The 144,179-nt window shown below is 42.9% G+C and overlaps 1 long non-coding RNA gene across 2 annotated transcripts; it reads right to left on the reverse strand.

Annotated features, from left to right (window-relative positions):
- Positions 1–21,642: 21,642 nt before the first annotated feature.
- LOC135983182 (uncharacterized) lies at positions 21,643–120,254 on the reverse strand. 2 transcript variants are annotated; one of them, XR_010600719.1, is made up of 4 exons: positions 119,963–120,254; positions 119,617–119,833; positions 25,596–25,769; positions 21,643–24,134 (listed from the first exon to the last, which is right to left on the reverse strand). It is a non-coding gene; the product is annotated as an uncharacterized LOC135983182 (long non-coding RNA). The 2 variants fall into 2 exon arrangements; XR_010600720.1 differs by lacking the exons at positions 119,617–119,833; positions 119,963–120,254 and adding an exon at positions 82,238–82,376.
- Between the last annotated feature and the right edge of the window lie 23,925 nt (positions 120,255–144,179).

Below are 144,179 nucleotides of genomic sequence, written 5' to 3' on the forward strand. Positions count from 1 at the left end.
CACGGCTCTTTCCACAGTTTCTGGGGCTACTCTCTAGTTCCTGTTTGCCATGTGACTCCTGCTTCAGCTTCCCTGCATCTCCTCCTTGCCATGTGGTCCTGACCCAAAAAGAGCCTGGCCATGTCATGGTTCAGGGCCTTTCCTCTTACCTGACCAGAAGGAAGGGGATATGCAGGGTGGTGAGGGCAGATAGCAGTTGTAGTCCCTTTATTAGAAAATCCATCATGGTACCCTCCTCTCTGAGAAAGAAGACCTACTTGCATCCAGCACTAGTCCATGTGGAAGTCTTGGTGCAAGTGGGAGACTATATGCTCTCTCTGTGGCCTCAGGTTAAATTCGTAGATCTGGGTCCATTATAGGTTCACCTCCACTTTGTAGAGCAGGTTCTGTGGTTGGGGTGACCCCCAGTGGTTCTGTCTCATCACCCAACTCAGTTCACTCCGATAGGGTCACACCTGGATATGCTATATCAGAGCTTGACCCTACTTGATGGGGCACACACCAGTATTTGCCCTATCCTGTTCTCCTTCTCTGCCCTGAGATTTGACCTCTTCACCAAAAAAGTTTTCTCAACCATTGCCTCAATCCTACAATCAGCTGGGTATATCTTCAGTTGGGTCAAGACTCAAGTAGGGTTTTAGCTTCTTCTAGTGTAGGACAAAACTGTTCCCACACAGGACAGGGGATAGTTCAGAAAGTATCTCTGATACTTGGTTGACCACCCTGTATGGGCCCTCATACCTCTGTTATAACTTGGTGCTCAGACCTCTCTTCCTTCTGTGATCTCTGACTTAAACCAACTCACTTTCCAGGCATATCTGGACAGACATCCTTAAATTGTACCGTTACTTCTGTCTCTGGATGGCCCTACTCTGGTGATACTTTACTGCTTGGCCAGCAGTGCTGAGGATGCTTGTCAAGTGTGTTAGGTACTCTGTGAGATTAACATACCTTTCTATGCACATCTGACCCATTCCACAGTTCTACTAGGAGGGTAGCTTCATGTTCATCTGGGTGGTAACCATAGGTGCTCTGAGTGTAGTATGAGCTGCCTTATGGGCCCCACAGGTATAACAAAACTGTATGCAGTCCTAAACAGCCCTGTGCTATCCAGGTCATTAGTTCCAATTTTGAACCCTTGACTAAGCTTCTCTATCTATCCCCAAATATCACCAATTATTGCGGCTACATAACACCTTCAGAATCTTTTGGACCGACCCCTTTGGGACCTCTAGATGAGCATAAAAAAAAATCTCCATTGCCCTTGGATGCCTAAGCAGTAGCCCTTTCTCTAGGTCTGAGTCAGGCCAGGATTCTCTGTATTGTCACATGCCTGGGCCTGCCTGGGCCTCTTCTGCAAGACGTAACAGTGTTTCTTCCTTCCAGTGCCTCAAATGGGAAACTAATGGGTCTGTGATTTGTGCCTTCTTCAAAGTTGTGGCTCCTTCATTTTGCATCAGGGCTTCTTCCCCATTGTCAGTGAGCCTTTCTTTTGGGGTCAAGTCTGCTGCTAGGCTGGCAGTTTTTCATTCCCCAGTCCCAGCTTCCTTGCTAGTACTGCCCAGGCTTAATCTCCTAGACAGGGCATCAGCATTAGTGTACTGTTTCTTATCTGGTACTGGAACTGAGCCAGATGTTCAAGCCACCTTAGCTATGCCAAGCCAACTTAAAGGTGAATCCATCAAAATGCAATTTTTTTCTGTGATGAAGTAAATTACCTGGAGCATGTGATCTCAAGGCATGGTATAAGGACAGAACCTGAAAAGGAGGAAACTGTCCAATCCTGGATGATGCCATGTTCTGCCCCTGAGGTGCGGAGTTTCATTGGCCTGACTTCATACCATCAGAGATTCATTGCTGATTTTGCCACAATTGCACAGCCACTGCACAAGCTGGCATAGAAGTGGGAGGAACACTAGAATGGACTACTGCATGCCAAGAAGCATTTATGGAACTAACATAGAGGCTCATGTCTGCACTAATACTAGCCCACAACTACCATTTGTCCTAGACACAGACACCAGTGAAGTTGGCATTGGAGCTGACTTGGCTCAACTATTTGGAGAGAAGGAAAGAGTAGTAGCATAAGCCAACAGGATCCTAAACAACGCAGAGTGGAACTACGAAAGAGTTGTTGGCAGTGGTGACCTTCATCAGACATTTTTGGCACTTCCTCCTGAGGAAAAAATTCCTGTTGCAGACACATCACCATTCACTCTGATGGCTCCATAATTTCCATGAACCCCAAAGACAACTGGCCTGGTTTCTGTCAGAAGTAGCCTTCACTGCCACATCTCCAACATCATAGATCTGCTCTCCTATGGGAAGGCTATTGATCAGGGTACAGCTTTCTGTGTCCTTATCTTCCTCTGTCTGTTCTTTCTGGGCTATAGGGCCCCTTTCCAGCTTTCAACTGGCTAATATCACACTGCATTGTTCTCATGCACTCAGTCAGTTCTTGGAGGTCTAAGTCTCATGTCTTTCCAGTAGCAGCAGTGACTTCCAGTTCAGCCTCAAGTACCTGTGCCCTGGGGCTGGGCCCCCTCTTCTGAAGCCTATATGGCTAGTTCTAGCTCTGCAGCAATCCTGATGGCCACTTCCAACCCATTAGGTCTTTCCTTATCATGAGTTATTCGGATCTCTCTCTCAGCTGCATGGGTCACAAAAAAGTCTCTAGCCAGTAAATCCCACATTCAGTCATCAGTCTAGGAATGCCTTGGTGACCAGGCGATGGAGGGCATACCCAAAAATCACTGACGGATTCTCCCTTTTCTTGTCTTCGCTTGTTGAAGGCTCCTTGGTTACTCTTAGGATCTGCAATCTTATACAGAGATTGCTTTAGAGCATCCTTGACACAGGCAAATTCTCCTGAGGCATCATGTAACCATCCTTCAAACACCTCTTGGGCCTTGTCTTGGAGCAGCAAGCCAAGGAAATCCAGCTTGGTGTCCTCATCCCACCTATGTATTCAGGTTGCTCATTTAAAATGGGTGATCTGAATGGCCCCGTCAATCCGCCACCAGTATAAGCTGTGACTATGAAGATAGGCCACCATACCTCTCCATCTGCACTGCCCTATTTTAACTCTCAGAACTCTGATGCTTCAATTGTCAGAGTTGTTCATTTCCAAGTAACCTTCATATCTATGGCACCTGCCCCTTAAACTCTGCCTGCCAAATGTTCCAGTTAGCATCCCAACACTAGCAGAAATGGAGGCAAGTACCATAGGTGCTTCAGCAGCTAGGCCTTGTAGATGCTAGTCCTGGTGGGTTCCAGTAACCACTCAGAAACATGGCAAAGTGAAAGGCTATTTTACTAGGCCTGGCAGGAAAGGGAAAGGGAGCAGATGCTCTAGGTACAGAAGCTTTACAGTGAGAGTTAAAAGTGAGCAATAGCGATAAATGTTTGGGTCCCTAGAGCAGTCCAATCAAGAGTCAGGGCTCTTGAGACCTAATGCCTGGGGTGCCCTTTCCAATCCAGTCTCTGTTCAAAGCAAATAGGAGCTTGCAGATTTCCAAGCCAGGTTCAGTTGTCTCTCATTGGGACTCCCTGCCCAGGCACTGATGATGCCGCATAAGTCCCACACACACCTGCACCCAGCTGTAATGTCCAGCAGTCACAGCTTGTTCCACACATGGCTCTGGGCTTCTCTCCAGTTCGCTGTTTGCCATGTGGCTCCTGCTGCAGTTCCTCTGCAATCTCCTTCTTGACATGTGGCCCTGCAGCCAAAGAGAGCCCAGCCACTTTCTGGCCTGGGGAAAGAGAACTGCAGTGGCAAGGGGACTGTTAGGAGTTGTAGTACCTTGCTTAGCAGATCAATCACAGTATATTATTTTTATATTTACAGTTGATTTGTTATTGCTTTGTTCTCCCAAGCTGATTCTGTGTCCCTAATAAATTCTCCTAGTTTTACACACTGATTCAGTGCTGGAAGTGGGAGGGTGCTCAAGAAAGGTATGCAGTTTTGCCAGATTTCTGGGTGGAGGCTCAGGCCAGTGATGTTTGTTAATTTTAACAGGAACCATTAGATATTTCAATTTGGCCTCTATTATGACTGACAACACCTGGCAGAAGGGATATTAGTGATTATTATTATTAATAATAATAATATTATATGAGCCAAAGATATCTTAGGCTCTTCACTGAAAACAAAGGACTGTGTTTCTGCTTCAAATTACTAACAATCTATATTTTAGATGTGGCATATTGTCTTTCTGTCTGTCTGTCTGTCTGGCAGTGACACCTAGGAGCCCCAGTAGTGGACAGGACCCCATTGTACTAAGCACTGTACAAAAATGCAGCCCCTGCCCTAAAGAGCTTACAGACTAAGACCCAGTCACGGTGGCGAGACAACCAATAAGGTGGGCTACAGAACAATAAACTTCTATGGTTACGCTGTATAGGCACGTCCATATTATGATGCCTTTGGTTAACATATAAATCTGTGAGGTAAATAAGTAACAATGGACTATCAATTGCACTCTGCTGATTTACAGAAGCTGAGGTTCTGTCCTTCTATCGCAGTGTTCTACAACTGAGTAAGCAGATTCCACCATGCTTACTCACATTGAGCTGTACCTTGCTCATAGATTTCAGTGGGACTACTTGTGGAGTTAAGTACTTCTCAGTCAGAAATGTCATGCAACAAAGTAATACATACAACTAAAGTGTAAACTGTTGTCTCCCTGCTGCAGTTATTAAGTGTTATTTATGTACCTTATTTATTCACATATTGACTTCTCTTTCTGAAATAAACATCCATCTAATGAAAAGGTAAGTGCCCATGAAGTTCTATAAACTGGTGAATAAAAGGCTTACATCACATGTAACCATATTATGTCCCTATAAACCAAATAGCCCATCTGAAGATGCTGTGAGGGCATTCACATCATACTGCTGTGTGTAGCAGCAACTCTGTGATTTATTGTGCTCCACATGGCTCACAACAGCCTGTTTTTCTGCCATTTTATAGGAATCTAGCTTTTGTTGCTGTTATCTATTTCTTAACTGGAGCATCCCAGCTAGAAAACACTTAGCAGCAGCCACCACTTCACTTGCTTAGGGAAAGACACAGCTGGAAAGAATGAGGATTTGATGATTCAAGGCATTGGTTATAAATTATAAATAGAGATATCCTATCTCCTAGAACTGGAAGGGACCTTGAAAGGTCATTGAGTCCAGCCCCCTGCCTTCACTAGCAGGACCAAGTACAGATTTTGCCCTAGATCCCTAAGTGGCCCCCTCAAGGATTGAACTCACAACCCTGGGTTTAGCAGGCCAATGCTCAAACCACTGAGCTATCCCTCCCCCCAAGGTTATGATCTTTATAACCTTGAATTGGCTGGGACCTATCTGCCCAAGATGTCCCTTCCCCTGCTTGGCCATTGAGATCAACTGAGACACTCCATTATCATTTCTGGATATGGAACTTTCTCAGACAGGTAGGAGGTAATTTGCAGCAGAGCATCCTGGCCTGTGGAACTTTTTTCCTCTAAGGCTACATCTACACTATAGCTGTGATCGACACTCTGAGATCGATCCACCGGCGGTCAATTTAGCAGGTCTACTGAAGACCCACCAAATCGACAGCAGATCGCTCTCCAGTTGACCCCTGTACTCTACCCCCGACAAGAAGAGTAAGGTAAGTCGACAGGAGAGTTTCTCTCATCGACCCCTCACGGTGTAGACCCCGCGGTAACTCGACCTAAGGTAAGCCAACTCCAAGTATGTTGTTCACGTAGCTGGAGTTGTGTAGCATAGGTCGACTTACTGTGGTAGTGTAGACATAGCCTAAGAGTTCACAAAAGCTCAGGTCAAGTGAGCTACAGACTTAAGGCCTTTTGTTTTCAATTTTTACTGAAAAATTCATGGGTTTTTACTAAAGCTAATATTCATTTTTGTTATCAATTTTCACCTGAATATTGGACCACTCAAGTACTTGAAAATCCTATGTTAAGATAATCCAATACATTACATAAAGTAGATGTGTTTATGTTAATAGTAAATTAGTCTAAGTGTAAATGCAAGGCTGTATGTTAAAGTGAGGCAATGTAGTGGAAGACACACACACACACACACACACACACACACACATAACATTAGACATTTTTAAGACAGCAGATCCGGATAATTTGCATCCACGAGTTTTAAAGCAGGTGGCTGAGGAGACAACATTAATGTTGATTTTCAATAAGTCTTGAAGCACTGGGGCATTCCAGAAGACTGGAAGAAAGCTAATGCTGTGCCAATTTTTAAAAAGAGTAAATGGGACTACCAGGATAATTGTAGGCCTGTCAGCGATCCCAGGAAAGATAATGGATCATCTGATATGGGACTTGATTAACAAAGAATTAAAAGAGGGTAATGTATTTACTGTAAATCAACATGGGTTTGTGGAAATTAGATCCTGTCAAACTCACTTGATGTCTTTTTTTGATGAGATTACAAGTTTGGCTGATAAAGGTAACAGTGTTGACATAATATACTTAGATTCATATAAGGTATTTTACTTGGTACCGCACAACATTTTTATTAAAAAATCTAGAATGATATAAAACTAACATGACACATATTAAATGGATTAAAAACTGGCTCATTGATAGGTCTCAAAATAAAGTTGTACATGGTGAATTGTCATTAAGTGGTTTCAGAGTAGCAGCCGTGTTAGTCTGTATCCGCAAAAAGAAGAACAGGAGGACTTGTGGCACCTTAGAGACTAACAAATTTATTAGAGCATAAGCTTTCGTGGACTATAGCCCACTTCTTCGGATGCATATAGAATGGAACATATATTGAGGAGATATATATACACACATACAGAGAGCATAAACAGGTGGGAGTTGTCTTACCACCTCTGAGAGGCCAATTAATTAAGAGAAAAAAAACTTTTGAAGTGATAATCAAGCTAGCCCAGCACAGACAGACAGTTAGATAACAAGTGTGAGAATACTTACAAGGGGAGATAGATTTCAATGTTTGTAATGGCCCAACCATTCCCAGTCCTTATTTAAACCGGAGTTGATTGTGTCTAGTTTGCATATCAATTCTAGCTCAGCAGTTTCTCGTTGGAGTCTGTTTTTGAAGTTTTTCTGTTGTAATATAGCCACCCGCAGGTCTGTCACTGAATGACCAGACAGGTTAAAGTGTTCTCCCACTGGTTTTTGAGTATTTTGATTCCTGATGTCAGATTTGTGTCCATTAATTCTTTTGCGTAGAGACTGTCCGGTTTGGCCAATGTACATGGCAGAGGGGCATTGCTGGCACATGATGGCATATATCACATTGGTAGATGTGCAGGTGAACGAGCCCCTGATGGTATGGCTGATGTGATTAGGTCCTATGATGATGTCACTGGAATAGATATGTGGACAGAGTTGACATCGGGGTTTGTTACAAGGATAGGTTCCTGGGTTAGTGGTTTTGTTCAGTGATGTGTGGTTGCTGGTGAGTATTTGCTTTAGGTTGGGGGGTTGTCTGTAAGCGAGGACAGGTCTGTCTCCCAAGATCTGTGAGAGTAAAGGATCATCTTTCAGGATAGGTTGTAGATCTCTGATGATGCGCTGGAGAGGTTTTAGTTGGGGGCTGAAGGTGACAGCTAGTGGTGTTCTGTTATTTTCTTTGTTGGGCCTGTCTTGTAGGAGGTGACTTCTGGGTACTCGTCTGGCTCTGTCAATCTGTTTTTTCACTTCAGCAGGTGGGTATTGTAGTTTTAAGAATGCTTGATAGAGATCTTGTAGGTGCTTGTCTCTATCCGAGGGATTGGAGCAAATGCGGTTATATCTTAGAGCTTGGCTGTAGACAATGGATCCATTGTCTACAGCCAAGCTCTAAGATATAACCGCATTTGCTCCAATCCCTCGGATAGAGACAAGCACCTACAAGATCTCTATCAAGCATTCTTAAAACTACAATACCCACCTGCTGAAGTGAAAAAACAGATTGACAGAGCCAGACGAGTACCCAGAAGTCACCTCCTACAAGACAGGCCCAACAAAGAAAATAACAGAACACCACTAGCTGTCACCTTCAGCCCCCAACTAAAACCTCTCCAGCGCATCATCAGAGATCTACAACCTATCCTGAAAGATGATCCTTTACTCTCACAGATCTTGGGAGACAGACCTGTCCTCGCTTACAGACAACCCCCCAACCTAAAGCAAATACTCACCAGCAACCACACATCACTGAACAAAACCACTAACCCAGGAACCTATCCTTGTAACAAACCCCGATGTCAACTCTGTCCACATATCTATTCCAGTGACATCATCATAGGACCTAATCACATCAGCCATACCATCAGGGGCTCGTTCACCTGCACATCTACCAATGTGATATATGCCATCATGTGCCAGCAATGCCCCTCTGCCATGTACATTGGCCAAACCGGACAGTCTCTACGCAAAAGAATTAATGGACACAAATCTGACATCAGGAATCAAAATACTCAAAAACCAGTGGGAGAACACTTTAACCTGTCTGGTCATTCAGTGACAGACCTGCGGGTGGCTATATTACAACAGAAAAACTTCAAAAACAGACTCCAACGAGAAACTGCTGAGCTAGAATTGATATGCAAACTAGACACAATCAACTCCGGTTTAAATAAGGACTGGGAATGGTTGGGCCATTACAAACATTGAAATCTATCTCCCCTTGTAAGTATTCTCACACTTGTTATCTAACTGTCTGTCTGTGCTGGGCTAGCTTGATTATCACTTCAAAAGTTTTTTTTCTCTTAATTAATTGGCCTCTCAGAGGTGGTAAGACAACTCCCACCTGTTTATGCTCTCTGTATGTGTGTATATATATCTCCTCAATATATGTTCCATTCTATATGCATCCGAAGAAGTGGGCTATAGTCCACGAAAGCTTATGCTCTAATAAATTTGTTAGTCTCTAAGGTGCCACAAGTCCTCCTGTTCTTTTTGTCATTAAGTGGGTGTATTTCCACTGGGGTAGGGCCAAGAACAGATTCATGCAGGACACTATTTAACATTTGTATTAATGAACTAGAAGAAAACATAAAACCATCACTGATAAAGTTTGCAGATGACAAAAAAATTAGGAGCATGGGAAATAATGAAGATGGCAGGAAACTAATACAGATTTCTAAATCTAGATTGCTTGATAAATTGAGGGTAAGCAAACAATATGTGTCTGGGATCCAGGCAAGATGCAGCAAGGAGCAGTGAGCAGGGTCTGAGGCAGAAGCACATCAGAGGTCTTCATTGTTCAAACATCTTCCAGAAATGGCTTCCTGGTTTATATGAAGAATCATGCCAATCAGGGAATCATGGAGGCAGGACTTCTTGCAGGGCTTAGCCTGTCAGCATTTCTCAGTGGTAAACCTGCCTGAGCCCATGGTGCAGATGAGGAAATGGTATCTGCCTTAGACCCTGCAGTCCGTGGTTCTAGGCCTGTGAGTTCTTACATCGCCCTTGCTTCAGGGTCGAACCAGTTCAGACTTGTCTGGGTGAGCCTTACGAAACTCTCTCACAAGGTTGGGGGCATGGACATGAAAGGCAGGTTCCCAAGGAAACTCTTCAGGTCTGTATTCATCCCAGTCTACAAAATAGTACAGGTGTCCTTGGCTGCATTTGGAATGAAGGATAGCATGCATCTTGTATTTTTAATGGTGCATGACTTCAAATGGCAGAGGTGGAGCACTTGTTCAGGCAAGGAAGAGGTTCTCAGCACAGGGTTTTAGGAGGGACATTTGGAAAATACAGTGTATCTTGTGGAATCAGAGAAGCTGTAATTTGAAAGCAACTGGGTTGACTTTCTGGCATATCCAGAAAGGTCCTAGAAACTGGTGGTCCAGCTTCCAGGAGGGTCTACTAGACAGAAGATGCTTCAAGGAGAGCCAGACTTTGGGGCCTATGAAGAGGTCTGGGGCCTCCTAGCGCCTCTGGTCAGTGTATCAGGTGTAATCAGGGGTGGAAACCATAATTTATAAAGAAAGAAAAGTTATGTTGGTGATAGTTAGTGAAACATCTGAGGTACTGTTCCAGTACCTGGTTCACCTTCTCAGTCTGTCAATCTGTTTGGGGCTTGAAAGCAGTGGAGGTGGAGGCCTGGATATCCAATAGTCATTTCCAATAGGATTTTGAGCCAGAAGCACATGGTGAACTTGGGGAGTCTTGGTCTGAGACAGCGTGGTCTGGGAGCCCATGAAGATGAATAACATATCTTATCAAGAGTTGGCTGGTAACCTCAGTTGAGGGTAAGTGGCTGCAGGGGATGAAGTGGGCTAATTTCATCAGATGATCTATGACTGTCAAGATAACAGTATGACTCTGAGAGTCAGGGAATTCCACAACGAAGTCCATGTCCAGTGTTTTGTGGGTGTTTCTAGGGATACCAAAGAACCAAGGGGCTTAGTTCAAGGTGTCTTTGTGTAGGCACAGAGCTCACATGAATCTACATAGGACTGAGTTTCAGCCCTCAGGCATGGCCAGTAGAAAAAGCAGGAGACTGTGCAGAAAGTCTTATGCTGACTGATATGTCCTGCCAGTGGAGTGTCATGACAAATATGTTATACCTTAAGGTGCACCCTGGAGGGATGTGCACATGCCTGTTGCAACACACTACTCCCTCATGTTCGTGGCTCTGATAGCAACACAGCAGGACCCTGCTCCTGAGGGTGGTGCTCCTCTCAGGCTTGTGAGGTAGTTGCCTCTCCTTGTGAACTCGCAAGCGGCTCTCGGAAGGGTTTGTACTTCAAACGTGAGTTGTATGGCATGGTTTTGTGACTGAGCCAGCTGCTCATGCAGGGCCTTCATGAACTGGGCCAGCTGCGCAAGGCAGCTCACTCCTGGGTATTTTGGGCCCTCTGGGAGATGCGGGTAGGAACTGCATCTGCCCCTTCCATTGTCCGTTGAGGGATTGCAAGAAGGGGAAAATCTGGGGGTGGTCTGAGCAATTTGTCAGGGCTTGGTTGGCCTGCTGGGGTGAGCTGCTCAGTATCTGGATTGAAGATCAGTCCGGGACAAGGCCAGGCCAAAATTTCAGTCAGAGTCCATTACCAAATTGAGAGCGTGATGTGAGAATTGGGTCGGGCTGGGCCATGGTCTTGCATCAAGGTCAGCAATGGTCTAAGCCAAAGACAGTAAACCAGGATCAGGGTCAGGAGCTGGGCTGAGGTTGAGAGCCGAGAGTCTGGGATCCAAGCGAGTTGCAGCAAGACAGCAGTGAGCGGGGTGTGCGGCAGACCACACACGGGAGATCTGCGTTGTTCAGACAACTCTCAAACATGGCTTCCTGGTTTATATAAAGAGTTCCAGCCAATCAAGAAATCATAGAGGGTTGTCACTCATGTCATCCTTATGTCACACATGACTTCCTATAGGGCTTAGACTCTCAGTATTTCTCCATGGCAACCCTATAGTGTCCTTGCTAGAAACAAGGAAGTAGTACCTGCCTCAGACTCTGCAGTTCTCAATTCTACACCCTTGCATTCTTACATATCGCAGTCCTGGGATGCATAAATAGGGGACTCTCAATTAGGAATAAAGAGGTTATTTTACCTCTTTATTTGGCACCGGTGCAACCACTGCTGGAATACTATGTCCAGTTATGGTGCCAGCAATTCAAGAAGAATGTTGATAAATTGGAGAGGGTTCAGAGAAGAGCCATGAGCATGATTAAAGGATTAGAAAACATGACTTATAATGATAGACTCAAAGAGCACTATCTACTTAGTTTAACAAAGAGAAAGTTAAGAGGTGACTTGATCACAGTCTGTAAGTATTTATACAGGGAACAAATATTTAATAATGGACTCTTCAATCTAGCAGATAAAAGTATAACATAATCCAATGGCTGGAAGTGGAAGCTAGACAAATTCAGACTCGAAATAAGGCATACATTTTTCACAGTGAAGGTAATTAACCATTGGAACAATTTACCAAGTGTTGTGGTAAATTCTTCATCACTAACAATTTTTAAATCGAGATTGGATTTTTTTTTCTAAAAGATTTGCTCTAGGAATTATTTTGGGGAAGTTCTATGGCCTGTGTTATACAGGTCAGACTAGATCATCATAATGATCCCTTCTGGCCTTGGAATCTATAAGTATATGTACTGTTAAGATGCAGTTGCATGAAATAAACCATGTCATTAAACTGCTTTTACTCTCAATACTCTCACTTTTTTCTATTTGTTGCTTTTTTTCTGTCTTCCCATCCCCCAATATTAACCCCATACTTACTCAGGAAATTGTGACATTTAATGTTTTGCATTGATTTTCACCAATTTTTAAATTTTTGTAATAAACACTGATACATTCCCAGGAAATTTCGAAGAAAATAAAAACTGAAAACTAAGGGCGTGCTACAGAGCATGATGAAAGACTCATGTAATTCGAGTTTTTGTTCATCTTCGATGTGGCAGCAGGGAGGTGGTTTGTTTTTTTCAGATGAGCTTATTTGACTAGTTACTAAAAGCCACAGGGTTTTTTCTTTTGGCCACATGAGGGTTGGATCCTCTGCCAGGTACACAAAGAGTCTTCTTCCCACCTTCTTGTTTACCATTTGAATTTTCTAACCACAGCTGCAGTTCTGTGGACAGGGCCATCCTCACCACCACCTCTTTATTAGTTTTGCAGTCTCACTGTGCATGGGTGTGTTGCAAAGGGCCCTTTACCCACGTGCATGGAGAGTTCCAGCACAATCCTTCCCATGCTTTCACTTTGCTGTGTGCCTGCACAATGCTACCAATATAGAACTGTCACCTAAGGCTACAATAGGTTCCTTACTTGGCTGCATGGTTGTTCTATGTAGCTGTTTAATTTTAGAAGGCATAAGGTAACTAGATGCCAAAGCCATGGGCACAAAACAAATTTAACTGTACATAAAATAAATAAACTGTGAATCAGACAGGTGCTTTTCTCATTGTTTTCTGAATCTCTGTTCTATTTTATCAAACAGCTCATCATTAGGAAAAGAAAGGGGAAGGAAATAGTGTACCATGTACCATATTTTAACAGGATAACTCTAATTTGCTGTGTACAGAGTGATAACAGCATTAAGATTATCTCAGTTTGCTATCTCGCTTTGACAACCAGGGGTCACCATTACATTGTTATGTTACTTCCTCAGGAAGACTGGGAGTTTCATTATTTGGCAAGACACAAATCGCAGTAGGGTGACCAGACAGCAAGTGTGAAAAATCGGAACAGGGGGTGAGGGGTAATAGGAGCCTACATAAGAAAAAGACCCAAAAATCGGGACTGTCCCTATAAAATCAGGACATCTGGTCACCCTAAATCACAGTGATGCTGTTAAACAAAAGCTGATATTAGCATCCGGTTTGTTTGTTTTGCTTTTCTTTTCTATTAAAGTATTGAAATGCTACCTTACACTGTACAACATCAATAATACAAGAGTGCTTTCTTTTGCATAGCATCTTTCACACAAACCATAGTCCAAATCCTCCACAGAATTAAACAAGGCAGGATAGCAAATAATATATGGTATACGTGATAGAAAACCATAGTAATGAACCTGTATGGGGCCAGATTCTGAGGTCCTTATATAGCTTGTACTCATGTGTACTTCCACTGAGTTCATTGTTCAGCACCTCTAAAAATCAGGGAAATTATTTCGAACACATTTGAATATGTTGATCTTAACTTTTCTTTTTTTTCACCTTAGTTTTCCCATGTACAAAACAGGGGAATTATACTTACCCAACTCTTTAATGAACTTTGAGATCTGTGCTTTGAGCACTGCACGGAGCTAAGTAGTAACATACTTGAGCCAGTAACATTTTAACCCAGAAGAAGTGCACAGCACAATAAAAGTTGTCAGGAGAAACAGACCATTACTGAATCTGGCAAAAAGTAGCTTTCAGTGATAGGACTGATAAAATGTCTCCATTTCATATGGGCAAGTGTGTTAAGAGGAAGAAAATATTAGGTGCTTGATGGAGTGGGCAGAGTTACAGCAACCGGGAATGGACTGGTGACCTTGGGCCTGATTCTCTGTTGTTCTGTACGTTGCATAGACTTTTTACAACAGTGTGAAGTGGGCCTAAATTGCTACCATTCTGGTCTATTAACATTTTGCTGCCAGATGTTCCATGTGTAAGAGGCAGCATGGAAGAAAGCATGAAGATGGTTGGAGGAAATAGGACAAATGGGCAGTCAAGAATGGCAGTGCTATTGAAGTGGAGGTAATGAGGGCCAAGAGACTAGAAGAAATAAGTAGGGAGAAGAAGAATTATGGAATGGCCTTGAAAGCAAGCAACTTGGTGTGACAGAACTGCCACATGTCACTGTCCCTAGCTATGAGCATTTCAATATTAAAAAGTTTTGGTTAGTCCAAAATACAGCAACCTCCCCCTTCAACACCATCAGCTGGCAAGACCAGATGCTCACAGTGCTCTTCTCACTCCATGGGCTTCCAGTAGAATGTTGTCAAACTCAAGGTCTTGGTGTTCATCTTCAAAGCCCAAGACACTGAAGACAGCACCCCTCCATTCACAAGCATGACCATCCCCAACAGCTGAATTCCTCAGGAGCCATGACACTGTCAGCTTCAAAAGTGTCAGAGAGAGAAGGCTTCTTCCGCAAAAGGGATAAGGCTTTGGGATTCATGACATTGTGGCCTTCAAAATAAAGTGTAAAACTTGATTTTTCAACTTAGCTTTCCCACAGAAACAACCCTAAGCAACAAAGAAGAGGAAAGAAGGATAAAAAGGAGGAAAAAGGAAGGGGAGGCAAAAAAGAAGTAAAGGCAAGAAGAGCAACAGTAGGCAGAGAGGAAGAAGGAGAGAGAGAGAAGGAAGTATATTTGGAAAAAAAATGAGAAAAATTAGACCACTGACCTATTGTGATTTTGCTTATTAACTCTTTGGAGATAATAAGATACCACACCTAGATACCACAGTGATGGGCCTCACAGCAGATAGATAGATAGATAGATAGATAGATAGATAGATAGCTGCTAAAGTCATTTGCCCATTGCCCTTCCCATATCAGCCTTTTTGTCTATCTATCTATCTATCTATCTATCTATCTATCTATCTATCTATCTATCTATCTATCTATCTATCTATCTATCTAATGCACTGGATGGAAATTAGATGGGTATCAGGGAGGCCAGAGAGTAGGTTATGGGAGATAATGAAGAACTGCACAAAAGTTTTAACTATGTGATTAGAAAGAAAAGGCTAGACCTAAGAGATGTTATAGAGGAAAAGAGCAGAATTTGAACACAGCCTGGGTGTGAAGGATGTGGCAGAGGGAGGAGTTGACAATGACCCACAGATTATGGACCTGAATTAATGGGGAGAATGTACCACTTCATAAAAACTTATCTAAAAGCAAAATTTGATTTGAAATGGTGACTATTTCACACACACATATTTGCTGTTTTCTCACAGTCCTGGCTGCAAGCATTGTAACAATTCTCTTTGAAGCAAGGAAGAACGCTCCAAATATACCCCTCTTCCAGCTCCATTTGTATACTTAGCATGGGACAGGCAACCTATAATAACAGCAATAAAAGTGAATTGACGATTCCCTGGGGCTCATATTTGTAGAAGAATCCCAGGAACACAATGACAAAAACATTCTTTAAATTATACTGTTTTGCCTTTTTATGTTTTTATAGGATCTATTATTGATTTGTTTATATTCCATTTACTTGTTAATGGTCTAGAAATACATTGTACAGTATGTAACGTATCATTATCATACTTAGCTCTTTACTCTTCCAAGCCATTATTTGGATTCCATTTTCCTGTCTTGTATCTGGGGACCAAAGTAGCTGATGTACATGCAGTTAACATTGAAGGAAAATGGTTGTATCCTGCATGGGTAACCATATATATGAAAGACATTTTTCTATTGTCAAATTTACATCAGTGTAAAGAGAACACTTTTTTAAAAACTCAGTGAGGATGAACAGCAAAGACAAACATAGGCCGCTACTTTATCTTTTTTTTTTACTGGCTTCACTACTCACAGTTTTAATCATCCATCCAGGCAGTGGGCACCTCTTTGTCTTTTTGATTTAGCATATTCTTTTAAGATATAATCTTGCAAAGTGTTTTTTGCATCTTGTTTGAGCAGTGAGGATATATTTACACTGCAGATGGAAGTATGCATCCCAGCACAGGCAGGCAGACATGTGCTAGCTCTGTTTGAGCTAGCGCGCTAAAAGTAATAGTAAAAGAAGCGTAGGTGGCAGCTTGTGCTAGCCACCTGAGTATGAACTCACCCAGACCCTATGGGTATGTGCTTGGCGAGTAGCCTAAGCCACCACCTATGCTACCACCAGCTACACGGCTATTTTTAGCACACTAGCTCAAGGAGAGCTAGCATGAGACTGTGCATGCTCCCAGCTGCACTATAGATATACCCTGAGAGATGAGGCCCTCAGCACCCTTCAGGACTGGGCTACAGGGTTTCAGTCTGGGATTTCCTAAGTGACTTAGGTGCATAATTTTAATAGGAGGTTCAATACCTTTTAGAAATCCCACCCTCTGTCACCCTCACCCAGCAACTGAAGCTCTGTGTAACTGAACTAGATCTGCCCCTCTGTGGCTGTATTATTCCTCTACTCGACTATGCCTAGGTAAACTCAATTTTAATGGAGCATCCAGTTTTCAGTGAAGTCCTGTCTTTCATTACAGCTGGGTGAAGAAAGGTAATTCTGTGAAAGGGAAAGTCTTGCAGCCCCCAGCTCAGGGACAATCTGCCTAGTAGGCTGTCTCAGAGCCACAGACCCTGGACGCTCAGGGTCACTAGCAGCCCACCCAGCAGGACTGCTTAGGAGGTGGGTAGCCCAGCTGTCAGAGAATTGAGGCAGGTCTCTCAGAACCCTGCCTGGCTTCCAGAGGATTTTGTCAAAATCAACCTCTTGCAGAACAGTTTGATTTATATCAATCTGCAAATTCCGATGAAACAGTAATTCATCAGAATTTTCCAACCAGCTCTGTTTTTTACCAGGATTTTATGGCTAGGTTGATTGAAACATGAGGACGGAAATGATTTGCTCCCAGAGTCACATGATAAATCTGTGGAACAACTGGGATGAAAGAAAACCCAAGATAATCCTGCTTTTGCTTTAACCACTAGACAATATGGCATCTTTTCTACTAAAATAACCCCTTCAGATTCAAAGGCTCAGGTTCCTAATGAGCCAACAGGCGAGAATCTTCCCAAAAGTAGCTAAAGCCATATTCTGTGCTAACTGTGAGCTCTTGTCAAGGGAAAAAAATGACCTCCTTTAGAAAGTTGATGACTCGCTGTGGCTGAGCTATTTGATAGAAAGATCAGCATGTCTCAAAAAGTCACATACCAATAAAATGACATGGTCCCACATAAATGATGTCTTGTTCTGTTGCAAACTGCGTTGCCCTGTTGTCTTTAGATTTGTTTCCACTTCCATTGAAATCAATGGCAAAACTCCCATTGACTTCAATGGAGGGCAGGATATATAACCCTCTGACCTAAACCTTACTGACATTCAATACAAGCACAAAGCTTGAATAGCAAAAACAACCATTTATGCCAGTGACTTCACCATCGATATTGCAGAAGTAATGGCTGGTGTACATAATAGTCCATCTAAGATGGTCTCAAAGGCTTATGGCAGTAAGGACCAGTGGAGTTAAGAGGGGGGCAATGGGAAATGTCTGATGTGGTGTTCCAAGGTCCATAGAAGAAACATAATTTCCCTAGATAAATCACAGTTAGTCCCCCAAGGTTGAATAACACAGGAGGCCCATGGAGTTTGAGCTTGATTCTCTTCTCACACTGGTGTAATTCCTTTGATTTCAATAATTCCTCCTGATTTACACCAATGTAAAAAGAGAATCAGGCTCTAAAGCTGCAGAAGATTTTTCTGCTAGACTGAGCTCTAACTGTTTACCATTAAGATATCATATTATTGTAAGCTTGAAATGTCATTCTGTTACAGTAAAAGCTTTATTAGAATGGCTTCATCATTACTACTCAAGTTCAGGTTGAACTGGCGATTCCATTATAAATCATAATTTTCCAGGGTCCCCGGGCCATTTCAAATTGCATCAAACTCTGAAATTTGATATTCAAAGAGCTCTCAGGACCAAATGCAAATTTCTCTCTCTCCCTTTGTGTTTGATGTTGTTCACCACAAATGGCTGAAATCTGAGAGGTCGTTTTTTAATGTGGGTATGTAAGAAAATGGCAGTTAGACAAGGTCTAAGAGGCTGTTCTGACAAAATGGAATAATTAAATAAGGAGAGAAAATGTGAAAGGTAAAGAAAAATTAAAAGTGAACACAAGAATGCTAGTGAATGGAAAGATAAAAACGCTCTCTAAAATGACTCAGGCATGTTGAGATAGATCTACTGAACACATACACAAGTCAGTATTCTACAGTATTGTTTTCTTATTATAGGTCAGGGTATATCCTTTTTAATTCCCTTTTCTTTAAGTGCTTATTTCACAGTGATGAATACACTGTAAGTATCTAGAGAGAAGACAGGCCAGAATTTGTAACACTAGCTGCCATCTGGTTGGGAGAATGTGTGAAAGCTTCCCCACCTTGCACCTTTCGCTCAGTGGCCAAGTACAACTGCACTTCCTGCAATTCCCTGGGCATAGGAACAGCTCCCTACTAGCACCACTTATAGTGCTATCAACCCACAGAGTGTGGAGGTAAGGTGCATTATGGCACTGCATCATGGCTGCCTCTTGACCAGCTAGCATAATCGTTGGCCACGATGCATGGTCCTGTGAGGTGGTGAAGTAGTCATGCTGGCCCTGCACACTGGGGAACTCTAGGAGGCATCATGCACCTTCTTCAGGTGCACTGATTCTTGGAGCCCCCTCTGGGCAGCATTGCGCTGGCCCAAAATGGTACAATCTGCCCATCTAGCTGAAACAACCAATCAGGGATGTCATTTCAGAAAACTTCAGGGATTAGACAGCAAAGTTGTGTCAACATATAGAACATAATATGTGATTATATAATATTATATCCGGCAAGGTTGGGGACAGGAGAAAGTAGAAGACATAATATAGCATATGGATCTATGAAAAGTCTGAGGGAGTGCAAACCAATGTTGCAGGGGCAACTACCCCCCTTACGCAATAGCAAATGATGTCCCTAAAACCAATAAAGGTACATATTCTCTACTGCCTTGTGGTCCTTTATTTGGTGACTTGTGCTGGCACAAAGAGCTAGAAAACAGCCAGAGCTGTCCAGCCGACAATTCTCTTGGCACGAGGGAGCTCTTAGCTAATGCAGAGTCAGTGTAGCTGCCTTTTGCACCAGCCCCCCATTTAACCCTGGTGTGGGGAGGTGCATTGGGGTAGAGTGGAACTGAGATGAGCCCAGAAAATGATAGGCTTTGGCTTCTTCCAACTGGCATCCAGGCCTTTGAGGACTGTTGCCAGCTGGAGTAGGTTGGAGCAGCCTTTAGGCCAGAACTCAATTGGCAATGATCAGCTCTGAAAACAAGGGATCTGATGGTTCCATTCCCTATCTGCTGCACCAAAGGCAGCAGAGAGTCTGGGCCAATGTGCTCGGTTGTCCTTAACTCACCCTTCTCCCTGAGTTACTGCAGCTAATATGACATTAGATGAGCCTGTGTATATGTGTATGTGTGCACTTTAGTCCCTAGAGGCCAAACATGTGAAAGATGCCTTAGCTCATCACTGCCTGTCATTTTGGTTGGATCTCAACCTGTACTTATTTACTAATGTTTTTTTAATGACCTTTATATTAAAAGGTTTTGGCATGACAAAAGAAACATCTGAGGGAATGTACAGGAACCTTAGCAGGTCTGCATACTGTACTTGCTGTAAAAGAGAAATTGATCATTTATTGTGATTAATTAACCAAAAAGTCACAACACCCATCAGTAGGCAGAGAAACCTGGAAGGCCACCATATGTTTTCATTATCATATGCGCCCTTGAACAGTAGATGGTTTTCTACTAGGGAACATATGAGACTTAATTAGACAGTAAGTGAAATCTCATGACAGATGGCATTCTAACTTTTTTTAATGGATTCTGGCAATTTTTTAGTGTTTTTGTTTTTTGCCTCCATAAAAGGTATAAACTTTTAGTAGCAATCATGGAAGTTGGGCAAATTAATCAAAGCAGATTAACATTTGGCTTCAGATAAAAAATACAAAACCAGTGAAAATATTATGAGGACGTTGCTCTTTTTTTATTTATACTTCATAAGAAGATTCAAAAATCTTAGTAAGAGAGTCTCTCCCTGAGGAGTATAAGTAAATCTGCTTTGCCTCAATACATTTATCTACTTTTCTTTATTATGCCACAAAGGGATTTTTTTTCTCAGTGCATTTGAATGAGGAATTCAGAAATCAGAGCCATGGGGAAAAAAAATCACACTTCTCTTAGATCTCATTAGTCGGCATATTAATTAATTGTGTTTGATCATGATACAGGCCATGTGGTTAATAGTAAATTAAATAACAGGCGTGATGTAAAACCAAAGTCCTGCCCATTTGTGGTCAATAAAGATCCCAAGCTACTTGATACAAGGGTAGGGATATTATTCTAGTGTCCTGGCTACATTCCAGTGTTGATAGTCACATTCTGCTTATCTAAAATTCCCCTGCAGTTTCAGCTGAAGGAGTCATTCTTTCATCCCACTGACTAGGGGTCACCAAGTGAAATTAATAGGCAGCAGGTTTAAAACAAACAAAATAAAGTATTTTTTCACACAATGCACAATCAACCTGTGGAACTCCTTGCTGGAGGACGTTGTGAAGGCAAAGACTATAACAGCATTCACAAAATAACTAGATACGTTCATGGAGTATAGGTCCATCAATGGCTATTAGCCAGGATGGACAAGGATAGTATCCCTAGCCTCTGTTTGCCAGAATCTGGGAATGAGCGACAGGGGGATGGGTCACTTGATGATTACTTGTTCATTCCCTTTGGGGGAACTGGCATTGGCCACTGTCAGAAGACAGGATACTGGACTACATGGACCTCTGGTCTGACCCAGTATTGCCATTCTTATGTTCTGACTACACGTGTGCTTAGGTATGTGCCTAAGTACCTTGCCAAATCAGGGCTGAATTACACTGCTGTGTTGCTGGTGCAGAAAGGCTAGTGTTTCAGCAGTGGATGAGTGATACATCTGGAGAATATATCTCTTTCTTTGATTCACCATACTGAAAGTGGTGTAGTCTGATCAGAAAGTATTTCATTTGGAGTGTGAAAATCTTTTTTTGTAAAGACATTGGGCAAAAGTATTACTGGTTGTAGTAGCTTGAAAGAAAAATGAGGATAAAGAGTATCAAGGGATGAGTCAAAAGCCCAAGTTCAATCTAAAGCTTTTCATGAGAAAACGGAAATCAGCAATGATGTTTTTCACCACAAACAATGCAGTTGTCATTTGTGGCTCCCCACTGAAACCAGAAATTGAAGTAAGTGTTAAAGAAAGAAGGGGAAATGAAAATTTCATCCATGTACAATTTAAGGCACTCATCTTTTCTAATGTAAAGTTACAAAAGTAGTCACCTGTTAAGAAAATGAAATCCGATTGCATTCTTCCTCACTCTGAGACATCATTACATTCAGTTAACTGAAAAATATCCATGCACAACAAATGAGCTGCTGTCCATAGTTACAATAAAAAGAACTGCAGGCTGCAGCCAGTTTTGGCCAGTTATGTTTGGGTTTATTATAACAAGAATTCGTATTAATAATGCACTATGCAGACCTAGCATAGGAGAAGCAATATCGTACATAAAGAATACACTGCTCCAAATTCAGAGGTGATGTGTATGTTAGACCACCTTTATATTCAATTGGATTTCCTTACACTCTGATTCCCTTAAAACTACTTCCTCCACTTTATTGATGTCTAAGGGTATGTCTATACTTACCTCCGGGTTCGGCGGTAAGCAATCGATCTTCTGGGATCGATTTATCGTGTCTTGTCTAGACACGATAAATCGATCCCGGAAGTGCTCGCCGTCGACGTCGGTACTCCTGCTCTGCGAGAGGAGTACGCGCAGTCGACGGGGGAGCCTGCCTGCCACGTGTGGACCTGCGGTAAGTACCTTGTATTTCGAACTAAGGTACTTCGACTTCAGCTACGTTATTCATGTAGCTGAAGTTGTGTATCTTAGTTCGAACTGGGGGGTTAGTGTGGACCATCCCTAAGTTAGCGCCACACATCTGTTGAGAAGATATATAAAAGCATACCTTAAAGATACTGCCACTCTAATTTAACATACACCTTCTTCCAACATTTCAGTATGTCAGTTAAACCAACTTTGACTCTTTTAGACATTGGTAGATTGAGTGTAAGTAACTGTAAAGGAATCTAAGTTAGTATAAGGGGGTGTTACACGGTTTAGAGTGGATCATGACCATGACTGCCAGCCTCAGAGCAGAATGTCTAGAAGCAGGACAGAGATCCCAAACTGGTGGTATGTTCTGTAATTAGATTTCACCATCCCAGTAACAAGTGTGAACTCCTAGAGCACCCTAACAGTCTTACCATGGAGTCACAGACAGTTCCCTTGGGTATTCCAGTCTATCTTGCCACCCAGGCAAGATGGACTTAGTGATAGTCAGTTGCTATACACCAAAGATCACAAAATATTCAGGTTACTTCCAGTCCCAAGAGACCAGTCACTTGTTCAATTTGTATCTTAGATATCTCACCAAAGACAATGCTTTGTAGCCAATCCTGTAATAAACTAACTAAAGATTTAGTAACTAGGAAAAAGAAGTGAGAGAGTTATTACAAGGTTAAATTAGACAAACATATACACACAAATGAATTACAGTCTATGGTTTTAAAGGTGACAGAGTTGAAGTAGTCTGTCAGTTCTGTATGTCTCTTAGGGCTAACCCGGTTTGACCCTGGGGAATCACCGCTTTTTGTCCATAGCTCCAGCGCTGTGAGAGTCCAAACAGCAAAAGAGATGAACATTTTTCCTGTCAGCTATTTTTATTTTCTTCTTTCAGAACTCAAGCCAATGGGATGAGCCCTTTTGTACATAGCCTCTTCATGGTGTGAGAAGGCAATTAACAAAGTCTTTGTACTGTGATGTTCCACAATGCCCACTTAGTTTTGATAGCCCTTCTTGATGGGAGACGATCCCTCCTGACTGGGTTCACAGTTTCACAGAAAACATTTTTACAGTTATAAAGCAAAAACTTAAATATTACCTGATAGCATGTGATAAGGATATTATAAATGAGATTAATGCATGCAGCAATTTACAAGCATTTCATGAAGTCTAAACACTAACACACTGTTATAAGTTCAATCCTTATCTTAACCATACTAACACACACGTGAAACAGACTGGTTTCCAGCAATTAATTTGTCAGTGCTCAGTTGAAGCCTAAAGCCTTGGCAAGAGCTGGAACCTGGTCTGCCAGCATCAAGTGGGGAGGGGTTATCTCAGTTAATGTAATAGGTCTAAGTCAGTGTACCTGGGATACTAAATTTACATGTCACCTTTGAGTTTGAGCCTGTGTGTCCAAGGGAATCTAAATTATTAAGTCTAAATGAATCAAAGTAAATCTAGAGGGAGCCTAAATTGGTGACACATTAATACTGAATTGGAAGAAATGAAAATTACATCAAGATCATTTTGGGCATTTATATAATCTCTAGGATAGCCACAGGCATTATTACTGAGACAGATTCTTAACTACTTGTATTTACAGGAAAGCTCTCTTAGATTTCAAAGGAAATTATGAAAGGGTTAAATACAAATACAAATACTAGATGAAACATCCCAAATATTGATATTCTCTCCCACCCTCAACACATACATCCTCATCGGCAGTCCCTCAATTCGAGAATGAGCTCTACCACAGATTTACGTATGGGTCCTCCTGAGATGACTCAGGAGTCCGATCCTGGAACCACAGATCTGCCCTCAGTAGGTACAGACATTTCCTGGCAGGTCAGCTGCCTGCTGGGATAAAGTTCTTTTTTTTCCCTTCCTTCTCTCTATCTCTTTTCAGCTTCAAGGGCAAGGCGCTTCTCCTTGAAGTGAACCACTGCCTGATGGAGGATGTGGCGCCATTGACGTCAGTTGGTGACTTGCTCTTCCCAGCTTGTGATGTCCTCATCAGTTGTCTTGATATATGCTTTCAGTGTGTCTTTGTAGCATTACATCCTAAAATGTATTCAAAGACCTATGATAAGGCCTGGCAGAATTCTATTTTTTTTTTTGACAGATATCAGTGTTTATTTTAAGCTTTTTTAAAATATTTTTATCAATTTAAGATTGTACAATTGTGTGAAATTAAGGGTTTTAAGCATTTTTATTATTATTTTTATCAATTTAAATTTCCATAGTTGCAGAAAATTATGGAGGGGAGGGCGGGGTCAGACAATATTTAATGACAGAAGTTGAGATTCCAAAATTTAAGGCTTTATAGCCATTAAAACACAAACTGTCAACATCACATGCCAAAATATATAAAGTAAATATCCTTAAATCAAACTACAATATGTTCTCAAGCACATTTTTCTTACCTTGCCTAGCTGCAAATTTCTATTATTGTCGATGGAATTATTTTTCTTTGGTCGGTGTGTGTATGGTGAATTCAACGTTTACCAACATTTACTGATAAAAATCAAATCCTTACTATCCTATATTTGATTAAATTATAAGGATTTGGAACCTGATTCTGATCTCATTTACATTTTTTTCTCAGTAATGTAACTCCAACTGACTTCACTGGAATTCTTTCTGATTTACTTTGGTGTAAATGAAAGCAGAATAATTTCCACAAAGAGCATGTGGTATCCAGGACTAATATAAGTGTAAACATACTTGTTTCTGAGTGAGAATGACTTCAACATTATGGAAAGGTCTCATTTTAGTTGAATGTGAATCAGCGTCCCACCTTCCTTAGGAACAAACAGAGAGAATTTCTCCGGAAAGAATATGAAGCCAAGTGTAGTAGATGTTAACTTAGACTTAGTACCCAGAGGTTCATGTGAACAGTACTGTCCACTGTGAGCTGAATTATCACTGAGAGCAGGAATATTACTGAAACTGACAGAATCATAATTCCTGAGTATGAAAGATGAAGGGAGTTGATGATGTCAGAAGTAGTTGGGCTCAGATTCATCTCATGTAATTCAGGCCAATGATAGTAAATTACTGGGTATTTTTCCAGCCAGTCTAGGGATAGTACTGTGTAGTGACAAAGCATGTGAAATCTATGTTCCTTGGGTCTGGGATTCTAGCATCATTAGCCATGGACAAGTGTTCCACGATCTCCTAGCAAAGAAAGTAAAAACAAACAACCAAAAAAAACATCCTATCAATTTATGGTATTATATGAATTCAGATAAAATGTCCACTCGTGCATGTCATCCCTAAGCAATGGCAAGACAGAAAAAGGAGCACATGCTTTTCAAAAGACTGCTGGAATATAAGCATACCTCATATCCATATTTGGTTTTATTGGCTTAACATGCAGCTCTTTAAGAATGCAGATTATCCCCAGCAGACATTTTAATGGGGCACAAATTGCATGCAGGTTTTTCAGCATCAATAAAGACAAGCCCAACAATGAAGTCTTTGCATGAAAGTAGACAGTTAAAAGTACAGCAAAAGAAATACCTTTAAAGATCAATGAAACATCTTGTAGCACTCAGGGGGAAAGATGTAGTGCATAATGGTGTGCCAATCCTGGAAGAACTATGCTATAGTTATGAAGCAATTTAAAATGCCATATTCAGCAGCACTCAGTTGCATTGTGTGGTGTATCAAATCCTGGACACAAAGTGGACCAATCTATAGAAAACATTGGAAAATAAATGAGACATTTCTATTTCAACCAGAATTGAATACAATCACATGACTCTCAACTGTTAAGACCTAACAGGGAAGGAACCCGAGGCTAGAGGTTAAGCAGTTAAAATAGGAAGTGGAGAATTTGTAGACTACTATGTATAACAAAGTGACTAGAGGCACTATGGTATAATCTTGGCCCCATTAGAGTCAATACCAAAAGTCTCTAACTTCAATAAGACCAGGATTTCAATCTATATTGCAAAGATATGCTTCTTACAGAGAAATCTTCCCATGTGATTTCACAGTGGTGCAAACTGTGTTGCCAACTGGAGGGAGCTTGATCAATTAGCAGCATGCATCTATATATGCGCCTTCCCCTTTGTAAAGTGCCTAGCAAACCATAGGTAATAATATATATTATCTATATTACACTGGAACCTAGAAGCCCCATTTGAGATCAAGGTCCCATTCTGTTAGGTGATGTACATAGTAAGAAACACTCTGCCCTGAAGAACTTACCACTTAAATACACAAGATAGACAAAGGGTTGGGAACTGAGGCACAGCAAAATTAAATCATTTGCTGAAGGTGACAGTGCCTGTGGCAGAACCATACATCAAACAATGATATCCTGAGTCCCAGTCCAATGCCTTAGCCACACAACCATCCTTCCTCTCAAAAAGTAATAATAATAAGAATTTTGCAGATTAACACAGCTGAGATTCTAACTCAGGTCCTGTGGTTTGCTTAGTAAACCAAAATGGTATCTATCCCTGGTTAAGTCAGTAGGCATTATGAAGCATCTAGATGCCATTACAATGTCTCTGCTGGATTTTTCTGTTTGAATGTATTAAATGTTATATGTATATATAACTATGTTATAATTTGGAAAATCCTGAAAGATTACAGTCACTGAAGATTTTCAAAGAAAAAGTAAGGGGTGAAGGCACAAAATTAAGAAAAGCAAAATTTAGATTTAATATGAGGACAAAATTCCTAACAGTGAGCTCTGTTAAGTAGAATGCCCATGGTTTGGGTCATTTCCAAATGTACTGGAGAAAGCACTGGGAATATACCATAATGAACCATCATGCACTGGCCATGGGACGGTGATGACTTAATTGTTCTATCTGTAAAATCTATGATTTTATGAAAGGCAATTTTCACAGACAAAAAACTGTAAACAGTAAACTTTCATGCTGTGAAGATCTGCATTCACTGGAGGACTTGGCAAAGTTTCATATTCATGAAGATATCTACGGTGAAATTGTGACCCCATTAGAGTGAATGGAAAAACTCCCATTGCTTTTAAGGAGGTTAGGATTTCACCCCAGGTTTAACAACGAAAGGAAAATGTGGTAGTTTGGCAGAGATGTATCTTTTCTGATTGCAGCTTCACTGTCAAAATTTCATTACTGAACTCTTTGGGGCAGGGATCAAAGTTTTTATTACATGTTTGTACAGTGCCTAGCATAACTGGGCCTCAATCCTGACTGAGCCACTAGGCATTATTGCAACACAAATAATTATTATGGCTAGAGATGGGCATGACCCATCGAGTTCTAGGTCAAGGTCCAAACTTACCCAAAGTTCATAGAGCTTGGTTCCAGTTTGGAATCTTACCTTAATCAGTTTTTTCCCCCTAGTTTGTAAAGAAGAGCCGGTCTTACTACCTAACCAATGTCCAGTGAAGTTAGTAGGAATCTTTCCATTTACTTCAACCAGCACTGGATGAGGCCCTTAACTACTATTTGGGGGGGGGGGGGGGGATTCTCATGATAGTTTAACAGCTTTTCAATAGCACTTTTGGTTTAGACTTTTCTTTAACAGAAATAGCCCAGAGTGCACCGCATTTACATTAATTTTAACCTGGACAGATGTTAGCCATTTACACCAAAGCAATTTAATCTTACAAGCACTGTATGAAATTATATAAATCTCTCAGAAAACAGAATTGCTCATCATTTGTTTCTAACCAGTATGATTGCTTCCAGATGGTAACTCAGATCATGACAGTAGCAGTGATAATACATGGAACATAGCGTAAAACTATAGTATGGTTTGGAAACTGGGCTAGTTAAATAGGCTTTGTACCAAGCCTTTCAAGATTCAAGTATTCTTAAAGTTATTCAAGCCTCAGTAATGTAAGGAGTTATTTTCCCACAATGTTTTAAAAACGTAATGGATTATTCTGATGGGGGGTGATGACAGGGAAAATCAAGTGAATATATTATTGAACTCCTTTGTCTGTTTTTATTTAGTCATAGGCACAGCATCACCTTTCAATTATTCTTAAAGTGAATTAAAGATGCAGATTGAGAGCCATGGCAATGGACATTCTCTATCTAGAGAACGTAGTACTGGCAATGTCTGCACAACCGTCCCCTATACAACATCAGTCCTGAGCTGGAAGAACCACCACAAGGTTTAGAAGAGTATCTAGGTTCTGCAGTCTGTTCTGTCCTTGGCTTCCCTACCAATGAGAGAGCCTACTGTGGTGGTGGGTTTTGTAATGTTGAAAAGTGTACAGTAGCAACAAATTTGAGATCACCAGCTCTTTCACATTGGTCACTGGACTGCATTAAATAGGAACAACTTTCAGTAGCTACTGATTTGAGCTGGATTTAAAGGTACAGCAGGGGTTTTCAAACTGGGGGTTGGGACCCCTCAGGGGGTCGTGAGGTTATTACATGGGGAGTCATGAGCTGTCAGCCTCCACCCCAAACCCTGCTTTATAATAGTGTTAAATATATTAAGAAGTGTTTTTAATGTATGAGGGGGGTCACACTAAGAGGCTTGCTGTGTGAAAGAGGTCACCAGTACAAAAGTCTGAGAACCCCTGAGGTACAGCCTAGAAGAGAAAGGCACTTGTTATTTGTGGTTTTGTCATTTCACATTCAGGCCAACATGAGATCAGCTTTTCTTTTGCAGCCCTGCAATCTTTGCCTGGCTCAGTGATGAGCTGGTCTCCCAATTCAGATTAAAGCCACCTAATGGTGGCTCTAAATTGTGCTGACATAGGAATTGTTATAGTTGATCAGACCAGTGAGCCATCTACCCCAGTATCCTAGTCACTCTCCTCCAGTGGAAAGAATTGGATGGTTCAGAGAAAGTGTATGAACCTTGCAATAGTCAGATATGGGGTAATCTGTCCCCAACATTAGGTCTCATCCTGATCTCTCACAGTTACAGGCTGGCATAAAGCACAAGCCCCCTACATTTTTATTGTAATTAATTATAACTGTGAATAGTCTTGATATCCATGTAAATAGCAAATCCTTTTAAAAATCAGATTAAATGCTGGATCTCAACAACTTCTAGTGGTGATGAGTGCCACAGGGTAATTTCACATTGTGTGAAATAGTATTTCCTCTTAGCAGTTTTGAATTTCCCACCCTTTAATTATATTGACTATACCCTTGTTCTTCTTGTGTCATGATGAGACAGGGAGAACAGAAGTTCCTGAACTACCTTCTCTAGGCCATTGTTTTATATACATCTGTCATGTCCCCTCTTATTCATCTCATTTCCAAGGGAGGCTATGCCAATCTTTTAAATCTCTTTTCGTATACAAGGGGGTGTTTTGATTTGTTTTTAGGGGGGTTGCCAATAACCACTTGAAGACATTCTAGCAACCAATAATACTGTGATGCAGGAACACTCTGGCCATACTCCCTTTTCCTGGAAACACCTCTTAGACCATGGATCAGGAGTAGGGATGGTAATCATTAAGGTGGTTGTACATCACTTCAGGATTTCCTGGAGGAAATCCTTTGGTTGCTGGATCTAGCATCTTTAAGGCTGGGAAATCACCAAAAGAGTATCCTAAAGGAGTAAAAAATCTGGCCCCTGGTACACAGCTCTATCAGTGTCAGAATGGTGTAGCAAGTAAAGCTGGTGGCATTTACACTCTATGTAAAGCTCATCCTAGTGTCTTAACTTTGAGAAGGATTATATTTCAAAGCACTGGTGCCATAATCTCTTCCTGGTTTTGCAATGGGGAACACACTTATAAAGCTTTTATTAAATTTTTAATATATTTCCTTTCCACGTGTATAAAATATTTCTTTGTGAATTAGAATCATTTAAGGGCTAATTACAGAAAGTGAAGATTGCATATTTCTCAGCTCAGTGGCTTTCAGATGCTGAACAAAACACCAAAATAAGAGTTTCAATAAAACTCAGCAAGGCAAGAAACTGTAAATAACATCTGTGAAAAAGGCTTGAAATGTCAATATGTTTGGATGTGAGTTTTCCAATTCATCCCTTCTGTTATAAGTGAATTATAATGAGAATCAAGAGGATGCCAAGCCTTTGAGGAGCTTGTTGAAAAATTGATTTACCTTTCACTATTATCCCACCTGTTGTATGAAAGGACAGACATGGAACATAGATCTGTAAAGTCACCTAAAATGCTTCTTAAATATTTTGAATCTTTGTTTGTATGTGCAGTGGCAATCACTTTCCAAAACAAAGAAAGCCAATAAATTCCATGTCTAACAGCCAACTGGCACCCATTAGGTACTGGCTCATGCTGGGAGCAATGCACAGCTGCACTGCCATGATATAAGAGACATTGTTCTTGAGGGAGCCAAAACAAACAGGACAGCGTATTTGCCTCACTGCTCTTTAGCCCTTTGGAGAAGTCCTATGGCCTGAGTTCTACAAGAGGTCAGACTAGATGAACACAATGGTCCCTTCTAGCCTACGAATCTATGAATCTACCACACTGCAGTGTGTGCTCTTCTCCACACAACTGGCTAGCTTCACATGCTGCTACCACAGGGGACATGTGAGGCCAATGACTTCTCCTCTTTTCACCCCATCCATATCCTCTTTGGGGTGGCTAGCACCAAAGGCGACCCTGGGCAACCTTCTCCGTGCGCACATCATGTGTACCTTGGACTTTCCTTCTCCGTGCCTCAGCCACCCCATCTGTAAAATGGAGATAATGATGCTTACATTCTTTGTATAATGCTTTGAGATCTATAGATGAAATTGCAATATGAGTGCTGGATGCTATTGAGACCTGAAACGGATCTTACTTATACTTAATAATCAGGACTAAATGAACTGAAAGTTAATGGTTTTATACTAGTGTTACAGAGAAGAAAAGAGAAGCATGTCTTTATTTGTTGTTAGCAAAAAAAAACCTACCGTCTCTGCATCCCATATTGCTTGACTGATCTGTACAATGTAATATAGGAATGAAATACAGTATATCTATTAACTGACCTGCAAAAATTAGCACAATCGATCAGGTAGGAAATAATTGACCTTTTAAGCAATTGTTAAGTTCTACTAATCTTATATAGCCTGCATTAGGTCATGACTTTTCTGTAAAGTTGTTTACACCAGATATTTGAAAGCAAATCTTCTGCAGGGCATGCCAACAAATGACACAGAATATTATTCTGTATGATATGAAGATATTGCTGATAATCCTGGAGTTTTCAGGAAAAGCACTGATTTTTCATCCCTTAATGTGAAGTATCCAGTGCCTTATTCTGTTTCCACACCCACACACATCTGGGTATGGGTGCGTAAGGGAAAGTGAGATGAATTGAGCCCTGGATGGGCATAAAATATTTTTTCTCCCCTGTCTCTACTAGTCCCATTTCAAGGGGAACCTTTCATTGATCCTCTTAGCAACTATCTGAGGCCTGCTCCTCTAATAGAATCATAGGAATTGCCACAGTGAATCATTCCAAAGGTCCACTAATCCGGTGTCTTGTCTCTGATGGTGGCCAGTACCAGCTGATTCAGAAGAAGGCAGAAGAAACCCTGCAGTAGGCAGTTATGGAATAACCTGCCAGCAGGACATAAGTAATTCCCATTGACTTCACTGCATATCCGAATGGGGAACAGGGTCCCTAGAATCTCATGGAAGGGACCTCAGAGGAGCTGTGCATTATAGCAGCAAAGTTATGTTAGTAACATGTATGGCAAGAGTTCAGCTTTAACTTCATTGTACGAGGAGAGTAACCACCCAAGTCTCCTCATGATATCACAAGATATGATGTGCAGCACACTAACTCTATTGTACTCAACATACTCAATGGAGTTACTGTGTGGCATGTCATCCTATATTTCTAGGCATCGAGGAAGTTAGCAAGGTAGAGGTGACATGCTGAGATTTTCTGAAAAGAACATTGTATGTTTCTCCTGGCAGAATCAAATGCTATTTGCACAACATTTAATTAAAACCCAGGACCAGTTAACATAAACGCCTAATGATGTAACAGCGCTTAATTTGTTAGAAAATACATTTATAGCTTCCACTTTGGATAGACAATGTAGGAGAAGAAAAGGTTGACAGGAGGATTTTTTGAGCTATTTCTAAATTCTTGCCATATTAATATAAATAGCCATTCACCCTTGTAAAATGGAATGCATCAAAAACCACGGGCATGAGGGTATGATTACTTTCAAGCAAGTTGGTAGCACATTAGTATTCTGAAAGGGGAGAAAAGCCTAACTTGGGCTTGCGGAGCCATGAGATTGATAGCCACCAGGAAAATGGTTTCTTTAATTAATTTTCTTCCAAAATTATCCAGACCATTAAAACTGCTTTAATACTTGCTTGCAGTGAGAATCAGTTCTGACTTATGAAATGCTGCTAAAACGAAGCAGACAAGTATGTAGGGGAAAATGCTTAAAAAGAAATCTAATTAAACCCATTTTAATACCTTTCATATTAACTAATAAGCATTTTCTCTGCAACCTAAGCTGAAAATATACATCTGGATATATATCTGCAGGTTAACATTTATTCATTCTTTTCCTGGTATAGCATTTTAATCTGCTATGACAGTGTCTAGTAAATGTGCAAGGGGGAAAAAAGAATGTAAATATTGATGGACTAGCCTAAAGAAGTGAGAATTTTATGACCAATAACAACATTTGTAGTTACACAAGCTAAGAGAAGGGTAAACAATATCTGGCTGCAGGATACAAGCTGATCACTGTAGGGTAGGAAGGATATTATTCAACTAGTTTGATGCACTGTGTCTGCACAGGGTGAGTGGGAGCAGTAATCTTCCTCAGAAGCATCCTTTACTGGCCATTAGCAGAGACAGCAGCACCATACTTAAAACTGCCTAAGTCAGAGAGCTGAGAATTTCTTCCATACAAGGGAATCTTGGTGGCATAAAACCAGCATAGCCTCCCTGGGCTATGGGCCAGGTCAGATAAGGAGTGTGCCAGGGTCAGGAGGAGTTACAGCTGAAGCAGAAATTATTCGGGTGATTCTGGGGTAGCGGAACAGTCCCTAAGGGAGAGTTCCACCTGGTGCAAGTTACAGAGGGGTTGTAATTTGTGCCTGAGCCAATTCAGACCTTGTCTGCCCTATAGGGCCAGGAGAGATGGCAATGTTACTTTGGGGTATGTCTATACTGCGATCAGAACAGCACATAGAGGCATACCCGAGCAAGCTTTGATCGAGCCAGATCACTAAAAATAGCAGAATAGCATTGGCAGCACAGGCAGCAGCATGGGCTAGCCACTCGAGTACATACCTAGGGTCTCAGACAGGAATGAGCAAACTCGGGTAGTTTGCCCATCCCGCTATCTTTGCCCCCATGGCAACACAGCTATTTTTAGCATGCTGGCCTACCTCAGCTGGAAACTACACCTCCTATTTCAGTGTAGACATGACCCTTTTCTCCCCTCCCTTCTGTGCATCGAGGTAACACTGGATGCAGCCCAGGATACAAGCCAATATGTTGTGCATGATGTGCCAAAGGGCTAACATATTTTAGTAATTTCTGTGGGCCCGATAGCTCCCTCTGCAGGAAAATCCCATATACGGAGCTGGAAAATCTTTGTGTATCAATTCATGGATTTTCCTTCTAATCACTACTTTGGACAGGCAGAAGGTTTGGTGGGCGAAATACAGATTTCTCCTAATCCCTGCAGATCTTGGCACACTTCCTGATGATAGGGGACATCTGTACAAAGGCCTAATTCCAGAGCTTCTTGTTCCTCCTTCTTCCCCTACCTGTGCTCCCGTTGCCTCAGTCCACCTTGGAGGAATTTCATTGAGAAGAGGAGCAACTAGCAGAAGATAAATACGAAAATACTGCCCCAGTAAGCATTATCATTTATATACAAGTCAAACTGTCTTAGGTGCTTTGCTGATAAATAAAAGATACACTTCCTGCCCTGCAGAGAGGGTGCTCCATGGGTGAGGGGGCTATGCTAGAAAGTGGAGGATGACGGTTCACTTCCTTCATCCACCCCAGACTCAGTTCCTCAACAGTAAAATAGATAACTTGCTCCTGCCTCAAACAGCTGTTGTGAGGCTAACTCCATAAAAGTCTGAAGTGCATAGACAGTATGGTAATGGGGGAGGGGGACCTGTGTAAATACCTAAAGGTAAATAGCTAGCCTCATGATTCTCCTATGAATAAGCATTATAATACCAATTTCACAGATGGGTGAATCAAAGCACAGAGGTTAGTGTGACAAGGCCACATATAGTACCTAGGAGTTCTGAATCTCATTTCATAAACCTAACTATTAAGTCACATTTGCTCCAATCATCTAATATAGAGTTCAATCCATTATACAGGTTGGATAACACTCAGGCCTTGATTCTCAACTGCTTTGCATCTAGGGTGACCAGACAGCAAGTGTGAAAAATCGGGATGGGGATGAGGGGTAATAGAAGCCTATATAAGAACAAGCCCCAAATATCGGGACTGTCCCTATAAAATCGGGACATCTGGTCACCCTATTTGCATCTTCTGTTGTCACTCTCACTTGTGTAAAGTAGGTGTAAAATACTTCAGTGTCAAATAGAAGCATTTTACAATCACATTGCTCAGGTACAAAAGACTCCACAGCCACCATGGCCTTGGAGATATAGGTCCAATGGATTAATTATTGGTTTCATTACATGGGTGAACGAACTGGTACTGATTAAAACAAAAACCAATATGAACTTGAACTGTAAATTCAGCCTGAAACCAAACATATCTGGAGGTTCCAAAAGTGTAAGTAACTTCATGTGATTATCATTATAGGATTTTCTTGCACCTCAAAATGTAAGACTTTTCCAAAAGTCATTTTCCTGATTCATGCTCTACTTAAAGATCACCCACATGTCCTAATTCTCCCACCTCCATCTGACAGTTACTTCTAAAGTATCACAACCTTAAGCAGTACTGTCAAGAAAAATCGTAAAACCCTAGAAAGATCAGTTAAAATTTCTAAGATGCACAGAATCTTGCAAATTACAGAAGGAAAAACCTGTTTGATGATCCACTTCATCTTCCAGACTGTCCAAAATTGTTCCCTTCAATATAGGTTCTACTTTTGTTCCCAGTCTTGTTTTATATGTCCCACAAGAGAAACTTCCAACACAATCCTTGGGAACTGTTCTGAAGCCTAGGGCATCTGTGAATTCATCAGATATTTTCTTAACAAGACTTTAAGGCAGAAAACATAAGAAGAGGGAACATTGCGGTATCTCTGCTTTTGGTAGGAAGTGCAACTCTAGCACTAAGCTTTTATTCCAACTAAGACAAAAATCTGTGCAGCACTCTCCTGGATTGAAGGCAGTCATTTGGAACTGTTACTGGCTCTCCTGGATTTAGCCAGGGGGGAGCTCTCCACATTCTCTCTAATAAAGCAGAACCAGAACTTTCAAATATATTAAGCTTCAATGATGCTAGACTGTGGATGACCTCTTTTTCAAAAGTAACACTACAGTGGATTCGCCTATTTGCTCGTATCTGAATGCTATAGTTAGCCTAGTTCAAAGACATTACAGAAAATTTCTTCTTCCCTTCCAGAGTCAACTTAGACATTTACTTTGCAACAGGTATTGTGCTACTGAACATTACCATTTTTGAAATGCAGAGTACAGAGAACTAGCTAAACAATGTGAGTAAGGAGAAGTTTGCAACTGGGTAAAGTACAGTGATGCTGATCTTTGGTTCTCCAGTGCAGTTTAGTCTCCAGGTCAGGGTAAAAAGCAAGAATATATATTCAAGAAAGTATGAAGCAACCTGCTTGGATTAGCTTTGCACTCATGAAAAAAATCAGTGGTTCACTGCTGTATCAATTCAAAATTCCATTATTTCATACAATGACAAAATGTTGGCAGTTGGCCAGCTACATGCCAGGTATAAATCAGAAGCTGTATGATTCAGCCTGAAGTCTTCACCAGGGCCAAAAGGCAAATGCAGAAGAGCACATCTTTATACATTTACTCCTTTAAAGAGGTGGCACTTTCAAACAATTCCATTTACACCATTGAATATATTTTCATTATATGAATCCAGCTTTATTTGGTTTTCTTTTATTAATATGAAGAAATGAATAAAAGAATATATAAACATAGGAGTGTGGGGATATATGGATCTTGATTTATACTCTAATAGGTGAGGATGGTTGATCACATGGTCAAAGTACAAAACTGGGAGTCAGGATTTCTGGCTCTCTCAAAGACTTCCTGTGTGACAGTGGGCAAGGCAAAATTTTCAAATGTGGCTATTTATTTTGAGTGTCTCAATTCTGGGGTATACAAAGTTGGATGTTCTTAAGATACTGAGACATGCAACAGTGACTAGTACCTAATGATGCATTGAGGAGTGGCTGCCACATGGAATCACAGGACCTGACCCAACGAGGTGCTGAGCATCTCTGCAATTTTTGGGCACGGTGCCCTTAATGAGGAGAGGGCAATGATTCACCATTCTCTGTGTCTAAACAGGATTTTGAAAAAAAAAATCTATATGCACTCAGTAGGACCATATAGACCAGGGATCGGCAACCTTTGGCACGCGGCCCACCAGGGTAAGCCCCCTGGTGGGCCGGGATGGTTTGTTCACCTGCCGCATCCGCATGTTTTGCCGATCACAGCGCCCACTGGTCCCAGAGGGGGACTGGGAGCAGGAAGGAAAAAATGTGGGGAGGGCAGCGGATTTCTCTGATCAATGAAAAGCCAATGGAGGAAATTAGGACTGGCTTGGCAAGGGGACTGGCAATAAAAACCAGTGGACCAAGGGGAAGGAGATAAGGAGGCGAGGATGGATGGGAAGATAGATCTGATGAGGAACCAGGGTGCAGGTGAAATACTGTGACTGCTCAGGGCAAAGACACTGGGTAAAAAACCAGGGTGGTGACATTGAGATTGGACCAGGACCCTGGGCAGGGGAATGGGACAGGGAGCAAGTGGGAAAGGGGAATGTGGGTAGTGGGGGAAGGACTGGAGGATAAGTTGGGGGAGGGAGACAGGCTGAATGAGGAGCTGGGAGGGGAAGAGCTGTTATTGGTTGGGTAAGGAGACTGGGACTGGAAGTGTGTGAGGATTGGAATGAGGAGTCCAGAGGGGTGAGATTAGGACTTGCTGGGCAAGGAGTTTGGAATTGTGATGAGACTCCTGAGCAGTGGGGCTGTCTCGGTGAGGAGAATGGGATTGGGAGTAGGAACCAGGGATAGGAAAAAGACAGAACTCGGATAGGGACAGGGCAGGCGGGTCATGCTTTGATGATATGGGCAGAAGAGTCTGTGCCTATTAGAGTACACTCCTCTCCAGAGCCTGGAATGGAACCTAAGATACCCAACTCTCACCATCCCTCTGCTATCAGCAAATATCTGTAAAACCCACTATCCAAGTGTCCCATCCCTCTCTAGTGCTGGTTCAAATAGAGGATTACAAGCTACTATGGCTATCAATTACTCTGCTAGCTCCAGTGGAAGAGGTCTTTGTGGTGGATCAAAAGACTTGTCCAGCATCCAAGCCTGCTGATGACCCATGTGGCTGTCAACATTATGATGCATGATGGAATTTCTGTTTGTTTCAGTTTGCTTTTCAAAAATTCTAGGAAATTACTTTAAAAACAACAACAAACAAACAAACAACCCTAAGCGAAAAGAACATTATTAAGATTGTACAGTCAAGCACTCAAAAGTAAGGAAATTCCAGAATTATGTTTGGCTGCACAATATTAATGTGGCCCTTTTGTGCATATGCATTATGATATAGTCTTTAATTACATGATCATATATTATTTTTCCCCAGGAGCCCTGCCTCATTCAGTGCCCAGAATGGACAGTACTCACTGAATGAGGAGCTATTGATATTTTGTTTTATCCTCATTGTTCAATGAGTGGCCCCATACTTTATTTATGGCACACTATTCAAACCCTGCTCTGAAGACAAAATTATTAATTTTCTCATGAGCTATTCTATGGAGTACATCATTAGAGTGTCTGAATGCTTTACAACTGTTAATGAATTTATTTTCACAACCCCCCTGTGTGATGTGGGGGGAGAGTATATTCTCTCAATTTTACAGATGGGTAACTGAGGCAGTGAGAGAGTTAGGTCAAAGGTATTCACTTATTTTGGGTGTCCCATCTGAGAATCTTAACAGCTGATTTTTCAGTGTATTTCACATTGATGTTGGACATTCAAGCCATCAAGCCTTTGTGGCTGCACAGGAACGGACTAAATGGTGAACGATCACTATGGCCGACTGTCTGGCTAAGCCAGGGATTGGCAACCTTTGCATGCGGCGCGCTAGGGTAAGCACATCCCTCGGCCTGCACCACTTCCCACAGCCCCCATTGGCCTGGGACGATGAACCGCAGCCAGTGGGAGTCACAATCGACCGAACCTGCGGATGCGGCAGGTAAACAAACCGGCCTGGCCGCCAGGGTGCTTAGCCTGGTGAGCCACCTGCCAAAGGTTGCCGATCCCTGGGCTAAGCATTGAAGAAGAAGCATTGTATAGCACTTTATATTGTCAAGCCCAGCAGCCATTGACTCCAGTTGCAGCTGTAAATGCTTTGAAATCAGACCCCGGCAGCTCAAATCAGGCACCCAGATAATGAGGAACAATAATTAGTGACTAATGGAAAGTTTGGTTAAAGTGACTTGTCCAGCATCACACAGGGACTATGGCAGAACCAGGGATAGAATCCAATTCTCCGGGAAAGTATTCAACTGCCTTTATAATTGAGGCCATCCTCTCTCTTCCTATAATCCCCTGCCTCATTGTGGCAGGGCGAAGACTCACCGGCACGGCACCTCCTGCTGGTCGTCCAGGGAATTAACTCTTTCCAGCCCGGAGCGCCCTCTGCAGGCCGGTGTCTCGCCTGCCGCTGGCCCCGTGTCCTTCCCAGACCCCAGTGCCCTTTGCTCAGGGGTTCTGCCCCCCGCAGTACCCCCTCACTCTGGGTTTCCCCTCCCAGGAGAACCCCCAACCCCCTATCCCCACCTTGCCTCAGTGGCTACTGCAAGTCTCCATTTAAGCCCCATCATGGGGGCAGACGGCAGACTGTATACCACTCATCATTGGCAAGGGGGGTTGGATCAGCTGTCTCTGCCTATTTCTGGGCTGCTCCTCTGCAGCCCTAGTACACTTTTGTGGGCCCTTATCTCAGCCTCCTAGGGGCTTTGCTAGGCTGGAGCTCCCCAGCTCCATCTGCCCTTCCCCAGCACTGCTCCACCCTAGGTACCCTTCTCAGCTTCCCAGGCAGCCAGGTCCTTCTCTCTCTAGGGTGCTAGAGAGAGTTCTTTTCAGCCTCTGGCCCTCAGCCCTCTTATAGGGCCAGCCAGGGCCGTCCTTAGGCATACGCAGCATACGCAGCTGCGGAGGGCACCATGAAATTTGGGGCACCAAATTGCCCCAAATTTCATAGTGACCTAGACAGCTGTGTGCTGCATAAGCGGCAGCACCAGCCCCGGCGACCAGTCCTATCCCTCAGCCAGCCCCCTCCCCGTGGGCTGCGCCCACTGCAAGGGGAGGGCCATCCCTGGGTGTAGGGCCCCGGACAACTCCCTCTGCCCCACCTCTTACTCTTCCCCCCTGCTCCGCCCCCAGCCTGCCCCCATTCCACCTCTTCCCCCAGTGACCCGGCACTCACTGTCAGCGGCAGGAAGGGGAGCAACCCGGCCCCAGCCCACTCCACTCCGCCAGCTCCCAGCCACATTGCTCCACTTCCCGCCGCCGGTGAGTGTAGGGAGGTTGGGGAAAGGATCACCCCCTGCACTCACTGGCGGCGGGAAGCAGAGCAACACGGCCCCAGCCTGCTCCGCTTCCCTAACCCTGGCCCCAGCCATATCGCTCGGGGGAAGGGATTTGGGGGAAGGGATTCTCCTCCCCGACTCACCAGTGGCGGGAAGCGGAGCACCGTGGCTGGGAGCTGGCGGAGTAGAGCGGGCTGGGGCCAGGCTGCTCCGCTTCCCGCCGCCGCCAGTGAGTACTGGGGGATCCCTTCCCCCAAATCCCTTCCCTCGAGTGACACGGCTGGGGCCAGGGTGAGGGAAGCGAAGCAGGCTGCTCCCGGCCCCCCGCTAATCCCCCGGACCACTCTGGGCCTGTGGGGCCCCAAAAGTGCCCTCCCTCCACCGTTCCTGCTTCCCAGACCCTGGGGAAGGTGGAGGCCTGGGGCCCCACACAGCCCTCCCGTGGGGGGGCTGCATAGAGCACCCAAATAGCTAGGGACGGCCCTCGGGCCAGCTGTGGCCTGATTGGGGCATGGCCCCACCTGTGTCTGCTTCCCCCAATCAGCCTAGCATTTCTCCGCCACAGCCCTCTCCAGGGCTGCTTTAACCTCCTCAGGGCAGGAGCGGGGTGACCATCCCGCTACACTCATTCATTACAAATCTTCTAACTTCTGCAAAAGATGAGTCTGGGGTCCTACAAAGAACAGCCTGCTTCACTACACAACTCTGATTCATCCCAGGAGCAGCTCCATCCTGTGCATGGACTGTAACAGGGGTCCTGTGTAGGGCTGAGAATGCGGGGAAAACTTAAAAATAATCAATGCTATCAGTCCCACCCATATTATCTATTTACAAATTATATTTTTGATAGCTAACTAGCTAGCTAGATAAAAGGCAATAGTTACATAGGCTTTCTACTGACTTTACCAGTACAAAATTCAGGATACAAAAATTATGAGTTAAATACTTGCCTTTGCAGTATATTGAATACATAACATTCTTTTAACAATGTCTGCTTTTCTACTGTGCCCTGGAGATGACAAAGACTGTCTACCACAAGGATGCAGTAACCTGAGAAGGAGTCACTACAAAGCATGAATTACTATTCATGAACTATTTTTTGCTCCAAAGCATATTTTTTTTAAAAATACACTGGTTTTCTGCCCACATGACAGTTTCTAAATTAAATCTATCCCTGAAGGCAGATCTAACTCCTGCCACTCATTGACATTGTGTTCACTTAACAATGGTCATGTAACTATTTTGCTGTTAAAATACATATATATTAGGTTCATAGCAGTCTATATTATAGCACAGAGCCCATGCTGTCTCAGAGATACAAAAACACATTCAGTGATATATGTGCTGTGAACTTAACAAAAGTGACTGAAGGTCAGTCTTTCTTTGGGACACACACAAAAAGAAAAAAGGTACATCTCCATGCCCCAATTTCCTCTTTGTTGAATATCTGGATGTGTTTATTTCACTTGCATGTCACCAGATAAACAGGGGTGTTTAAGTTAATTGCAGAAGATCTGAGTCATTAGGTCTCTGGATACTACACAGCAGGGAACAATCCTGCACTGGCTCCATGAATGGATGGATGCTTGAATAGGTCTTATCTGTCTCTAACATACTGTGAATGTGTTTAATGGAAGTTTGGGTTATGGAGACACCTAGGAAGGATGTGAAAACAATACCTGAAAGGATGGGCCATAGCCCCGGGATGGGGGCTATTGACTCCGCAGCCAGTTGTTCACTCCTGCTGAACAGGCTGGTCAAACTGCAGTGATTTTGAGAGCGGACTGCATGGAATCCATAAACAGGGACAAAAAAAAAAAATCCAGTGACAGTAGCCACATTGGAGACACTGGGGATGTTCTGATGGAAAAGGGTTGGGGCGGTGGAAACTTGCCCCATCCTGTGGTCATGGGGACTGATTGCAATCCATTCCCTTTAAGGAGAAGCAGGGAGGCCTAGGGGGAAGAAGCCTCAATGGGGAATAAGGAAAAGAGGGGCTGAGTTTAAGCCAGAAACCCCTAAACAGAAAACAACAAGCCAGGAAAAGCCAGGGAAAAGGAGAAGTGGGAAAGTGAAAAGCCTAAACAAATACCAACAAGCCAAGAAAGTGAGGCCCAGGTGAATACCAGGGCAGAAGAGAAGCCAGAAAAGGGAGTGAAGGATCAGGGGTCATCCACACAAGGACAACCCGAAGAAAGGGCAGGAGATATACCCCAGTTAGGGAGCCCAGACAAGGGAGTGACTCCCCAAAGGCCTAACTCCTAAGAGGGATCTGAGACCATTGGCGTTTGAGGAGTTGGTTGGGAAAGAAACTTAGCTGGCTGTACAAGGGGTGGGGTAGATCCCTATCCACAGTCACGTTGTCTCTGGTGTGATGGCTTATGGGATGAAATTGAATTGTGGGGTAAAACCCACCTAAAGAGTGCTTATTCTATGGGTAGACAATGGGAAACCCTCACAGGTGACCCCAAGAAAGGCAGACTAAGGGAACTTAAGGGGTGGTGAGGGATCACCACTTTCAAAAGGAATAGAGCTCAGTCAGGGAGAAAGCTGAGCCCTAGAGGGAAAGGGGGACCCTAGCCAAGCTAGAAATATGAAGGTGGGAGGTATGTGACAGGGTGCTGTTAACAGCTTTAGCTTGGTTTCAGAGTAGCAGCCGTGTTAGTCTGTGGGCTCTGTGAAAGCTACCACGCGGATCACTTAAGCACAGCCAGTGCCCTGGGTGTTCTAAGGTAAAAGGGGGGCACTTACACCTGCTGGTGGAGGAACATCTGTCACTCCTGAGGGCATTCTCCACCAAAAAAATTAAATATTCTGCACACAATATTTTAAAATTCTGCAAGCTTTATTTGTCAATAAATAAATGCACTGACTCCAGCATGGCAGGGAGAGCCACTGGCTGTACGAAGGTGGGAGATCACCCTGCAGCCTCCCCACCCTCCATTCCTAGGACACGGATTCAGTGGTGAGGCTGCACCTGACTCTGACATAGCACAAGGCCTGGGCCTGCCCCAGAAACACCCTGGAGTCCTGCCCCTCTGCAATAGGAGCACCAGGTGTGCGGCAGGCAGGCTCAACCAGGCAGGATCCAAGTGTGGAGGGGCTCAGAGTGGGGGGGTGAAAGGATTTTGTGTGAGACAATCTAGGTGCAGGCAGTTCAGTCGGGGGTCTAGCTGTGGGGGGATCTGGATGCTCAGAGGCTCGTCATGGGGGTTCCTGGTGCAGGGGCAATGGGACTCTGCAGGGGCTTCCAGGTGAAAATGGTTGGGGCTCAGCAGAGGGGTCTGGGTGCTGGGAAAATGGGGCCTGGTGGGGGTCTGGGTGCAGCTAGTTGAGGGTCAGTGGTATGGGGGTCCAGATGGGGGGCTCAGGGTGGTGCAGGGGGTGGGGCTCGTCAGGGTGGGGTTTTAGTACAGGGAGCTCAGTGGGGGGTGGTCTGGGTGCAGAGGTGGGGGTCCGGAGGCAGGGGTCTGGGTGCAGGGGGGCTCCAGATGCAGGGGTTGAGGTTCAGTGAGGTGGGGTTCGGGTATGGAGGGCTAGGGGGGGGTTGTGTGTACAGGGTGAGGGTTGGCGGGGGTGTCTGGGTATGGGAGGTCCAGATGCATGGGGGTTGGGTGGATTGGGGAGCCGCTCCCCATTCAGTGATCCCTCCCCACGCAGCAGAGGAGCGATGGGGCCAGGAAGCAGGGGAGGACGCTGAGCTTCCTGGAGCTGGGGGAGGTTTCTGAGAAGTGGGTCTGACACAGCCCCAGCCACTCCTTACAGGGGAAAAGGAAGTCCTGGCCTCTCCTGCCTCCAGCCCAGCCAGGGTAGGAGCCACTGGCTGGGATGTCCCCGACCCTGTGGTGATTTACCTCTCCACCAGCTGCTCCGGATGCCTGGAATGATGTACTTGCCCAGCTAGGGAGTGGTCCGTAACTGCTCTTGCAGCTTCCCTTTGCTTCCCTGTCAGAAAGTCATTTTTCTGTGGGGAAGCAAAGAAATCTCCGTGTGCGCAGAATTCCTCCAGGAGTAATCTGTTTGATTAGATACATAGCCCCAGAACAAACCACCAAGACTTATTTGAATATGCCAGACTGAAGTATTGATACAAAAAAAGTAGTCAGCATAAAGGAGAATACATGCATAACTCCAAAGGCACTGCCTCGTCTATACTGCTACTGCATTGTAGCTGGTGTAAATGACTTAAACATTGCAGCAGATGGGAGGGAACTCTCTCTCCATGTGGAGGTGCAATACACAATAAAAGGTAAGAACCGATAAACTGGTGCTCTTTCATATCTAAAAGGGAAGCACAGTGATCGAAGCTGATTAATAAAGTCATAGATTATCAAGCCAAAAGGGACCATTGTGATCACCTAGTCTGACCTCCAGTATAACACAAGTCAGAGAACTTCCTTCAATTAATTCCTGTTTGAGCTGGAGCACATTTGAAAAAAAAAATCCAATCTTAATTTGAAAAGTACCAGGGATGGAGAATCCACATGATCCTTGATAAATTCTTCCATTGGTTAATGTTTTCAGTCTGAATTTGTCTAGCTTCAATTTCCAACCATTGGATTCTGGTATACCTTTGTCTGGTGTACTGAAATTATCAAATTTATGTTCCACATCTAAGTGCTGATAGACTGTGATCAAGTCACCTCTTAACATGCTCTTTGTTAAGATAATTAGATTGAGCTCTTTCAGTCTCTCACAATAAAGCATGCTTTCCAATCCTTCAACCATTCTCTTGGTTTTTCTCCAAACCCTCTCCAATTTACCAACATCCTTCTTGAACTATAGACACCAGAAGTGGACACAGTATTGCAGCAGTGGTCACACCAGTGCCAAATACAAAGGTAATACAATCACTCTACTCCTACTCAATATTTCCATTCATACATCCAAGGGTTGCGTTACTTCTTTGGGCCATAGAATTGCACTGGGATCTCATGTTCTGACTATCTATCATCATCCCCAAGTCTTTTTCAGAGTCACTGCTTCCCAGTACAGCCTCCCATCCTATAAGTATATGTAAATGTAAAATAACTACTGATAAAGTTTGCAGATGACACAAAGATTGAGGGGGTGATAAATAATGAAAAGGACATGTCTGAAGATCTGGATCATTTGGTAAGCTGAGTGAAAGCAAACAATATGCATTTTAATAAGGCTAAATGTACACGCATACATTTAGGAGCCCTGAAGAAGGGGTACTGCAGAGGCACCCCTGGCCACCAGGCGGCCGCAAGTGGTGGCCACTCAGTGGCAAAAACCTAGAAGGAAATTCTGACTATCAAAAAAAGAAAAAAGAAACTAACAACAAGTAGAAGAGCCCAAGAGTAATAAACGTTCCTGGAGAGGTCAGGAAAGCAGAAACTGCCATCTTCTTCAGTAGCAGTTTTTGCCTTTCTTAAACATGAGCCCTGCAGCCATATGATAGCATGTGTATACCATATAGGGCTCAGGAGAGAAGCCAATTCAGCAAACTGTCTTCTGGGATGATAGACTCATTCCAGCAAAAGAGACTATGAATCTTGTTTCAGTGGCAATAAAATCTTCTGTTCACCCAAATTCTCCTAGGAGTCGACAAGAAAAAGTGCTAGATTTAACTTCATTAGGAAAACCATCAGTAAATCTGACATTTGCAGTGATGTAGGGTACCTCTCCACCTTAATCCTAGACCTGTATAGAACCACAATAAAGTCTGGGAGTAGAGATAGGTAAATACTTGATTTAAACATAGATTATGGCATGGAGACATAATGTTTTCAGAACTGGATAGCTAAGTGTAGTAGCTAGCCAGTCTTGCGCTCTGTATTATCTGAGAACAGTTACAATTAATGCACATGATATAACATTTTGCATTGTGCATTTGAACCTGATATAACAAGGCTGCTTTATTTTTTTGCCATATTCATCCATCACTGGAATAACCTTTGGCAGGAAAGAACTCTAACTTGCCAGCATACAGACAGCACACTCACACTGCTAAGTAATCTTAGCACATCGGTTCCAAACCTGCACGCTATACCTTCCTTCCAGGCAGTCTCAGGCTAGTGAGTAAAACTGGTATAAATCAAAAGTAATAGACATTTCACAGCACCTATTACAATCTACATTCAGAATGTTCCCATTTCGAGTGTACACAATGTCTAGGCAAATGTTTAAATCATAGTGAATACACATTTTGCTAATATAAAATTAATTAATCTTCTTGACTTACTCTGTTAGAAGTATCTCCCTCTGTGACTGGTGGGACAGAAGAAGATAATAAAAAAGAATATCTTATTCCAAAAATCCTGCCCCAATAAGATTATACTGGTAGTTCCCAGAAAACCCTTTATTTTCCATATCTTATTTTCTAAATATATTTGGTCTCAAAAAGACCCATGCATCCCGCATGGTGTTTTGAAACAGTGTTGGCAAAGGGATTATATTGAACCTGCCAGACTTGGACTTTTTTATTTTCCAGCCACATTTTAAGCCAAATCCTCAGCTGGTAATGTAAATCAACATTGTTTCACTGAAGTCAATAGAGCTACACTGATTTATACCAGCTGAAGATCTGGATTTTTGTGTAAATGGGGCATTAATATCAGGGTACAAAATAAGTATATAGGAATGACAAAATAGATCGCACTAGCAGGGGAGTAGGACTATATGTGAAAGAAAGCATAGAGTCAAATAGAGTAAAAATCTGAAATCAATCAAACTGTACCATAGAATCCTATGGATAGAAATTCCATGCTTGAATAATAAGATTATAGCAGTAGAAATATATGACCCACCAGCTGACCAGGATGATGGTGATGATTACGAAATGCTAAGGGAGCTTAGAGAAGCTATAAAAATAGAAAATTCAATAATAATGGGGGATTTCAACTATCCCCATGTTGACTGGGTATGTTTTCACCTCAGGACAGGATGCAGAAATAAAATTTCTAGACACCACAAATGACTGCTTTGTAGAGCAGCTAGTCCCGGAACCCACAAGGGGCGAGGGAATTCAATAGTGACTATAATGTAATTAAATTTAGCATCCTTATGGGGTGGTGGGGCCTACCACAGCAGCATGTAACTTCAGAAAGAGGAGTTACACAAAAATGAGGAAGCTAGTTAAACGGAAATTCAAAGAAACAGTCACAAGAATGAAATGCCTGCAAGCTGCATGGAAACTTTTTAAAAACACCATAATAGAAGTTTGAGTTAAATGTATGCCCCAAATAAAAAAAATAGTAAGACCAAAAAAAAAAAATACCAACAATAGAGTAAAAGAGGCAGTTAGAGGCAAAAGTCATCCTTTAAAAATTGGGAGTCAAATCCTACTGAGGAAAATAGAAAGGAACACAAACTCTGGCAAGTCAAATGTAAAAGCATAATTTAGCAGGCCAAAAAAAATTTTGAAGAGAAATTAGCAAAACACACAAAAACTAACAGCAAAAAAATATGTTCACAAGAAGCAGGAGGCCTCCCAAGCAATCAGTGGGACCATTAGCAGGGCCGGCTCTACCATTTTTGCTGCCCCAAGCAAAAAGAAAAAAAAACGCTCGGACTGCCGCCACCCGAACTGCCGAAGTGCAAAAAAAAAAAAAAGCCGCCCGGACTCTGCCACCCCCAAGAATGGACAGAATGCCGCCCCTTAGCATGTGCCACCCCAGGCACGTGCTAGCTCCGCTGGTGCCTGGAGCCGGCCCTGGCCATTAGACAACTGAGGTGCTAAAGGAGCACTCAAGGAAGACAAGGCCATTGCAGAAAAGCTAAATGAATTCTTTGCATCAGTCTTCACTGCAGAGTTTGTGAGGGAGACACACCTGAGCCATTCTATTTAGGTGACAAATCTGAGGAACTGTCCCAGACTGAGGTGTCAATAGAGGAGGTTTTGGAATAAATTGATAAATAAAACAGTAATAGGTCACCAGGAATAGATGGTATTCACCCAAGAGTCCTGAGGGAACTCATATTTGAAATTACAGAACTATTAACTGTGGTATATAACCTATCACAATCCTGACAATTACAGGCCAGTAAGCCTAATTTCAGAATCAGGCAAATTGGCTGAAACTATAGTAAAGAACAAGAATTACCAGACACAACTTTTGTAATGGAAATCATGCCTCACCAATCTATTAGAATTCCTTGAGGGCGTCAACAAATACGTGGACAAGGGTGATCTAGTGTACTTGGAATTTCCGAAAATTCCATTAGATGCCTATCTGCATCTTTAGGCACATAAATACTGTTACACCGCTGGCCCTTACTCACCTTTGAAAATGTTACTCTTCATCTTTAAATGGTCACTTCATTCATCCCTTAAAGACAAACCCATACAACCACAGCATTTTGCTTCCTCTCTTTACTGCTATTTAATTGCATTGCCTTCTCATTTTGTTGAAGCAGAAGCTGATTGATACCATTTAGGATGCCCTACTAAAAATTACCCCGCACCCTCTCCTGCACCGCAACCCCCTGACCCAGCCCTGAGCCTCCTCCCGCACTCCGAACCCCTTGGCCCCAGCCCAGAACCCACTCCTGCACCCTGAACCCCTTATTTCTGTCCCCACCCTGGAGCCCATACCCCCAGTCCAGAGCCCATACCCACTCCCATATTCCAAACCCCTCATCCCAAGCCCGGAGCCCCCCACTACACCCCAAACCCTTCATCCCTGTCCCCACCACAGAACCCACCCCCAAGCCGGAGCCCGCACCCCCTCCCACACCCCACACCCCAGCCCCATCCCAGAGCTCCCTCCCACACTCCAAACTCCTCAGTCCCACCCCCCATTCTGAAGGCCCCTCCTGCACCCCAAACCCCTCATTCCCAGCTCCACACCAGAGCCCGCACTCCCAGCCAGAGCTCTCACCCCCTCCTGCACCCCAACCCCCTGCCCCAGCCCGGAGCACTCTCCTGCACCCCAGAGCTCTCACCCCCTCCCAAACCCCAGCAAGTGAGTGAGGGTGGGGGATAGCAAGTGATGGAGGGAGGGGGGGTGGATTGAGAGGGGGTGGGGCCTCAGAGAAGAGGCAGGGCAGGGGCGGGGCCTTGGGAAAGGGGCTGGGCAAGGGTGTTCAGTTGTCTGCAATTAGAAAGTTGTCAACCCTAGGGGAAGGTTACGATCCAGGCCTGGGAGAGCAAAGAGCCCTTGGCCAGGACTGTGAGGTGGAGTCATTGTCATCCTAGCTGGGGAGGAGGTCACCAGCTGCTGAATAGCTCCACTGCTGAGCAAGAGCCATTCACTAGCAGGGAGACCTCCCGCACGGCCAGGGTTTCATCTTCCTCTTTGCGGCCCTGGCCAGGGGTCTCTGCTCTGCCCCACCAGGACCTCAGCCTCCCCACACTTTGTGCCTGCAGGGATCCGATGTCACCACTCCTTCAGCCACGAAGGGAGCCCCACTCCGCAACTGCTATAGACCACCAGACCAGGGGGATGAGGTGGACGAGGCTTTCTTCTGGCAACTAGCAGAAATTGCTAGATCGCAGGCCCTGGTTCTCATGGGAGACTTTAATCACCCTGATATCTGCTGGGAGAGCAATACAGCGGTGCACAGGCAATCCAGGAAATTTTTGGAAAGTGTAGGGGACAATTTCCTGGTGCAAGTGCTGGAGGAACCAACTAGGGGCAGAGCTTTTCTTGACCTGCTACTCACAAACAGGGAAGAATTAGTAGGGGAAGCAAAAGTGGATGGGAACCTGGGAGGCAGTGACCATGAGATGGTCGAGTTCAGGATTCTGACACAAGGAAGAAAGGAGAGCAGCAGAATATGGACCCTGGACTTCAGAAAAGCAGACTTTGACTCCCTCAGGGAACAGATGGGCAGGATCCCCTGGGAGAATAACATGAAGGGCAAAGGGGTCCAGGAGAGCTGGCTGTATTTTAAAGAATCCTTATTGAGGTTGCAGGAACAAACCATCCCAATGTGTAGAAAGAATAGTAAATATGGCAGGCGACCAGCTTGGCTAAACAGTGAAATCCTTGCTGATCTTAAACGCAAAAAAGAAGCTTACAAGAAGTGGAAGATTGGACAAATGACCAGGGAGGAGTATAAAAATATTGCTCAGGCATGCAGGAGTGAAATCAGGAAGGCCAAATCACACTTGGAGTTGCAGTTAGCAAGAGATGTTAAGAGTAACAAGAAGGGTTTCTACAGGTATGTTAGCAAGAAGAAGAAAATCAAGGAAAGTGTGGGCCCCTTACTGAATGAGGGAGGCAACCTAGTGACCGAGGATGTGGAAAAAGCTAATGTACTCAATGATTTTTTTGCCTCTGTCTTCACGCACAAGGTCAGCTCCCAGATTGCTGCACTGGGCAGTACAGCATGGGGAGAAGGAAAAATTGGACGTGCACAAGTCCATGGGGCCGGATGCGCTGCATCCGAGGGTGCTAAAGGAGTTGGCGGGTGAGATTGCAGAGCCATTAGCCATTATTTTTGAAAACTCATGGCGATCGGGGGAGGTCCCGGATGACTGGAAAAAGGCTAATGTAGTGCCCATCTTTAAAAAAGGGAAGAAGGAGGATCCGGGGAACTACAGGCCAGTCAGCCTCACCTCAGTCCCTGGAAAAATCATGGAGCAGGTCTTCAAGGAATCAATTATGAAACACTTAGAGGAGAGGAAAGTGATCAGGAACAGTCAGCATGGATTCACGAAGGGGAAGTCGTGCCTGACTAACCTAATTGCCTTCTATGATGAGATAACTGGCTCTGTGGATGAGGGGAAAGCAGTGGATGTGTTATTCCTTGACGTTAGCAAAGCTTTTGATACGGTCTCCCACAGTATTCTTGCCGCCAAGTTAAAGAAGTATGGGCTGGATGAATGGACTGTAAGGTGGATAGAAAGCTGGCTAGATCGTCGGGCTCAACGGGTAGTGATTAATGGCTCCATGTCTAGTTGGCAGCCAGTTTCAAGCGGAGTGCCCCAAGGGTCGGTCCTGGGGCCGGTTTTGTTTAATATCTTTATTAATGATCTGGAGGATGGTGTGGACTGCACTCTCAGCAAGTTTGCAGATGACACTAAACTAGGAGGCGTAGTAGATACACTAGAGGGTAGGGATCGGATACAGAGGGACCTAGACAAATTAGAGGATTGGGCCGAAAAAAACCTGATGAGGTTCAACAAGGACAAGTGCAGAGTCCTGCACTTAGGATGGAAGAATCCCATGCACTGCTACAGACTAGGGACCGAATGGCTAGGTAGCAGTTCTGCAGAAAAGGACCTAGGGGTCACAGTGGACGAGAAGCTGGATATGAGTCAACAGTGTGCTCTTGTTGCCAAGAAGGCTAACGACATTTTGGGCTTTATAAGTAGGGGCATTGCCAGCAGATCGAGGAACGTGATCGTTCCCCTTTATTCGACATTGGTGAGGCCTCATCTGGAATACTGTGTCCAGTTTTGGTCCCCACACTACAAGAAGGATGTGGAAAAATTGGAAAGAGTCCAGCAGAGGGCAACAAAAATGATTAGGGGTCTGGAGCACATGACTTATGAGGAGAGGCTGAGGGAACTGGGATTGTTTAGTCTCCAGAAGAGAAGAATGAGGGGGGATTTGATAGCAGCCTTCAACTACCTGAAGGGGGGTTCCAAAGAGGATGGAGCTCGGCTGTTCTCAGTGGTGGCAGATGACAGAACAAGGAGCAATGGTCTCAAGTTGCAGTGGGGGAGGTCCAGGTTGGATATCAGGAAAAACGATTTCACTAGGAGGGTGGTGAAACACTGGAATGCGTTACCTAGGGAGGTGGTGGAGTCTCCTTCCTTGGAGGTTTTTAAGGCCCGGCTTGACAAAGCCCTGGCTGGGATGATTTAGCTGGGAATTGGTCCTGCTTTGAGCAGGGGGTTGGACTAGATGACCTCTTGAGGTCCCTTCCAACTCTGATATTCTATGATTCTATGATTCTATGAACTCCGCTGTCATGGCCCCTCTCGCTCACTCACTATCCAGATGTATGTGAGTTGTCCCCAGGCAGGAACTGTTCAGTAGTGGGGTGGCCTCCCCCGCAGCCAGCTGCTCTTCTTTGGCCTTGGGTCTCTCTGCTCTGCCAGGCCAGGATGACCACAGTCTCCCCCACACTTGTGCCCTGGCATTTGGGCCCTGAGCGGCACATGAAGCCCACTGCAGCCCGCTGTCAGCACTGCCCGAACCCTATCCCCAACTGTAAAAATAAGTCAATACAAAACCAGAAAACAATCTTTAAAATAAATATCAATATTAACATTGTTGAAATTAGAAAATAAATGAAGACTAAGTATGGGTCTGCTGAGTTCAATGGTCATTCCTCCGCCCATACAGTTTGAAAATGTGTCCCTACATTTATGAAGGAGTTCAGTGTTTATGAAACTTTGAGACTGATCACTGATGCACCAGGCTTAAGCTGGGCAAACAATTTGCATCTCCCATCCACCCCTGTCTGCCAACACGCCTCAATCCAGATTTGCAAAACCCTTGCCAGCCCAGATCTGAGCCTTTTTTCGATAGGAGAGCTAGTTTTCTGATGTATAACAGCAGATGCTGTGATGTGATTCATTTTCACTTGGGATGCTGGGATCTGAAATCATTTCTCTAGAGATAAAATATGAATAAAATATCCCCAACCTCTTCCTCCCATCAACACAATTAATTAAAATAAACATATAGCGATCTGCTGACATGTTACATTGTGAATTCATAATTAATAAGACAGCTGCAGTCTAATAAATGACAATCATTTAAATCATTAGAAAGGATAATGGTGGACTAATCAAACCCCCCTGTGCACCAGGGATTTACTCAAGTCTGTATTGACAAGGCCTGCAGGCAGTAACTGTAAGAGTCCAATTCATCAACAGGATGAGAGGGAGATGGGATTTTCCCCCTCCCCCCCTTCAAATTGTAATGATGAACAAGGTGTATTTACATACATAAAAATGTGAAAACACATTATTGTGCCAAGGATCATTACCATACCCCCACATTTATAGAAAACTATTACAGAATTTTATATTTATAGAAAACTGGCAAATCCTGCATGGAGCAGAGAGCAAAATTCAGTATCTATGACGCGCCGACATTCCACAAATAGACATTATTATCTATACAACTTTTTTATTTCTCTGCATTTGAAATGACTTGGGACAAGGGTGTGAGAAGGAAATGGAGCAGCTGAGCACAGCTAGGATATGAGAACAGAGAAAGAAAGAGAGAAAACCCAATAGCTTGAAGAGAAAGGAATTGGGAGCTAGGAGGCTGATGATGTTCCTTGAAGTAGAGAGCGTACATGTATAGAGGTGGTGCAGCAGCTGAGCAAAGAAGGGCCTGACAATGGAGGAGGAGCTGGCAGTAGAGAAAGAAAGAGATTAAACCATTGATCTGGTTTTCATAAGGTAAAAAGAAGTTGGAGAGGCAGAAAAAAACAGAGCCATTTAGGGTCAAGGATTTAAATATTCCAAAGTTACTAGTGATTTTGGCTGCCTCCATTTTTTAATGCCTAATTTAGCACACCTGAAATGGGCTTGATTTTCAGAGGGCGGACACTCAATACTTTCTTAAAATCAGGCTCCTCTTTGGCGAAGCACCCAAGAACTAAAGCATCCCAAATCATTTATATTTTTTGAAAATGTAGGCCAGGCTTCTGTGTTCTTTTTCTGACTCTTTTTAAACTTTACTGTCTCAATTTTATAGATGAATTAAGTGACTTGTTTAATGTCTTATTCCCTCCCTCAAAAGGAGGGTTGTGAGAGTTAATTTAATTAATGCTTGTAAAAGGCAGTGAGATCCTTGGATGAAAGATGCTACATAAGTGCAGAGTCAGATTATATTGGCACTAGTGGATAATGGGATGGAGAAGATGCCTAGGAAACAATGGAAATATCCAAGAGAATTTACCCTTTATTAAGATTCTCATTATACATTTACACAGAGTAGCATCTGCAATTTTAAACTAGGATAAAATTAAAGCATTCTATTAGTTATCATGTGTCAGGCCATAAGCTACCTGCTGAGGTCAAAGGAATCTCACACACACACACACACACACACACACACACACGAACACATGCAAAATTAGGGGCACTATGAGGAGTTTAGATCTTCCTCTGAATTGTGGTATTGGTCTCTTTTGGAGACAGGATGCTGGACCAGATGGTCCATTGGTCTGTTTCACTGTAGCAATACCTATTTACCTATGCTTCAAAACCTAAATAAAGATAATTGCATTTTGCTGCTATGCAGACTAACTGTGATATTTGACTCAGACAATATATTCCTGGTTGGGGTAAAGGAAATAAGAACATCAATGGTTGCATTTAATTACGACCGTCTGAACAGTGCGTATTTTTCTCTGCTCTTTCAAATTTGGTACCAGTTTATCAACTAGTAACTCAATCCTGTTTCCATGGCAAAAATGGAAAGGTCAGCTGTAAAGTGGATTGGGTATGTGAGACTTCATTTAGGAACTCTGAAAACTGCTGCAGATGACACTAATGGAGATTTAGAATAGCTAAGAAAATAGAAAACCAATGTAAAAAAAAAATGCATTCAACTGACACGCCACAATCCTTCATTTAACAAAATCAATGTTGAGTTCATTACCTTTTATGAAACCTTAGTTTCTCTTGCACTTTGAAAATTATGTGCAAAATGTACCCTCAATTAGCAATGTGGAATCCTTCATGTTTCCTATGTAATGGTTTTATTTTTCTTAAATGAAGCCTTTGCACCTTTATTCTGCATGGTAAATGCAAAATAAATGCTTTTCTTTCTCTGAAGGTAAATTCTGGGGGCATGCGAGCAATAGACATGCAGTGAAGAGGTGTCAGTTGTTAATTTGTTACCTGTGATAGTACTGCCAACCCAAATATGCACACAGGTGCACAAGTCACTCGGGATATAAACATCAAACTTGTCAGCATGCCCCAATTCCTAAAATTATAGTCCACATAACAATTAAATCATAGCTAACAATTATGTGGCATCTTTCATCTTTACATTCCCAAAATGCTTGGAAATAAGGACCTAATCTTGAAGTCCTTTCTCATTCCTGATTTAGACAAGGCTCTCAGTGAGCTCAATAGGGGTTTCACCCAAATGAGGATTTGATGACTGTGCCAGTTTTGAAGGGATGAATGGATGGATAGGTGGAATGTTATCATTTCCCAACACAAGAAGGAAGAGAAGATAGGAGGAGGATGGGGAGGTGTATTCACATATTGGGGTTGCCTGTGAATCTGCATTTGTGTGAATAATGAGGCATGATGATAGTGCATACCTCCTAAAACTGCAGTTGTGTTACAAACTAATTGAAACAATGGAGTACCCACTAGAGGCGGCGGGGGTGGGGGGGAATAATACACCATCTCTGTACTTTTCTGTGGGTTACTGTAAAGAAGAGTGAGGAAGGAAGCACATTCCCTCTCCTCTCCCTGGCCTGGTAAAGCAGCACTCCCTTATTGCTCTCCCCTCCAACTTGGGTGGTGCAGTGAGAGTTCCCTGCTTCAATGTACTTAAACTATGTACACTGTGTTCCGGCAAGGCAGCTATATGTTGGACTGTGCAGATGCAGTCAAGACTTTGCTAGGACTGCAAGTGCATTGAGGGGACTAACTGCAGAGACTGTAATCTCTTTGGGGCAGGGACTGTCTTAACAGTTACAGTTAATGGGATCCGGATCAATGACTAGGACTTCTAAGTGCTACCACAATACATCTAACAAAGAAGAATAAGAATCAGCCAGCTGCTGCCATGTTTGTGTTGATTGACTCACATTCTGCCTCTCTTTCTATACCCAGCCTTGGGAAGTGGATCTATCTGAGACTTACAATTTTTCACACAAAGATATTTCCATTTTCCTGGGCCCAGAAAAAGAGAGATGTTCTGAGGTGAACACTTCTGCAAAGAAGACACATTTCCTACCAGTAAATCTCAATTGGTTTGTATTTTGCTCCTCTGTTGTGAAAACCTCTCTAATGTACTGAGTATTGATTCTGAGGCATACACCCTCCTCTGCTGGCTTTCATGGCCCCAGTAGTGTTATGAGACTGGTGCAGAGTCTGGCAGAGCTCTTTAAATATTTCATCAGGACTTTAAAAATGCAGAGTTCCTGGATGATCCAGATAGCTACTTACATAAAAGTCTGAATAACCAATTTATCACTGTTCTAAACGTGCAGAAAACACTTACATGCCATTGAATTAACAAATATGAGGGAACTTATCTTTGCAAGCATGTTAGTGAGACCTTTCATGAAACAAGTCAAATACACATTAGCAGGTACACTCTGAATGCTTAATCTCTCTATCAAAAACCAAAGTGTCTAATTAGCAGGAGGTTAAGAAGTGAAGTGGAGAGGGTAAAACAAACACAGCGTGACATTCTTCACAAAATATATTTGAAAACAAACAAGAGAAAAATCAACGGGATATCTGTTCAGCCTATCTGTTTAAATAGTACTTTTAGTAATGCACTGAATTGTGTTTGCATCTTAAAAAGGCATTTATTGTAAATTAATTGAATTTCATGCAACTGTCACAAGGGCAGTTATTGAGAAGTAACAGGTAAATCTGTATAAAAAATTGCACTTGTGTCTGTCGTCCCACAATATGTACCGTACGTGTACATTGCATTCTGTGGATGGGATACATAATGTCTGCTCATGGGTGCATGGTCAGGTCACCCTATATATTGGCTAAACACAGCTATACAACACACACTTAGTAAGGTGATGTGATCCAGTGGATAAAGCACCAGAAGGGGATTATGAGACCTGGGTTTAACAGCCCTAGCATTGACTTTTTCTGTGACCTTGGGCAATTTGTCACTTCTTGGTTCCTCAGTTTCTCCACCTGTAAAATGGGGATAATTAAGAGCACTTTTTAAGTGTTTGATGTTACATTATAAGATACAACATTGACATCCTTCTGGTAGCTGCATGCTATGGAAGAAAAGTCCTAATACTAGTATATAAAAGTGCATGTTACCGTTTGGAATATGCACATTTATGTGTTGACTGACTAAATAAAGATTCCAGTTTATAATCAGTGCATTCTTATTTATAGTTATAAAAATAAAAAATAATGTATAAGTGCTCCCAAACTCCCTCTCCAGGACAAGACTCAATGCAATAGTCTCAAATATAGCTGCTTTTTAACTACTCATTCCAGAGATTGGATGAACACAATACCCAGTTGTAGGAACTTTTGACCATTGGGGATGGTCTCTTCAGAGGGCCACAGGTCTACAGTATATAACCCATACTTCCCAAGGTATTACTAGTCAGCACTGTGAATATCTATTTTGAATAATGGACAATAACATATGAGATTCAATATTTTTGTCCTATATTTAGAATAGGAATTAAGTGGGTTATCTCAGATATCACCATATGGTTACTCAGGTTTAAGGCTGAATTTTTAATGGTGCCCACTGCACCTCCAGGATGACATTAGACTCCAAAAGTCTGGCCTTATTCTCAACACCTCCGTTTTTTTAGAGTTGATGCTCCAACTGGTGGTGTAAAGAGACGATAAGCCTGGCAGCACATTAGTTCAACGTCCACTCTGCTATTAATTGATTTGTCTTCCACAAGGAGAGAATGTTAGGCCATTTAATGAGTATATAACAAGTTAGATGTATCAAGTCAGATTTCAATTAACATATTTAGAGAGCAGCAGCATATTATCTTAGCTAACTGATATCTGATTAAATTGCTGAGGTTATTCGTTAAGTAATAGCAAAACTACCTATACTTTTATTGCTCTATAATTTGGAGTTAATTACATAACAGCTAAGTTTGCCACCTACTCCTACTGTGAACTCTCACTTACTGTTTCTCCTAGCAACCAATTTGTATTTAATAATGTAACAAACTTGACTTAAGGAAAGGGCTATATTTGATACATGCAGTAGCAGGTAATAACAACAGTTCCTGATTAAATTAGTCAGCTTGGTACAAGAGAGACTTGAGTCATAGAGTCTCACACAGTAGAGAAAGAAAATACATTATTTCATCTAATCTATCTACTTACTATCGCATCATTTACCCTAAGGTAAATTTTGTATGTTTTTTCATCCAGCCTAATTTTAAACATCTCCAGTGATGAGACTTCTACTGTTTTCCTTGGAAGGCTACTGCACAGACTAGTAGATCTCACTAATAGAAAGCTTATTCCTAGTTGCTCTTCCTTGAACTAACCTAAAGAATTCTCTATCCTTCATATTAATAACCTTTAAGTATTGGAAGAGAGTAATGTTTACCATTCTCTTTTATAACCAGGTTACCCTCTGCTTTCTCATCCTCCCACATGCAGACATATTGTGCATCTTTTTAAGAAAGACAAAGTGATACATGTAGTGTTTGAAGATCATGAGGTTGCCATCATAACTGAATCTGAATTGGAACTAAACTCTACTCACTTGGCTTGGTATGTCCCAATGGGACCATAATTTAAAGATATAAGCTCAGATGATGGGGAAAGTACTTATAATAGATAGTGCACCTTTGTCAATGTTAGTCCAAGTAAATTATATTAAAAGGAAAGGAAAATTAAACAAGAAAGGCTGGGATACAGGACTAATTCTCCCACATGGCGGAAGTGCTGAAAGACTGCTCTTCTCCGAGGATATCTCATTAGAATAGACATGCATTTCTACTTTGAAAAGCAACTGTGCAAAAACCATACCTTCTAACTTGGCTCCCCGTGTGCATTTCAAGATATACCTGCTGACTTCAGTGACAAAAGCCTTTACTACTTTTTATTCCGGTTAGCCTCGAAGACTCCCCACAGCTAACAGCAAGGGACAGTGAGCTAGATTCTCTTATGGCTCACATATCATTAGCAGAATTGTTAATTAATTTCCCAATGCAGACTTAAATTCTGCTTAGTTACAGCCTGTTTAGAGACACATGTTAACTTGGATAACATTTGAGGATGACAGATCAAGGGCAGGGTTTGTCTGACAGGGTCTCTATTACTGATCATGATGTGCAACGCAGTAATAAAACAGTTCAAATTTCAGATCACCAGTTCAGTGTGCAGGAATGAAATTAAAACAAAACAAAACAATGACTTGTAACTAAGAGTATTTAAGATGACAGATAATAAACCTGAATTACGGTAAATGTAGCCCTGTTTATAACGAGTTGCTTTTCAGAGTAGAATGGCACTTTAAAAGACAAGCTCTTTAACCTGATGAAGGGCTTCCATGGTGGAAATGGCTGGGTGAGAAACCGGATTTAAGATTTAAGTGGCAATCATGAGATCAAAGCCAAAACTAATAAAAAATTATTTTCTTTTATAACCACAGTCCATACTCAATGGGCTGTCTCAAGTGGACATTTGTCCACATCACAGAACCATCAGCCATGCCTAAAATAAACAAACAGCTTCCTTACAAACTGTGCAAGCTGGTTCAAAATCACACACGTCATTCTTCACATTGCAAAAACTGAGAACAAGCTATTGAAACTGATTGATAATTTGCTCTAAAACTGTAGTCAATCGGTGGCTAGTGACCCATGCACAGCATTTTATTATTTCTGTTACGTTGTTCTGAAACATGCTGAAATAAAAGAAGAAAAAACTATGTAAAAAAGACAGACAATAAACCTGTATGCCTGAATAAACACACATACTTAATCATTCTAATTTCTTGCAGAAACTGTTGAAAAATTCAACAAATGGTTTAAGTTTTATATTTTGCTTCCTGTTGTTGTAGTAGTTGTTGTTTTTGATGTTGTTGTTTTGTGGGTTTTGGTATTTTGGTTATTTTTTTCACTCCAGGATAAAAACAACCCAAATATCTATTATAACAGGTGGCTCTTTATAGCAAAAGCACAAAAACAGAAGCAGCAGCAGCTGTGAAGGAGAGTAACACAATCAGGAATATTAAGATGAAGCATCATTTGTTTTTATAAAGAGATGTTTATTTTATGATAATGGGTACAATTAATAGCAAATATGCTAGAGGGTTCATAGCACCAGTAATTAATGCAGCATTAATTTCAATGGGTTTTTGAAAATGTAATAAATTTGCTAAGCTACAGAGCTTCTAAATTGCTATAAAAAATAAAGCAGTTCTGTTTAATAAATCAGCAGCAACAGTCATATTTTGATATAACATGAATGTTCCAGGTACTTCAGCTAAAGCCTGATTTTAATAATAATAATAATGGGACAAAGTGCTTTGTGCTCCTAATTGAATAGTTTAGGCCCTTAGAATGTTGATCATAGGGAGTGAGTGGTAATTTTTAAGTTAAAAACAGCTGTGAACTGACATTATTAATGTTCATCTACCTTAATTTATGCTCATGGCAATATGGCTGTTTTGAGCAAAATTTAAATTAAAGAAAACTAGATTTAAATATGAAAGTAAAGATCATTGCATAAAAAATGATACTGTCGTGAGCCATAAACAACATGTCCTCATTGGAATAGTTGGAGCTTTAAAAGTTTAACTCGACAGCTCTCAGGCAGCAAGAGAGATTGTAACTTGTGGCCATCATTTAATTCTTAATTTTATTTTCACAATAATTAATACTTTGTCCTTCTATACTGCATCCATCTGATGGTCTCAATGCTCTTTACAAATATTGATGAATAAATCATCACACACTTGTGAAGTACAGGAGGTATGCTTAGTCCCCATGCTACTGATGAGAAAACTGAGGCACAAAATGGTAAATTACAAATCAGGTACAGAGTCTGAAAATGACTATACTGGTAAGTGGTTGCAAGAGGCAAAGTATTATAACTTGCATTGATTCGGCATTCAGAGGGTGTGCAAAACTAGTGTATCTCACATCAATTTGGTATTCTGTGGGAATCAAAATCAGACCCTAGCAGAAGCAAAAGCAATTCTCAGTGAGTTATACTTGCATATACCAGAGCTGAACTTGATGACTGCAAATGGTGTAGCATAAATTAAAGTGTATAGCTGGTGGAGGATCCTCCTTTTATGCCCTGAGTTTTCTGCTACAAGTCCCAAAGCTCTTTCTGCTGCCATCTTGCATGTTAGTTACATTCATATGAAACTCCTATAAAATACCAACTTGGTATTTCAGTACTTTGCCCCATATGCTAGTTTTCTGACCAACTTTACACCCATCTTTAGATCACCAATTCATTTAGCCCGGAGATTTTCACTTCGACCAGTCTGCATTTGGCAAGATTTGACCCTGTCAGTGTCAGACCCAGCAATGGAACTCCTGTCTGCTGACTGTCAGGCCTATGTCCAGCCCACTGGATGCTGCTGCCTCCTTAATACATCTCCCAAGTTTCCCTATGTAGGCATCAGGGCGCTGAGTCACTGCAAGCGTGGGCGTGGACAGAGCAGACAATCAGAAGCTTGAGTTGCATTGAGTCTAAGTTGGTAGAATTGTTTTGGCATTATAAATTAACTCCTCCTAAAGAGCATCCCTTGTGCAAACCCCTACAGTCTGAGATAGATTTTCTGATGAAAAGTCTTAGTAACTTGCACTAGCTGCTTTCTGTGTTCCCAGGGAAGCAGCAGACATAGATGATGATGCTTTTTTCTCAGCAAGACATTTTTATCATGGAAAGGTTGTTTTTTAAAAATTTCTTAAAGGTGATCAGAGCTTCTGATTCAGAAGTTTCAGTGGCACAGGAATGTAAGCCAGAGGAATTCCTTTCACATCTGACACAAATTACATTTTTTGTTCTGGATTGTTTTGGGGTTTTTTTTATTTTGTGCGGAGAAGAGTGATCATTTACAAAATGTCATTGTAACGTGCATGAATTCAAATGAAGAACCAGATATCTAATTACATATCTGCTACCAAGAGCCAAGCTAGCTCAGAAATAATTCAGATAGCCAGCACATAGTGATATGAATGGTTTCCTGGTTGCTCTATTTTGCACCTGTAAAAAATTTGTAGACCTCTTATCTGCGCTTTAAGTCATATCAGCAAGAACCTGTGTGTTTGGCATACTGATGCTAAGAAGTGCAACCTAGCCCCAGGAGCAGATTTACCATGAAACAAACTGTGTAGCAGCACAGGGGCCCCAAAATGCAGGACAAATATCTGACAACCTGCCCCTGTGTCCCAGCTGGCGGCGCAGCAGGCTCAGGTAGGCAGGTTGCATGCATGCCATGGCCGGTGGCCTCATGCCACTCCTGGAAGTGGCTGGCTGCTGGCATGTCTCTGCATGTCCCTGGTGTGGGGGGGGAGGCAGCTCCATGCACTGCCCCCACCCTGGGCAGCGCACAATGCCCCACTGCCCCACTCTCCCCAAGAGGCGTGCAGAGACGTGCCAGCAGCAGGACTAATGCAGCTCCCTGCCCGCTCTGCCTCCTTCCCTCCACGCCGCTTCGCTCCTGGAAGCGGCCGGCATGTCCCTGCGACCCCTGGGGACGGGGGGTCTCTCCGCACACTGCCCCCACCCCAAGCTCCGACTCCACAGTTCTGATTGGCTGGGAACTGTGGCCAAGGGGAGCTGCAGGGGTGGCGCCTGCGGGCAGCAGCGCGCGGAGACCCCCATACCTCCCCCCCACCTAGGAGCCGCTGCCAGAGGTGTGTGTGTGCCAGCCGCCCAAGGTAAGTGCCGCCCCCCTACCCCATCCTGCACCCCTGCCCCAGACCAAAGCCTGCACCGCACACCCAAACTTTCTCCCAGAGCCCTCACCCCCTCCCACACCCGAACTCCCTGCCCCAATCAAGATACCTCACTTTATTTTCATTTACTTCCCATTACTTATAATACAGGAGGAGGATGAAGAAAAAACAAATGAAAAACAGGGAGAGAGACAAGAGAGAATGTTCTTTTTCTTGGCTGGGTCCCAAGGGGGGGAGGCTGAAAATGATGCTGCACATAGGGCCCCACTAACTCTAAATCCACCACTGCCCAGCCCCAAATTTTGGTAGTGGAATAGTTTGGAATCTTTTGGTTTTGGTTTTTGTTGTTGTCAGCATGGGAGCAGGGAAAGCTGTTCAGTACAATTAAATGAGGAGAGAAAATCCCATTGAAAATATGACTACATGATTATTAAATTAAACATATTTTTTCTGTGTGGTAGATCCTTCATTTAATTTGACCGTATACTTTCCCATCTTTGTACCACTCTCATTCTATAATATGAGGCAGTATAAAATTCATGTTGCAAATTAAATGGCATGTAGTATAGATCCTGAAATATATTAGTAATGGCAAAAATCACAAAAATCTTTTGAAATGTAATTTCCCTGTTCTCAAGGTGACATCACAGTGAAATAACAGCATTTAACAAAATGCACTAAATGTTTTCTGCTCTCTGGTTGTTTGTGATTAATATTAATCACAAATAAGTATATTAATAGGATTACTTATAATTGTTTAGGCCATACAATTTATCATTAATTATTTATTAATTATTATTATTATTTAAGACTTTGTCTTGCTATGAAGTCCATCTGGGTAGATCCACATACCTGCATGTAATTCATTGCAGGACTGGGCCTTACCATTTATTTTCAGAGAGAAAACCTGCGCGGCTCCTGAATCGACGCTTGTACTCCACCAGCGCAGGTAGGAGTAAGTGCCGTCGACGGGGAAGCCGCGGAGGTCGATTTGCCGCCGTCCTCACAGCGGGGTAAGTCGGCTCGGATACATCTAATTCAGCTACGCTATTCGCGTAGCTGAATTTGCGTATCTTAAATCGACATTCCTCCCCGCCCCGTAGTGAAGCTGTAGCCAAGGTAACACAGGAACAGGCATAGTGGTGGGCATGAATGCTGAGAAGCCAGTGGGTTGCTGCTGCTGCTGGCTTAAGAGCCAGCCTGCTGACCTCTGCAGCCAATCAGGTTGTGTGACTGATCAGGCAGCCTGCTGCAGGCCAGCTGTACTGATTAGACTGCCTGGAGACAAGCGCTGCTGCAGGCCCTGACTCCTGACACTCCTTCCAGGCCTACCCTTAGCAAGTGCTTTTTCTGCGTCTCCCTCTACCAGACTCACTTTATCTCCTTCCGTCTCACTCTCACCAAACTCTTCTTATGGGGAGTTTTTGGCAGTTGAGAGTAGTGTTTCCAGTAGTGTGGTGTCCAGAGCAACTAATGGATATCTGGTGTGTTGGTGGCTTAAACTGCATCTCCTGGGCTACCCACATCTACCATGATAACATCAGAAGTGCTTACTTGACCATGAGGGATCTCTGAGAACTACTGCAAATTTTCATTGAGCAGCCAGCCTCTGAAAGCTTGGCCAGGACCCAACTTTTGGGGAACCTAATCCAAAACCCATTGAAGTCAAAAGAAAGACTCCAACTGACTTCAGGAAGCTTTAGATCAGGCCCTGGCTACACTCAGCTAACAGAGCACTCAGGAGACTTGGGCGTGAATAAGGAATTGTTCTGAAAATCCACTGAGCCCCTAAAGATGCCCGAAGCGGACATCTAAGTCAAGCACCAGGCCCACTCAGGCTTTTTTGAAAATGCTGTCTCCATCACCATCTCTCTCTCTCACTCACACACGCACACACACACTTTTGGGGGGGAGGGGTAAGTGAAATAAGGGGTGTTTCTAATCAATCGTATTCATATCGTCTTTAATAGCGGCAAATCCTCCACTTCTTCAAAGGGAGTATTTTCTCATTCGTTCATTTTTCACACACACCCATGCTAGCCCTCTTCTCTTATGAAGATTAGTCCATTATTGTGCAAGAGTATATGCTTGCTTTGGCTTTCTGCTTTGACAGCTACTTATTAGGCATTTCAAAGTTTGCTATGAGCTGCTGCCTCTGCTGCAGGATTTTTTTTTCTTTTTTTTTTCTTTTCTTTTGCCAAGCCTCTAAGTTTCCAGTCTTGGCAGCAGTTCTTGCACAGTATATAACCTGAACTATTAATAGGTAATAATATTCATAAACACTTAGCGTTTCCTCTTCCCCCTCCCCCCCTTCCATGGCTTTGGAAACCAAGCCAAGGACCAAGGAAGAACAGCTCAGGCGAAGCAAGGAGTAATATAATATACGTTCTGATTTCCTAAAGAGCATGTTTATCTCTGCCTTCCTCCCACACATACTGTACACACACCACTGCCCTAGGGTCCATTTCATGTGCTGGAAGCAGAGTCAAACAAAAAAACAAGATTACCAGCAAATCATCTTTACATTACCTAAAGCATCTAATAAAGGGAAGGTAAAGGACACATACTAATTTAAAGGCACAGCCTCCTGATTAACATAGGTAAACAACAAACAAGTAATGAACAAGTCACTATCATTGTTGGCATGACCACTACAGAAAACTAGTAATAGGTGGTAGACTGTCTCATAAAACATTTTTCATGTGATGGAGGTTAGGAATTTTTGCTATGGCTATTAGAGATTACGTCTACATAGTGCTTTTTAATCCCTTCCTCTGAATCATCTGGTATTAACTATTGCTGGAGATAAGATGCTGGGATAGATGGAGTATTGGTTTGATCAGCATGGCGATTCCTGTGTTCCTCACTAGAGAAGGTTGGAGCTTGGACCAGAATACATTTGGCTTACACGTTTTTGTTTTGTTTTTAATTTAATACAAGTATTTGGCAGTGAGTATCAAGAGCAAAGGACTCTGGAGCCCAAGAGCAATGAACTGTGTAAGATGGTATTAAGTTCTTCTCTATCTCAATTTGGAGACCAAGAGCCCCTGGCAGTGTAAACCGCAACATGTGTGTATCATATATAATGCTCTGTGTACTGTGCAGTAAGCTAAACCTAAATCCTGAAGTAAGGCCTCGTAATTTCCTTGGCATTGCAGAGTGGCAGACTAGTAACTCAGCACAATTTCATTTAAACGTAGAAACAGATGTTTCCAATGAATTAAATATATACACACACAAATGGACAGTCGTTTTGTAGATGTGAACAAAATGCATTAATTTTCAAAGACTCCCACTGATGTCTAAGGTGTACTTACAGACACTGGATATATTGGGTCCTCAGATGGTGGGCTCTGCTAGCGATATATACACACATACATTGCCTGGGATTTGGTATCTTTACTAAACAATTTCCATGTTGTAGACAGAGAGTTTTTCTTGGCTTCTGTCCTGTGTAATGCTTGTAGGTGTTCATTTTCCTCTATCAACTCCTCTTCACTGTGCCTCCAGTGAATTATAGCATATGTTTATTGGGTTATATTGACCTTTTCCCATTTGTTAATTAGGTTTTACGATGTTTTCTGAGGTATTCAGTGCAGTTTGGGTCTGAGCACCTCAGCAATTACAATTCTTATCGTTATTACAAAATGGTCCACCCAGTGGGTCATTGAGTGATTCAGCTGGTAGCACAATGTGTGATTCTGACTGACAGTGATGAAGAGATCACAGATAGCTAAAGAGGGTTCTCATTGAAATCAATGGAGTTACTCCGGTTTATTAAATCTGGCCTAGGGAGAGAGGTTTCACAAGACACCAAGTCAACCTGAGGCCAGGATTAATTTCACAGTGATTCCAACACGAATTAGGGCTTTAACCTGCTTAGGTGCTTTTGAAAATACTATTAGGTGCGTATTTGCATATTTAGGCACCTAAATACCTTTGACTATCTGGCCTCCAGCTGAAGAACCTATTCAGTACTTTTTGACCTGCTAAAATGTCTGCATTTTCAGACATTATCTAGAGAAAAGAAATCTTGGATCTTTTTCTCCAATGATTAACAACAAAATCTATTTTTTTTAAATATGTAAACCACAGCTGGTTACTGACAATTACTCCGAGAAAATTTCTGTAATGACCCCTAATTTGCTGTTAACTCTCATGCTTTTCCATGTTGGTTAAGTACTGAAAATGAGGAGAAATGTTTTGTAGCAGTTCAGTACCTGTCCAGGAAGCATAATTGTCATCTTTTTAAAAATTCTCCTATCATATCTCAACAGAAAACTTGTTTGTTTAGTGACACAAGGATAAAAATTATTCAATGCAAGCAAATGACTTGCTGCTTTACCTAAGAGTTATGAGAGGCTCTTATCACAATAGTTGATAGCTGTATTAATAATTCATACCTTTGTTTCTTGCAATGACAAAGTGAAGAGCCAGTTGCTCTATACTACAATATTAATAATTTTCTTTTCTTTTTGTAACTACAACTAGAGATGTGTCTGAACCCAAACTCTGTATTTGAATATCCAAACACTAGGGATGTTCAAAATGCAAATCCAGATCCTTTTAGAAATCCAGATTTGGATCAAGTTTTGAAGCTCATACCCATTCCTAATTACAATCTATGGGGTTGTGATTTTTCCCACCTCTTAATTTCCCCCTTGTTGGCAGAACTAGTCTATTTGTGGAGATTCCCTAAATAACGTGGTATAACTATTGATCACTACTATAAGCTATTAATATGGAACATGTTTTTGTGTGTCAACTGTCACACTATGGGTGTAGGTGTTCATATATCATTCATAAGTAAACAGACTATATTAACAAGCAGTTATACCAAAAGAATGCTTTACCTAGATCCTTTTATATTTTGTCAGTTTCCTATCAACCTTTTTCTGTTAATATAGATTACAAAAAAAAAGCTTTGAAAATATTGTACCAAGGCCACAACAATTTGCAATGTTGCAATGAAATATATTACATTATTATTAAAAATGTATTGATCTAGTTATCCACCACATTGATAACATATTGTAAGGTCTGAGACCTTTTTCTGCAGCAACCAGCAGCAATCAGGAGTTAAGAAGCAGAGAGTCATATCCTCACATTTCATATAAATTGCATCAAAACAATGTAATATCGGGCTGTTAAGAAGACACTCCTGTCCTAATAGTACCCACCATCACTAGATAAAAAACCAGATCTTAAGATGGTTAGAGAAAACTTTGTTTGATAGCATTCTGTCTGGCAAGGAATCACTTATCAATAGTTGTGACTGTGAAATCTATACTTTATTGTTTTGCCTTTATGGTCCCTATTTCTCTATTGTTTATCTGCATGGTTTCATAAGAACTTGAGAACAGCCATAGTGGGTCAGACCAATGGTTCATCTAGCCCAATATCCTGTCTTCCAACAGCGACAAATGCCAGGTGCTTCAGAGTGAATGAACAGAACAGTTAATCATCAAGTGATCCATCCCCTGTCACCCATTCCCAGCTTCTGGCAAACAGAGGCTAGGGACACTTCAGAGCATGGTTTTTCATCCCTGCTCATCCTGGCTAATAGCCATTGATGGACCTATCCTCCATGAATTTATCTAGTTCTTTCTTGAACCCTGTTATAGTCTTGGCCTTTACACCATCCTCTGGCAAAGAGTTCTACAGGTTGATTACGTTTCAGTCTGATTCTTTGCTTGTTTTCGTCTGCTACATAACTAATTTTGCAAGATTTAAATCAACTAAGGTGGTGGGGTTGATTGGTTAAAGAATTGTTTCATAATGGGTTAGGATTGGTGAAAAATACTGCTTTGTAGTACTTTAGTTTAAAATGAGTGGTTCAGATATAGCTAGGCAGGACTCAAATTTAACTATATAAACTGGGGTCCAAAAGGAAGTTCTTTGGAACCTAACTCCAGGACACCGCCCAAGATCAGAGCTACCACATGGCAACACCCTGCCAATCAAATCATGCAGAAGCTGGAGCCCTGGACAATCTAATTTTGACTGACCATCAAGAAAATTTCATCTGCCTTATTCATCTGCATTGTATGCTTAGCGTGTGTATTCTGTTTTGGTAACTATTAATAAATAGAGGTTGCTGATATTATGTGTAAGGGTCTTTCACTGGAAAAAGGCCCCCAAACCCACAGAAGATTACACACTGAGCCCTAGGAACTGGGTAAGGGTGGATACTTAAATTAGCCAGGTTACGCCCTGAAGCCTAGGAACTGAGAAAGGGTGGGTACCTAAATTAACTGGGTTATGCCTTGACCCACGGAAGGATAAAGGTGGGGTGCCATAGCATGTGCGGGTAACAATATAATGTGAGAGATCATACTATTTGCCAAAATTATTCTGCAAAGTTATCTATTGGACTATATGATGGACTGTTCCATTTTCAGGACAAAAGGGAGCTTTAAACAGCTGTTAGACTTCTTTAGGTGAAGATTCCATTTTGAGAAAATAGCTGTTTACTTATAGTAAAATGCAGAAGGTCCACTATGCCACACGGGAAACATTCTTTAGAAACGTCATCCAATTTGCTCTGATTAAGGCTGAATTTTTGGGTTCCTCCCCAACACCCTCTCTGACCATCTCCCCAGAGAAAAATGTGATCTTGGAACAAAATGGCAAATTTCAGGGAAAACCATTACATTTAACTAATACATATTTTAATGGAAAGGGTCAACCCCACAGGTTGCTTTAAAGATTTCACTGAATACCTCAAGAAAAATACAAAGAATTTCTACTCCTTTTTAACTAGTTGGAGCTTTATATTGTTAATGGTACTGTCTTCTCTAGTAGATTGTTGGGTGCAAGGGTCTCCTTCTTCTACATTTTTATGTTTTTCCTCTCTCATTATATAAAAGTCCTATAGAATCTAATAGGGATAAAACCAATAAAGATCTATAGCTACTAAAGAGGATTATATAGAAATTACTCGACAACCACTTTGAATTTACCAGTGAATGAGGGACATTCTGCAGGTTTTCTTAGTTTGTTTCCTTTTAAAAAAAAATTAGCCTCTAGAATATTATAGCAGGGATATAATCTCTACTAAGTTCTATAAAATACTTTGGAAAACATATGGAAAAAATATAACTCCATAATATTGTAAGCATCCCCCACTTCTGAATGGATTAGTCCTCAGGCAGGTGAAATAAGGAACTTATCCTGAGGACCAGACCATCAAGAATTACACGGGGAGGAGGACAAAGAAATCACAAGGATTTAGGAGGAAGAGGTCCAACCTTAGTAATTTCTCAAGAATTAATTGTAATAAAGAAAAGGAAAGGTTAGGCTAAATTGCAGGAAGAATGACCTGAGAGTGAAATCTACAAGACTATAGAACAGTCTTCTGGGAAAGAGGTGCAGGCTCCATTCTTGGACAGACCTCTGACTGGAGAATATACTGGAGTTCTTTTAATCTTGCCTCATAATTAAATCCCTTGTACATCTTAATCATTTTTGTTCTTCTGTGAACTCACTCTATTTTATCTATATGTCTTCTGCCAATGAGGTGCCCACAACCAAATATAATTGCCGAGCCACTGTCAATGCTTTTGCCATTTCTTTGCTACATATGGTAATAGATTTACATTTCAATATGACGCTCTCTTAGCATCAAGGGAAGATGCTCTCAACTAACTTAAAATTTTAAATTAGCTCAGATAAAGCATTAGTATTAATATTCAACAGGGAATAAGCTTGCTTTGAAAGGGAGTCAATCTTATTCTGAAAGGACTAGTTGATCTAACAGGTCTTTTCCAACTTCTATTAATCCATTCTAAAGTCTTTGCAGTAGCTTCAGCAATAAATCACAGGAATATAGATGGTTTCATGTTAAGAATCTCATTATTTTAGGAGAAATATGTATAAGGTTATTGTCCGTTAGCATATAGTTACAGGAGTTTACATGTGTTTCTTCAGGTTTACTGTTGGAACTGGATGAGAAAATATTTGAGCCTGATTTTTCTTGGTTTCTTAATACCCCATTTGAATACTAAGCTTTCTGTACCATCACATGTTCCTCTAGAATGTGTGCACTCTAGTACCGAACTTCTGTTGATATTCTTGTGTAAAGGGCATTTACTGAATTCATAATTCCATTGTCTAAACTGTTCAATGTTTGTTAAGAAAACTAAATTCCCCTGGCTGAGCTGATCGTAGCATGTCACACTGTAGGATTTATCCTGGTTTTTAGAGCCACTGTTTTTTGTAGTAAGAAAGAGTCTGTCTCTCTAGAACTAGTTGATTTGCATGGTCTTGGATAGTCACTCTTTCCAGCTCACCAATGTGTTGTTATACAGATCTAATGGGAACTTTATAAATGGAATTCAATCTCCTAGGTATGAAGGGACTGCTAGTGTACAGGCGATCCTGTACTAATTGCCAGAAAGGGGTTTTTTTATTACTTTTGTGGCAATATCACTGAAAAGAGACGAGGATTATAATTCAGCAAAATTATTGGGCTGCATCTGGAAGTAAAGGTGTGACAGGCTTTCTTATTTTAGTGTTCCAGCCTGAAGTTTGTCCCACTGCCTGACAGGGGCTATTTCCTCTTTACCTGCACAGCTTATTTTTGTTTGATATCTTGTTGATCTAGATATATGTATTGCATCGCTGAGAGAGATAAAATTCACTCATGTAGGGACCTGCACAAAGCCTATGCCCCATTAAAGTCCCATTTCAACTCTGTTTTGGGGAGGTGCCTATGAGTATAAACATGGCAAAGCCTAGCAGATGGACACCTTCACTTGTTCCCAGCCATTGAGATAAACGAAACACAACCAAAAAAAAACAAAAAAAAACCCCACAACCCAACTCTTTGCTTCTTTGGCTGCCACCACTCTAATTCTTACAAGCAAAAATGTTCATTTCAAATGTGAGCCGTATCTAATATAACATCTCTAAGCCAAACATGGAATTTCTAATGCATTGACCACAGTGGGATGGAATTAAATTTCTCATTCATTCAGTTCAGGATTGTTCTCTGCAGCACAGTCTAATGGACTTTGTGTCCTCTGTTTTTCAATGACCTATGTAATGGGGCTTCCATCACTTCCCTTTAGAAAGCAAAAGACCTTTTTCAAGAGTAGAGGGAAAGGATCTTCATGAGATCAGAACGTCTTGTTAGCTAGAGAGCCCTGGCACCTGTATCATCTCCATTGTCTGGGGATAGAATCCTCCAGCATCTGACTCTGCTCTCATACCTCCTGCTAAAATGGCTTTGTTTACCACATTCACCTCAACACTGTCCAAATGCAGGGCACTATGGTGACCAGACAGCAAATGTGAAAAATCGTGACAGGGAGTAGGGGTTAATAGGAGCTTATATAAGAAAAAGACCCCAAAATCGGGACTGTCCCTATAAAATCGGGACTTCTGGTCTCCCTACAGGGCATTCTTCTTTCAGCTGCTTGAGCCCTCTGCCACAATAAATGCAACTCGCTAACAGTACAAGCCCCCCCACCCACTCCGCCACTCTCACTCGCTTCTGTGTCACTATCCAGTTTATTTTACTACAGATGTCTTGATACCTCTGGTCAGATTAAGGTTCAAAGGTAATGACTCTCTTGCTATGCTTATGGCTTTAACATTCATTGGCCTGACTATATCAGCCTGTTCTACATACCACATACCAATGGCATTCTCTGCAGTAGAGCCTATGGAATTCTGATTGTTCTACATTGGTGGGATCCTGGACTGTTCTTTACTGACTGCAGATTGCTCACTGTGGCAAGAAACTTTAAGCTGGTGAGGAGGATGGAAGGGCCATAGTGCTACCACTTCTCAAAGGCCAGTTCTCCTCCTGCTCATTCAGCCTTTTTAGCAGAAGCACATGTTGTGTGAGTATGCACACAACTCTTGTCACTCCTAATTTATAAAATTTTGATCATGAACTAAGTAGAGTCAAAGAAAGAGGCTGAAAAGATCATTATCCATTTTAGGAGCTTGGCAGCAGAAATAGTGAATTTAAAGCCAGCCCCTTCTGGCATAAAACCTATGGCACTTCAAGTCACTGTTGCTTAGGCTGAGCTCCTTTGCATAAAATGCTTTGGGAAATAAAAATCTTCAATCTTATTTGCTTTATATCCCAAACTGCCAGATGCCACCCGAGGATGCTACATTTAGCTTCTGCTATAAAACTTTTCTTTGTGAAGATGCGATTTCAAATGAGCCGTGAAGTATTACATACTCGAGAAGCAAAGGAACTTTGACTGGTTCTTTCTGTGACATAACAGCTGAAGTCACACAAGAAACAACAGAAGAGTCTTTAATGGATTCAATGCTGTGTTTATAACTTGGAAAACAACTGTCACTTTGTATTTTTGGATGTCATCCAGGATGTGAAAGCTGAACTTTAAGAGTGCTGAAGAGTAAAATGTTGTCACAGGCCTTGGCAAGATAGGCTCTGACAATAGCAAAAGCAAATTGTGATCAATTGATACAACCCAATGTGTGAAACGCAGAGTTGTTCAACTGATAATTAGATGTTGAGATGCTACTTTAGTTAAAATGGTATCTCTTTCTTCAGATTTTTTTTTCAGAACACTGCAGTATGTTACAAAAAAAGGAACAACAATTCCATGTAAGCTTTGAAATTTTCTGTTTCAGTGTGGTGGGTTTCTTTTGTTTCTAATTTTAACTCTGCTTATGGCACTTGCTACTGCGGAAAATCTTTTCCAGCTGTCCCCTGCTAGCAAATACAAACTTTCAGCTGGGAATACTTCTGATATAATAATTCAATATGTGTATGTTTGTTAGGAAAAGTAATCTGACACCAAGTTATCATCCACTGCTTAGAAAGAAGCTTATAAAACACTTACTGGCATTTTCAAGATGCCCAGCTTCATGCGAGTGCTCAAGCACAATTCACATAATAGAATCTCCATGATGTCTTCCATTGTAATGGATATGTGAGTTGGTTTTCTGTTTGTTGGTTTTTATTTTTACACATCAACTGTTTGAAAGGGTTTTATTCTGGTGAATTCTTATTCTAGAGATGGGGAGGGTTTCTATCGCTTGTTTCTCTCAGTTGTCTTTGGGGAGGAAGGGTTTATATCAGGCATAGGAAAAAGGCTGGGGGAGGGTATAAAAAATGTCTGGGGAGTAAATTCACAAAAACTACTAAATAGAGAAAATAGATATCCTGGATCCAGATTTCAGAGGTCTGAGGCAGGCCCTCCTCTGATATAAACGGCCATAGCTGCACTGGAGAGCTGTGGTAATTTACAGTAGCTGAGGATCTTCTCCCAGGAGCTTTTCAAGCTGAGATTTTGGCACTAAAGACAGGAACCACTTGTAACATTTAGAGCTCTTTGGACCACAAATTTTGAAGGAGCTCAGATCCAACATTTTTCTTCAAGTTCATCTCCATTAAAAAAAAAGTTGAGAAGAATCATTTGTTGTCAGCTGCGAGTGCTGTTAAAGGTACTTTGGGCACTTATTCCAATCATTCTGCTTTCCATTGAGCAGCAGAGAAGCAGCAAAGGATAATTTTTCAGAGCCATAGCCTGTGAGAGAAAAGTGGTTCTTGCAGACATTAAGGACCAATTTGTTGTTGACATAAATCCATTATTCCAGCACAAAATTGTAGCCCTGAGGGCCAGCTCAGACTTATTTTACTTAGCAATAATGCAAGGAACCTACAGGCCTGCACCCAGGAAGACTTTAGCTTAAGCAAGTTAGCAAAAGTGAAGCATAGGTGTATGACCTTTAGCATAGATAAAGTGGCCCAATGGTCACCCTAGATTTTGGGGGAATTTAGGAATAGCTTGCTTAAGAGAAAAGTTGGCAAAAAATGAGACGAGGCAACCACAGGAATACTTAACTGATACTGAACTTGGATATTTTAGGATAGGATTGTTGGCACATGTCTAACCATAAACTTGCTTTAGAAATATGGTAATGATACATAGGGATTAATATGGTAGCCTATCCGGTAGAGGCAGCCCAATATTATTAGGGTGAGGAAGCTGGATATAGAGGTGCTGTGATAAATGAGGGGAGGGGGAAGCTCCCTTTTATGGATACCCAGCCAGCCAGTTAGCTATACAATTCCTTTTAGTAGCTGTTCTCTACTTGCTTTACCTGTAAAGGGTTAAAAAAGGGTAAAGGAAAGGGAGTGGGCACCTGACCAAAAGAGCCAAAGGGAAGGCTAGAAATTTTTATAATTGGGAAAATAATTCCCTTTGTCTGTGTGTTGTGGTTCTCCGGGAAAGAGGAGGAAAGGGAGAAGTTATGTTGTGAGAAGCTTAAGCCAGATATGAAAAACCATCAGATCATACCTATGGATTGCTTACCTGAAACCCCAGATATGTAAGTAAATTAGGGAATGTCTAGAAAGATGCGATTAGGTTTATTTCTGTTTATCTCTTATTGGCTTGTGGACTCCTCTGTGCTAACCCCAAATGCTTTTTGTTTTGCTTGTAATCTTTAAGCAGGACCTCAAGAAGATTATTTTTGATGTTTAAGTTTTGTAAGTAGGTTTTTTAAATCTAGCAAAAGCCTAAATTCCAGATGTATTTTCTTTCTTTTTGTTTTGAATAAAATTTACCTTTTTTAAGAACAGGATTGGATTTTTGGTGTCCTAAGAGCTTGTGGATATGTTGTTAAATTAGCCGGTGGCAACAGCTGATTTCCTTTGTTTTTCTTTCTCAGCTCTTCCCCAGAGGTGGGGGTGAAAGGGCTTGAGGGTATCCCGCAGGAAGGAATTCCCAAGAGCACCTTTCTGGTTTCAAGGGTTTTTTTGCATTTGGGTGGTGGCAGCATCTACCCATCCAAGGTCAGAATAAAACTGTAACCTTGGGAGTTTAATACAAGCCAGGAGTGGCCAGTATTAATTTTTAGAATCCTTGCGGGCCCTCACCTTCTTCACTCGAAGTGCCAGAGTGGGGAATCGGCCTTGACAGGTGTTTTGAAAATAAGTTACATTTCCAAACACGTTCTCCATGCAGACTGCTACTGGAATGATCACTGGGATGTACTGCAGATTACGAAGCTGATGGATAGCTCCTTCTTCCAAACCGCTCACCCTCCAAAATGGCCAAATCTGAGCAAATGACATGTTATTAAGGAGACTAAGGAAGTGTATCGTCTGGTGAAATTTGCTTGGAATATGTGGGCATTATTTCTTTCAAAAATGTGATTTGTTTTATTTGTCTTCACCAGTCTAGCTTTGATGGGCACAAATAGAAAATAATAACCTGAGTAGCATCGCCAATCTCTATCCCGTGCCTCCAGGGCCGGCTCCAGGCACCAGCTGAGCAAGCTGGTGCTTGGGGCGGCAGATTGTTGGAGGCGGCATTCTGCCCAATCCTAGGGCGGCACGTCCGCTTTTTTGTTGTTGTTGTTGTTCTTGTTCCGCTCTGGCCGCCCTGTAGGGGGCAGCGGCGCGGAGAACCAGAGAGCCCTGTAGTGCAGTCTTCTTCCTTCCCTCCCCGCCGACCGGAGCGGAGCCCTCGCGGCAGGCGGCAGGAGGCGGCGCAGCGGGAGGGGCCACGTGGCAGCGCCCCTGCTGTATCCCTGGCCGCCCCCTTCTCTCTCTCTCCCGCCCTCCTCCCCCCCCCCAGCCGGTCCCCCTGCACCCGCGCTCCGGCCGCGCAGCAGGTGTTTTTTTTTTGCTTGGGGCGGCCAAAAAGCCAGAGCCGGCCCTGCATGCCTCTCATCCTGCCAAAGCCTAAGTATAGGACACAATTTTGGATCCAAAATGAAGGATAGAAAAATCTTAGACAAGAAACTGAAAACACTGAGGAAATGACTCTTCCTGTAATCTCAGTTTCGTGATCCTTTTTTTTACTTCTGATTATATCCATGAGACATAGTGAGGAGTACACAGAATTTATTTGGGATGTAGGTAACTTTGGGACTAAAATGAGTGATATCCCTTTAAATAAGGTATACTTGAAATGTGTGGTTTGTCCTATTCTATACCTTCACTTTTGTTTTCTCAGAGACTGGTACAATCAAGATTGAAACAGCACTTCAGACTCAGATTTTTTCCCCCTCATACTGAGAGCAGAGTTAGCTAATCAGATCCATTTATTCTCAGTCTGAAGGAGTTTTCTTACCAATGAAACCTGTCAGACACATTTATGTCTTTTAAAGTCACAGGAATTCTCCCTAAAGAAGGAAGAACTTGCAATGGAACCAGTTTGTTTCCCAGATCCTTTCTAAAGCAGGCTATGCACATCAAAAAGGCCTTTCTTGTGCTTAGAAGTAGTCTTGGTTTTGCTTTTCAGAAACCAACTGGGGCAAACCTATTTTATGTGCCAAATCCTTAACTCTACTCACTCTCTTTAATTTTGAAGGGCGATATGACTGTTACTTGAGTGACAGCTGAGAGAGCCTAGTTACCTCCTACTCTGGGAAAATCATGGAAGAGGCTAAAGGGCAGGAAATCTTCCCAAAGTTCTCCTCACAATGATTTCTCCCCAGTCATTCCATTGCATGGTAGGGAAGTATTCCTCCTGTGCTCCTATGGAATAATGTGAGGCCCACCCACAAACCCTGTGGATCTCCCCATATCCTTATGAATTTCAGTGAATCAGCAGGAATCCAGAGTCATCAGACTGGTCCCCCTATTGTTTATGCAATCTTAGAGTACCCGAGCTGACACAGATAGAACAAACTCCCCATTTCTTGGCTGTATGTGTTTAGCCTACATCAATGATGTCATTTGAATTATGGCCACAGGCAAATGAGGCTTATAACCCTCAGAACAGGATTAGGGTCTTTTATTCTAGTTCAAAAGCACCTGCTATGGATAACAGGGGTGTACCATTGATTTGGCTGCATAACCATCAGGAAAGGGAGACAGAAAAGTCTCTAAACAGGTAAAAATGTTGTCCTACAATAATAGTGCAGGTGACCAAGCCCTCTGACATGAGAATGTTGGGTCCGGGGGGGGGGGGGAGGGGAAGGGTAGAAGGGACGAACTCTCACATGGATGTTTGGCATCTCCTCTCTAAAACAAAACAAAAAGAAAAGCAAATGTCTCTAAGAACCTAGCAAAGTAAAAACAGTGTTGGTCAGTAAAACAAAAATCAAACCTAGACTGCCTATGTGCTTCTTCCCAATCTCTCTCATACAACATGATTAAAGGATTAAGTTACCATGTTAAGTTCATAATAAAAGCAAATCCCTCATTCACACAGTGATGTAGTGGCAGCTGGAAGGATTCTGGCCAGCAAATTGATGCATGGACTTAAAAGATGTGCATAGGGGCTTCTTTTTATCATCATGACCTTTAAGATGCTGTGACAGATATGACAATTTCCTGCAATATCCTTGGGAGAACTTACCGAATTAAGTTTCAGTATGTTTGGGGTCCATTGTATTAAATTAATGGTTTATGTAGTATTGTGGGTCGGGATTGTATGTACTCTCTCTCTCGAGGCAGGAGATGTGATATGTACCCTGAGAAGTGTTATGAACTTCAAAGGACTCTACTGAACAACACGCAAGATAAGAATGAACTTTTGGGACAAAATAGCATCAAGTAGTTTGCCTAGGGCAACAGTTCCCAAACTGTGGGTTACAATTGCAAATGGGGGCCATGCCATCAGGAGATGGGGTTGCAGAGATCCCTACTGTGCAGAGGACACCATTTTGCTCCACACAGCACAACCGCACATAAATGGTGCATGTGAAGTCATGGTGCATGCAAGGTCACGGTCCATGTTCTGCAAAATAGCATCCTCCGCACAGTGTATTATGGTGCATGCAAAGTCACATTGGATGGAGAATGCTATTTTGTAGAACAAAATGGCACCCTCTATGCAGCATGACCTCACATGAACAGTGCATGCAAGGTCATGCTGTGTGGAGGATGCCATTTTGCTCTAAAAATGGCATCGTCATGCGGTCTGGGGTCCTAGCAAGAAAGACATCATTAAAATGGGGATGTGCCAGCAAAAGGTTTGGGAACCCTGCGCCCTAGATGAATGCAAATTCCTCACCTCCAGTTATGCAAAAACCCAGACTTTTGAAGTTATGCCCTGAGCAGTGCACCATTGTCTGCTGATTACCTGTTCCCAGAGTCTCATGATTAAAGTTCCAAGCTGTATAAAGGAAAGACAGAACTACTCATTGATGTGCTTGGTTCTGAGTAAGGCTTGCAAACTTATAATCACAAAACAAATGCTTTGATGGGATTTGAAGGACTGACTCCTACCAGAACCCTTGTTGGAGTCAGGATGTGATCTCTAGTACGCTTATTAGCATGTATGTAGGTCCTTTTATATGTTTTCTCTGTAATGCTTTCACCTTAAGAAAAAATGTTCTTGCTTACAAGGAGCATATTTATGATAACTTGTAACTGCTGGCAATTACAACTGTTCATAGCCTTTGAAGGGAAAGCAAAGCATAGGTGCTGGCCTGTTTAGGCAGTCTGGCTTGCTGGGGATATCACAGTGTAGGCATGGAACTGTGCAGCCTTACAAAAAAAACTTTTTCAGGAAGGAAAGAGAGATGAGTCTCCACCCAGGAGAGGTGACCACTGAGGAACCTAGAGGGGGAATACAGGGTGGGCCATGGATTGCGAGTATAGGTGCAGTTGCCCTCAACTTTAACAGATGCATCAGGAATATAATTCATTTTGATTCAACATGAGAAATTAAGCACAGTTCTGCAAATCAGCACATTCTCTGAACAACAGGCTGGGCACTGCTGACCTCTGAGGAGGTGTGAATAGAAGGAGTCCTCTGTCCCAAGCTACAGAGTAGCTCTATGATCGCTGCTGTACCCTGAATCTGCAGTAACCCCATATCTGCTTAAAAACCCCACTCCCCCAGGAGTGATAGATTTCCATTGCAGTATATTTGTTGTCTCTACTTTGCCATGACTCTGGCCTTTCCTCCCCACACCCCCAAACTCACTAAACATGGCTACAGCTCTAGGTTGCAAGTTATTCATGGGGTAAGGTTCATTCCTTTCCCAACCTCAACACACAGCATGACAGCATTGCTAATGAGAAAAGGACTAACACAGAAGAGGGTGCAGAACTTGTTTGTTAAGGGCCAGATTCTGATACCCTTACTTCGATTCAGTAGCATCTGAATCCATGAGTTATCCTATTTACTTCAATTGCTTACTTGCAGAGCAAGTTATTATTCATCATGAATGAAGGTATCAAAATCTAGCCTTAATTTGCTAGCCTCTTCCTCTTCTTAGCATTGGATCATAGCAATTGGATTGAAGTAAGGCTTGTGGGAAAGAGTTCAAATAAAACCTACTCTTTGGCATTAATTATCAAAGACATTTCCTGCAATGACCTCCTCTCTGAACTAAAGACAATATTATCTGCCAGCATCTTAGATCACAGAGTGTTGATGTTCAATTTTACAGACAAATGAACAGTATTAATACTGCAGCCAAACCACCAGGTAATGCTCACGCCAGATTATGGCGCAATCAATACTTCCATGAGAGATCTTTCCAAGAAATCCGTATGTGCTATGGGAAATGTATTGGTAATTTAGCAGGTAGTGTTTTTTTCTCTGTGTCTCTACTAAATCAATATTCCCTGACAGTGTTAAAGGACACTGTATTGTTGAAAATCCTATATTTCAGGAGACTTTTGAGGGTTAAAAAAATCATTCATTTCCTGCTCCCATTATTTTTCGACTAAGCTCTGCAATGGAGCTGGCCAGGATGGACTTTGGCAAATGTCAACATATCACAAGATTTTTTCAGCCCACTCTTGACAACTGAAGAGATCTGAATAGTTCAGATAAGAGTCAGATACACGTCTGGACCTGTGTGTGCTTATCTGAGCCAAATTGTAACCCTCAATTTAAACAAAGGCAAAGTTTTGAAATGCTCTTTCCTGGGAAGATTTTCTACTTCCTCCGTCTGTGGGAACATGCATAGCACCATTAATGTTCAGCACTCCCAGGAAAGAAAGTTAACTTTGTTAGAGAGAGAGAGAGAGAGAGAGAGAGAGAGAGAGAGAAATATCTACCCAATTCATTTCTAGGAAACTGGGTATAACACTTACAATTTGCATCGTAATTACTTATGAAAAAGAAATCTAATTCATTTGGTAACCATAACTCATTTGTCAGATATAATTAAAATGACCTCAGGTAGCAGGTTAAAGTAGCACAGTCAATTTGAGCAGAATGAAGCCAAAACTTTTCCAAAGAGAATACTTAATACATTCTCATTCACAAGAAAGCAGCAATCATGTTTTTGCTTGTCTCTCATAACTAGGCAAGTTACAATGATACCAAATGCTTCTTGCCTGAGGAGCTGAGAATGACAACAACGAAATGTGATAGGCTAAATTCATCCATCCTGTAACTTCATTGAAGCCATTGGAATTACACCAACGATTAATTTGACCCTATTTTTATAGTAATTTATATACAGTACCATAAATATGCCCAGTGCTCAATAAACAGACAATTCGCTTCCCTGAAGAATTTACAATTGAATGATCTTGTAAATCCTTAATTATGCAAGCAGGCTTTCTATAAATAGTCCCATTTAAGTCAGTGGATTCACATGAGCAAGAAGTATTCATGCGAGTTAGGCTTATAGGACTAGGTACTTAAGACAGCACCACCATTCTGTTTCTTTTTGCGGTAGTTGAGGTACAGAGAGAACTCAAAAACATAGATTGGCGGAAAGCCTATTGCCACATTGACTGGAGCAACCCAGACTTCAAAAGTATTTTAGGGACTGTCATTGTCTCACATTTTTAAAGGCACGTAAGGGATTTCACTGGGATTTGGACACAACTCCCTTCAGCTCATTTTAATTTCATTGTTATGGTATTGTGTAAGCACCCCAGTCAAGATAAGAACCTCATTGGGTTCAACACTATCAAGCACAAATTTAAAAAGGAAAAAGACAAGACAGTGTGGGATATGAAGGCCCAAAAGCCTATGGAGTTACAGTATAGAACTAGATTACAGTATGCAGTGAGGCAAGCTATTCAGCAAACCTCAGACAGCTTTTCTGCCAAGTTGCATGGGTGCCTCCTGTACAAAGCCAAACAGCAGCCAGAGTTCTCTCTGTGTGCAAAAACATGAGTGCTGGTTCACCAGAGCTCCACACGTGCCTTATGTAGTAGCAGAAGCAGTTTTAAAACTTGTCAGTTTATCCAGCTCATGGCTGGAGTATTGGGGTGACACACACCCTTAGTCTTAGTCATTGACACAGTGCACCGACTGCTGTTCAGTTGTTCCTTGGTGGGCTGAGTGCCTGAAGAACTCAGAGTTAAAGCACACACTGGTTCCTATGTATGCAAATACTTGTGCCCATCTGTGAGGTTGGTATTAGGCCCATTTAGAAAGTGTTACACTGTTGTAACCAAGTAAGTGCCAACCATGGATGAGTTTTATGGGGACAGATTGCAGAGTACATCACGTGCCATCTTCTGCCAATAGATCATCCCATCTGTAAATAATTTCCACTGACCAGAGTTTGATTCTGCTTCCATTCAAGCCAATGGAATAAACTCCCATTAACTTTCGGGGTACATAATCCATACCTACGTCACTATGATCTGTTAAATACAATATTATGGAGATGCCATTCATGACTTCCCCATTAAGGCCAATTGAATTTTGCACTTAATATTAGATACTGGGTTACAAAAGTAGAGAATAAGTAGTGATGAGCCTGATCTGCATAGACTGGGATCTGATGTCGATGCCCGTGACCCAACAGAGCTGGGGATGAGGGGTTTGGACTGTGGGAGGGGCTCAGGGCTGGGGCAGAGGGTTGGGGTGCAGGGGTGAGGGCTTCAGGGTGGGGCCAGGAATGAGGGGGTCAGGGTGTGGGAGAGGGCTCTGGGCTGGGGCAGGGTTTGGGGTGTGGGAGGGGGTCAGGGCTCTGAGGTGGGGGTTCAGGCTCTGAGGTGGGGCCAGGGATGAGGGGCTTGGGGTGCAGGAGGGGGCTCTGGGTTTTGGGGGGGCTCTGGGTTGGGGCAGGGAATTTGGGCACGGGCTTACCTCAGGCTCCCAGTCAGCAGCACAGCGGGGGTGCGAAGGCAGGCTTCCTGCCTGTCCTGGCACTGCAGACTGCGCTGCTCCCTGGAAGCGGCCAGCAGCAGGTCCGGCTCCCAGGTGGAGGCATGCAAGCAGCTCCGCACGGCTCTTGCCCTTAGGCACCGCCCTCCCCCCACCCCAAGCTCCCATTGGCCAGTGCTCAGGGCAGGGGCAGCACGTGGAGCCCCATGCCCCCTCCCTACCCCCAGGAGCCAGACCTGCTGCTGGCTGCTTCCGGGGCACAGTGCAGTGTCAGATCAAGTAGGGACTAGCCTGCCTTAGCTGGGCAGCACCGCCAACAGGACTTTTAACAACCCAGTCGGTGGTGCTGACCAGAGCTGCCAGGACCCAGTGCCTTACATTCCGTGACCCAATACTGGGTTGTGACCCGCAGTTTGAAAACCACTGACCTAGTGCAAGCTATAGCTATCGCTCAGCTGATATTGTTACTACAACTTTATTGACCACCAGGAAAAAAAGTGATCAAGCAAAAATAAATACAACATAAAATAGAAAGAGCCAACAGAGAGTAACATACAGGGCAAGAATTTCTGTGACACTGACAAGCCAATGTAATAACAGTCTGGGAACCATCTCTGGAGCAGTGAGTAGGTTTAGACCCTCAAATAGCTGTTATATCATTTCTTAGATCTTTACTGAAAAATGATTTGTTATAATTTTAAGAGCCATGTGCAGAAGCAATCTGTTAGCTTGAAAACCACAGAACACTGAGGCTGAAAAATCTCCTCAGTTAGGTGAGGCTTCTGTGAGGCTGGCAGACCAGGTGCCAGCTCATGCCAAGAACCCCATGTCTCAATTAAACTCTAACAAAAACATAGCTGGAATCAGTCTGGTTCACCTGTATATTAGTATTGTTAAAATGGGTATTAGGATTATAAGAATGTGTTTAGGCTTTATTGAATGCTTGTGTGTTACAGCATGCATTGTCACTTATAACAGCTGTATCCCATGCTGTAGTGTAAGGTAATATTTAAGCATTTGTATTGTAAGCCTCTAACTGTAAATCACCAGACAGGAGAGAGACATTAACCAGTGTGAAATTCTGATCTCCAAAAGAAAGTGTTATGTTCTGCCCAATTGGGAAGGCCAATCGATACCAGATGGACTAATGTGAAACATTAAAGAGAACAAAAAAAAAAAACATCTCCAACATGAAGCTGAGTCATGCAAGTGAATTCCTCCCATCATTGGAGAGTGCAGCTCAGAGCAGAAGTGGGGAAGGGAATAAAACCCCCTAACAAGGAGGAACAGGATCTCTATGCTGCTTGGATTCTGAGGGGAAAGGTTTTCTAGGCATAAGCAACAGATCTGCCATGCTGAGCCTGGTTTAGGCCTAAAGTACATAAATAGAGCTTGCTTATTATAGAAGTTTCCGTTACATTTGATATAGTTCCACATAGGAAATTATTACTTAAATTGAAGAAGATGGGGATTAATATGAGAATTGAAAGGTAGATAAGGAACTGGCTAAAGGGGAGACTACAATGGGTCATACTGAAAGCTGAACTGTCAGGCAGCAGGGAGTTCCTCAGGGATCAGTCTTGAGACCAATCTTATTTAACAAAAAGTTGGGAGAAGGACTGGAATATCATATAAGAAGATCTGGATGAATTTGTAAACTGGAGTAATAGGAATGGGATGAAATTTAATAGTGCAAAGTCCAAGATCATGGATTTAGAGAACAACAAGAAGAATTTTTGTTATAAGCTGGGGGACTCATCAGTTGGAAGTGACAGAGGAGGAGAAAGACCTGGGTTTATTGATTGATCACAGGATGAGTATGAGCTGCCAATGTGATGCGGCCGTGAAAAAGGCCAATGCAATCCTAGAATGTATCAGGCAGGGCCGACTCTAGGATTTTTGCCGCCCCAAGCAAAAAAAATTTTGGCCGCCCCCCCCCCCCCTTTTTTTCGTGCCCACCTGCCCCTGCCCCCGGCCCCACCCCAACTCCATCCCTTCCAAACCCCTTCCCCAAATCCCCAGCCCCGCCTCCTCCCCCGGGTGTGCAGCATTCACCCCCCCCCATTGCTTCCTGCAGGCCCCCCTGCGACCTCCTGCCCTAGCTCACCTCTGCTCCGCCTGCTCCTCCGGGCACGACGCCGCTCCGCATCTCCCCCCTCCCTATCAAGGGGGGAGAAGCGGAGCAGCAGCGCATTCAGGGGAGCAGGCAGAGTGGAGGTGAGCTAGGATGGAGGGCACAGGAAATAATGGGGGGTAGAGGAACCGCTCGCCGCTCCAGATCACCTCCACTCCATCACCGCTGCCTCCCCCGAGCGCCCGCCGCTTGACTTCTCCTCCCTCCCAGCCTCACTGCGCGAAACAGCTGTTTCGCACGCAGCAAACCTGGGAGGGAGGGGGAGAAGCGGAGCGGTGGCGGCGCGCTCAGGGGAGCAGGCAGAGGCGGAGCGGAGGCGAGCTGGAGCGGCGATCTGGGGCAGCGGGGGCACTTTTTCCCCATGTCCCGGAGTCGGTGCCTAGGATGGCCGGCGCCAGAATGCCACCCCTAGAAATGTGCCGCCCCAAGCACCTGCTTGTTTTGCTGGTGCCTGGAGCTGGCCCTGGCATCAGGTGAGGTATTTCCAGTTCAGACAGGGAAGTGTTCGTACCATTATACAAGGCACTGGTGAGCTCTCATCTGGAATTCTGTGTGCAATTCTGGTCTCCCATGTTTAAGAAAGATTAATTCAAACTGGAACAAGTGCAGAGGAGGACTACTAGGATGATCAGATGAATGGAAAACCTACCTTATGAGAGGAGACTCAAAGAGCTTGGCTTGTTTAGCCTAACCAAAAGAAGGTTGAGGGGAGATCCAATTGCGCTCTATGACTACATCACAGGGATAAATACCAGGCAACTATTTAAGTTAAGTGCCAATGTGGACACAAGAAAAAATGGATGTAAACCGGCTATCAATAAGCTTAGGCTCAAAATTAGGCACAGGTTTCTAACCATCGGAGTGAAGTTCTGGAACAGCCTTCTAAGAGGAGCAGTGTGGGGAAAAAAACCTAACTGGCTTAAAAACTGATCTTGATAAGTTTATGGAGGGGGTGGTGTGAGGGGACTGCTTACAATGGCATGCATGTGGCCAGTCGGCGACTACCAGTAGCAAAAATCCCCAATGGCTGGAGATGGGACACTAGATGGGGAGGGCTCTGAGTTACTACAAAGAATTCTTTCCCAGGTATCTGCCTGGTGGGACTTGCCCAAATGCTTAGGCGTCAGGAAGGAATTTTCCCCCGGGTCAGATTGGCAGATTTGGGGTGAGGGGTCGCCTTCCTCTGCAGCACAGGTCACTTGCAAGTTTAAAGTAGCATAAATGGTGAATACTCTGTAACTTGAAGTCTTTAAACCATTACTTGAGAACTTCAGTAACTCAGCCAGAGGTTAGGGGTCTATTTCAGGAGTGGGTGGGTGAGGTTCTTTGGCCTGCAATGTGCAGGAGGTCAGGCTAAATGATCACAATGAGCCCTTTGACCTTAAAGTAGAGGTCCCCAAACTGTGGGACGCACCCTCTAGGGGGTGGGCAAAGGAGGCCCAGCCCCCACTGGGGTGGGGAGGAAGTGCCACCCAGCCCCACCCCACCCTCAGCCATGGCCCCAGCTCCCGGCCCCGCACCTGGCCCCGTCCCCAGCCTTGGCGTGACTCTGCACCTAGCCAGGGGCCCAGCTGCTGGCCCCCACCATGGCCCAGCTGTGGCTCCACTCCCTCCTCCACTCCCAGCCTTGGCACCTGGCCGCGGATCTATTCCGGGGCTGAGGCTGGAGGCGGGGCCAAGAGTGTAGCCACACCTAACCGCAGGCCCAGTTGCTGGCCCACAGTGTGGCCCAGCTTCGGCTCTGCTCCTGCCCCTGTCCCCAGCGTTGGCCCCTGGCTGCAGCTCCATCCCCAGCCCCACTCCTGGCCCCAGACCCACCACCAGCTGCAGCCTCAGCCTCGGCCCCCTTATGCCATCTGCGTTTCCCCCATGCCCCAGCCGCAGCTCCGGCCCTGGCTCCGGGGGGTGCGTAGGGGGATGACCCTCAAAAGTTTGGGGACCACTGCCTTAAAGACTATGAAACTTAAGATTGTAACTAATTTTTGAGTGTATGTTCACGTGGTTGAACCTTGCCAATAACTCTCTTGTTTCCTATATAATAAGTTTTTAGATGGTTTATTATAGGATTGGTGACAAGCGTTGTCTTTGTTATGAGACCTAAGGTCCAACTGACTTGGGGTAAATGACTGGTCCTTTTGGGATTGGGAGTCACCTGAATACTGCTGTACTCTTTGGTGTAAGGGACCATCTGTCACAAAAGGCAAGCTTACCTGACCGGCAAGACAGATCTGAATACCCAAGGGGACTGTCTGTGACTCCATGTCGAGGCTGTTATAGTGCATGAGGAGGATTCAAGACTAAGCTTGATAAGTTTATGGAGGGGATGGTATAATGGGATAGCGTAATTTTGGCAATTAATTGATCTTTGACTGTTAGCGGTAAATATGCCCAATGGCTTGTGATGGGATGTTAGATGGGGTGGGATCTGAGTTACTACAGAGAATTCTTTCCTGCGTGTCTGGCTGGTGAGTCTTGCCCACATGCTCAGGATTTAGCTGATCATCATATTTGGGGTTGGGAAGGAATTTTCCTCCAGGGCACATTGGCAGAAGCCCTGCGGGGTTTTTTTGCCTTCCTCTGCAGCATGGGGCACGGGTCACTTGCTGGAAGATTCTCTGCACCTTGAAGTCTTTAAACCATGATTTGAGGACTTCAATGGCTCAGACACAGGTTTGTTACAGAAGTGGGTGGGTGAGATTCTGTGGCCTGCATTGTGCAGGAGGTCAGACTAGATGATCATAATGGTCCCTTCTGACCTTAAAGTCTATGATTCTATACACGTCTATCTGGTTGGTGAAATCTAAGTATAGAACTCACAACCAAGTTGGGATTTGTTCCTGGGTTTTTAACAGTCTTTCCTGAGGTTGGTACTCACACTCTTCAGCCACTACAGGATAGCATGACAGCTTCAAACCTTGTCATGTGTTCCAGCATGTGTACAGTTAGCAGCTTATAATTAGGGCTTCTGATTTTAGTTTTTAACCAATAAACACCAATAAAACATGCCTGATAAAATAAATAAATGAAATCCGTGTTTATCCAATAAGCACCAGAAAAACTCCAGAAATGGTTACTTGTACTAAGGCTTGTCTACACTGACACGTAATCCAGGCTGTGGGGTTGTGATTTTTAAAGCACACTAACATGTTGTGCATTAATTGGTCTGTGCAGACCTTACTGGTGCTCACTATAGGTTCCCTAGCGTGCTTTAACGTAGTGGTGTTTGAAATAATACTACGGTAAAACGCAGTAGGGAAAATGTTACCCGTTATACAAAGAGAAACCCTCATTTTAGATATCTACATAAAATTGAAAAATTGCTAAAACTAAATGCTGAACAATGAAAATAAACCCCCCAAAGAAGCCCTAAATATGATGCAATGGGAGTCTAAAAGCACGTATTTGAAAACACTGATCCATAGGAAGAGGAGGGTTTTGTCTTCACTTCTCTCTGAAAATGCTTTGTTCAGAAGCTGCCTGCTCCCCAATAGCCTGTCACTGAGCTCACAGCGGGTGTTTCATATTAATGACAATGCTCGCTTTTTTATTTTCTTCCCTTACTGTTCTCGCATTCTGCTTTGTCATCAATTCAATGTCATTCATTACTGAGAACATTCTCTCAACTGGCACATTAGTGCTTGGGAAGGAAGTGCCAATGCAAATCCAGAGAACATTCCAACAATGTGAAAAGCAAAATGTATTTTTTTTTAAATGGGTGAAAAAAAATCTCTTTGCCCCCCTGAACTAATGTCTTCTTTCTTTCTGTGAGTCAGTCTTGCAACTTCATTTCAATTTATTAGAAGATCTAAGCCTTTGTGAAACATTTAGAGCACTTTCTCTAACAACTAAAATCATTCAGCTTTTTTCATCTTCCCATTATGAATATATAAAAAAGCCTCATTCAACAGAACACAGTACCCTTGAATTTCAAGGGGTTGTTCTCCTATATGCATTGTGGGGCTTTCTCGTATCAGACTTGTGGGGGCAACATTCCTAAAGTCTCCATGCACTGAGATGAGTCTCTTTTCTGAAACAGAGGGTCTTTATTTATTTGGCTCTTCTGAGATGTTTACATTGGAATTCTATCATTTTTTTTCTTGCAACTACCTTAAAATAAAATCCTGCCTTTCCTACGTGAAACTAGACTATTAGCAATACAGTGCAGACTTGGTGAATCCAAGAGCCATCCCTCCTACACAGCTCAGGTGACCAGCTCAAGGTGACCAGCATCAAAATAGGCTATAGAAGGCATCTTTGTAAAGAAGTTCAGGCACCCCAGCTATCACATGTTGCACATCTCAGCAAGGAGTGGGGCTCCGTGGAGTGGGACCTGACTGCACCCCACTGAGATCATGTTATGCCATGGAGTGCCTTGGAGTGCCTGATTGGAATTCTACTTTGCAAGGAAATAGGGGGAAAAGGCTGTCTACATCCTCTTCCTATGCATGAACATCACGGCAGGGGAGAAAAGGATTTTGTCCTTTACTCTGGTAGTCATTTTCAATTGATCTTCCCAAATAGTTTTGCAGTAGATGGGGGATTACAAGATGCAAAATCCACGTGCATACTGTGACAGACCCAGACCAGTGGGGTACAGGAGTCTGGTAGAGGGCAAATATACTGGTCACTGGATAAGTAGTTTTCTGTTCCCTGAGTGACCAGAGCAGGGGGTGCACTAGAGTAATCAGGAACCTGCTAGAACCAGTTAAGGCAGGCAGGATAATTAGGACACCTGGAGCCAATTAAGAAGAAGCTGCTAGAATCAATTAAGGCAGGCTAATCAGGGCACCTGGGTTTTAAAAAGGAGCTCACTTCAGTTTGTGGTGTGAGTGTGAGGAGCTGGGAGCAAGAGGTGCAAGGAGCTGAGAGGGAGAAGGTGTGCTGCTGGAGGACTGAGGAGCACAAGCGTTATCAGACACCAGGAGGAAGGTCCTGTGGTGAGAATAAGGAAGGTGTTTGGAGGAGGCCATGGGGAAGTAGCCCAGGGAGTTGTAGCTGTCATGCAACTGTTACAGGAGGCACTATAGACAGCTGCAGTCCACAGGGCCCTGGGCTGGAACCCAGAGTAGAGAGCAGGCCTGGGTTCCCCCCAAACCTCCTAATTGACCTGGACTGTGGGTTCTTCCAGATGGGAAGGTCTCTGGGCTGTTCCCCCAACCCTCATGGTGAATCTCTGAGGCAAGAAAATCCGCCAATAAGCACAGGACCCACCAAGATAGAGGAGGAACTTTGTCACAATATACAAAATCCCATGCAAATTGCGCACACAGGCATTTGCTTGTACAAATGTATGCCCACTCCACCCCAAATATTATCAGGAGAGGTACGTACAGAGGCTTGAACAAAATGCATCCATAAAACTAAAAAGGACTCAAACTGTGGCTCTAGTGGCCACTCTGCCATCCTAAGTGAAACTTCAGTCTGCTGCCCCCTCCTACCCTCTTAAACACTCACAGCAGACCCCTGTGCATCCCCCACTGCTGGCACCTCACCACAAAACCTCATGAAGCTAAGTTAGAGGCTGACAAGACAGGTCGCAGGCTGAGGCTGCAGGGCCCCAGTGACAGACCCCATGGGATGGGAACAGTCCAACACCCAGGCAGGCTTAGCCAGCTCAGGTCAGCATGAAAGTTCCCCAGCCTTTTCCCTAGCCCCTGCAAGCACCTGAGATCCACTTCCTGGGCTCACTATCCCCTCAACTGAGGCCCCCTTTACAATGGCCCATTCTGAGCATGTCAGCATCAGCTGCTCTGGGCTCAAAAGGTGAATGAGCTCCATCTCAGTGTCCTGGGATAGCAGCGGTTTGTTCGCATGGAGCCACTTGGTTCAATTACAGTGGGACCCAGGCACTGGCAGGGGGCAGCTCCCAGCCTACAGTGACTCCGTTAATGGGCAGTGCAGACACCCTGCCCCACATAAGGCCACCAGAGCTGTGTGGCAGGGTTCTTCCCACTGGACAGTGGTGGGGGTCTCTATACCTCAGTCCCCTTGCCCTGGCCCAGCCCTGCACCTCAGCCTTCATACTACCAGTCCCCCACCCACTCCCCATGCACTGCATCCCCAGCCCACTCCCCATGCACTCTGCACTCCCTGCCTGGATCCTGCACCCCTCTAATATGTTCCCCTCACCTTTCCAGATGAGCTCCTCACTGTTGGACTCACAGCCCATGCAGTGGCAGCGCCTCCAGAGCTCAGACACAAAGTTGAGGTGGTGGCTGCAGTGCGAGTCCCGGATAGCAGGTGCAGGCAGGGCACTGACAGGGAGTCGGGTGGATCTCTGTGCTTGTGGCTGAAGCCCCGGCAGCACTCAGTGCCAACAGAGGCAGCCCCAAACCTCTCAGCACCTGAGCCACTGTCGTTGTGATCTTACCTGCCCTGGGGGTGAGGAGCAGCTGTGGAGAGCACTTCCCCGGCAGCCTTTCTTGGGGCTGTTTCTTGCTCCCCAGAGCCTCAGCTGGCAGCTGCCCGCTCCCCAGGCAGTCCTGCCAGTCCCATCTCCTGCCACGGCCACCAGTTTCCCCCGTAGGTACCTGCCTATAGTGGCCTTAGGGTGGCTCCTTTGATTTCTTTCTAAACCATGTTTATTTGAACGGCTGGACAACTGGCCATTTCAAATATATGACACTTGTCACTACTCTACAGAGACATTAGGGAACTATTAGGGAGGCCGTCACAGAGGGGTTTTGTAAGAAAATTATACTTTGCTGCATTCTGAAAGGGGACATATTTATTCTAATCTATTTTAAAAATAGGTCCATGGGGCAAACTAGTTTATTACATCAATGGTTCAAAGAGTTTAGGTTCTTACACTATGCTTAGAACCATGGTATCAGTCTCCTCACAAAAAGCCTTTCAACCTTTTCCCATTCTTGACTTCTCAGGCACCAATTCCCACATCCTATTGGCAGCCAGTCAGTAGCAGTTTGGCTCACAGCAAGATGGACATTCTAGTCAATCAGGCCAACATCCATAAACCATTTCTCTTGTTTCTCCTTGCAACATACAGAGTTGAGCTAGTTCTTCCCAGAGATAACAGCCCTTCTAAACTCAGCAATAGCCTGAAATGCAACAAATGGGTGTGATTTAATAGGCAGCTTGTACTTTTTACTGACAATGTTTACAATGTGGGCTGATGAATGGACCATGCTGTTATCAGTTAGAGCAGCTGACAGCACCAGAATTTGTTAGGGTGTTTACAAGTGGCTTGTGGAAACACTACCACAAGCAAGTTTATCCAAATATATCAAAAAATCTGCTAAAGATAATACATTACTTGTTTAGCACTTTTCTTCTTGAATTGGGGGACCCAGTCTGCTTTCAGTAGTACTTGTGCACCCCTCACTGATGGCAATGGGTTTTGCATGGGTGCAAAATGCAGTGATATGGGGAGCTGTTTATCTACATCAGATGCAAGTTCACACCAAAACCCCAGAACCAAATCTCTTCCAAACTTTGGGGTTTACAGGATTCAAGCCCAGATCTATACCTCGTTTTTGTGGCCAGTCTGCATTTCTCAAGTGTCCTGAACCAAAAGTCCAGATTTAATCCTACCACCCTTGAACTGTGCATGCAGTGTTGTCATAGCTGTGTTGATCCAGAAGTTGGTCCAATAAAAAGATATTACCTTGCCCGCCTTGTCTCTTTAATATCCTTGAACATTAGCAGGTTTGGAATGTGGCTCCAGATCTGAATTTTATAGGTAGTTGATCTCCAATCTCTATATAGAAATTACCTCACCCATCAATGAAATGCATTCAGCTCTGTGGTGGAACATGGCAGCATTTTAACTATTCATAACACCAGTTGATTTAGAAAGGAAATGACAAATATCACCTCCACCTGAAACCAGAGCGGGGAAAATAGAGGGAGGGGAATAGAAGTTTCAAATTAAAAGTTGACCTGGACACTGCCAAGATACAGACTGGTAAAATGCCAATAGATCTTTAATGAGTGTAAGAGATCAGTTCATTTTATCCATAAGATGGCATTTCTAACACCGCAATGGCTCCCTAACTCCATGTTGGAACAATGGGTCACTGCTGACGAAGAGAGCAGTGCCATATACGGAATAACCACAGAAATCTCCTATACAAGAATAGAACAGGCCAAACCTTTCTAGCCTGCAAAGATTAATAGACTCACAGCTGAAGGCAGCATGGCTGTAGCAGTTACTGGAGCAAACCCTTGACTGTGACATCCAGAGCCGGCTCTAACTTTTTTGCCACCCCAGGCAAAAAAGAAGAGCGCCGCCCCGCCGTACCCCCCCCGCGAGTGCCATGCTACCGTACCCCCCCCCGCCAGCACCACGCAGCCGAAATCCCCGCCCCCCCAGCACCACGTGCCCGAAGCCCCGCCGCGAAAGCCCCCGCCCCCTCAGCACCGCACTGCCCAAAGCCACGCCCCCATCTAAGTGCCGCACCAAGCCCCCGCCCCTCCAAGTGCCGTGCCGCGCCAAGCCCCCACCCCCCATCTGAGCGCTGCGCCAGCCCCCGCCCCCCCCATCCGAGTGCCGCGCCGCCCAAAGCCCCACCTCCCCGAGCACCGCGCCGCAGAAACAAAAAAACCCTCCAGCACTGCCCCCTACGAACCAATAAATAAATAAATTAAATAAAAACCCGAGCACCGCCCCACCCCAAGGTGCCACCCCAACCACGTGCTTGGTGGGCTGGTGCCTGGAGCCGGCCCTGGTGACATCTGATATAAAAACTGATAATAAGAGCCTGAACAAGCAATTAGTTTCCTTCATGATTGTTTCCAGGTATAGATCATTTCTCACACAACTATCGGGGACCCTTCATACCTCACTCAGATCCTTAAAAGTCCCCCCCCCCTTTTTTTCTCCCTTTCATGCCACTCTCGGGGGTGCTAAGTTATGATGGCAACTTGCCTTACTGCTCTGGCAGAGAAGGACTGTTCACAGCTCCTTCCAAAGCCCATCAAGACCACTCTGTATATTGGCCCAGGAAGGTTGTTGGAGAGTGATATAGGACATTTTTCAGCCACTGTAGTTGGATCAAGATGCCTGCTCTACCTTCCAGTCCCTGATAGCCCTGGGATGTGTCAAAACCATTAGCGCATACTATTGTTTTTCTTTCCAATCTGAGCCCTCTGTGAAACTAATGTTTTGACACAATATGCAACAGTGATAATTCAAACCACCCCTGAGAACACAAGCTTAATGCTCCTTCCACACTTTGTTTCAACTCACCACACTAGTTGTCCCCTGCACCCTACTAAATAAGCGTCACCACATTCAGACTGCACTTGCTGCCAGCCCACAGAAACAGGAGCAAATAAAAACACACCAAAGGGCTGCTTTTACCGGTAAATGAGACAAATCTGTGCCCTGGCATAAAATTACTGGGATGTCTCATACACATTCCAAAACCGATAAGGACCATCTGGGTGGTTCATCTAGGGCCAGAGCCTGAAATGAGAAAAGTTGTTATACTAAAAGAGGATTTTCCTACTGTGGCATTACTGTAACATGGTGGACTCTTTAGTGCTTACAGATACAGAAGATATGGAATTTCTGAATTCCAATTATAATCCCGAGAGTGTCTCACTCTACTTGTGCATAGTTTTTCTCAGGGGTGCTGAGTGTTCATAAAGTGAGGGCAATTGATTTCTCCCTGACATCATGAAAATGTGGGAAAAAGCTGCCCCACTCTATATGGTGACGCATCAAACCAAATGCAATGGTAGCAATGCATTAAAGTGCGTAAGAACTTGGACTCATGTCAGTTTCTTTCCCTCCTTAAATGCACACGCACATTCTTTAGTCAATTTCCTTTTTAAAAAAAAAACTGCTTGTAACAGTTCATGCAAAAGTGCTAATACTGTTGCCAGATAAGGCAGCTATTTACTGTCGTAGTTAAGCAGTCCTAAAAATGAACATTAGAGAGACTTAGGGCTTGTCTACACTTACCAGGGAATTGACAAGCAGCGATTGATGCATCAGCAGTCAATTTAGTGGTCTAGTGAAGACCCGCTAAATCGACCGCAGATCACTCTCCCCATCGACTCCTGTACTCCACTGGATCGAGAAGAGTAGGGGGAGTCGACGGGAGAGCGTCTCCCATCGACATTGCGTATTGTGGACCACGCAGTAAGTTACATCATTTTGAGTTATGCTATTAATGTAACGCACTGAGCAAATCCACTGTTCCCCGATAAGAGTAGTAAACAAATCTTCAATACGAGGTACTGGATACCGGTCTATACATAAACCTGGATTCAGCATCACTTTGAAATCTCCACAAATTTGGTTGGAGCTATCCTCCTTGATCACTGGTATGATGGTCGCAGCACATTCACTGCATGAAATTGGTGACAAGACTCCAGTGTTCACATCAGTTTCCATTAGAGGCTTCAGACCATAAGGCACAACTCTGGGCTTGCAGTATTTTGACTGACTATCATACTTAACAGTGAGCTTCACCGACACGTTGCTCATCTGTCCAAGTTTTTTCCAAAACTTTGGAGAGTCTGTCCAGTATTTCTTGAAGGTTTTGAGGTGCTTTCATGATTGCTTTGATCTTGGTCCAATTCACCTTGAGTTCTCAAACCACATTCTGCCAAATAATGGTGGGTCCTGTCCTTCAATCCCATACAAAGGTAAAGCCACCAGATTGTCCATCTAGTTGAATTTTCACCTTGAGTATACCCTTTTGGGACTAACTTTTCTCCAGTATTAGTCTTCAAAATCATGGTCAAGGTCAGTGTCACTAGACCTCTTGTCTTTTTCCACATTATACATTTCCAGCTTCCATCCTTCATAGGTGTCTTCTTGGATGGATGGTTTCTCTGTGTTGCTGGTCACTGAACTATGTGACCAGTCATAGCAATGTGTCCTTTCTTCTGGCACTTCCTGAAAATGACCTGGCAATGCTTCTGAACATGCACAATTTGTGTACAACAGCCACACAGAAAATTCCTTATGTTCCTGTAGTCCTCTGTCTCACCAATTCAGGAAATTTATTTCTTGGTTCAAACTAAGCTCCAGAAAATCCTTCTGTGAGGTTTCCATGGCACTAGCTACCTTAACAGACTTCTTGAATGTAATTGCTGATATAGTCAATAACTTTTTTCGGATCTGGTCATTGCATGATCCAGAGACAAATTGGTCACACAAGTAATCATTTAATGTTTGTCTGAACTGAATGCTCTGACAACTTCCTCAAAGCAGCCACAACCCATGCTGCTGACTTTCCACTTCCCTAAACCAAACTGGTTCTGCCATCATGGATGGGGTAAGAGAGAAATGTTCCTGCAGTGCTACTGTAATTATGGCATACGTGGCATTTCCGAGCAAAGCTGGAGACAATAGGTCATGCAGCAGTCTGTATGTCTTCAGACGCATCATTGTCAGCCAGATTGAAACTCGTCCATCTGGAATGGAATTGCAGGATACAAATTGCTCAAAAGGTTCACGGTACGCCACCCATAATTTGCAGTTTTCATATAGTTAACCAACATAGCCTGCAAAAGTTGCTATTTCACTTATCTCTTGTTGAACTTTACCTCCTGGACATGTTCTCTTCTCCACAAAACCTTTTTTCTTTTCTACCTGGGCTTTCAGCTTTTCTCTGCAGATTGATTAAAAAAAAAAACTGCAGTGTCTGTACTTGATGTCTCTCTGCTGGTTGGATGCTTACACTGATGACTGTAAAATCCCTCCTTTGATCCCTCCTGTACTTGGGCTCCTTCTATGGCTGTACACTGTCAGTGCAGGCTACAGGCAGACTGCTCCTGGAGTGCATGAGGCCAAGAAGGCTGCTTCCCCTTCACTGCTCTTTCTTCAGCAGCTCCAGAATGGCAAGCGCAACAGCTGTCTCCTCAATACTTCTCCTTCTGTTTTATTTTTATTTACCTATACCCCCTCTCTTGCTAGCTGGCTCAAGCTACCCCTGCAGCAAAGGCAGCAGCTTACCACCCTGTGTTGCTAAGTGAATTGTTTTTTAATTATTATTTGCTTACTTGGTCCAGCAGTGAAGGAGATAGCTGCATTTAAATCAGCTCCCCCTAGGTCTGTGTGCTGTGGTGACTTTATTGTTCTGGCAACAAACAAGAACAACCGGAAGTGAGGTTCTCCACTGAGGACAGAGTGCCCGACCATTTACTGGAGCAGGATGTCACAGGTTGAAGAGGTAGCATTTACCTAATACATTCCATAGAGCCTAAAGAGATGAAACTCCTCAGTGGGGAGGACCATGGATTAGAATCTGGGTGAATACAAATCCCAAATCATGAGAAAATAAGTGTACTAGCAGAATTACATTAGCAACCTCTTGATATACAGATGCGCAGTGTTGAATGAGATCAAAGAGGCAACTAAATCTACTAAAACAGTAATAATGGGTGACTTTAACCCCCCCCCCCGATATAAACTGGTCAATGTCATAATGGGAGAAGATTGGGAAAAAAAGCAATATCTTGACAACGTAACCAGCTGATGCTGGGAGCAGCTCATTCTAGAGCACACAAGAGGAGTGGCTATTTTTATTTTGAATTAGTCCAAAGCAACACAAAGTTCAAGAAGCAACAGTAGTTGGTCCACTAAAGTAAACACGACCACAGTAAAATTAAGTTCAACTTCTTTGGGAGAGCTATGGTGGGCAAAACTGATGGAGACCCTAAACTTTGGAAAAGGGGGATTTCAAATAATGAGGAAGCTGGTCAAAAAGTCAGCAATGAGGACATTACAGGCTATTTTAAGATAGGGTGGAAGAGTCACAGAAGGTATGTGCACCTGAACACAAGCAGGTATGCAAGAAACAGTAAATGGCAAGGGCACAAGCGGTTATTCAAGCCAAACAGATATCCTCCTGAAAATAGAAACCCAACCCTAGAGAAGCTAATAGACAGGAACGTAAATTGTGGCAGGTAAATAGTAAAATGGAAATCAGGCCTCCTACTTATTGTCAACTGCATTTTCAATTTCTTTTTGGTAAGGTATCCAGAGTCATTGGGACGTGGGCATTCATATTTTACTGTCTATTACAAATCATTTCCTAGACTGCTCAGCTCTCTAAGAACCACATCCTAGGCCCACTGAAATCTATGGAACCATGATTTGGTTTTTAGCATCTTTGAGTATGTCTACAATGCAATTAAAAACCCACAGCTGGCCAGTGTCAGTTGACTTGGGCTCAGGCTGTGGGGCTGTTTAGTTATCGTATAGGCTTCCGGGATCAGGCTCTAAGACCCTGCAAGGTGGGAGGGTCCCAGAGCTCAGGCTGCCCCACAAGCCAGAACATCTACACAGCAATTAAACAGCCCCTTATCCCAAGTCAGCTGGCTCAGGCCAGCCACAAGTGGCTAATTGCAGTGTAGCCATACCTTTTGGAAAGTAGAAATTTTTCAGAGTATGCCAGGCAACACTAATCCACTCTTCTTTATTTCAAGTGTACTGTAGAAAAAATGCATATAATCAAGGGCCTGATCCTGCTGCTCGTACTCATGGAAGCAGTCTCCTTAGAAATCCTTAACCATTCTTCTGGGAGCAAAGGCTACAGGATCAGGCCCTGATTTTTTTTAAGTGATACTTAATTTGCCAAGTAGACATATGTTTTCAATAATCATATGTGCCCTATCATATGTTAACCTACACCCTCTGTAATCTCACTGGGTCAAATATATCCCTGATGCAACTACATAGGCTTCAGGCAAAGGCAAACTGTACCAGGGACGAATTGGACATATTAGCTTCAATGTGGTTACATGGAGCATAAGTCAGTGCAGAATTTGGCTTCATAAATTTAAATTGTGTGATTTGGTTTATAGTAACACTGTATGGAAATGTAAAGCCTTCAGTCAGCAGGTGGCATTTTAATGTGCCTATATTGTATAGATATTTGCTGCACAGATCATAAACCATAAAATGTTGTGCTGCAGAATCTGACGATACATGTTGCCTTTCACTAACTACTTCACATCAGAATCTTTCCAGAAGGAAAAATTCTGCAGGTAAACACATTAAGGCAGTTTTTCTAATTTCAAACATACCTGACATACACACATACACAAACACACACATAAACATACATACATAGTGTGTAAACCAAGCCCATATTGTGTGTATATACCCTAGGGTGTGTGGGGGTGTATGTATATGTAGGTATTTTTGCTTACTGCTAATACTAAGTAAACTGACGAGTGTAAATGAAATCTGTTTCCTTATCACAACTCCTCCCTGCCCCACTATCAGCTGAGCCCACACATTGTGCCTGTTAAGTATTATACTAATAATGACTGTTTCAGTACCTTATACACCGCCTTTCTATTCGTGGGAATGATCTTGTTGTCTCATCATAAACTTAGGTTGCAAGTTCTTTGGGGGCATGGGCTGCTATTTTTGTTGTATTAGTGTACAGTGCCTAGCACAATGGGATAGGCACATAAATAAGTGGCTTGATTTCAAAATTGCTCAGGACTGGTTTCAGTACAAATTGGGGGGGTTAGCACTTTTGAAAATCAGTCCACTTATTTAGGATCCTAGCTTTAGGTATTTAAAAAAAAATCTTGACCACTAATTCTGTTATGCATTATAAGGTGCTAAGGAGAGGTTCAGAGATACTTAGGCACTTAAATCCCAGAACCAGGCCCCATTGGATGCACAAACCCCCCACTTAGTGGCTTGCCGAACACTGTAAACCCCTAAAGTCACTCAGCACCTAAGTTTTTGCAGTAAAAGTTCCCTAGGTGCCTATGTTTCTGCCTTTGCACATACGCCCCACTGCTCCCCTCGGTGCATCTGGATGCCTATGCCCCAGTGCGATGCAAGAATCAAGGGCAGATAGGCATTTATGCCAGTTTTGCAAGAAGCTGGGGGTGGGAGGAGATGGAACGCCTAACTCCAAGACAGGGTTTGCAGCTGAGACTCCCATGCAGAAGGAGGGGACTCCCTGCAACCCAGATTTAGGTGCCAAACTCCATGAGAGGGGCCGATTTAAGACACACCCCCTCTCCTCAGCATCTCCCATCAGCTAGTTTAGGTGGGAAGCAACCTAGCCTGCTGGCTTTTGTGAATCCCATTCTGAGATGCCTCGCTCCCTCCATTCATTGTATAGGAAGCCTGAATGAGGCATTTTGTGAATCCCTGAGTTTTTCTAGGTGGACTAATGCTCAGCATCATCATATCAATGTTCCTTTGTGAATCTAGTCCTATGTTTACAATTCTAGTGAAAGCTCTCAGGCCTGGATACAGTAAAAAGATAGGTCAACCCAACTGTGTTGCTCAGGGGTATGAAAATTCACGCCCGAGCGACACTGTTACGCCAACCTCATCACTGGCATAGACAGTGCTATATCGACCTAGCTACCGTCTCTCAGGGAGGTGGATTATCTACTCTGATGGGAGAACCCCTCCCATTGGCATAGACAGTGTCTTCACTGAAGCTCTACAGCGCTGCAGCTGTGCCAATGTAGCATTTCAAGTGCAGACAAACCCTTAGAGTCAGCAGTGATAGGCAATCATACAAAATCCTAATATATATTCAATTAATTCCTAATACCTTAGTTTTATCAGCAGGATGTATCCTATTAAATGCATCATTTATTTATTAGTCATGTAATTTAACCAAAGGAATTTAAAGGGACTGATTTTGAGAGACTCCCATTTTGCAGCAGCAAATGAAGATGCATACAAATGACATTATCTCTACATCTCACTTTCTGAGTGTGCTCACAAATCAGATAGTTAAATCATTAATTTATCTGTATTTATCTCCAGCGCACATTGCACATTTCAGGGCAAATTGAAAGGGTTATTCATTGATAAAGCTTTAGGGCAGAGGTTCTCAAACTGTGGTCTGTGGCTCCACTAATTAGGTGCCTGGACCCTGGAGAAGACGCATACGTAAGGTGACGTGGTGGCCTTGGGGGGATGGGGATAGGTGGGAGGGGGCAGTGGGGTGAGAAGAGGGGGTGGGGGCAATTTGGGATGTGCAGGGCTGCAGCGGACAGAGAAAGAGGCAACTTTCCCCAGCGCCAGGGTAGCGGCTGCCAGGAAGAGACAGCCGTCCTTCCCAGCCTCAACTTTGTGGCTGCTGTGGCGGGGGACAGACCCCCCCCCCTCTTTCCCAGCCCCAACTTGGGGGCTGCTCATAGACTTTAAGGTCAGAAGGGACCATTATGATCATCTGGTCTGACCTCCCGCATGATGCAGGCCACAAAGCCGTCCCTACCCTTTCCCTTGACTCTGCTGTTGAAGTCCCCAAATCCTGTGGCTTAGAGACTTCAATTAGCAGAGAATCCTCCTGCTAGCGATCCCTGCCCCATGCTGCGGAGGAAGGCGAAAAACCTCCAGGGCCTCTGCCAATCTACCCTGGAGGAAAATTCCTTCCCGACCCCAAATATGGCGATCAGTAAAACCCCGAGCACGTAGGCAAGATTCTCCAGGCTGACCCTCATTAGCCATTATACTATTTACCTGCCATGGCACGCTGTTCCTTTGACTAAAATCATGTTATCCCATTAAACCATTCCCTCCATAAACTTATCTAGCTTAATATTAAAACCAGACAGGTCCGTCGCCCCCACCGTTTCCCTCGGAAGGCTGTTCCAATATTTCACCCCTCTGACGGTCAGAAACCTTTGTCTAATTTCAAGCCTAAACTTCCCCACGGCCAGTTTATATCCATTCGTTCTCGTGTCCACATTAGTACTGAGCTGGAATAATTCCTCTCCCTCCCTGGTATTTATCCCTCTGATATATTTAAAGAGAGCAATCATATCCCCCCTCAGCCTTCGTTTGGTCAGGCTAAACAACCCGAGCTCCTCTAGTCTCCTTTCATACGACAGGTTTTCCATTCCTCTGATCATCCTAGTGGCCCTTCTCTGTACCAGTTCCAGTTTGAGTTCATCTTTTTTAAACATGGGAGACCAGAACTGCACACAGTACTCCAAATGAGGTCTCACCAGCGCCTTGTACAACGGAAGCAGCACCTCCTTATCCCTACTAGATATACCTCGCCTAATGCATCCCAAGACCGCATTGGCTTTTTTCACCGCCCGTCACATTGTTGACTCATAGTCATCCTGCGGTCTACAAGGACCCCGAGGTCTTTCTCCTCCTCCGTTACTTCTAACCGATGCGTCCCCAGCTTGTAACTAAAATTGTTGTTAGTCATCCCTAAATGCATCACCTTACACTTTTCACTATTAAATTTCATCCTATTTCTGATACTCCAATTCACAAGGTCATTCAAGTCTCCCTGCAGAATATCCCTATCCTCCTCCGAATTGGCAATACCTCCCAGCTTTGTGTCATCCGCAAACTTTATCAGCCCACTCCTACAATTGGTTCCGAGGTCAGTAATAAATAGATTAAATAAAATGGGTCCCAAAACCGAACCTTGAGGAACTCCACTGGTGACCTCCCTCCAACCTGACAGTTCACCCGTCAATACGACCCGCTGCAGTCTCCCCATTAACCAGTTCCTTATCCACCTCTGGATTTTCATATCGATCCCCATCTTTTCCAGTTTAACCAGTAATTCCTCGTGCGATACAGTATCAAACGCTTTACTGAAATCAAGGTATATTAGGTCCACCGCATTTCCCTTATCTAATAAGTCCGTTACTTTCTCGAAGAAGGAGATCAGATTGGTTTGGCACGATCTGCCTTTGGTAAAACCATGTTGTAATTTGTCGCAATTGCCATTGACCTCGAGGCCCTCAACTACTTTCTCCTTCAGAATTTTCTCCAGGACCTTGCACACTACAGATGTTAAACTAACAGGCCTGTAGTTACCTGGGTCACTTTTTTTCCCTCTCTTGAAAATAGGAACCACATTAGCTATTCTCCAGTCTAACGGAACAACCCCAGAGTTTACAGATTCATTAAAAATTATTGCTAAGGGGCCTGCTATTTCTCGCGCCAATTCCTTCAATATTCTCGGATGAAGATCATCCGGTCCGCCCGACTTAGTCCCATTAAGGTGTTCAAGTTTGGTTTCTACCTCGGATACGGTAATCCCCCCTCCTGTATCCCCCTCTGTCACGCTGCCAATATTCCTAATCCCTTCATTGGCCTCATTGAACACCGATGCAAAATATTCGTTTAGATATTGTGCCATGCCTAGATTATCCTTAATCTCCTCTCCAGCTATAGTCTTCAGCGGTCCCACTTCTTCTTTCTTTGCTTTCTTCCTATTTATATGGCTGTAAAACCTCTTACTATTGCTTTTAATTCCCCTCACAAGGTCCAACTCTACACGGCTTTTGGCCTTTCTCACTCCATCCCTACATGCTCTGACCTCACTAAGGTAAGTTTCCTTACTGATCCCTCCCCTCTTCCACTCTTTGTACGCTTTCTGTTTTTTCCTAATCGCCCCTTTGAGATGGTCGCTCATCATGCTGAAGTGGAGGAGAGAGGGAAAGACCCCCCCCTTTCCGAGCCCCAGCTCGGGGGCTGCCGCGGCAGGGGACAGACCCCCCTCTTTCCCAGCCTCAACTTGGGGGCTGCTGCAGTGGAGGAGAGAGGGAAAGACCCCCCCCCTTCCCAGCTCGGGGGCTGCCGCGGAGGGGGAGAGAGGACACATCTATTGCATTAGAAAGGTAATACTAGTGATATTAAACTATGAGTTGTGTGCTTTTATTTGTAGAACAAAAAAAACCATTAATTATTATTAAGTATTTTTTTTATATAGCACTTTTATCCAAAGCACTTTACAATAGTTAGCTAATGGTACAAACAACATTTGGAAAGATCATTAAGTGGTCTGCCGAGACCCTCAGCAATTTTCAAGTTATCCAGAGGAAAAAAAAAGTTTGAGAACCACTGCTTTAGGGGTTTGAGGCAACGGGCTTCTGAGATGAGTGGAATGGGGTATAATCTCTTGCTTTGATTTATGGATTAGTAAATATTTTATTATGCCATACTTAAGGGTGGTTATTCTGACCTGGATTGTGAGTTTAACAAGGTCTGGGTGCCTTCGCAATTGTGTGTTGTTTTTAAAATGTAAATAGATATATTTAAGTATGCTGCACCTGCAAATATGAGCACCCACAAAATTATGCCCATATTTAATTGTGCCCACAAAATCGCAAGCATAAAACCTGGAAGCTGGTTTGAAGCTTTTTTCAATGTTCAAAATATCCCAACACTTTCCTTTTAAAATGGGAAATTATTAGACTTTCTAGTTAACTCCGAAAGAGAGAGATTTTGGAACATAAGTAGGGGAACATCAGAAGCCAATAGGGAAGGCAGCAGTTTCAAGTCCCACTGACAATAAAAAACTATTGACCTTTTGGCCCTGTCTAGCAATAAAAATCTAAATCGAGAGGGGAGGTTACAATCTTGTTTGCAAACTAGACCATGTGAGAAGAACCATCAGTCCTGTAAAACCCAAGTCTCATATGAACAACTGTCAGTCAGACACAGAAACACAGCAGACTAGCTGAGTGTAAATTGCAAAGATCAATGACTAGTACAGTCTGCATTGATCACTCCAGGGAGCCGGTGTCACTCATGTGGAAGTGACTGGTAAGCCTTCCCCTTTTCTTGCCAGGGAGCTGATTTCTTGGCATTTAGATATCATCCAGTGGTGATGGCTGTTTTGACAGAGGGTTTACTTTTTATTTATTGAACTTTCCATGTCTACTGAAGTTTCAGTTGTTTTAAAGGGATATCATCACGTTTAAAATCTCAGTTTTGACCCACCTAAATGTTATCTACTTGGTGAGTTTCCTCTGGATTTATAGGGTTTCATTCTCCTCTCACTTACGCTAGTGTTGCAGTGATATAACTTCACTGACTCCAGTGAAATTAGTACTCATGTACGCTGCTGTAAGCAAGAGAAGAATCAAATCCTTAAAACTCTTTCTCTCCGCCCCCCCCAAAAAAAACCCCAATATTTTGCCACTGTGAAATTTTAAAACTCAACAATATACAAGGCCGGAACAAACCATGTTTGATAAAACAGGCATCTTCCCACTATTTGAAAAGCTTTGGTTTGAGTTTGGGAAATTGTTTGGATTAACTCCCCCCCCCCCCCATTATTTTCCATTTTTTACACACCTTTGCAATATTTAATTCTGGCAAGCATCAGAAGCAGAATTCTCCAAAATATTATAAGAGGGGCCCTTTTCCTCACCATTAGATCCATCCCAGTTTTTAAATGCAAGAAGTTCTTTTGTATGTAAGATCCAGATTTCGGGGTGTTTTCTGCACTTAACCACAGCAGAAAGAGCACTGATCATCACCATACAACTAGTGGGCATGTGCCCAGTAGGGAAATATCTCTTTAAGAGATCTGCAAGGGGGTGGGTAGGAATAAGTTGTATCTGGGGTCCTGTTCCTAGGCAGATGCACACTTAGCTCTCCACGCTCTGAAGTTTCTGGAATTGGGTGTGATAGTTTTGAGTATGCTCAGTAGGTTCCCTGTTACTGGACTCTGACTCCCTGAAGGCAAACAGTCAGGGCAGCTGCTTTACAAAAGCCCATGTGTGGCCCCTACCAAATTCACGGCTGTGAAAAAAAAAATGCATCAGGGACCGTGAAATCTGATCTCCTTTGTGAAATCTGGCACACAGCCGGGGGCTTCTACCCTGTTCAGGGCTCCAGCTACTAGCCCCGGCTGGGGATGGGGAGTGACGAGACTCCTCTTCCCCTGCAGTGGCGTTCCCAGGGTGGGTCAGGCCCACCTCCAGGATCTCCCCTGCCTGCAGGAAGCTCCACGGCTCCCACTCCGGCAGGAGACTGCTGGAAAACCGAACATATGGTAACCGCCCTCCATACCCTGCAATGGTCACTTCTGCTGTGGTGGTGCTGGTTTTAGAGCTGGCCAGGCACCCGGCCAGCAGCCTTCCTCTGTGACTACCCAGCTCTGAAGGCAGTGCCCCTGCCAGCAGCAGGGCAGAAGAAAGGGTAGCAATCCCACGACCACCCTACAATAGTCTTGCAACCCCCATACTCTGACCGCCTTTTGGGTCGGGACCCCCATAGTTACAACATCCTGAAATTTCAGATGTAAACATCTGAAATCATGAAACTGACTAATTTTTAAAATCCCGGCCATTAAATTGAGCAAAATGGACCTTGAATTTGGTAGGGCCCTAACCATGTGTCTTGTGTGGGCTGGGAGAATCTGAGCCCAGGAGCAGAAAGCAGGTTGATTTCCCCTAACTCTGAAGCATTTTTCAGCAGGTTAGTGATATTGTTAACCCTCCAACTGGGAAGCCCTAGCAGTGTTAATTATAGAAAGGGGAAATTGGAAGGGAAAACTAATTTCTTTTATTTTAATTGTATACTTTGAATGTTGTTTGATTTTAGCTAATCTGTTTTAGTTAAATTGTCTCAACTAGTATGATTCACCAACTTTTCTTTTATTTAAATGTGATAATGGGGAAAGTCATTTATTTTGCTATTCTCAGTTTTTTTGTTTTTGTAACAGGTCTTTTTTTTAAGCTATATACTTAACAGAGTGGTTGGTTAATTGGTTAGCTGACTAGCTAACAGTGATTTCAGCAGAGGAGGAGGAAGAGTCTGCATGGATTCCAGCTGAAAATCTCTACAAGCAAATGAAGGGAAGATGTTGCTTTTGACTCAGCAGACTGTAGAGATTTGGTGATTAAAGACGCTAACTGAGATTCAGGTGAACTAAACCTAAGTTTTAGGAACTAAGATTTTTCTCACTGTGTTTCTGTACAGACTGACCTGTTTAGATTTAATTTGTTGTCTTTATCTTCACAGTTATACATAAATAATGTACATGGCTTATAAAGTAGCCATGTTGCATTGTAAAATTATTATTTATGTTTCTTTATCATAAGATTTTATAAAGTTGGTATTTAAGAATTAAGTTAATTCCTTTTGTTCTTTTGGATTGGATTGTGGGGAGGTTGACCCTGTGCAATCCTTGCTGAAAATCCTCAGTGACTGAATTCTGGGTCTCCAGCTGCTTTCTATCGGAGCTGGGGTTTTTAGGCACTGGAGAAGGACAATGAAGTAAACTCTAGCCCACACATGCTCCTGCTCAGTTGCTAAACTATATATTATAACATTGAAGGCAACTGGAAAGAAAGAAGAAAACGAGCACACTATGAACAGCCAACTTTCCATAGACAGCCAGCAAGTAGTCTGATGTAGGGGAATGACTAGGTCAAAAATGTCTCACTTAAACACATATACCCAGTGGAGGTGGGTGACATTTTTTTGGCAAATGGTATTTTTACCCCCCAAACATGCATTTTTCAGGGCTCCAAAACAAGTCATGAATTTGGGTTGACTTTGACAAGTAGTTATGACAAAAATAAAGAAGTTAAAATGCTTCATTGTTACCATTTTGAAACATTTCATTTTGCCTTTTGTTTCAAAATAGTGTTCTGTTTTGAAATTTGGCCAATAAAAACAAAGGGACAAACAACATCTAAAAATGACAATCAAAATGAAACGCAACAAATAAAATTCATTTCAAGCTGATCAAAACATTTCAATTGACTCAAAACTAAACAAAATTCTATCTGAGTCAAAATATGTTGGTTGATTGCAAAATAAAGAATTTTGATCATTTGATCTAATGAAATGTTTAAAAAAATCAATTTTGGCTTCAAGTGAAGCCAATTTTCCCCCTCATTTTTCAGTTTCTTCCAAAATGAAAAATCATGTACGTAACTCTAGCATGGAGTGAGTGTGGATACTACATGAAAGTATAACCTGGTCATAGCAAATGCTACATTCAGTACACCCCCAGTTTCTAATCTGGACCTTTTGATGTTTGCCCCCTCATCCTCCCCTCCCCCCCACCACACACTATTTCCAAGCCTTTAGGAAAGTTTTACAGACACTGGAGGGTAAAAGTGAAAAATACCTGACATGGTTCTTTTAAGCATACTCTTAGTTTATAAGCTGCAAAAACATTGCTTTCCCTGGACACAATCACTAGCCTACATCTATCTCTATTTCTACTCAAGTGCAGCAATATTGATGTACCTTTCAGCAAATGTTTTTCATCATTGAGCTGGTTCTTATTAAGATGTCTTGGAGATCTCTTAAACTCTTCATTCAACTAAAGAAATGAATGGCATGGTGTGCATCAGAAACCGTCAGGAATTCATTTGAAAAGTGGTAGCACTTTAGAGAACAGTGACACAGGTTGATGCATCACAGACAAAAAATTGGATAATAATCATTTTAATTGGTCTGACTGGACTGCCAGGGAGGTGGAGTCCTTGACTTTTCCCTGTTAGGAATTGTGCCTGTTTGAAAACGAAAATTGCCTTGTCAGTTTCTATTAATTCTTCTGGGACCAAATGGAAAAGTCCTTATATAGAGTCCAGTCCTGAAAGATGCTGAACACTTCCTGAGAAGAGCTGGGCACTCACAGCTGTTGTGGAAGTTAATAGAGTTCAGGTGCTTAGCACCTCATAGGATGGGGGCCAGTTTCGCATCAGCTGCTTGTCCGAGATCACTCTTAGTGACTTCAGTAAGGGAGTGAGTAAAAATTGATGGTCTGGTCCAACTCCCATTGGACTCAATGGCGATTTTGCCATTAACTTCAGTGAATTGACCCCAAAACAGAATTGTCAGGATTTCGCCTCTGGTTGGTAGTGACTAAATCTACCTCATTTAAGAGGCAATTTGCCCTGTTCACTAATCAAAATCTTAATAATAATAGATTGAGATTGAACTGTCCCTGTTTTCTTTGTAATACTGATCACTAATGAAAGAAAAACAAATATGCCCAGATCCACAGAGGTATTTAGGAAACTCTGGATCTGGACCACAGTGACCAGTGAGACAGCTAGGCAGCAATTCTAAATGGTTACACTAATCCCAATCACGGCCTAAATCATTCACACTGCTTCACTCAGGCAGAACCTGCATGTGCGAGAAGCAGGATTGGGGCCTATGTTAGTTAATCCTTTTGTGCACCTCTGTAAAATGATGGCAATAGTAAACTCCGTTAATAACACAAAAATCTGTATGTCTAATTCACCTTCTCTCTACCACTGCTATGGGCACTGTGCACGTGATAAGATTTTATTGTATTTTTAAATGCTATATGCCGAGTCATCCCACTGGATTATGCATTTTTGGCTTGACAGGTGTGCGGTGCTTTTTTAAGAGTGGGCAGAGATGCACTAAAATGGATTTCAAAGAGGAATGAATTCCACAACCTTGAGGTCATCATCACAGTAAAGGGATGACTGCCTTTCAAATGAGGGCCCAATCCTGTGGTATGTCAGCCAAACTGAATTCCTAGTAACTTTTGTGGGTAGCAAAGGCTTGTAAGATAATGCACTTACTACCTGTAGCATTCCTTCATGCCTGGAAGTGGCATTGCAGGAATCTGCATCTTGTATCCCCTTTTGACCACTTCCTTGGCTCTCTCTAGGTCTTCTGTAGCCTGGCCCTCCAACCAAATCACATAAAAGTTCAAACCCCTTCTGGAGTAACAAATGGTCCAATTGTCATTCCAAAATAAACCTCTAAACTAATAACTTCTTCTGCCTCTCTCAAGCCACTCTAAAGTCTTCTGCTTTACCTCTACTCCTGGGACCTGCAGAGTTCCTCCTAGACTGCTGCTTCCTCAGCAGGATCCCCCACTGCCTCCCATCTGCAGAGATTCTGGCAGTTTACCTCAGAGTATCTCCCCATCATTTACAAGCCCTACCTCAGGACTTCCCCAACCCCCTAAGGTGCTCCTTATGGGTTACTTCCAGCCTAACTTCCCCAGGCCTTTCCCAGCAAGTGGCCCTTCCTTGTTCCTCTCTCCTGGGTCTCTCCTTATCTGAGTTCAATTCTGTGTAAGTAGTCCTCTACAACAGGGTTAGTCACGCCAGTTAATACAATCACACCCAGCTGGGATCATTAATTGCCCCTCAGTGACTAGATCATGGGCAAGACTGAGGGGTAACTCATAGAATATCAGGGTTGGAAGGGACCTCAGGAGGTCATCTAGTCCAACCCCCTGCTCAAAGGACTAATCCCCAACTAAATCATCCCAGCCAGGGCTTTGTCAAGCCTGACCTTAAAAACCTCTAAGGAAGGGGATTACACCACCTCCCTAAGTATTCCAGTGCTGTTAGGTCACAGGCTAGGCTGAGCCCAAACTTGTGTTATAGGGTTGGCCAGCCTGTGACAGCGCTCTTGGCATTCTACAGCATGGGGGGCAACTAACCATTACTTTCCTAGCTGAGGTTTCATGTACCATGGGCTGAGTAATAACATGGGAGGACTCCATGTCTCTAAAACTGGCTTTTTATTATGAGAACTAATTACAGAGATGATGAAACTGCAGGTAGACCTCAAGCCATGTGTATACAGACTGACTTCCTGGTACCACCTCCAAACTCTTCCCTCCTGCAACTTGTGCTCCTCACTCCAAGTTTCATGCAGGATACTTCAGTAGTCCTCTAAATTAGGATATGAAACAACTACAGTATTTTGAATATCACTGTGCTGTAACTATGACATATGGTGACTACTTTAGTTAAGAGAGGAGAAAACTTGCTGGGATTTTTTGGCCTTCATTTGAGGAGCCTGGCAGACCTTAATACAAAGCAATTCTTTAAAATGCCTTAATTTTCCACTGTGGGCTCTGAATAAAGTGTATAGATATTATTGATTTAGTACTTTAAGTAGATGCCTTTCTGTATATGCCTCTTAGAATACGAATTCTACAAAACTTTCTTTCCAGATCTTGCCCATAAATCCAGAAGAAGCAATAACTGATACAATTATACCTACAGTTTCATCTGATGATTCCAAGTGATGTGCCACTGCAAGTCAATCTAAAGAATAATAATACTTTACAGCTATATAGACAGATTTTCATCTGAAGATCACAAAGCGCTGCATTGTGTTTAGTCTCACACAACCCCATTAAGGTATTCCTGTGTTAAGCACATTTTACAGATGGGTAAACAGAAACATAGATCACTGACTTGGCCAAGGTCATACAGTAAGTAAGCAGCAGAGTCAGAGACAGGAGCAAGTGATCCTAACTCCTAATCCTTTACTCCTACCTACCTGTCCACACTGTCCCTGGAGACTTACTAAATTATTCTCAGTCAAGAGATATGGTAACAGTGGAGAGTTAATAACTATAAAACCTTAAGTGCCAAACATTCCAGAAGGGTCAGTGAATAAACATTCTAATCTGGAAAGGATGTTTGTATTCTTTCCAGTATGCAGTGGCCATATCCTCCAGATAAATATAAGTGGAAAAATTCCTTGTAACAGGATTAGTCTCCTAACTCTGTGTTACTGAGAGTCTGAGTCATCCATTCCAGAAGCAGGGTTTTGATGGAGTCCCAGTTTTCTATTAGAAGGGGTCTTATGCAGATATTTTCACATTATTTGGCTTGCTTTATCTCCCTGCAGCTGCTTCACGCAAGACAACTTACAGAAACACAACTCAGCTTTCATTTTCCACCTCATCCCTTAATCCCTCTGAATTCTATTGTGCTTATCACTTCATCAGAAAGCCTGAGAGGCTGATTGGGCTGGGGAAATTGTATTTACGCTCTTCTCGAGGAAGCATCTTTCCGTATATGAATAATAAATCAACAGGCAAACTTTGTCAATTTCTGCGAAAATGGGAAATTTGTGAGCCATTTAATGTGATCTTAATAGACAAGTCCTTGCTTTTTGTGCAAAGCATTCACTGTGACATTTCCCAAAGGGTAAGACCCTGAACTGCTTTTTTGCTGTTCACAGAAATGTACCATGGCTCCCATAGAGCAGCAACACAGGAGAGGAACACTTTGTTCTGCATTCTGTGCTGTTGTGGTGTATTTGAAGGGGCTTTCATGCTGCAGAAATATTCATGCTAACAGACTAACCATATAGCCGTTCTCTTGTTTCTCATAATTTTTCTTTCCATGTTTGGCTAACTTTATTTCAAGAGACCTGATCCTGTCCCCATTGGAGTCAACAGGAGCCGAATTGGGCGCAAGATGTCCTTGTGGAAACTGGAATTCTTTCTTTCCTGGCTCTTTTTTTTTTTCTGGTTTGTGGGGAATTCATATTGCTGAGTTTGAGACATCACAATAATTTCTATGAAGATTATTGTAATAGGATGCCCGAAAGAAAGCATGTTCTTTTTTCTGAATGTGTGTTGGTTTCCCCCCCATTTTCTGTACTGTTTCATCTGTAACATTTTTCTTAATTTGTCACCACAATGAATGTATATCTAATAAAACCAAATCCCAACATGTGAATGTGCAGAAACAGGATTCTTCTAATATTTCTGTACTATACATTGAACCATGTGGTTGATTTTACACATGACTCGATTGTGCTCCATTGGACACAATCCAACTGTGTTTGTTGCAACAAGATCAGAGGAGAGTTTCACTGATTGACTAGAAAACGATTGCCTATGTTCCGTGGATGGGACTAATACGCCAGTTTATTAAGGAGCTAGCTTGAACCAAACTCCTGGAGAAGAATCTGCTCTCTCCAACCCCCACACCATCACTAGAGAAATTCAGAACCAAACTATAGCGCTCTCGGGAAAGTTGAATCCAGATCTCAACCCTGAAGCTTGAGCCCAACTCTACACATTTTTGAGTCTGACACTGAATAGTTATGAGCCTCTGTTTACATTACATCTGAAAGCCTGAATGTGCATTTATTTGTGATATACAGGCTACACAGAGAACAGAAAGCACAGCTGATTGGAGGAAAGGTTTGATGGTGCATGTGAATATAGAAATATCTTCTACCAGAGACGCTGTCTACATTATATTTTTCAACAGTTAGGAACTAATCAGTGACATGGTTGGTTCTAAAGCTGGTTTGTGTCAATGCACAACATGGATAATGTATGGTTACCATGGCAGCTAACCATATTTCACCCTTGTTAGCAGCTTAGGTTGTCACAAGGTCATCTTTCTGTAAATGTCTTAGCACACTGGGTGTTTTGGGTGGGGGGGGGGCTGCAGTGTGGGCAGGACCCCACACCATGTATGTGAAGATGATGTGACCAGTCCTCCTTTCTTTCAGGTATCCTGCAGTAGGACATCCCAGAGTTCATTGCTTCATGGGCCTCTGATGCTGCTCTTTGTGAATGGGCACAAGTGATAGCTGTCCAGATTTTCCCACAATGCACTGATACAAAAACAGTTAAGCACAATGATAGTTATAGCTACACAAACACAGATGACACATGACTGTGGTGTCCTCTGTGAAACACAGTTCAATTGTGTTTGTTGCAACAAGTTCAAAGGAGAGTCTCACTATTTGATTAGAAGAAGATGATTGTTTATGCAGCATGGATGGGCTTAAGATGTCATTTTGCTGGCAAAAGGCAGAGAAAGAACTACCTCCAGCATCCAGAGGATTAATCAAAGCCTGGCAAAACTGTGAAGTTGAACATCTATCCTGGATACTACTTCAACTGAGATTTATGTTTGACAATAGAAGCCAAGCAGCATGAGAAAATATATAGAGCAGCCTACCGTTGATCAGTAAGATATTTGATAACTGCAGCAACAGTGTCAAATAAATGCTGTCTGTTACATTTACATCACCACAAGACAACTTCTAATATTGAGCGTATGCTTAGATTTGTCTGAGAAGAATCCACTGTCCACATCTTTGCTCTCAGGTTCAGATTTTTCTCTTTTCTTTTATGATCCATTCACTTTTACCAGCAAAAATGTTTTTACAAAAATCCATGTACAAACTGAGTCTGAGTATCATAATCTAAAGTCACTTCTTCATTTGTTGTCTTAAAAATGCATTTTCATTATATTTGTTAAAGGGTATATTCAGAAACTCACTTAGGGGAGTTACAGATTAGAGCAGACCAAAAACCAAGGGGAACTTTCGGCAAGAATGTTTGCAAAAAAAAAAAAAAAAAGTCCTTGCTTTTCATATTTTTTAAATGTGCAATTTTTGACCATCTGTTATACATATCATGATGGTGCACACTAAAAATACTGGATAGACAGATAGACAAAGACCTATACGAAAAGCAGAGTGTTCTAAGGGATTGAGCAACAGACTCAAAGCTAGGAACTCCTCCTAAACCAAAGTTTGCCACTGACTTTCTGTTTAACTGTGGGCAAATCAGTTAGTGTACATCTACATTGCAGGTAAGAGCAAGCCCCCCAATGTGGCTAGACAGACTTGTACTATCAAGGCTCAAGGTAGCACACAAAAAACAGCTGTGAAGATGTTATGGCTCTGGCAGAGACATGGGCTAGCCACCCAAGCTCAGATTCAGGGATTTAGGTGGGTTTGAGCTCAGGTGGCTAGCCCGAGTCTCTGCTGGAGCCATGACATCTGCACAACTATTTCTAGCGTGCTAGCTTGAGCCCTACTAGTGCAAATCTCTCTACTCCACCACCAGGGAGGTTTGCTTGCAGTTGCAGAGTAGGCATACCCTTAGGAGCATGTTTTCAGAATTAGCCTCTAAATTTTGGGTTTCTGAAGGACATAAATCCACACCGTATAGAGGTCAAGCATAGGAGTTTATTACACACAGCGCTGGCGGAGTGTCACCTTGCTTATTAGGCTTAGAGACACTGCTGATCAATTGATTACAATAGAATATATAGATTTTCCATGGACGGGGAAAAGTGATAGGGTAGGCAGTTCCACACCCCAGGATAGGTTTTGCAGCAAGACAAGATAGCACATTAGCCAATGGTTAACAGGTTACATAATGTCTCCGCCCATGGTCTCAAGTTAGCAAGTTAACATTTAATTAATATTTTGATAAAATGTTATTAGTATAAAATATATATGTTGAATTCTGATTTGGGGTCCATAGGAATGGAGTAGCTCCTCTGATTGTCCAGCAGATATATTCCTAGGTGTTAAAGCAAAGAAACAGTGAAAGTATATGGCAATAAAGATTGTCTTCTGTGTGTCTTAAGGCAAGCATTGGTCCCTTGGAAGGGAGGTGGAAGGATGCCATATCTTATACTGACATGTGCCAACTTTTCATAAACTCAAGGTTGGATCTGTGGGAAGAATGTCTCCCTACAGAAGAGACTAACACAATAGGAACAGGGATTCTTTGTTCAATCTGTAACTCTGAATAAGACACAATTATTTAGTTCTTAGCTCCAACACCTGGCAATTTGCTGACTAGTCTTATTTTAGCAAAACAAAATTATCTGTTTACCCCAGCTTTCTCTTAGCTGATCACTATTTGCTAGGCCTCTGGTCTCTTGACCATACTCTGGACTTTGGGTCTGGAAAAAAGCTGGCACAATCCATATACCAGGTTGTTATATAAAATGCACATGGATTTTAACCCTTCAGTTCCTCAATTTTTAGGTATAGAAATACAAAGAGGTACTTGTTTAAAGCTGGCCAGCCAAAAGTGAAGGCTATTTCTGAAAAACTGGGCCCTGACCACTCTGTGATGCAACTTTCCTCACCTTAAAATGGTGGCAATGATATTTACCTACATTTTGGGAGTGTTAGGAGGGTGAGTTAGTTAATGTGAAGTTCTAGGGTGGGGGTTTGCAAGGGGGACTTAGCCACTTTAGATGTTTAAGTCCAAAGTTAAGATCCCCCCAAACCACTACTCGGCTGCAGCCTATCCCTGTAGGCATTAGAAATATTTAAGCACCTGTGTTTGCACTGGTGGGCACCCTCACAGCCACCTCAGTCCTGACACTGAGCAGCTCATGTCAAAGCCCCAGCTTCAGCCCTGTGTTAGGCTCCTAACTCCCTTTGAGGAGTGGGGCTTAGGCTACAACCCTCTCCTCAGCATTTCCTACTGGCTAACTTAAGTGGTTCCACACAAAGCTTGCTGGCATTTGTGACTTCCTTTTTCAGACACCTAACTCTCCCCATGTACTGCGTAAGGAGCCAGGGCGCCTAACTCAGGGCTGTGAATTCCACTTGGCAGCAGGGTGCCTAAACTTAGGCACTGGTACACTCAGCCTAAGTTCCCCTTGTGTATTCTAGGGTTACCATTCGTCCGGATTCCCCCGGACATGTCCGGCTTTTTCGAGTTAAAAATAGCGTCCGGGGGGAATTTGTCAATGTCCGGACTTCCCCTCCTCCTCCCGCCCCCCCCCCAAACAGAGCGTGCGCGCGGCTTACAAAGCAGCCTGGGCTCCGGCAGCCAGAGCCAGAGCCCTTCCGTCACTTCCCCCCTCCTCTCTCCTGAAACTTGACACCACTCCCCTCCTCCCCCTCCCTCCCTGCATTCACAGATCGCCGGCCGTTCGTCTGGAGCTCCGAGCCTGCTCCCCTCCCCCGCTGCCGAGTGCGCTGCTCTGCAGCACAGTAAGGGGGCCGGGGGCCAGAGAAGCAGCAGGGAGGTTCTGGGGTGGGGGGGGTAGTCAAGAGACAGGGAGCAGGGGGAGGGTTGGATGGGTCAGGAGTTCGGGGGGGGCTGTCTTGGGGTTCGGGGTGTAAGGTTTTGGGCAGTCAGGGTACAGGTGGGGGGGGTCTCAGGAGAGGGCAGTTAGGGGACAAGGCACAGGGAGGCTTAGGTAGGGGGTGGGGTTCTGGAGGGCAGTTAGGAGCAGGGGTCCCAGGAGGGGGCAGTCAGGGGACAAGGAGCGGGGGGGGGGCTTTCTGGGGGAGTGGATAAGGTTTTGGGCAGTCAGGGTACAGGTAGGAGGTAGGGTCCTGGGGGGCAGTTGGGGGGGTCTTAGGAAGGGGCAGTTAGGGGATAAGGAACAGGGAGGCTTAGGTAGAGGGTGGGCTTCTGGAGGGCAGTTAGGAGCAGGGGTCCCAGGAGGGGGGGGACAGGGAGCAGAGGGGTTTAGATGGGTCAGGAGTTCTGGGGGGGGGCTGTCAGGGGGTAGGGGTGTGGATAAGGGTTGGGGCAGTCAGGGGACAGGTAGGGGGTAGGGTCCTAGGGGGCCAGTTAGGATGTGGGGAAGGTCTCAGGAGGGGGCAGTCAGGGGACAAGAGGCAGGGAGGCTTAGGGAGGGGGTGGAGTCCTGGGGGGCAGTCAGGGGACAAGGAGTGGGGGGAGGGTTGGGGGTTCTGAGGGGGCAGGAAGTGGGAGGGAGTGGAAGGGAAGGGGCGGGGCTAGGACAGGACGGGGGCGGGGCTAGGGCGGGGCTCCTCCCGTCCTCTTTTTTGATTGTTGAAATATGGTAACCCTAGTGTATTCCACCCAAAGTGTCAGAATTAGGGTCCCTATGTCACTCACCAGTGATAACAACACTGGTATTCCACTGCATTCCATTATATGTACATTCGTTTCTCTCTCTCATTTCACACTAAAACCTAAAACCCATGTCCTCATGCAATTCAGCATTTGTCTTCTGGGGTAGCTTTCCCCAGAGACTATATCCTAATGGTTCTAAACAAGTGCCTAAGAGAAGTTTTTGCCTTAGACCAAAGAAAGTAAATCAGTTCTAATCAAAACTATTAGTCACCAACCACTGTTATTGAAGGGCTGACAAGCACTTTAATTAGCTAATCAAAGTCCCCTTAATAAGTTATTTGGTTCTCAGCATGGCATGTTTTTAAATGATCAGTCAAAACCAAGGGTAATCCAAAAACATTTCCCAAATTCAGGGAATCAAATAAGTTACAGAACATTTTAATTGCAGTTCTCATTAATTAAATGATTCTGTTTCTGTTGCAAACTTGAGAGAACCAGAAACAAATTTAAAAAAAAAAGAAATGTTTTATCCTACAAGTGATCGTACGATTTTCAACAATAAGAAGTTCAACCAATATAAAGAACAATTAGATCACAGCCTGACTACCAACTATCCTGGAAATACACCTATCTTCTATTAAGCATGCTGCTCCTCCTTCCCTGCTCCTCTTGAGCTGCCAGGCTGTATTAACATTTAAATCAATTACATCATTAAGATGTACTGGGCACATTCAGCTGCATAGCAGGTGCTTTCGGTGCGGATGTATCTAGAACAGTCAACCATTCAGAAGGTGCGTTTCACAAAGTAGATGTGATCTTTCTGCATGAATGAATGTGAAAGATCCAGCAATTCAAGAGGCAGTGTTGCTTAGTGGTTAGAGCACTGGATGACACTTCAGGGACCTGGGTTCTAGTCCCAAGTCTGAAACTGGCTTGCTGTTTGACCTTGGGCAAGTCATTTCCTCTCTCCGTGCCTCAGTTTCCCCATCTGTAAAACTGGGAGAGTGATATTGATTTCTGTGGTAAAGCACTTTGAGCTCCACTGATGAAAAGAGCAATAACAGAGCCAGATATTGTTGTTATTAATTATTATTACAACCTGGATGCATCTGAAATCATTGATAATGCAACAGATCAGTTCCACCTGGATATACCTGGGCTATTCATCAGCACAAAAACTTCATCCTCCCTTGATCTTCTTGAAACATCCAACAGCTAAGCAGCTGTATTCTGCTAGGATGTAGCTGCAATATTTAGAAGTTCTGCAAGTGCATTTTACCTGGATGTACCTGGCCTATTCATCAGCACAGCAGGTGCATTCTGTTCGTTCCTAAAACATCTGGCTGCTCTCAAGCAGCTAAAACAAAGCACAATACTTCAAGGGTAGCAGAACCTACGCAACAATGGGGGGACCAGGGGCCAGGGCTCCCAGCCCCCACCCCTCCTCTCCTGTCTGAGGCCCTGACCCCGGCCAAGCCAGAGTGCCGGGCTGGGAGCCACGGATCTCCCACCTGCCCAGGTGGAAGGGTCAAGAGCAGCCCCCAGACTGTATCCCCACCCCGTGAGCCCTGGGACTCTGGCTCCCCACAGCTGCCGGCACGTGACTCTTACCTGGACCCAGCTGCGGCTAGGGGGGCCACAGCCCAGCCATGGTAAGAGCTGCGTGGGCAGCTGTGGGGAGCCGCACTGCAGACCCTCCAGTCAAGAGCAGCCCCCAGCCTGTGTCCATGCCCTGGCATGGCCCGCAGCCCTCCCTATTCTGGGGTCACTGCCATGCACTTCTTCCCATTTATAAGAAAATGGGGTAGCATGCAAGGGTTCTACCTCATACAGAGCTATGTAGCACCATAATAGGTTTTGATTGTACCTCTAGTACCTTAAAAATAATGGTATCTTACATGTAAAAAACAATAAGAACAATCAGGGATGTTTCTTTTCAGGGGCATAAGGAGAAATCAGAACATGTTGATTTTCTCCTCTGTTAAACTCTCAGCGATTTAAACTATTGTTTGACTAAGGAGATCTTAGGAATACAACAGCAAGGTCAGTATATATGGATACAAATTTAGGGGCCTGGATGCGACTTTCAAACGGTCAGAACAGAGACAAATCCTGAGAAATCCATCCTCGGGTTTTACATGGTGTAATGATTCTGTATCCCAATAAAACTGAATGGTTATCTTTTCCATGCATCTTAGCCACATGAACTTCATGATTGGAACAGGCTTTAAAATTCAGTACATTATGTGGAGAATCCAACACCTTCAATACTATTGAGACTTACATCTTCTGAGAGTTTGCCACTAGTGAGTGACATGATTCTCATCTCTCTCTCTCTCTCTTTCATTCTCAAGCACACACAAACACATACCGATTTAAGCAGGTCTGACATTCTCTATCCAGTACAGAGCAGTAGTACTTGTAAGAAAAGTTATTAAATTATTAGTAGAGGAGTTCCTATGTACAAGACAATGTAATGTTAGTATGAGGGTGATTATGTTAAGCACTGGAGCACGTTCAAAGTGGATGTTTCCAGAAGCCAAAGCACACATAGATTTAGTGGAGTACTCAGGTGGTTAATAAAAAGTGCTTACTTGCTTTTGATAAGCCTGATTCCTGAGTATTTTTTATTAAATAGTAATCCATAACTGCCAACTGCAGGGTTTTTTGCACTGTGCCTTACCACATCTACTACTGGCTGGTCTCATAAGCAGGATGCTGGACAAGATGACCACTGATATGAACCAGTTTGGCAACTCCTATGTCCCTATTATAGTACACAAATACAGTAGCCTTTACAATAGAATCAGTATCTGCTAAGAAATGGTACATGGTACAGTAGAAAAAGCATCTGTTAGGAAATGCTAAGAAAATGGGGAGTCTTATGTCCATACAGGCAGTATACAAAGAAACAGGATGAGAGAACATTCAGGAACAGGGCATTGTGGAAAGAACATGCCCCTAATTTTCTCTGTTCTCATGACATAATACTTCAAAGGAGGCAGGCATACAAGAAACAGCTTTGGGAGACAGACTGGCAGTATGCCAAAGCCCTTCAAAGGAACAGGAAAACTTGGGGCATATGCTTCATTACCCCCAATTAGCATGACCAATTTGCTAATCACTTCCAGGTGGACCACCAGAAAAGCTGGATAAGTTCGTAAAAGCTGCTGGTTCTTTACCTTTAAACTGATTAACTTATACCATGAAGATTTACAAACTTTACTTCTGTCCTTCCAGTTCACACATTTTTATGAGGAAGCTGCACTCTGCAGAAGTTTTGCAGCAGACATATGATGCTAGAAGATAATACAGCAGGGCACAATCCTGCACAGCGCTGAGTGCCTTCTGGGAACCTGTGAAAATTGCGTGTCCTCAACACCTCACAGCATCCGGCTCCTATGTGAACAAAGGAAAGAAAATCATCAGCAATTAAGAAAAATATATTGATGGACACATGTTAAGAGAAAATGTCACATGAGCTCAGACAGAGCATAAGCAGAACTTCATTTTAGTGTGTGGTCTTACCTCTGTGCTCAGGAAACAGGCAGAAGGCCATTTAGCACAATGCATTAGCCAGCTCCATTTTCTTTAAGCTATGTCCAGGCTTAAAGAATTCAGAATCACAACAGCACAGAAAATGCAGGAATTAGCTAATCAGCCCTGACTTTTCTCAAGGCAGCACTGTCCTGGCCGCATGTCCAGAGATGTATTATTGTTCTTTCATCTTCCACATTCCTAAGCAGAGAGGATCAGAGTACAAAATCAGATGCAACTGGACAAAATGTTCCTTCTCTGGGTGCCATATTTTCATTCAGGCAGTAATAGTCCGTTGGGATGCAAAGAGAGGAGAACATTTTTGCGTGAAAAAGAAAATCTGAAGTGTTTCTTTCAATGGCAGATTCACAAAAAAATAGTGTCTGTTCCCTTAAATGTGCTGATATTACTTATTTAACAACACCCAAAATGCACTAGGTGCCCGACAGCAGAGATGAAAAATGTGGGCCAGATTTTTGAAATTGTCTGCCTTAAATTTACACACACACATAAACAGTCTGGTTTTCAAACATCCTAAGCACCCGGCCTCTCCGTCTGGCTTCAGTGGAGCAGTGGGTGCCCACAGGAATTTAGGTGCCTAACTGTAGGTGCCCACTTTTCAAAATTTTGCCTAGCGTATCTGTTCTGAAGGGCTTACTTAAGTGCTTGCTTAACTTCAAGCACATACATGTGGAAATTGCGGGGTCAGGTTCTTTGGCCAGTGTGATGCTAGAGATCAGACTAGACGATCCTAAGGTCTTTCTGACTTTATAATCTATTAATATATTAAAGGGCCACCACTACCCTTGCCCCAGCCCAGCCTCTGTTACTTGAAGAACTGTTAAAAAGGAGTCTCAAGTATTCCTGCTATTGAGGACAGTTCCCTAGAATTTCTCCATTTCTTACAGAGAAAATTCAGCTCACAAAATTCTACCGTAGGGCCCAGCAGCACTCAGTTCATTTTTAGGCAAATACGGTCCTCAGTGATTATACTTCCCAGCATGCAAAGCTTCCTTTTGAGAATGTAACTTAAATAACTGCTGCTTGGCTCAAGATGGAGCAATTGTGTTAGGGATTCTTGTCTCTCAGGATCATGTATCATGCCTGCCTATTAAAAATAGAGGCTAAGGCAATCGGCTCCATATTATGTACATCAGGCTCAACCCTCAAGCTGTAAGAAAGATGTCAAGTCACCTTCAGATAGAGAAAGTTTGGGCATCCCTGTTTCTCACATTACTTTAGTTTCAGTATTTGCTCTGCAATCCCATTTACAGGTGATTTTTAAAAATAATTAATTAAACCATTTCCTCTGTAAGTGTTTTATTGCTCTCAGATGTACTTCGCACAATAGCTTCCCATCATAGTAATTTGTTGCAATGCTGACAAATACGAAGTTTACTTTTATATATTTAATTTGAATTGGTCAGTTCCAAACAGCTTTACACATGTAGAAAGTTTAAAAAGTTGTTTATTAAGTACTTCAGTTATAATTCATTTAAAAATCCTATTATGTTTGGTTACACAAGACTGAATTTAATATACTTAAAGATGCAGTACTCCTTAGCTGTGACATATTTATGGGCTGAACATTAAAAGGTTTATAAAACAAGGCAGTATATTCTCAGTGTCAAACAGCTCTCAATGAAGACAATGATTCAATCTGTCTGTTTGTAATTAGGTATGAAATAATTTATGATTATGAAGATAAGTGAGTAAAATATTTCCAGAATACCTCCATACTGTGTTTTATCGCAAAAAAGGTTTCCATAATCTTTTCAGAGTGCATAAATTGCCCATCTCAGATTTTAGCCAGATTTCCAGTGGAATTAATAAACATATGGATCCAATCTCAATAGCATGTGTCAAAAATAATGAAGGGGATGTATGCTACCGAGGGATATTCCACATGTTGTTGAACATGAACCTGGGTTTGCCATTGATTGATTTGAGACTGGGAACTGATGCAAAGGAGACCACTTAAAACTCTTAGAAAAGTGATGATGAGAAACCCTCAAAAGAACTTCATCTTAGATAAGGATTCAATGTTTGGATGCTTATCCGTAGTGTATCCAATCTTATCCACGAGTCTGCAAATTGAGCTAGAAACCTTGCAAGATCAAGCTCTCTCCTGAGATTTCCAGTGCTGTTTCATTTTGGCTGGGCGTCATGCAAAAAAATAGCCTCTTTCATGCCATTTCAAGCCTTCTGCAACCTCCAAAAATAAACATACTAAAAAAATTGATTTAAGCTTTTTTTAAAAAACCTCAAAGGAACTTTAGGTGGAGTTTCAAGTTCAGTTTTAGACAAACTGGTGCACCTCTCCCTACATTCCACATAGAATAGCAGAACTGCGATACAACAGTAAGATCCAAATTCTTCATGTGCATGAACAGAACACACCCCTGTGATCATGGTAGACATTGCAGCAGCCTTCACCTTTCCCTAAATCCACAGAAGCCTCCATTGGGATTCCATATTCTAGTGTTGCGGGGGGGGGGGGGGGCAGGACTGGTGAGCTGCTAATTATTTTAACCACTCCCTTCCTGCAAAGCCATACAGCAAAGTCTTCTAACTTTCCCTAGACAGAATCCTCTTATGGGAGGTTCCAGGGCTGCTCCTCTGCCTCCAGGGCTGTGCTAGTGGAACGCGAAGAAGTGGGATTCCAAGCAGAGCTGCTAGGTGTTGAGCACTGGAAAATCAGGTCACATACGTTTAATGATTCTACACCAGGGGTTCTCAAACTGGAGGTCGGGACCCCTCAGGGGGTTGCGAGGTTATTACATGGGGAGTCGCGAGCTGTCAACCTCCACCCCAAATCCTGCTTTGCCGCCAGCCTTTATAATGGTGTTAAGTTTGTAAATCTTCATGGTATAAGTTAAATATATAAATGTTAAATATATAAAGAAGTGCTTTTATCTTATAAGGGGGTCGCACTCAGAGGCTTGCTATGTGAAAGGGGTCACCAGTAAAAAAGTTTGAGAGCCACTGTTCTACACCTTCTGTCTTGAAATATTTCAAAGATGCTTGTCCCAGCGTGAGCACTAGGTCCATGGCATTTTAATGATAAAGAAGACATTTGCCAATTATCCGAGTACAAATAAGAATCTGGAATAATTAAAAATGGAAAAACAACTTTTCCTTTTACCTACACAAAAGGTCAGATCGTATTTTACTAAATTCCCCCCCCCCCCCCCCCAAAATCACCTTTGCCACTAAAATAAATCTGAGAAACTTTATCCAAAAAGTAATTTTTTTGTAAAATTACAAGCCTCCGAAAAAAGAAGCTGATAATGAATGTTCCTCTTCAACCATAACAATAGCGTTGCTGCTGCGTCGCCATAATGTTATGGGACCCTAGGCAACTCCAAGCTTCATCCTGGAATGATGACATATTTCATGATTATGTCCAACTCTGACAGAGATTAGCATTTATATGCTAATAACAGCAATATGGGTAGCTCTAGCTTTTCACTATAATTGGTTAGGCTTTTAATCACAAGAAGTCTTATGGGCCCAATTTATCAACAAAAAAGCCTTATACATACATTAGTGTTCAAAACCATATTTCTTATACATCCTTTTTTAGGGCTAAGCCTGTAAAATGCTATGGGAATGGGAAATGAGGGCACTCAGCACGTTGCGGGATCTGGCCTGTAAATAGGAGTCTGGGTATGGATTGTTTGTTCAAATCATAAGCAAAAATGAAAAATATGTAATGGTGACTGGGCAGACTTTAGGCAAGTAGAGAAATTAAAGATAGGCTGAGGATCTTCTAAGTCCTTGTCTTTCCAAAGGAAGGATAAATACACAGTCCCAACTAGAATTTACACAGTTTTCAAAGGGCCACAAATCCATTTAAAAATTGCATCTCTGCCTAGAAATTTTTATCTCCAATTTTTTATAAATAACCTTTACTAATAACCCTTTGTGCATTTGGCACCAATACATGTCTAGCCAGTTTCCCCATTTCCCTTCTATGTTCAGTAAGTTAGGCCTCACACTGGCACACCTGCACCTTAGCAGTTGCAATCCTGGAGCCACAGTCAGTTTCCATCATTAATGGTGTCGATTTTTCACATGTCCGCATGAAAGAGAAAACCATTTAGGAAACAGGAATATGTGATTTTAAAATCACAAAAGTTGCAGGGGAATTTAGGGACAGGATGGCTTCTGAAACTACTTTCAAACTTTTTTTAATGGACTCGATTTCAAGATTATACTGTTCCTTTAATTAAAAAGTGTGTCTATATAGCTCATCAAGTATGTCATCATGATAGCTATCATAATCACATTAGCTCCTGTATTTTCTTACTAATTTATTATGCATTTCAAAGCACTGACATTATTCTATGCTTTTGGATGTCAACATTCTTCCTATATCCCCTGTGCTAAGATTTTGCCCATATTAATGAATGCACAAGGGATTAATTATTAAAGCATACACTTCATTCCAAGCATGGCACTTGATGCCTCCTTCACAGAAAACTGAATAAACATTTCAAGTGCAAATGGTCTTTAAAAGGATTTATGTTTCAATTCAGGATACTGATTCCCCACAATTCTCTTTCCTTATTACTGCTCCCTCTTCAGTAGACCAACATTTCTGAAATGTTTTCAAGATGTTATTTCCTCCCAGAAATGTAAATTTGTCCCAACTTGTTGTCATGCTGACATTTAAGCAAGGGCAGCCTTATAGGTCACAGGTCACTCTTTACCTTCTAGACAAATATCACTTATCTTCCAGCTGACGCCATCAGTCATACAGCCCATTAAACAAATCAATTCTATTGATTGTTTGCAAAGATTTAAGTTACTTTTAACATGCAAAAAAAAAGGGGGGGGAGGGAGGAAGAAGGTCTGAAAGGCAAATAGTATAATGAAGAAAAAGGGCTGTGCTTTGCTTCTATTCGGTGACACACTCTGCACAACTGAGTTTAGAGGGCGGTGCTAACTAGTTTAGGTGGACTTTAACATGGCTATAATCTCCTGGGCTGGGTCCCATGGATCTTTTGTGGGGAAAACCAAGATCAACACTCAAGTATCAGAGGGGTAGCCGTGTTAGTCTGAATCTGTAAAAAGCAACAGAGGGTCCTGTGGCACCTTTGAGACTAACAGAAGTATTGGGAGCATAAGCTTTCGTGGGTAAGAACCTCACTTCTTCAGATGCAAGTAATGAAAATCTCCAGAGGCAGGTATAAATCAGTATGGAGATAACGAGGTTAGTTCAATCAGGGAGGGTGAGGTGCTCTGCTAGCAGTTGAGGTGTGAACACCAAGGGAGGAGAAACTGCTTCTGTAGTTGGATAGCCATTCACAGTCTTTGTTTAATCCTGATCTGATGGTGTCAAATTTGCAAATGAACTGGAGCTCAGCAGTTTCTCTTTGGCTGTTTACACACCTGCCACTAGTGCACAAGCAATGTTTGTTTCTGGTTTTATCTCCTGAAATAAATGCAACTGGGCAAAATTGAGAGTACCATAAATTTCATTCCCAAAGATCCAACAGGATATTACAGATTGACTAAAAAAAAAGAAAGAGAAAACAAGAAAAATAAATTGACACAATGTCCTTTGGGTTAAATTTGGGTTAATTCTGTGTTTCTACATGGGACAAAAAAAAGTGAATGGCCTGAAACAGGCCGTCAAAAGACATGTTTATCAGGCACAAAATTCAGGCTCATCTGAACATTCATCAGTTCACTCTTCTCCAGGATCCAGTTTGAAAGTGAACCAATGGTTACCCAAGTGTTTCCAAAAACACATCCTAGGCAGAATCCTGGCCCAACGTTATGGCTGTTGGTGTTGTTCCATAAAGTTGACCTTATTGGGAAGTTGAGGATTCCCCCAGAATTGGGGATTCCACATCTGGCATAGAGGTGGATTTTACTAGCCTGGGCAGCAGCATCATGTCACCCTTCCCTCTGCACAGGGAAGAGCTCATCTGAATCTAAGAACCTGGATCTTTATTTGTAATATATTAAGCCACTGGATGAATGCACTTTTTTGGATAAAATAAGAACCAACACAAAGTACTGAAAATTTGAACCAATCCTTTTCACAGGCTCAAAAAAAGTTCACTTAATTCCCCTCTCACTCTTTCTCCCCTTCCCGCCCCCCAGCAATTTCATGCTTCTTTGCACTTCTACTGCTACAAGACTAATTGCCATAATAGCATGTAAAAGTTCCCACAAATCTGGAGACCCTGCGCTTGATTCTGATCTCACACAACTGTAATTCAATTGTCTTCAATGGGGCGGGTGGTTATTCTTGGATCATGGTAGAGTAAGTAAGATCAGAATCAGGTTCCATATTCTCCTTTGGAGATGGTCACCCTAGAAGATCTAGCAGGTATTCTCCATCTCTAACTTCTAAGGCATACAGATGTCATGGGGATTGTCATGGAATAAATACCTAAAGAAAACATAAAAATCAGTTTTAATATTTATTTCCCACCTGAACAATAGTAAGGAAAGGATGAGAGAAAGAACAAACTACACATAACAGATGCTGATCATGTTGCTTAATGCCTTTCTGGAAGGTGCTTACATACTACAATACTTAGAAACTATGTAGAATGGAATAGATTGGAAGGTAAGTACTGCAAATTTGCAAGAATCTGCTCTTACAGGATGTCCATGCCAGGTGGCTGGTATAGTTCAAATAGTTGGGGTGAGGATTTGAACTTTTAGCTTGCTATGACTTTGCAGAGTCACCCCTCACTAATTTAAACTACATAACAGCTACACAGCATACACATTTGAACTTCCGTTAATCCATATTAAATATCTTGCTAGCAATCAGTGGGCATTTAAATCACAATCTTCTTCTATTTAAATGCATAATTAGGAATCTTAATCTGAAACAGTACTTTACATGAGCCAAATCACTGAAATAAAATAAGTACTTATTTTAAAGTGAGAAAGGGTGAAAATAGCTAAATGTCTTTAGAATAATCAAGGCTCTATTTGTTTTTCTCCTTTTCCCTCTGACAGGCAGCAATTTATTGGTGATACTGTAAATATCCATCTTACATAGCAGGCCTAGTTTTATTAGTCCTTCTTGACGTGCTTTATCCCATGTGACCAGTTCTTGCAAATCCCCATTTGATTTGTCTGATCCAATGGCCAGGTGCCTGAATAATTAAATTGCTACACAGATGAATCATAGCAAGAGTCTAATAAAAGAAAAAGGGATCAGTATGCTTGTCATAAATTTAGTGTCATATACCTGAAAGGTGCCCTTTCTCCCTGTCCAGGAAGTATAATATGACTGCAAATCCAGTCCATTCTCAGGATAATTTTTGCACAGAGGGATTTTACTACCTGACAATAGTTGGCTAAACAAATCTCAAATACCCCATCCCATGCAGCCCCAGTTAAGCCATATGGTCTAAGGGATTTCCCTGGGACTAGTTGCAAATGCAGGGGATTGGGGATGGATTGGTTGCAGCTGTGTGTGTAAGAGGCAGAAAGCCAGGAGAGATCCAGCAGACAGCGAGAGAACCAGTCATGAGAGTGGCCCTGAGAAAGAGCAGAGAGATGAAATTCCTTGGGACATAGGACTTGCTGGAGAGGCAGGCTTGGAAATTGTGAGCAAGGAAATTGGCTGCTGCTGTTTGTTCCTATCGTGCTCAGGGAAACCAGACCTTGTGTACATTCTTTGGAAATAAACAGGACTGCACCAAAAAATACCTATTCTAGAATCAATTTCTCCTTCTAATGAAAACAACCCAGTAATGCCTGGCTAACCATTTGGGCCAAAGGGGGCAACACATTCTCACAACTCATTGCTGGAGGCCACACGATTTCTATCTGCCATCCTTACCAGCGCACCTAACAAGTTTGTGGCGGGGGGACCCCAAACCAAACCAAAGACAGACAGGTACTACACACCTGTATAATGCATTCTGTGAATGCCTGGTATATGATTTTGAAAGGTTGTACTTAGTAAAATCTAATCAAACTTCATTGGGGCTCTTTCACTGCCAAATTTCAATTCTTATTCCCAGCCACTTAAGGTAAAGATAGATAGATAGATAGATAGATAGATAGATAGATAGATAACATAGGTGAAGTAATACCTTATATTGGACCAACTTCTGTTGGTGAGAGAGACAAGCTTTCGAGCTTACACAGAGCTCTTCTTCATGTCTGGAAAATATATTCAGAATGCCACAGCTAAATATACTCTGAGTACGTTTTCCAGACCTAAAGAAAAGCTGTGTAAACTCGAAAGCCTGCAACAGAAGCTGGTCCAATAAAAATCTTACCTGACTCACCTTGATTCTCTAATATCCTGAGACCAACACAGCTACAATAACACTGCATACAAAAAAAAAAAATAGTCACAAGAACCTGTTAGAATGGGAGACGTGTATTGTTTTCACTCATCTCCAAAACACTGGTCTCTTTTTGCTCACTTTCAAGCCAAAAATTTATTTCAGACAATTTCTGCCCAAAAGGTAAAAACTTTCACAGACTTATGAGCCACTGAAAACAGGGTGTTAGAATAGAACCAGTTCTACCGCCTTATCTACTGTGGTCACTTCTGCTCCCATAATAAGGACTCTAATGATAACAGAGAAAATCACAAATGATTTCTGTTTGTACAGATTTGCAATATTACAAATGGAGCAGAAAACAGCACACAACATCTCCCTGGGCTGCGTGAATGGCTCAGATTAGCTCATTGTAATGACAGATATGCAGGAGCTGATTCTGGAAAGCCTGCCTTTTCTTAACCCAAGCCTTAGGGAAAGGTTTGAATCATCACAGCCTTTCACTTCCCTTCACCTCTTTTGCAGACCAGATGATTTGGCACTTTCAAGATCTTGCGGTATTTATGTTCAGAGCCAGACAGCAAGGAAATTCTTTACAAGATAAAACTTTCTTGGCTGATAATGGCATGCTCAAGCCCAAGCCCAAGGTATCTGGCAGAAATAAAATGTTTATCCCAAAGCCAGTTATTTATTTTATACTTAAGAACTACAGCTCAATGCTTATCCTCTGAGAAGCACACACTTAAATGAAAACAAAGAATCAAACTGTAGGAAACACAGACCAGATCCTAAGCTGGTGTAAATCAGCATCAGTGGAGCTATGTGGATGTACAGCAGCTGAGGATCTAGCTGATGTATGTTTAGAAAACACAATAAATGATTTGAAGATCTGGCTGTATTCTCTGGAGTATATGTGGTATTTGACAACTGAGGGCCTTTCCTTCGTGCATTTCTTCATCATTGGTACCTGTAAGCAATGACAGTTGCTAGCCTGGAACTCTCAAGCAGATCATAAGAACATAAGAGTGGCCATACTGGGTCAGAACAATGGTCCATCCAGCCCAGCATCCTGTCTTCCAACAGCGGCCAGTGCTAGATGCTTCAGACGGAGTGAACAGAACAGAGCAATTTGTAGAATGATCTATCCCCCTGTTATCTAGTCGCAGCTTCTGGCTGTCAGAGGCTTAGGGACACCCAGAGCACAGGGTTGTGTTCCCTGACCATCTTAGGTAATAATCACCGATGGACCTATCCTCTAGGAACTTGTCTCATTCTTTTTGAACCCAGTTATACTTTTGGCTTTCACATCATCCCCTGACAATAAGTTCCATAGGTTGACTGTGTGTTGTGTGAGGAAGTACCTCCTTATGTTAGTTGAAAAGCTGGTGCCTATTAATTTTATTAGGTGACCCTGGTTCTTGTATGTGAAGAGCTAAATAACACTTCTTTTTTCATTTTCTCCACACCATTCATGATTTTATAGACCTCGAGCATATCCCCCCTTAGTCATCTCTCTTCTAAAATTAAGTATTTTTAACCTCTTCTCATATGGAAGCTGTTCCATACCCCTATTCATTTTTGTTACCCGTCTCTGTAACTTTTTAAATTCTAATCTATCATTTTTTTGAGATGGGATGACCAGAACTGCATGCAATATTAAACGTGTGGGTGTACCAAAGATTTATGTAGTAGCATTATGATATTTTCGGTCTTATTATCTATCCGCATCCTAATGGTTCCTAACATTGTTAGGTTTCAGAGTAGCAGCCGTGTTAGTCTGTATCCGCAAAAAGAACAGGAGTACTAGTGGCAAATTTGTTAGTCTCTAACATTGTTAGCTGTTTTGACTGCCGCGACACATTGAGCAGATGTTTTTAGAGAACTATCCACAATGACTCCTTGATCTCTCTCTTGAGTGGTAATAGCTAATTTAGACCCCTGTAATTTTTTACATATAGTTGGAATTATGTTTTCCAATGTGCATGATTTTTCATTTCATAGAATCATAGAATATCAGGGTTGGAAGGGACCTCAAGAGGTCATCTAGTCCAACCCCCTGCTCAAGGCAGGACCAATTCCCAACTAAATCATCCCAGCCAGGGCTTTGTCAAGCCGGGCCTTAAAAACCTCCAAGGAAGGAGACTCCACCATCTCCCTAGGTAACGCATTCCAGTGCTTCACCACCCTCCTAGTGAAATAGTGTTTCCTAATATCCAACCTGGACCTCCCCCACTGCAACTTGAGACCATTGCTCCTTGTTCTGTCATCTGCCACCACTGAGAACAGCCGAGCTCCATCCTCTTTGGAACCCCCCTTCAGGTACTTGAAGGCTGCTATCAAATCCCCCCTCATTCTTCTCTTCTGGAGACTAAACAATCCCAGTTCCCTCAGCCTCTCCTCATAAGTCATGTGCTCCAGACCCTAATCATTTTTGTTGCCCTCCGCTGGACTCTTTCCAATTTTTCCACATCCTTCTTGTAGTGTGGGGCCCAAAACTGGACACAGTATTCCAGATGAGGCCTCACCAATGTCGAATAAAGGGGAACGATCACGTTCCTCGATCTGCTGGCAATGCCCCTACTTATACAGCCCAAAATGCTGTTAGCCTTCTTGGCAACAAGAGCAGACTGTTGACTCATATCCAGTTTCTCGTCCACTGTGACCCCTAGGTCTTTTTCTGCAGAACTGCTACCTAGCCATTCGGTCCCTAGTCTGTAGCAGTGCATGGGATTCTTCCGTCCTAAGTGCAGCACTCTGCACTTGTTCTTGTTGAACCTCATCAGGTTTTTTTTGGCCCAATCCTCTAATTTGTCTAGGTCCCTCTGTATCCGATCCCTACCCTCTAGTGTATCTACCACGCCTCCTAATTTAGTGTCATCTGCAAACTTGCTGAGAGTGCAGTCCACACCATCCTCCAGATCATTAATAAAGATATTAAACAAAACCGGCCCCAGGACCGACCCTTGGGGCACTCCGCTTGAAACCGGCTGCCAACTAGACATGGAGCCATTGATCACTACCCGTTGAGCCCGACGATCTAGCCAGCTTTCTATCCACCTTACAGTCCATTCATCCAGCCCATACTTCTTTAACTTGGCGGCAAGAATACTGTGGGAGACCGTATCAAAAGCTTTGCTAAAGTCAAGGAATAACACATCCACTGCTTTCCCCTCATCCACAGAGCCAGTTATCTCATCATAGAAGGCAATTAGGTTAGTCAGGCACGACTTCCCCTTGGTGAATCCATGCTGACTGTTCCTGATCACTTTCCTCTCCTCTAAGTGTTTCATAATTGATTCCTTGAGGACCTGCTCCATGATTTTTCCAGGGACTGAGGTGAGGCTGACTGGCCTGTAGTTCCCCGGATCCTCCTTATTCCCTTTTTTAAAGATGGGCACTACATTAGCCTTTTTCCAGTCATCTGGGACCTCCCCCGATCGCCATGAGTTTTCAAAAATAATGGCTAATGGCTCTGCAATCTCATCCGCCAACTCCTTTAGCACCCTCGGATGCAGGGCATCCGGCCCCATGGACTTGTGCACGTCCAGTTTTTCTAAATAGTCCCAAACCACTTCTTTCTCCACAGAGGGCTGGTCACCTTCTCCCCATATTGTGCTGCCCAGTGCAGCAGTCTGGGAGCTGACCTTGTTCGTGAAGACAGAGGCAAAAAAAGCATTCAGTACATTAGCTTTTTCCACATCCTCGGTCACTAGGTTGCCTCCCTCATTCAGTAAGGGGCCCACACTTTCCTTGACTTTCTTCTTGTTGCTAACATACCTGAAGAAACCCTTCTTGTTACTCTTAACATCTCTTGCTAACTGCAACTCCAAGTGTGATTTGGCCTTCCTGATTTCACTCCTGCATGCCTGAGCAATATTTTTATACTCCTCCCTGGTCATTTGTCCAATCTTCCACTTCTTGTAAGCTTCTTTTTTGCGTTTAAGATCAGCAAGGATTTCACTGTTTAGCCAAGCTGGTCGCCTGCCATATTAACTATTCTTTCTACACATCGGGATGGTTTGTTCCTGCAACCGCAATAAGGATTCTTTAAAATACAGCCAGCTCTCCTGGACTCCTTTGCCCTTCATGTTATTCTCCCAGGGGATCCTGCCCATCTGTTCCCTGAGGGAGTCAAAGTCTGCTTTTCTGAAGTCCAGGGTCCGTATTCTGCTGCTCTCCTTTCTTCCTTGTGTCAGGATCCTGAACTCGACCATCTCATGGTCACTGCCTCCCAGGTTCCCATCCACTTTTGCTTCCCCTACTAATTCTTCCCTGTTTGTGAGCAGCAGGTCAAGAAAAGCTCTGCCCCTAGTTGGTTCCACCAGCACTTGCACCAGGAAATTGTCCCCTACACTTTCCAAAAACTTTCTGGATTGTCTGTGCACTGCTGTATTGCTCTCCCAGCAGATATCAGGGTGATTAAAGTCTCCCATCAGAACCAGGGCCTGCGATCTAGCAACTTCTGCTAGTTGCCAGAAGAAAGCCTCGTCCACCTCATCCCCCTGGTCTGGTGGTCAATAGCAGACTCCCATCACGACATCACCCTTGTTGCTCACACTTCTCAACTTTATCCAGAGATTCTCAGGTTTTTCTGCAGTTTCATAACGGAGCTCTGAGCAGTCATACTCCTCTCTTACATACAATGCAACTCCCCCACCTTTTCTACCCTGCCTGTCCTTCCTGAACAGTTTATATCCATCCATGATAGTACTCCAGTCATATGAGTTATCCCACCAAGTCTCTGTTATTCCAATCGCATCATAGTTCCCTGACTGTGCCAGGACTTCCAGTTCTCCCTGCTTGTTTCCCAGGCTTCTTGCATTTGTGTATAGGCACTTAAGATAACTCATCGATCGTCCCTCTTTCTCAGTATGAGACAGGAGTCCTCCCCTCTTGCGCTCTCCTGCTTGTGCTTCCTCCCAGGATCCCATTTCCCCACTTACCTCAGGGCTTTGATCTCGTTCCCCCGGTGAACCTAGTTTAAAGCCCTCCTCACTAGGTTAGCCAGCCTGCTGGCGAAGATGCTCTTCCCTTTCTTCGTTAGATGGAGCCCATCTCTGCCTAGCACTCCTCCTTCTTGGAACACCATCCCATGGTCGAAGAATCCAAAGCCTTCTCTCCGACACCACCTGCGTAGCCATTCGTTGACTTCCACGATTCGACGGTCTCTACCCAGGCCTTTTCCTTGCACAGGGAGGATGGACAAGAATACCACTTCCGCCTCAAACTCCTTTATCCTTCTTCCCAGAGCCACGTAGTCTGCAGTGATCCGCTCAAGGTCATTCTTGGCAGTATCATTGGTGCCCATGTGCAGAAGCAGGAAGGGGTAGCGATCCGAGGGCTTGATGAGTCTTGGCAGTCTCTCCGTCACATCGTGTATCCTAGCTCCTGGCAAGCAGCAGGCCTCTCGGTTTTCCCGGTCGGGGTGGCAGATAGATGACTCAGTCCCCCTGAGGAGGGAGTCCCCGACCACCACCACCCTCCTCCTCCTCTTGGGAGTGGTGGTCGTGGAACCCTCATCCCTAGGACAGTGCATCTTTTGCCTTCCAATCGGTGGAGTGTCCTTCTGCTCCCTTCCCTCAGATGGGTCATCTAGTCCACTCTCCACATTAGTACCTGTAGAGAGAACATGGAAACGATTGCTCACCTGTATCTCCATTGCTGGTGCATGGACGCTCCTCTTTCTCCTTCTGGAGGTCACATGCTGCCAAACCTCTTCACAATCCTTCTGTCCCTGCTGCGCCTGCTCTGAATCTTCAGAACATGGTGGCCGTAGAAGCATCTCCTGACGTCTGTCCAGGAAATCTTCATTTTCCCTTATGCACCGCAGAGTCGATACTCATTTCTCCAGCCCTCGAACCTTCTCTTCCAATATAGAGACCAACTTGCACTTTGTACAGACAAAGTCGCTTCTGTCCTGTGGAAGAAAGACAAACATGGCACAACCTGTGCAGGTTACAACAGCTGATCGCTCACCTTCCATATCATCGTCCTCTTAAGAGCTTCCTCAACTGTTGCAGGAACTACTCAGAGAAACCTGCAGATGAAAGCCTCAGTGCGCTCTCCCCAAGCGAACTCCCAGGCAAACTCCCTCTGTTAGCCTCTGCTGTTCGCAATTTATCAACATTTAATTTAATCTGCCATTTTGTTACCTAGTCACCCAGTTTTGTGAGATCCCTTTATAACTCTTTTCAGTCTGCTTTGGACTTAACTGTATTGAGCAATTTTGTATCGTCTGCAAACTTTGCCGCTTCACTGTTTAACCCTTTTTCCAGATCATTTATGAATATGCTGAACAGTATGGTCCCAGTACAGATCCTTGGAGGACTCCACTATTTACCTCTCTCCACTGTGAAAACCGACCATTTATTCCTCCTTTATTTCCTATCTTTTAACCAGATACTGATTCATGAGAAGACCTTCCCTCTCATTCTATGACTACTTACTTTGCTTAAGAGCCTTTAGTGAGGGACCTTGCAAAGACTTTCTGAAAGTCCAAGTCCATTATATCCACTGGATCATCTTTGTCCACATGTTTGTTGACCTCCTCAAAGAATTCTAATGAAATGGTGAAACAAAAGCTGTGTTGACTCTTCCCTAACATATTGTGTTCATCTATGTGGCTAATAATTCCATTCTTTACTATAGTTTTAACCAATTTTCTTGGTACTGAAGTGAGGCTTACTGGCCTGTAATTGCCAGGATCACCTCTGTGGCCTTTTTTAAAAATCAGCACTACTTCTGCTATCCTCCAGTCAGCTGGTACAGAGGCTGATTTAAGCAATAGGTTACATATGGTTAATAGTTCTATAATTTCATATTTGAGTTCCTTCAGAACTCTTGGGCAAATACCATCTGGTTCTGGTGACTTATTACCATCTAATTGATCAACTTGTTCCAAAACCTCCTCTATTGACATCTCAATCTGGGACAATTCCTCAGATTTGTCATCTAAAAAGAATGATTAAGGTGTGTGAATCTCCCTCACATCCTCTGCAGTGAAGACTAATGCAAAGAATTCATTTAACTTCTCCACAATGGCCTTGTCTTCCTTTAGCACCTCAATCATCCAATGGCCCCACTGATTTTTTGGCAGGCTTCCTGTTTGTCATGTACTTAAAACAAATTGCTGTTAGTTTTTGTGTCTTTTATAAGTTGCTCTTCAAACTCTTTTTTGGCTTGCCTAATTGTACTTTCACACATGACTTGCCAGAATTTATGTTTTTTTCTATTTTCCTCAGCAAGATTTGACTTCCAATATTTAAAGGATTTTTTTGTCCCTAACCACCTCTTTTATTCTGTAGTTATTTTTTTGGTCCTCTTACATTTTTTTTTTTATTTGGGGTATGCATATAGTTCACTGTGTCCGCTGAGCTGTAGAAATGCCATCAAACTGTTGTTCATTATGTACCTTTCTTGTCTAAGTTACATTGTAAACTCCTTGGGGCAAGGACCTTTCCTTCCCCTGACTGTAAGACACTGTGTGCACTTGCTGCGCTACATCATTCTATTAATATGTAAAAATACATAAACCTTAAAACAGAAGGAAATCTTGAAAACACAATTCTCATTTTGTTCACCTGAAAAATATTCAGCATGACTGGCAGCAAGTTACACTATAATTTAATGCTTTTGAGTTGAGTGTGTCATCCATGTACTTCTAAAAGTTTGGTAACACTGTATATTTTAATCCTAAACAAGCAGTTAATATTGAAATGGAGAATTATTTTATTGGTGGAATATTTGTATATACCTAACATCTCACATCAAGTCAAAGGGACATTCTCAAGAAAAAATCATGAGTGAAATTTATCTCTGGTGCAATTTCAATACACCATCAATTACTATGGCTCTCGTGTTCTTAGGCATTTGTTTTGTTTATGTTTTAAATCCTTAACTGTATTACTAGTTATACCTTAGATTATTAAAGCTACTAATTTTCAAAAATACATTGTACACAGTCTATGCTGACCTTGCTTTGTGCATTTCACTCAGCTTGAACCAGAAAAATAGACTGGTTAGTTTCCTTTTTGTTTATAATCTATTTCTCTGTCTGGGTTCTCTTGCATTACTATTGTTATCTGTGGGCACAAAACTGCAGAAGAAAGTTTAAATTAAAAAAAAGAAAAATACTGTAGTATTTTTAAATCAATTATAGAAACTTTGTATACATATCTACTTAAATGTATGTGCATGTGTGTGAGAGAGAGAAACAAGCACACTCTAAAACAGGTAAGTGATGCAAATAGTATAATTTGTGTTTCTGCTCTCTACAGCAGATTAGCACAAATTAAATTTTGCACTTAACCCTCCTGAAGCTGTGACTACTCCATTTGATTCTAGAGGATTTGACTAACTTGAATTATTTAGGTATTGCCTGAATAACACCAAAATATTTTATTGCTATCTGTTAGCTGGCTTACAGTATATTTGTGTGGGGGGGTGTAGTCAAAAGTATTATTGTTCTTATATTAAGGTTAAAGAAATCATGTGTTCCTGTCATTCGGAAAAATGATCTTCCATTTGTATCATGTTATTAAAGAAAATTTTCTTAGGATACACTGAAATCTGGTTAAAGGAGGGAAAAATAAAGAGAATTCACTGAGCACTGGTGCTTCAATTAATCAAATGCTGTTTCTGTAAATAGCCCTAAGTGAAAGAATCAAACTATTATGTTTTGTAGATGAATGATCAGCAAATGCTCAGAAACTCATCTGTCATGGTCTAGTTTTGCAGCCTGACAAGAATAATGAAGCCAGCATTTTCTGAATTCATAACAAGTCTGGATTGTGGTTTACATCAAATCCACATTTAATTAGAGTGGAACCAGCAGAGAGACTGAATGCCGCTCTAGCTTGGCAGTGGGGTAAAGGGTTTATCATTTGTCCTTCACAGACATAAAAGGTTAATTCAAAGTGTATAAAGGTTTCCATGCTATCTAATTCTCAGGTTGATCATGTTCCCAGCTCAATGTAACGGGGGTGACATTTCATAGATTTTCTTTTCACGTGGAGTGTACTGTTTCTCCAGGGGTTTACACTCTGTCAGGTCATTTGGTTATTCTGCAGAAATATATACATTTGCCAGAGAGACTTAGGAACTAAAACAGACACTTTGCTGGAGGAAAGTAACTCATATCTTTATCTTAAATGAATACATGATGCGGTAGCCATGGTCATGCTAGATAACACAAAGAGGGCTTCATTGTTTGTCAGGTTCCTTCCTCTTCCATCCAGCTCACACCACCATGCCAATGTCATATGAACTACATTTCTGTGGATCAGCTCTGATAACCAGAAGCCGCCAAGGTTGCTAGGAGATGAGTGTTCCCTATAAATACCACTAATTATTTTTTCCCCACTATCTATTTTCTTACAGGTGGAATTCCAAACCCACAGATAGGGCATCTTTCCTTTTCATCATCTTCAATATACCCCACTAGAGTGGTCCTCAACCTTTTCCATATGGTCCAACAGAAAAAAGTTTTGGGACCCCCTTTGCATCTAACCTTAAAGAAAAAGAAAGTGGTTGCAACCCCCACTTGATCTATTTGCAACCATCATGTAGAGAATCAATGCTTTAGTACAAAGACAACCATAAACAAATATTTGATTTTCTAATACTAGAGAAACAGATATAGAGCATAGCCTCATTCTGGAATCTTGCCTAGTGGTCAGAGCACTGGACTGGGAGTCAGAACTTCTAGGTTCTCTTTGCATCTCTGCCACTGCCCAGGAACAGGTGGCTTAACTTTTTGTCTCAGTTTATCCATCTATAAAGTGGGTGTTCTGACCACCTCACATGGTTATTCTGAGTCTCAATTAAATGATATTTATAAAATGCTTTACAAATGTTAACCAAGGCTCCCACATCTCTACAAAACAAGGAAGTATTATCTCCTTTTCTCCAACTAGAAACTGAAGCAGAGGAGGAAAGTAAATTCCAAGGTCACTTGGCAAGTCAGTGGCAGAGTTGTGATAGATACCTGATTCGTAGGCCTCCCTTTCCTTACTTACCACCTTCTAGTAGCACTGGTCATTATGGATGCGTTCATTACTAACCAATAGGAAATGTCCTCATTTCAAAACATGGGGGGAGACTCTGAGGGCACTGTGCCACTGGCAAAAAAAGATAATATCTTCTAGGAAGCAAGCCATCTTGGGAATGCTGGGATCTGCAAGTCCCAAACTACTCCTTTCTTGCCAGAAACCCTAATCCTCTGACAGTCTTGATCTTCGCCTGGCTTCCAGTGCCTGACTCCGCCCTCAGGCCAGGAACCAGCAGCAGGAAAGAGACATCATATCAGGAGGTCAGGCCAGGAGAAAGAAGGAACCTGCATGACCGGTTCTGTGTTGAGCTAATGACTGTGAAAACAACAGTGGTGAGTGTGAGGCCACCAGCCTGCTCAGAGAGTAGATGTTGAAGAGCTCAGCTGAGGGACTAGGGAGGCAGTAAGGAAATTTGTGCCACAAGGAGATAGAGTCTCACTCATATAGAGGATAACAATACACACAGGGATTTGGGGCTGGAACTATGTTCCTTCCACTCCAAACATGCTGGCCACTGCCTCTAGAGCTACAGGAAATCTTTAGCTGAACCTAATGGAAGGTCCTTGAAAACATTTTAGCTACAGATTTTTGCATCAAACACTGGGGGTTTGGCAGCAATGAAATTTTTGAATGAAAATTTGCAAACTTTCAAAAAAATATTCTATTCAAAAAGATGGAGAAAAATCCCACTGTCTCTGACTTTTTCTTTTGCACACTGGAAAAGGGGGGGGGGGAGGGAAGGTGAAAATGAGAAAAAGCAGGAAAAAGCTGATAATTCTAAACAACATTTATATTCGAATAACCAGAAGCCACCTAGGTTGCTAGGAGAAGAGTGTTAGCAATCAGAAGTGCTCTTCGCTGAAAATTCTAAACAACATTTATATTTGAATAGTGTAAAAAAACGCCATCAATTCTGAACAAAATACAAGTGTTGATTTACATATATATATTATATATATTCAAACACTCCCTCCCCACACACATACAAACATTTTTTGACAGTTTAGTCCTTTAATGTTCTCTGTGGGTCCAGCCTGTCGGTGGCAAAATCCCACAGCCAAAGCCAGTACATTATGTGGTATTCAGTGATCACTGGGCACTTAAAGTGCTTGTAAGAGCTGTGCTTTATTCTGTGTCCGATTCCAACTGGCTGTGCATGACAAGAGCTTCATAGCACTCAACCCAGGCTGTCTGGGAAACTCAACTCATAAAAGCACAGTCCTCAATAATGCACATTACAAGTGCTCTTTGATCTATGGTGATAGTTTCCTGTAACTTCTAGATTGATTGATAGACTGACATTTTCTTCAGAGGGAGACAAGATTCCAGGTGTGGATGGAGAAAGAAAAAGGAGGAAGTACTAAATGGGGTTGGGAGGATACCGATGGTTAATAAGAATGTTTAATTTGGTGTTCACACCGTAATTCCTAGAGCTGTTCAATACCATTATACCCTTTACATATGGGACGGTCTTAGAATAGAAGAAAAAGATAATGCTAAAGCAGCAGCTCTAATAGTTCAATTGACAGAGTGAGCCTAATTATTCATGATGGGGTCTGACATATTCCATTTACTAAAGGGCAGTGGTACATTCATGCAAACCATTATGTTACAACCTGGGAAGCCAATTAGAAACACTACAGGTGTAAGTATTACTGAGAAAGATAAAGCCCTCTAGTCACTGATTGTGTGTATGAATGTGAGAAAGTCTATTTGAATCTGGGTTTTTCTGTACCTCACTCATGCTTGATACAGGCATTAAAATATTTGCCCAGCAGTTTAGAGAGCACAAGACCCTTTCTTTATCAATTCACTGTATTCTGCCATCACCTCTCTCAGTAGGAATTGTGTCAAGGGGCTTAGTCTGTTAGGATTGGTCAAACATTCCCAGAAAAGAAAATCTTCCCTTGCCTGAACTTCATGGAATGAATGGATTTGAAATATATTTAGCAATCAGACGTGCTCTTTGCTTTTTGTCTTTGCAACGTCCTTTGAGCTCCATCGCTAGCCACAGTCACAGGACTCATCTATCATTTTCCAAAAGGAAACTGGCAGCGGAGGGCTCAGCATTCACACTGCTCAGCTTACCTCTGGGGCTTTGCTTTTTGTTTTCCTTTCTGACATACAGGGGCACAGCTGAGCAGCAATACCACAGGCTGAGGATAGGACTGTTGTCGAAGCCAGCACTCTGCCTGCTACTAGAATGCAGAAATGAGGCTTGTAGATAGGAGCAGGGCTCTCTTCCAAACACTGCAGGACCTATCCCACTCTCCAGAAGACAGGACAGCTACGTCAGAATGGCCCCAAATTCCATAGCCCAGCATGCACTTCTCTTCTAATCCCTTTCATCGTCGCTGATTGCCAAACAGATAGGAGTTAAAACTTTAGCATTAGATACCCACTAGTTAATGCCCTACTGCTTTAGTACCTGGGTCACTGCACCACTCGCAAAGAGGAGAAAAAGAAAAACAAGTTCACCTTTGTCCCAACTCCCAGCTCTTGGTTGAAAGGAATAATTCTCCCAAAAGAAGGACCTATTTGAGACAGCTGCTGTGGTGCCCTAGCTTGCTTCCATGGATACTTCAGACAGAGGCCCCAGAGCAACAACAGCAGGGCTTAATTAAAAGGTCTGAAGGCCTTGGGAAGCAATATAATCTAGTAGCTGGGGCAGTTGTATGGGAATTAGGCGATCTGGGTTCTAGTCTAGAATATGCTATGTGGCCTTGCGCTTCACTTCAGATCACTGTACCTCTGTCTCTCATCTATTTAGACTGTAAGCTCTTCAGGGCACATGCTGTGTCTTGCCATGTATTTGCACCCTGATCTCAGATGGGGCCTTTAGGCCCTACAATAGTATAAACAGTTTGCACTCTTGTGCTCCAGAAGTTGCATTCTTTCTAGGCACTCAATAAGCTTCACACTGCACTAGGACCATATCAAAATCAGTCCTGTGCATGGGTGAGAGCTGGAAATTATTCAATATATCTAGCACCTCCAGACCAGCTAAAGTTAATTCGCCTGGCACCGCTCATTGTGTCTGCATTCACTGCAACAACGTACAATAATTCTGTTGGTGGCTCAGGCTGTCCCTCCTTGCTGGCTGAGTATGTGCAGTCATGCCTCAGGAACTGCTGTGAAAATTCTGCCTGGTTGCTCTCAAATCAACACCACTCCAGGTACCTTATGTGTTCTCCTTATTAAGGCACTCTGAGATTCTATTTAACAGCAATGTTATTTTTATTTAAAGATTGCATAACTCTGACACAATGACAACCAGAACCTGGCGTGGTTTGTAGTCCACATCCCCCCCTCCCAAAATGGATGGTTACCTTTGGTCTCTGCAGCCACACACACGTTTTTTTAAATGAAAGCTGAGATTCTCCTGCAATACCCTGATTCCAACAGGTGGAGCTTTAAAAAAAACACCAAATATTGCAAGATAAAATTATGAGAGTTGGAAACACTGGTGAGGTCTACACTACTTTACTCATTTAAAGCTCTTGTCATGCCTTCTGCATTATCAAGGAGTGCTGCTATTCAGCCGGTGATCATGTAGTGGCCAAAAGCTTCAGTTGCACAATGAGATCACCCATGATGGACTGAATATCCAGCCAGGCTGTCTTAAGTACCTAGCTAGAGGTCAATCTGGGTGGCACTCCATGTGCAAGAAGGCTATGTCCCTTTGGGATTTGCCTCAATGATGATGGTGCCAATGTGGAGGTATTAGCTGCATAGGTGCTGGAACTAGGGATGCAGGGAGTGCTCCCACACCCCCTGGCTTGAAGTAGTAATTACAAGCCAATATTTCCACCTTCAGCACCCCCACTGTAAAAATTGTTCCAGCAGCACTGATTAGCTCCTGTGGCTAGGGCCAATTACTCTGGTGATTAATTCACATTCCTCTTAAAAAGAATAATTATTTAATACATTCTTTATTGGTCAAAGAGGTTACTAATCACAGTAACCGTCCTTACATTTTGCAGCAAAAATAGAAAATGTTGTTAATATGTTGTATGTATGTTTATAATTTTGTTGTATGCCAAACTTATTTCAAAATGTACACATTTTTCAACATTTTCTAAAAATGCCACAGTCCTGTTAATAGTTTGGGCCATTTTTATAATAATTTGGGGAGGAATGGATGCAAAATAATGCATTTTGCGTCTAAAGACAAACCCCACAAATGTAAACTGTCTAAACATAAGTTGATTTGCAAGTTTGGCAGCTTTGCCAGCATTCCAGTTACACATTACCAGAGCCTATTTGACATCCCTGTGCTCCATCTAGTCTCAGATCCTATCTGTCACTATTGTGTCTTAATTCAATGCATAATATTCTTTTTTTACAGTCACCTATGAAAAAACGAAATCATCAGGATACAAATATTGAAAACATTATCCTTATTTGTGATCAGTCCACTTTACATTATTAACAGAGAAAGAATTTTTAAAACATAATTAATTTTTCATGAGAGATGCACCAAAACCAGATTCGTAGATCTGAAAAACATTCCTCTGAACTTTGAGGAAGTTCAGGTCCAGATTGAAGCTTTGCATTTTGCTTTGCTCTAAACTTGGCTGAACCAGAACACTTGGGTAAAGTTTGGATTTCTGATCCACATCTGCACCCAACCTCCATGGCTGAAATCCATCTCTACTTTTCAATACAGATGCAGTTCATTGACTTTTTTTCATTTTGACCGGTTCAGCAAAACTAGATTAGTCATTTTCATTTAATTCTCTTGGTTCATGCTCCAGCACAATGCTGTTGTATTTGGGTTTATGCCGCTGCAGGGAAAAGTTTCCCTATAAACATTGTCTTTTCTTATTTGTAACTAATGAAAACATTTCTCTTCATCTTAGGTTTTGCAAACCCATTGCCTCATTCTCCTCTCCCTTCCACCTGTTAAAAAAACAAAACCCCTCTTGGACCTAATCTGAGCTGACAGTTTCTCTTTAAAAGTCATCTCATCATATTAATGAATCTGATCTGACCAGCTAAACATCTTGTGGTTGCCTCACAGTTTAACATCCTCTTGGTAAACTTTATGCTGCAATAAAGAAATCCTATGCTATACCTGTATATTTCTAGTTTCTCTATGCAGTACAGTAGCTGTCAGTGGATAGCATCACTTCTAAATGTCATCTTGAGTATAATGTGTCTGACCCATTCCAAATCTTATAGGTCACAGAACATTTTATCCAGAGGTGCCATTTCGTTTTTAAGTATTGTAGTCTGTACCTTGCTTCTCCGCAGGTGGAGACCTCCCTGTTCGTCACATACAGTGAGGAAAGCATCAAGGAATTCAAGCAAATGGTAATATACTTCTCGAGGGAAACAATTTTCTTTTTCTGAAATCAATCATAGTAGCAGCCACATGAACAGAAGAAATAGCATGAAGCTCCTCTATCTCCTCAGCTTATTCAGCTCATGCATCCTGTGCAAACACTTAGAGGCCACAGAGCTATTTTCCAAGTGATGCAGATACAGACAGACAGGTGCTTAGCCTGCAACAGTTAATTTTCTGAAATAAGCAACATCTAACCAGATAGACAGGACACACTCATAGCTCTTGGCAGTTGTAATCTGTGTATAGGGAAGGAAGAAGCAGTTCCACAAAAGATCTCCACTTACTCTCCCCCTCCAAGAAACCGTTGGTCATTTTTAGAACCAAATGGAAGTGGAACGGATTTACTATTCTGACATACTAATAATGTTTTTAGTTGTTGGGTTTTTTTTTTTTTCATTTTTCATGTTCTGGTTAAGATCTGCAGAGAAAGAAGTGCCCACATGCCACAAGAAAGAGTATCTTCTAGGATGACAGAATAGAAATCTCCCAACAAAGCCTGTTTTCCCCATGACATCTAGCCTAATTCCACAGAT

The sequence above is a fragment of the Chrysemys picta genome, chromosome 4 (genome assembly GCF_011386835.1).
Source record: "Chrysemys picta bellii isolate R12L10 chromosome 4, ASM1138683v2, whole genome shotgun sequence".
Lineage (NCBI taxonomy): Eukaryota > Metazoa > Chordata > Testudines > Emydidae > Chrysemys > Chrysemys picta.